Raw genomic sequence first — 125,680 nt, 5'->3', positions numbered from 1 at the left:
ATTGTCGTATTACTCCACGTTTTGATAGGTCATATAGTTTTTGATCAATCCATGATCAATGACCATGATCATTTTTTGAGAAATTATGAGTTTATAATGGGTGTGTATTGCATGGAATGTTCGTGTCAGAGTGCGTGACATCATCGGTTAGAGTGGGAGAGAGTGAAGAAACATTCAGTATTTTTTCTGGATAAACTGTCAGCACGGCCACAATTTACACTCTACAGACATAATTTTTTCAGAATTTGTAAGACAAACTTGTTATCTCTCATGTCATGTGCTCAAAATATCAGAGAGACTTACAGAATTGACAGAATCAGCCTCTGAGTGCGGCCACGTCTGTCTCTGCTCCTCATTGAGTCCAATACAAATATTTTCTGAGAGAAGCAGAACGGCCTGATGTTTTAAAACTGCCAGCGTCGCCAAAATATTTACTGTAGAAACACCAAATCGTACCGAAATTTTCATTAAGTCCTTAGAGCAACGTTGATCTGTGTTTTGTTCTGATAGGAGTTACCGTTTTGTCATGCTAAGCCTAAATGTGAGACCGGTTTAGAGGCAGAAAATGGCTCTTTTTCTCCACGTTTCTGTCTGTCTCAGCCTGCGGGGGCCCCTATCGCCGTGGTAACCTCTTTGATCCTCAGGCCAGAGCTCGTTAACTTCATAAACAATCCACCTGGCGCTCGTTTAAATGTTTATAAACACAGACACAGCTAAATCAGACTGACACAGGATGCAGCTACTAACTAACTATGTGTCAAGTCAGTCACACACACACACACACACACAGACTCTAGAGCCAGCTTCATGTGATTACAGTTACACACACACACACACACACACACACACAAACACACACACACCTTCATGTGATTAAAACACAGTTAACGTGCAACAGAATTTAAACTTAAACCATGATTTAATCTGGTTTTAAAGTTAAACCTTGTTGGTGTCACACACACACACACACACACACACACACACACACACACACACACACACACACACACACACACACACACTTAACCTAATGTGATTACAGCTCCTCCATATCAGTGCTTATAGAAAGATGATCATGTGTCTGTCTGATCAGCTCTGTCTTGCGCTTAAGATCGTGGGTTTGATTCCCATGTTGACAGAGATGGCACAACCCGCAGTAGCTCCCGTGGCCCATTCAAAATTTCCCGAGAGGAAATTTTCTAGTTGACTAATGTTAGTGTCTAGTTAGTCTAGTTAGTTTATATAATATTGTATTTCACTGTCAAATATTTTTTAAATAAAAATAAATTGGGAAAATAATGTGGGACTATCAACATGTATAAATAAAAATTAAAAAATCTTAAAGTAAAGGAAGTTCTGTCTATAAAAAATACACACAAAAAAATCAGAGTATTGTGTTTACAATATCTGAAAAATGTGCAACAGAGCACCATCAATGTAAACAAACAGAGAAACAGATGTTAGCTTGTATAGGTGTCTATCCACAACGTCCATAAATCACAAAGTTGAACTGTATATAGTTGTAAACAGAGATTTCATCATCGTCATTAAATGTGTTCTGATTTTCCAGCACTGATTTATAGTTGTCAGACATTTCATGAAATATTCTCCAGTATTGCCAAATCACTTCTTCGGTGTAACTCTGTAACACGTCACGTTCTTGCTGCTCTCTTTCCCCTCCGGCTCTCATCGACTGTTGACACAACAGCAGATGATCTGCTGGTGGGTTGGCCGGCGTGTTGGAACATGTGTCCAGACTCCAGACCAGTCCTGGCTGGAGCGCCACTGGTGTTGAGGAAGGGAGGACTGGCGGAGGGGGATTGGTAAAAAAAATCAAATAAAAATAAAAAAGGAGGCTTTGCGGGGCTTCCCACAGGAACGTGTGTTGGTGACACCAAGGTGGTTGTTGTTGTGAGCTGGGACCCTTGAGATGAGAGACTGTGAAGCCTCTGTTCCCTGGCAGTTCAACTCAGTACAGACTGTTGCACTGTGCTGCGGCTGCGCTGCCATAACACTCACCCATGTTCCTACAGCCTCGCTCCCTCCAGCTCATTCCTCTGGGAGCAACGTCATCACACCCCAGATCTTTTTCTGCCTCCATTGGACAGATGATGTTGCCCCCTATGTGTATAAAATATATATTCATAACGTTTGACTTAGGTGTTTGTACAGGAGGTGTATGAAAATGGTTATAGCCTCTTAAAGACCCCTGCCCTGCCCACCTGTCCACCCCCTCCCTAGCCTGTTTTTCTATATATTTTCCCAATATATTTGAACCTGCAATAACTTGTTATACATGGGTTATGTATATTTCATGTGTCCTAAATCAAAGTACATTCTGGTTTGCCTACATTGAACTTTAGACATTGTTTTTGCTATGTATTGTTTCCTGGTCTTATAAATATGGCTGGGAAATCAAAATGAGGCAGGGACCAAAATAATAGAAACTATTAATAACAGAGGGAAGCTGAAAAAGAAGAGGACTGAAGCATACAGTACAAAACATGAGCAGCCTGTTTTATGAAAATGTGCAGTAGTCTGGTATTACAGGCCATTGTCTTCTCTCTCTCCATGTGTGTATGCCCTTTATTGCCAGATTTGACTGGCAAAAGGGATTACTGTTACACTTCAGAAAAACCACAGTTACCAATGTCAGTAGCGGGCCACGTGTATATTTAAGTATTTCATTATTCGGTAACACTTTACATGAATACGTGTTTATAAAACAGACATAACACTGTCATAAGAATGACATGACACCTGTCATAAACATCAATGAATACTTGTGACAGCTGTCGTTAAATGTCATTCGGTAAGTTATGTCACTTTTAATGCAAAGTTGACATTGTTTGAGATGTTTTTGTTCTGACAACTTGACATAAAGACAATTTAAACGGTCATAGCAGACCTAATTGCCAAACTTTAAAAATGATGTCAAGTTCTCATAACAAGGATATCTCAAATAATGTTAACTTTGCATCAAAAGTGACATAACTTACCGAATGACACTTAACGACAGCTGTCATAGGTATTCATTGATGTTTATGACAGCTGTTATGTCATTCTTATGACAGTGTTATGTCTGTTTTATGAACACGTATTCAAGTAAAGTGTTACCCATTATTCTTTTGTAAACGTTGACAGGAAACACAGTAAATAATTCCAATAGTGGCCAAAACGCTGGTCCAGTCAGTCAGACCGGTCAAAGCAGCAACCACAGGAAGCCCTCCCATACTTGAGACGGAATAGATGGACTATCTGATTGGAAAGTGAAAGAGTATTAGCGGTGGGATGACTCAAGAGCCATGTATTGTTCAACATCCACCCTTCTGAAGTATCCATGACAAAGGCAATACATCTCTACCAAGGTGTGTCAAGGTGTGCTTCTCAGTCATCATGCCTGAGTCCAGTCTTGATCCAGTGGATTTCATCATCCAAACAAGTAAGACTAGCAGCCTGAAGCCAATTCAGCCTGCAATATGCATTACACACTGAGTCAGATATGAATGAAAGATCAAATATGTAGATACTGCTGTTAGGTCTTGCTGCTGGGTGACAAATGCGTTTAGTGTTTAGTTTTGTTACAGATGTATTGATAAGGCACACAGAATCACTAAATTCAGGGATGCTTTCAACCAAATTATTAGTAATCAGTCTATATGCATATGTAAATACTGTCTTGAAGTCCTGGGAGCACCACAATCACAAGGGCTCACGTTTAAATGTCATGTTGTCCCTCCTATTAAATCCAGCCTCCGCAGTGCATCTTTTCTCCTCTAAGAGGTCCTTCAACAAAATAAAAGGAACTGAGAGCTCCTCATGTGTTATACTATTTACTTTTACCCATCCAAATAATAATTAAAAAACGGCAAACCAGCTGTATCAGCTGATTTTATATGACCAGTTCTAAAATATCAATATATTACAATAAGTACCGCCAACATTCCAAGTACTCCTAGAACCGCCAAGAGGTCATTTTGACCTCCATTCATTCTAATGCAAAAATGGTAAATAGATACTTATCAGTAAGGTGACGTCACGGTGCGTTCCACCTGGCCGCCGCCATGCTGGGTACCGAACACTGAGTTAACCTCTATTCAGCTCAGTGCAGCCACATCCTCTCTGACCAGAAATGACTGCTGCCTGATGTAGTTTGGATATGGATATTTCTCATTTTGATGGCCTTGCCTTGAAAGCACACACCATTTCTGCTGAGACGATCTTTGACAGCGCGGTGCGCCGCTCTCTCTCCCGTTAACAGTTAATCTAGCTCACCCAGCGGACCTCCTCGTCTCTCTCTCTCTCTCTCTCTCTCTCTCTCTCTCTCTCTCTCTCTCTCTCTCTCTCTCTCTCTCTCTCTCTCTCTCGCTCGCTCGCTCGCTCTGTCTCTCCTCCAAATACACGAAAAGCCAAATCAAATCAGAAATGCGTAGCCCACTTCTTTTTAACTCACAGACATTTATTTTCATAAAGTAATAAAATATCTGGACATTTTGCCATCGTTAACATTGAGACAAAAGGCTGCAGGAATGGAAGAAGAATTCGGCAAATCATCTTATCACGCAAAAAGTCACAACAAACACGTTTTGCACAATGGTTTGCACAGATAAGTCTTAAAATATGTGCAACACCTTCTCATCACAATCCACGCCATCTACACAGTTACGTTATCAGCTGTTATTAAAACCCAACTCATCAGGACGCGATGACCACCACTCACATTAAACAAACCGTTAACAATTAATAATCCACACTCAAACCGAGGCAACAATAGTGTTGACTGTACTCAACAAGCTGTTATTACAAGGTTTACAACAGATATGACAGACAACCTGGGCCGTGTGTGTGCGATAAGAAAGGGGGGAGGGAGGGAGGGAGAGAGGAAAAGTAGGTAAAAACCAAGGGGGCAGTCGTCGGTCTGAGAAGTGAAGCTCACTTCCGCGTTCAAAAAACTGCAATCCCCTCGGATTCCTCTGGGGGCTGGTGTCAGAAGGGAGCATTCCCCATAGACCCCCATGTTAAAATCGCCGACTTTACATCCTCAGTAAACATGTTAAAAGCCTGGTGTCAGAACGTTTTTTCATCTCAATCGATAGTTTCTACCCCCGCACACACTCTGAGGGGGGTGAATTTTTTTTTAACTCTATAGTTTTACTGTTATTAGGTTAAAATTCTGGCCAATCAGGGCGCGGAAACGTTGAGTGACAGGTCCGAGCAGCTCCGTGGACAGCTGCTTGGAGGCCAGTGGGCGGGTTCTCGGCCGGCCAATCCAACATGGCGCTGTTCAAGCCGCCATATTTGAGTCACAAAAACGACTCCCCAAAACCAATGGGTGACGTCACGGACGCTACGTCCATTCTTTTTACAGTCTATGGTAAAAACCTGCTAGCTGCTAGCTGTTAGCTACCGTAGCTCAGGCGTCGGCCTCCCATCAGGTAAAAGCTGCCGTTTATTCCTCAAATGAAGCTCATGAAGTTGTTGAGCCTCTCCGGTACAGTTATCCATCACTGCAGTTGAATTAGCCGCTAAACTGCTGGACGCTAAAACCGAGGGGGCGTCTGTGTGTTTACAATTCACGAAAGCAACGTAAACGTACGTGCCGCTCACACTCAGTAGAGTGAGGCAGCCTCCCGTGGCGTACATGTCTCCCAAGCTGTTTAATGACGGTAAAAAATGAAACAGAAAGTAAATATCCTGCATAGTTTCTCTTTTCTGTGCTGCGCTGATCAGAGCGGCGTCCCTACCTAGTGTATTTTACTTAGCAACGATCTGTTAAACAGGAATAACAGACTGTTAAATGCAAAATCAAGATGTAAATAAATATCAGAAATATCAATAAATTATCGGAATACGACATTCAATAGTGCCATGTAATAAAAAAAAGGTTTATCCACTATTTTTGTGAGATTTGATGTCACAGCCATGGATGTATTAGGTCACAGCCCGTAGACTGCCTTTGGAAGTCGGTACCCAAGATGGCGCTGTGACCGGCTGCGAACGCTGTGTGACGTCACGTGATATATATCTATATGTAAGGGATAATGTATAGTTCGGAGGTTGTTATGGAGAAATAAACCCGGCGGAGGGGTTTCATACAACCTGTTGGGGTTTATTTCTCCATAACAACCGACCAACTATACATTATCCCGCTTATTACACGGTTTACGAGTGAAATAATTAATTTGAAACATAATTCTGATCAAAATACGACTTTCATTGATTTAAAATTGCATAATTTAGCGAATCTGCAAGACCGGTCACTTCCGCTGTTTTGCCGAGCCTCCTCCCGTTCGTGCATTTGAAGCCTTTGATAATCAATCAGTGGATCGATAGATTATTACCATACACGTGTTAAAATGTGTGTATTGTGTGTAGTCGTATCTGTCATAAACAAGAGATTAACTTTACTGTTTACGGGGTGCGTTTGTGTCGCGGAGTCGCGGAGTCGCGGTCCGACCGAGACGAGAGGAGAGCTGACACCGGGTCAGAGGCTCTGATCAGCAGGTTTGGTTTCCAGCAGCGATGTGGAAGGAGCCTCCACTCTCCTTGTAACAAGTTACAAGTCATTTATCTAACATCACTATTAGTTTGAAGCTGTTTAATGACGATAAAAATGAAACACAAAGTAAATATCCTGCATAGTTTCTCTTTTCTCTGCTGCGCTGATCAGAGCGCTGTCCCTAGCAACGGTCTGTTATACTTGACGACGGTCCGTTCTATACAGAAACTAGAAAATTTCCTCTCGGGAAATTTTGAATGGGCCACGGGAGCTACTGCGGGTTGTGCCATCTGTCAACATGGGAATCAAACCCACGATCTTAAGGTCAAGACAGAGCTGATCAGACAGACACATGATCATCTTTCTATAAGCACTGATTAGTCCAGTAATTTTAGGCCAAAAAAGGGGTCAACGTTAAACAAATTGCAACAGAAGCAAACTCAACTGATTTTGTATCCTCAACATGTCCTGAGTGAGGGAAAAAAAGCCCCGAAGAATCCCATTAGGGGAAAGTTTAGAAAAACACCCAAACATATCCCATTTATACGCATATAAAAAAAATTTTTCACATGAATAGGGTAAAATTTTTAACCTTTAGATATCTCCATGAAAATGACTGAGTTGATTACTTACATTAAGACAAACAAAAAATGTATTACAAGTTTTTTGAAATTCTTTGTTAACATGAGCAAATTTGCATAAATCTGCAAAAATTTGCATAAATTGCACCGTTTTGACGGCACATGTATAGATGAAGTTGCTGTGGTGGTACCGGCATGAAAATTGGAGTGAGTTGACTCCATCGGTCAATCGACAAGTTGACCACTTTAAATTTCAAGATGACTGCAATTTTTGAAGACAGCCACATCCTTAGTAGAGCAGGTATGGGCACTGGTCCCTGCAGCTCTTTCATAGCTGTTGGGACCAGTGCCCGGTGCGATTGCCCGTGGCCCTAATAACAGACCGCAGAACGCAGCGCTGGACCAATCAGAGAGCAGCATTCAATAGAGCCGTGTAATAAACTGCATTTATATAGCCATATAGACCTTTTCAGAGAGTATAAACAAATACAGGTGTTACCAAGGATACTAATTAAGGCTCCATTCCATTTAGTGTACCAGAGCGTTTTCTAATGAGCCACACCTGTCTTTGTTTATACTCTCTGAAAAGGTCTATACATGATATAGCCAGCCAGACACACAGCTCAAAACACTTTATAGTAATGCTTCACATTCATATACACACACATACTTTACAAAAAATAACAATAGTCGTTGCTAGGCAACCAAGACAGACGACGCATTAATTTTCTATTTTTCGAACAGTGTGTAAAAAATGTCAAAATTGTTACAAATTTCTGAATTCATGTCCATTTCTCATGAGAGCAAGGGACTGTCATTATTATGTTCAATGTTTATGAGTAATGTTCATTTGTTATCTGTTTGACACCTGTTTTAACTGTTTGACAACTTTCTAATATCTGAACTCGGATGAGGTCAAAATGACTAACTAACTAAATAACTATCTAACTAAGTAACTGACAAACTGAGTGACTAAATGGACATTATTTAGCCCAGATTGCAATGATTGGAAAATCAATTTTATACATTTTTATATACACACACACTGTTCGAAAAATAGAAAAATAATGAGTCGTCTAGCCTAGCAACAACTATTGTTATTTTTTGTAAAGTATGTGTGTGTATATGAATGTGAAGCATTATTACAAAGTGTTTTGAGCTGTGTGTCTGGCTGGCTATATCATGTATATGGCTATATAAATGCAGTCCATTTACCATTTTTGCATTAGAATGAATGGAGGTCAAAATGACCTCTTGGCGGTTCTAGGTGAAATCACAATTTTTTTCGCTCTCTTTTATACTAGAATCATGAAAACGCATAAGATGATGTAGAACACACTTTTAGGAAAAGTCATCGAATGGGAGACAGGGATTTTACGCAAACAGAGTTACATGCATTTTAAGAAGCGAGAGAGGTCAACATGACCTCACGGCGGTTCTAGTGTTAAACTGCATTATAACACATTATATTATACAATATAATATTTTTGAACCAAAACTGAATTTTACTTTATACTTACACATACTTACATTTTGTAAGAAATGTAAGTTACATTAAAGAGTTGCCTGAAAATCATCATGTTTATTCAGTGGAAACAACAACCGAGATGATGTGTGAAAACTTCCTGAGAATAACAAGGCAAGGCAAGGCAATTTTATTTGTATAGCCCGTTTTTACAAACAGTTTGTCTCAAAGGGCTTTACATGGCATCGTAACAACATCCTCTGTCCTTAGACCCTCACATCAACTGAGGAAAAACTCCATGGAAAACCCTTTTAACAGGGAAAAATCGGAGAAACCTCAGGGTGAGCAACAGAGGAAGGATTCCTCACCCAGGACGGACAGACGTGCAATAGATGTTGTTACAGACAAGACAGTTTACAGTTTATGCATGAGAATGCATGATGGGAGATGGCATGTGATGAAAAGTGAATGGGATTTTTCCCAAAGGCTTATGATACAGACTGGTTCAGGATCATCCTCACTAATGAACCACTGTATGACATTTGAACACTTAAATCAACCTGCCAGAGCGCTATACTATACACACACAATATGGCTGTTGTATGGTGAGCAGGTTCATTTTCATGTTCGGAGTGAACCAGCTTTTTTTTTTTTTTCAGGAATGGGGTAATAACTGGTGTATTTTCTGTTGTACAATTAAACAAGAACATTTATTGAGCTTGTATTAACCACAGACCTCTGTCTGTCATTAAACCAAAAACACATCTCCAGTGGGACAGAGGAACTGAGCTGCGCTGGGACTAAGAACTCAGCACTCAGATGATGGTAGGTAGCACAAAGATCCTGACTATCTTACAATAGTTTTTCAGTTTAAATACCACTTGGGGCCATTTATTTTATTTTTCATTAGATGGGTTGTTATTTGTCACTGTTTTGTCCTTGTTTTATGTACAGTAGGTATCTTAAATTATTTTACTGATACAGCACCTTGTTCAAAAAAAGGTGCTATATAAAGTTTATTATCATCATCATCATTATTGTCTCCATGTAGTAACACCCTCATGGAAGTCCAACCAATTCTTCACTAGAACTGCAAGATTCTCCATCTTATTGTCCACTGATCTCAGGTTATAGTTGGGACATATGCTCCTCTCCAGCAGTCAACTCTCTTCCTTCATCACTTCTGTCTTCCTTTCCACACCAGCCAGTTTCAACATAATCAGTTGGCCCCTGGTTAAACAGTGTGACCCTCCGTTGCAGTTAAGAAATAGAGCAGAAATCTCTCTCTGGCAGACAGAAAGGGTACAACTTTGAGCAGTAAAAATTCAAAACAAAAAAACTCAATGATCATTTAAAATAATTGTGTGGTGGACAACTTCTAAAATCCCAGCTACGGCCCTGGTGGACAAACAGTTAAAAAATTCCAGGTGGGTATTTATTTATTTATTTATTTATTTATTAAGTAGGGTAAACTATAGGGGGCGGTGACATTTAAAAATGCACCCCCGGAAATGCTCTAGTTTTATATCTTTTACATCTCTGTCTAATTTCATTACGATAATTTATGATACCACAAACCATAGGTCATGCAAGTTAATATCAGCCCTTGGGGTTGGTAAACTCTGACTGTAAATTGCACGTTTCCTCTTCATTAACTCACCCTAGACACACAGTTTCCCCCGCTCTCCGCGCGCACGGCATAACAACAGATTCCAGCAAACTTCATCATTTTCCAAAGAAAAGAAATCAGAGGAGGGTTCCTTCTTCCAATCGTTGTGCCGTCCTCCATGTTTCTGCGCACACGAGGGGGAGGAGGGATGAGGGGGGGTGTGGGAGGTGGTGAGCGTGCGCCCTCAGCAGACAGTCAAGCGCAAAAGACACACGGCTCATCCGCTCGCCTCCCCATTGACGTCAGTCCGGTATCACATGAACGAGCAGGGACCAATCGGCACGGCGCTGCCGAAGAGTGTTGGCTCTTGTACACCAAGATAGGGGAAAAGACTGAATAAAAGGAAACCGTGCCAGTCAGCTCGTAATGACCACAAAACCCCACGGAGGAGCCTAGAGCCGCCGCCATTGGATATCGGTACCGTGTTCTCCTCGTCCGCTGCCGTCCTCGCTGTGGATTATTTGTGTTTGGCATCGGGGCGGACGGAATGGATAAGGCCATGGCCCTAACATATTGAATAGCTCGCTGGTGGTGGAGGGGAGGCGAGACGCGCACAGTGGAGACAATTCATGGGGCATTGTGCGGGGTAGGAAAATGGTGGATTATTTGCACTGTATCGTGAAAAGCTCCCCCCGCCTGGATATCCTGCCATAAGACAGTGTCTGGCTGCTGCTCTGCGCCTGTCTTGGCCTTGTCTACAGTGACTGAGGTCGTGTTATAGCGGTTGGTTGGTAGGTAGGTCCCCCCCTCCCCATACCCCCCCACTACGGCTCGATCCCAACGACCTTATACATTTCTATTCTTTATATAGCCTACATGTAGGATCCTTGCATCGCTGCGACTCGTTCACCCCCCCTTCTCCTCCACCTCCACCTCCTCCTCCTCCTCCTCCCCTCTCTGATACTGTACTAACATTTGGAAACAATAAAAAAAAAAAAACTGCTGGATTACTGAACCATGGATTTCAACAGCGGCAGCGGCGGCGGCGGAGGAAACGAGCTGCACAACAACCAGTTTTATCAGTGCGAGGAGAACAAGCCTCTGCTGGGGGAGATGTCGGAGGGGAATAACAACACCAAGCTGGGCGCAGGGCCGTGCAAGAGGTCCCTGCACCACTGCAGCAGCAGCGGGATGCGATACAAGCTGCTCCACGAGGGGGACATCCAGGTGTGCGTGGTCAAGCACCCCCGCACCTTCCTCAGCAAGATCCTCACCTCCAAGTTCCTGCGGAGGTGGGAGCCTCACCACCTGACGCTCACAGACAGCAGCCTGACCTCGGCCACCGTGAGTCGCTTTCTAGCCTCCCGTGTGTGTGTGTGTGTGTGTGTGTGTTAGGGAGAGAGAGAGAGAGAGAGATAGAGACCATATAATGAAACGTTTCACATTCCACAGGCAGCTTTGGTGTTTGTCTTTTCTTGTCTGGACGCAGCAGACGCGCACTGAGATTACGCACAGTCTGTTGTTGACGCAGTTTAGAAGCAGCGTGTCGCCGCTTCCACGGGCCGCTGTATTGATATTATTACAGTCACATCTGTACCCCCGCCATCCCATCACTTCCTGGTCCATCACATCCTCACCTGTGACCTGTGTGAAGAGGACGCACAAGATCCATGGATGGAGGAGGTGTGTGTGTGTATTTTGTGGGGCCATTGTTTGGCTCCAGGAGGATTTGTTGTGATCTAAATAATGAACAACAAAGGTCCTCTCTCATTAGGAATAAAATCCATCAGAGGGGGGGGGGGGGGGTCTGAGAGGCCAGTGACATGAAACCCTGCTGCAGCATCTCACATCAACCTGGTGATTATGTGATGCTTCCTGTCTATCAGGCTGAATTCAAAGGAAGGGTGCTGCTGTGATCATGCATCATCTTCAGTCATACCGGCATCATCATTATTCTAAATAATCTGACAGCCCAGTGTAGCGTTGGTGGTGGATATTTCCTCTGTTGATGATGTGGCGGCCGAGGTCCTGTTGATGATGTTGTTGATCAGTCCAGAGCCAGCAGGCCTGTATGTCATCATAAACATTACGCATGGATATTTAAATACACTGTAGAGTGGCAAATGAGTAGTGATATTGTATGTATGTGCATTAACCTAACCTTACAGTGTGATTGATAATACCATCAACCACAACAAGATACATGTTGTAGCGAGTGATTGTAATTGTTGGTAATTCTGCAGAATAATGCAGAAATAATAAAAGCCTTTATTTCTCCTTCTGTTATCATCAACATGTGTGACATTTCCCAGAAAGCCAGGCCCATTGTTTTATCAACACACCATGTTGGAGGGTTTTTGGATGTCGGCCTATCACACCCACACTACAGGAGTGTGCTGAATTGCTTACTGCAGTGTGCTGTGCAGCGTCTTGGAGGCTGTTTTTATTGCAGATATGAGGATATAATGAAGGGTGAACTCACCTCAACTCGGTTCGCTTGCTTGTTTACATCATGTCCACGTCTATTAGTCCACTGCAAACTTGAGTGATATCACCTCAATTAATGGTACGCGTGTCTACATGCATGTGAACATTAGCTTGTTGTTGTGGATATAACATGATGATATAATCCAGCACTGAAATGATATTTCTTATCAATCAATGGCTGTATGAAAACATGCTTGGGTAGATAACATTCGATCATGAAGCATCATATAATGGTTACTTCCTGATGGCGACCAGATAATAGTCAGAGATGTTCCGATACCGTTTTCTCCTTCCTGATTTAGATACCTGAACTTGTGTATTAGCCAATAATTTGCACCAATCCCACATTGGTTCACTATAACCCATCAGTGGCTCACAATAAAAGTATTTGACTCTTTGCCTACAGTTCCTGTTTGTTGATACACATTACAGGCTGAGTTTTACTGCTGGCTCTTTGGTGTCACCAGCCCTCAGATCAATCATATGCTGCTTGAGCAGGTCATTATAGCACACAGCCCACTGCTTATCTCATTACTAATGGGATAGCACCGACTGGCCATATGCTAACATTTTAGCATGAATCATGTTGAGTGATCGCTTTAGTTGAGTATGTGCCAAACTTTTCTCCGCTGTCCAACAAGAGCGCCATTGCAACGTTGTGATATGAGGAGCTTTACATTTCCCTGTAAATGAATACATGAGATTCATTCAAATCTATTGCCTCATTATCAAGGACCATAACCTCAGCATCATTGACTTTCAGTGGAGAAATCTCCAGTGTAATGTTATGACTGGACCAATGAAAACAGTTTGATAGTGTCGCATTTCCAGGCAAAATGAGTCAACAGATCAGGACTGATAGAAAGAAATCACTGGAATTGGTTAAGAATGAGAAGATGCAAGCGTCAACTCCCATAAAGATTGCAGTTCAGACAGAACAGGTCTGCTTCTAAATGTGATATAAAAAAAACACACAGAAAAGGTAAAAAATTTACCTCATCACTGATTCCTTTAGATATACCCACAATGCATTGCTTTCTGGCCCTTTGTCTGTGAAGCTATTGGAGCTCTGTATACCGTCTCCTTTGTGGTAGCTGCACAAGTTCAGCTCATTCCAGTCGTCATGTTGGAGAGAAAATGGCAGTATGAAACCAATCAGCATCTGCATCAGCCCCACTCTACGTGTTGAGTCATGTGTGGTAAAGAGGAGGCTTTCTACATTTATTGCAAATTTGTTCCTCACCGCATTGCATTTAAATAATAGCAGGGGTCATGCCTACACTTGAGCAACCATAATATGGACAGGTGATGCTGTAGGTGTGGGCCTGTCATAGGCATTTTGTAAAAGAAAAAATCCCAGTTCCACTTAAGTCCAGTATAATTACTGTTTGCCGTTAAGGGACTTTTTGTGTTGCTCTGATCACGTTTCCTACATGTGGTTTTTATGGTGGGCTGTGAGCTCCATTTAGCATCTGTGAATCTTTATTGAGTGTGGTTTCAGTAAGAAACAGGTTCAGCTGTTGAACTTTCTCAACAATCCTAACCGACTAGAACCTGTCTCTGTGGGGGCAACAATTTCACATCTCACAGAGGTTTCATGAAGTGGGTGTGAGTGGAATCACCTTTGTGTCCTATTAAAAGATAAAGTAACACCTGTACAGACAAATGCAGTTCAACACAGCTCTGCTTAGCTTCATAGTAGAATATGTTCATTAATGATGGTGCAGTCAGTCATTGTTGTTCGTGGCTAAAATGTATTGACTGTGTTTTTTTAGGGCTGCAACCCCCTTGGTGCTTAGAAGACATCACCTGTGGTTAGTACTCTGGTGATTGTGGCTCAGAGACGCTCTGTGTGCTGTGTAGTTTAGTGTCCAGTGGAAGATGATCAGCAGCATCCAGAGGTGTTTTACTATCATCACCTGATGTTCAGACCGGTGATCTGCAGGAATTAGGTTCACACTGTATTAGAGGAGTAGTCACATCACAATTAGGTCCATTGTACAGACCGCAGCACGTCCTTAGATGACACGTCGTCATAGATCTGCAAGTGATTTGCATTTGATTTTTGTTAAAATAATAAGTCTTTGCTCAACCATAGTTTTCTGTTCAGTATGGATGGAGAGTTATGTCTGGCGGCTCAGGTGTGCGTGGGTCTGGAAGTTCTGCTATGTGGCATTTTGGCCTTTATTCGAACATCAGTGGTGAAAGATAGGAAAGACAAGGACACAGAGAGGACACATGAAAGGCTCAGGCTGGATTTGAACCTAAAACCCGAACCTTAAAGTTTATTCTCGACTAAGGACAGTTTACAAGCTATTTCCAGTGGTTGTGTGTCAGAGTTGCAGTATTCACCTTGAGGTAAGGCTCCATACTCGACACTTTCCTTGTGTTTTATTTGAAGCACTTTTCCATAAGAAGATATATTCATGTTTTGTTTTTTTTAAATGTCAGTGTAGTTTTACATCTCCTCTCTTAGATTTCTCTCTGCAGTAACAACAGCTCAGCCAATCAGAGGAGAGGAGGCTCTGGGAGGTGTTGACCGATAAAGCGTATTTTTATTTTCATTTTTATTGTCATTGCGATATGAACTTGCACAATAAACACATTGTAAAAGTCTGACTGAAATGCAATGAAATGGGAAAAAAGTAATAGAGTTCACATGCACTTGCAGTTGCAGTCACACTTGGACTTTTTTTTTTTTTAGCGCAGTGGAGTTCTGGTTGACGTCTACTACATGAAACCTATTAGGTTTTTAGTGAAACTACTGTATGTATGAGAAGCCCATAAGAAATTTGGTAAATTCAACTTCTGTTGCCATATAGTCCCTCTTTCAAGCAGCATGGCTGTAATGGTCTCTTGTGCTTCTTAAAGCTGCTTTATTGTTGTCCAGTGTATCAGTCACAGACTCCCCAGGACCAGCTGACCCTGTAAACCCTGTAAAAACCCTCAGACACCAACAGAAATGTGACACCGTGTTTCATTCTTATTAAGGCTTCGATTAAATTCCTTCAGGACTGCTCATTTTGTTAACATACATCTAGGAAATACTAAAATGGTGTAATTTATCCTAAGATGTCCTTTGGTGAACCTAGCCTGGTCTGAATTGATGGCAGGAAACTGAATCTGTGGTAGAAATCACGATGCTGGTGCTAATTCTTTTGTTTTCACGTGTGTGTGTGTGTGTGTGTGTGTGTGTGTGTGTGTGTGTGTGTGTGTGTGTGTGTGTGTGTGTGTGTGTGTGTGTGTGTGTGTGTGTGTGTGTGTGTGTGTGTGTGTGTGTGTGTGTGTGTCTGTGTGTGTGTGTGTGTGTGTGAGTGAATGGTGACACCCAGTATACAGCGATCATGTGTCTACAAGTCAGCTTTGTTGAGGCTATCACACATTCTTCTCTCTGTAAAGGCTGAAATATGAGGAAGAGGGTTTTATTCAGGGTGAAGCATGAATGTGCATTTCCTGAGTGGAGTTGTTGTGCTCGGTGTGGAGCGAGCGGTTATGTGGGCAGAGGAACAATGCTGACCCATTTGCTCTGCTCTCTCGCAGAGAGACTAACTTCCAACAAGGAGCCAAAGAGCGTTGACTCTGCGTCTCCACCATCCCCACGCACAGCGAATAACTCAGATGACTGTGAGAAAAGAGCTTTGTGAAAGTGAGCGAGGCTGCCAAGAGCGTTCATTTGTTTCAGTGACAAAAATCACATGAATCCCATTTAAGTCAAAGCACTGTTCGTTAAACAGCTTAAATCCTGCTCTGCCATTTGTCTTCTGTGGAAAGTTGTGCAGAAAATAACATTATTACTCATTTATGGAGGAATTGGTACGATCTGTAATATATTAGTGTGTTCTGAGTGTGTTTTTATTTCTATACATGTAAGTATAGGTGTGTGTGAGAGAGAGACAGAGTGGGCAGGAGGAGAATTGTGACTCACTTGTCTTTCCTTTGACAGACCTGACTGCCACAACTGTAGTCAGAACCCTAACCTACATCACATTTGCGTAAGTACGGCGCCAGTGCAGCAAGCACTTCCTGTGTTGTGCCTTACTCACAAAAGGCCTGAGATGAAAGGAATCTGGTTGCGGCGTGAGCGTGAGGGGCTCATTACAGGTAGAAGGAGAGAGACTGGCTGTTTGGAAATCATCTGAAAGGGGGAGGGGGCTCACAGACCTGAATCTGACTGACTGAATCGAAATGACACCATTGGGCGAGTGTTGGGGTTTTCCCATTGGCTATTACTCTTTCATTATGAATAAGTAGGCTATGTTTCTATTTGCAGTGGCAGTGTCGCTAAGCTCGCATTCTGGTTTTAGTGACTTTTTTTTATTTTTATTTTTATTTTTTTTAACAAATCTTAGCTTCTTCCAGTAGAAGAGAGTTGCCAGTAACTACTGCTCTGTTAGTGGCTCGGGAGCGGCTGCTGGTTAAATGAGAACAGAGTTGTTGGATTAAAATACAACACAGGAGGAGAGGAGGAAACAAAGATACAACATGATGACGTACTAAATATATATAGGACCTTCACTCATGCTGTAGTTGTTTACAGAGGTTACGCATCATTTCTCAACCTCAGTTTTGCACATTGACCACAGCCGCCAGGGTTAAGCTCAGGTTCATATGATCCTTGCTGTTTGTGTTGCTTTAACTAAGGATCATTGGGTGTTTGACTTATTGAAAAATAGTCAATTTTCTCAGAAATGTTATTTGGTATTAAAATGATGTGCAGTATTTGGTTATCTGAAGTCTCATTTAGCTGTCCTCAAGTCCTATTAGTTAACAAAACAGTGTGTCTGTTTGTGTGTGTACTTGAGTGTGTGTATACTTGAGTTGTGTGTGTGTGTTTGAGCTCACTGTGGATTATAGGAAGGCACTGACTTTAATCTTTTCTCTCATGCCCACAGTGTTGCCCTTATGAACTCATGCCAAAACAATAAAATACGTTTCTGTTATTGCATACAGACACTGTGAGACTTTACACCACCTGTACACTGCGTCACTGCTGTATTTAAGTGTCACCAAGTCTCGTCTTCACTCCATAAAGGAGCCTTAAATAAAGTGGAGCCACTGATCATAGTTCAGCATCACACCCTTTAAAGCCACAGGTTGTCCTCTGTGCACAAGTTAAACACCGGCTGTGTGTGACTTCAAGTGAGACAGTGCTGATTCTAAGCAGTGATATTTGTTGTAAAGTAAAGCAGGATGATTTGATGAATAGTTTCAGTTTGATAATATTATATTAGCCACCAAAAGCTGCCGATCACACCCGACCAAGTAAAGCTGTAGCATTAAAGCAAGGGCGCAAGTTTCTGTTTATGAATTCAATGTTTCATTTTGTAAAGACAAGGAACATGTTGGTCCTTTTCTCTGTGAAGTCTCAGTGTTACAGTTATTACATTCTGCTATATTTGAATGTGTGTTGGTTATAGCTCTGTTATCACAACTCCCCTGCTTCTTGAAAAAAAAAAAGCATTGACAGTATATACAGCTTGGCTTCCTGATGCGGTTGGATAGTGCGTCATATGACCTTGTTCTCTTTTAAGAAGGCTTCAGCCCAAACTGTGGCCCTAGTTCTCATCTCAGCCATCTGAACTAGGCCTGAACACAGCAGTTTGATTGGTTAGGGGCTCTGCAAAGACAGGAAATGTTTCAAGGCACAAATGCATCTGATAAGCACAATATGTCAAAAAAAAACCCAAAACATATATATATGTATTTATATAAACACAGTTCTGCACGGTCGGTGTGTGTCAACTGCAGGATAGTCTTATCTTTTACAAGACGGCCTCCAAAAAACAATCCAATATTTGTCTAACTGTATGCTGCTTCATGTGTGATATTTCAAGTGTTTTATCTTCCCATCAAAACAAAGTGACGTTTACTCTTATCTGATTCACTCAGTTGACCTGTGTCTGCAGCATGACACAGTGGCAGTTGTAGATTTGCTTGTGCGTAGGAATACAATACTTTAGAAAAATGTAAAGAAGAAGAGCACTGTTTGGATGGAAAGGTAACACATTGAAATATTCTACATGATTAAAACAGATAGCAGATAGCAGCACATCGCCAGTATTCCCTGTTTCCCGCTGCCTCTCCTGTGTCCGATCTCAATCCGCTGACTACCTCACACAGCCCACGTCAAATAACCACAACTACCCCTTTATGGCACTGCAAGACAAAACCCTTAAAATATAGGTTGGTTTGTGAGTTTATGATGTGGACGGAGGTGGTTGAAGAGGGGAAGTTTCCTCTGAACAATAAGGAGACTGTGCGTTGTCGTTGAAACAGAACCAGAAGATATACATGTACTTCCAGGACGGGTCAGCTGATCACGCAGCACGTCACTGCTCGTCAAAGCAGAAGAACCACATGCAAAATAAAGGGAAGAGAAACAGCAGGCGAGGACTACGACCTGCAAGCTCTCTGTCACACACACACACACACACACACACACACACACACACACCCACACACACACAGTTGGGCAGGCCTCCAGACTGACTGCAGTGCATGCATGCTCAGGCTCATATTCAAATATTGGATCCTCCCAGTTTTGTTTGAATATTGCAGCTATTACAGGAAGAGTTGAGTTCTAGTTGGGAATGATAATTCTCTCTGCCATATTGATATTGATTGTGAAAATCAGAATCGACTTAGTTCTGTATTTCTTCTTTGGTACGTGCATCTGTGAGTGATGGGCGGTGTCGTGCAGACTGCTGGCCTGACACGGTCATTCTGCATCGGTGATTGTTTTCACACCCATCAAGGGTTGTTTTTAACCCCACTCAAAAAAGCGGCATTCAGTGTGAGAGCAAATGAAGTGACATACACAATACTCCTATAGGTTTTTTCCCTTCAGTAACAATTGACATCCCCTATAATCTTCTTTGCATTTGAAATTTCATTGATGTCACACTGTGGCACCTTGGCTACCAATTTGAATGACTTAGTGATTCATGCACAGCTGCTTTGTATTGCCTGATGGTGGAAAGATAACACACAGAGACACTTCCGGGTCACGTACGAGCGATGTTGCTGTGAAGCACTCGCTCTAACCCTCAAATTAATTAATTAAATCTAAGGGAATCTGTGCCTACACTCTCGCAGAAGTATGGCAAAAACAACTTATAGGCATGAATCTTAGATCTGGAGCCGTAACGCAAAACGTCTGTGCTGAAACTAAGCGGAATAGACGCCAAGATATCCACACAATGGAGGGGATCATCCAGAAAATGCTCAATGAGCTGAAGTCTGATATCAGCGGCCAAATCGGTGAGTTCAGAACCGATTTCCAAGAACTCCGAGCAGAAATAAAAAAAGACTTTACGGCATTACAAAACGAAGTGAAAGGCTTGACATCGGATCTGAAGACAATGACGGACCGCGTGTCAGACGCCGAGGACAGGATCAACCAGGTGGAGGAGCGAGAAGAAGCTGTTACTGTAACCCTCACACACCTGCTGCAGCAACAACAGAAGTTAACAGACAGAGTGGACTATTTGGAAAACAAATCCCGTCAGCTGAACATCAGAATTACCCAGGTGAAAGAAGGGAGTGAGGGTGAAGACATGTCGGGCTTCATAAAAACTTTAATCACAGATAACCTGGGAATTCCTGCCCAAGACACTGACATTGTGCAAGCACACAGAACTTTCACAAACAGAGAAGTGTCAGAGAGATCGGCCCCCAGACCAATTATTGTCCGATTTCTGAAGTGGGATGTGAAGCAGAAAGTGTTGCACACTGCTTGGTCAAAGGGAGTTATTAACTACCAGGGATCACGCATCTTTTTTGATCATGATTTCTCCGCAAAACTCCGCCAAGAGAGGAATCTCTATGTGCCCATTAGAAAGCAGCTTAAAGAGAGACAGCTGAAATCCCATGTGATATATCCATCTAAACTCAAAGTGTTCACTCCAAACGGCATTCAACTTTACGCCACTGCCAGTGAAGCAAGTCAAGCTCTCCTGCGAGACGGCATCATCAGCGGAGACCAGCAACACCAGGCACAATCGGCTCAGAGGGATCCAGCTGCACCCAGCGGAGGATGGACAACACAGCAATCAAGATCCCAAAGACAGCATCAGAAAAAAAAATCATCAAAAGTGGACTCTCTGCTCCAAGCCCTGGCAAGTAACAGTGGTTAATAAATTGATTGAATGCTTTGATTAATCGTATACAAACTGAGATTAGGCCCGCAACGTGGAGATAGGCCTACTAACTGCAAGAAGGAGGGGAGGGGGGGGCGGGGGGTCTGAGAACTCTTCTGGCTGGAGGGGCTACTGACAGTTATTTTACTTGTAGGCTACTGCTATAGAATTGTTTATGGGCCATTATGTATTTCTTCTTTTTTTCTTTTCTTTAGAAAAAAAAAAAAAATGTTTTCTCTTTTTTGTAATAGGCTACATAATATATTCAGTGTCAGCCTATATGGAGAAGCCCTCCTAGATCTTCGTTTGCTTGAATGTTTTCATCCTAAATATATAATTATTAAACATTTTCGTCTTAAAATAGAGTCTCAAGCCTGTTTAAGAGCAATGGACTATAAGTGCTTATGTTGGATTAAACCCTCCCTCTCGCAGCCAGCAAAGAAGTATAAATTCCCTAGGCATAACTTGCATTGTATTGAGGGTGGCTGCGGAAGTCTTTTTTGTTTTGGTGGGGCATATTAGATGTCATCACCATACTACTTAGGGTATCTCTCTCATAGTTTAGGTATGAGAGGCAGGGGCGGGACTGGGGGTGGGGTGGGGGGCAGGGCCCCCCATTTTTCTTCTTTTCTTTTATCAATTTTTTTTTTGTTTGTCTGTTTGTTTTTTGTTTGTTCTTTTTTTTTTTCGTATTACTGTTGTCATGGGCTTGCCTATCAGTGTAAAAACATTAGCAATACTATAAATGAACAGGTGTAATATAAATTTAATGACATGGAATGTTCGAGGCATACAAAAACCTATTAAAAGGAAAAAAATTCTGAATTTTGCTAAAAGTCAAAAATGCCAAATACTATTCCTGCAAGAAACACATTTATCTCATCAAGAAGCAGTGAAACTGATTAGGGATTGGGTCGGTCAAATCTCTTATAGTACATATAACTCTAAAAGTAGAGGTGTGATTACTTTGTTTCATAAAAACTTGAATTTTGTCATCTTACAAAATATTGCAGATGCTTTTGGGAGATTTGTTATTACTGTTGGTGAACTTAATAATGAAAAGGTGGCATTTGTCAATATATACGCCCCTCCAAGCTCTGATGGTTCAGTATTTCATGAAATTAATAATCATGTTTCTATGCTGGGAGATATACCTCTTGTGATGGGGGGAGACTATAACACTGTGCTTGACAAAATAATTGACAAATCACCATCAGCTGTAAGTAGACACCACAGTAAGGCTGAAACGGCGCTGAAAACTCTGATTAAAGACCATGCGCTAGTGGACATATGGCGACTAACACACCCAAAAGAGAAAGACTTTACGTTCTATTCAGTACCCCACAATTCATATTCGAGATTGGATTATTTCCTGGTGAATAAGCCTTGGGTGGATAACACACTGTCCTGTAATATAGGTAGTCGTCATATTTCTGATCACAGCCCAGTAGAACTTGCCGTCCTTCTTCCCCCAAAACCTAAGCAGCGCTTTAACTGGCGCCTATATGGCAGTACTCTGCAGGATGAGGAACTGCGTAGGTTCATTGGTACTGAAATTGACAACTACTTTGAAACTAATATGGGGTCAGTATCTTCTCCAAGTATTTTGTGGGAGGCTTTAAAAGTTTATATAAGAGGGCAGATAATGGGATTCCAATCTCGGAGAAAAAAACAGAGAAAAGAGAACCAATTGAAACTTGAAGCCCTTTTAAAAGTAGCTGAGACTGACTTGTACAAGAACCCCACATCAGAGAACATCAGGAGAGTGTCTAGTCTCAAGTTTCAACTCAATTCTCTGTATACCACTGAAGTGGAATTTGCACTTCTCAGGACACAAGCCAAATTTTATGAAGATGGAGAGAGAGCCTCTAAACTACTAGCATCCAGACTTAAAAAGGTTAAAACCCGCAACATAATTATTGCGGTGAAAGATAAATCTGGCAACCAAATTTCTAATGAAATGCAGATAAATGATATTTATATGGAATATTTTGAGCAACTCTACCAATCTGAAATAACAACCTCAAATTATGACAGCACTAATCAAAAGGCTGAGCTATTCCTCAATAATATTAATATCCCTGCTATTGCTGATGAAGATAATAAAAAGCTAGAGGAGGAGATAACGGGTGATGAAATTAATAGAGCTATCAGCCAAATGGCTGCTGGAAAATCACCTGGTATTGATGGACTACCACAAGAATTTTATTTGGCATTTCAAAATAAGCTCACCCCTCTGTTGCTATCTTATTATAAGGAAGTCATCAAAAATGGCTGTTTCTCTCCATCTTCAAATACAGCATCAATAATATTAATCCCTAAGAAAAATAAAGACCCTCTACTATGTGAGAGCCAACGCCCCTTATCAATTTTGAATTGTGACATAAAGATATTTGCCAAGGTTATATCAAATAGGCTGGAACGGGTGATAACGAAACTGGTCCACCCTGACCAAGTAGGATTCATAAAACAACGTTATGGCTCGGATAGTATAAGAAGGCTACTGAATATAAAATGGGCAAATCGAAATTCCCCCACTCCTTCCCTGGCGTTGGCCTTAGATGCTGAGAAGGCCTTCGACAGGGTGGAGTGGGGGTACCTGTTCAAAGCACTTCAGAAATATGGCTTTGGACCCAATTTTACTCGCTGTGTAAGAAGTTTATACTCTGGTGCCCGAGCCTCAGTCATAACAAATGGCATATCATCGTGTAATTTTGAGCTTCATAGGGGTACTAGGCAGGGATGCCCCTGTCCCCCCTGTTGTTTGTCCTTGCCCTTGAACCTCTTGCTACTGCTATAAGGCAGAATGCTGATATCGTAGGAGTGTCAATTGGAAATGAGGTTCACAAATTGTCATTATATGCTGACGACATTATCCTGTTCCTCTCACAGCCCTCCAAATCAATTGGGAGTCTTTTGAACACCATAAAACAATTTTCCTCCTTCTCCGGTTACAAAGTAAACTGGTCTAAAACAGAGGCCTTCCCCCTCTCTGATTTAGCGCCCATGCCTGACGTAGGTGCCTTTAACATTAGCACCCCTAAGCATGGTATTAAATACCTCGGCATTAAATTTCCTCTTGAGATAAAAAATATACAAAATATTAATTATGCAAACATACTTGAAGAAATGAAAATGCAGTTTGATAGGTGGAAAGGACTCAATCTTTCCCTGTGGGGTAAAATCTCCTCTATAAAAATGATGGTTTACCCAAAATTGTTTTATCTGTTCAATATGCTCCCAGTTCAAATACCAAATAATATATATAAGCAAATTGATAAACTAATTAATGCTTTCCTATGGAGTGGGAAAAAGGCACGGTTTAGCCTAGCAACTTTACAAACACCCAAGAGAAAAGGAGGATTTAATCTGCCTAATCTCCAGCTATACCATTGGGCCTTTACACTCCATAAGTTTGTAAGAACAGTCAGATCTGTTTACCCAAGACCATCATGGGCATGTATTGAGCAACATTTTATGTCACCTGCTTATTTGGAGGATGCTCTGCATATTAAACAGCAGAGAGATGATGAGCCTCATCCTTGCTTGAGCTATATACAAACCATCTGGAAATCAATCCACAAACTCACTAAAGAAACAATGTCACAGTCTTCATGGATACCCATTTGGAACAATCCCTTCATAACTATTAATAAGAAGCCAATCCATTGGACGGAGCTCCATAAGAGTGGCATCAGCAAGGTTGCTGACTTATATACAGGTGCTGAATTTAAATCATTTTTAGAACTGAATACAGCAATTTCCCCACACTGTTTACCCTGGTGGAAATATTTTCAACTAAGAAGTGCCATTGTAAATAAATATAAAGACCCTCCTAGGGCAACATATTGGGATAACTGTCTTTTGGAAAAGGACCAATTTAAAATAAATGCACCTGAAATATATAAAGAACTTATTGATAAAATAACATCAAATTTTAAAGCAACTAAGGCTTTGTGGAGTACAGACTTGGGTTGTGACATAACTGAAGATGAGTGGAACCAGATTTGGATCAGAGCACATACAGTTTCAAAGGAGGTCTCATTAAAATTAACACAACTTAAAACTGTACATAGATATCATTGGACCCCTAGTAAGCTACACAGAGCGGGCCTCAGACCAACTGGCCTGTGTTGGAGGTGCTCAGCTCACGAGGGCACTTATCTGCACATGGTATGGGACTGTAGACCAATTAAAAAATTCTGGACTGAGGTCTGCCGGTGTGTGAGCAAAATAACTAGAACTCATATAGAGCCGGACCCTGCTGTCTGTCTTCTGGGTATCTTTTCCAGGCTTGCGAACCAGGCAACTAATAAATGGCTAGCAATAGCCTTTACTGTTGCTAAGAAGCTACTATATTGCCATTGGAAAGGCACATCAGCTCCTAGTATCCAAGTCTGGTTCAATGTACTCATTAAAATAGCAAAACTGGAAAGAGTCATATATTGTAACACGAATTCTGTGGATAAATATGAAAAAGTGTGGTCTTGTTTTCTAACTGCTATGGAATGAGTGGGGGGAAAAAGAGGTAGAGGGGGGGGGGGATTTGGTGTGGCAGTATCGCCCCTGTTTGTGTGTTTGTGATTTTGTGATAGAACTATGGCGCCCATTTTGATATAATGTCTTTGGACATACCTGTGTTTGGTTGTTTGTATATCTATTTATTTCTGTTCTGTTTTGTTCTGTCATGTATTTTTTTTTTTTTTTTTTTTTTTTACTTATTAATTTTTTCTCTGTTGTTGTCGATGTGACTGGCTGTTCTGTTCTTCTTTATTGCTTTACTGATTGCTTTTTCTTTTGACTGTATTGTTTTCTGTGGGAAAAAATAAATAAAAAAAGAGTTAAAAAAAAAAAAAAAACAAAGGAAAGATAACACACACACTGCCATGAATTACTGTAAATGTTTATATGACATCGGCACCTCCTTCTATGTGATAGCATGCTATGTTTATGTATCTTTGTTAATGTTACAATGTGTGTGATGGCTGCCTCCAGATTTCACTGATCAACCTTGCAACCACTGTTAGGGGTTCTCTAGCACATTTGGCCATTAAAGATTTTCTGAAACATATGCAAATAATGTGATATGTATCATTATTCACAACCAACTGTTAGATTAAAAAACAATTGACAGCAGTCAATTTATTTATTTAGCAGGCGATTGCAATAAAAAGGAGTCCAACACTTCTGACAGCACCACAGCCCCAAATACAAGTTCTGCCCTGGCTTTTACATTTACAGTTATTATACTGTAGGCAATGGCCATAACTATTGGCAACAGCCTTGTTGTTGACTGGATGGCAACAAAAATATTTGTCACATTCAGACAAAAATGAAAGAAGTGCTCGAGTGCATGGACTGGTTATTTGACTCCTTTCCCTCATCATGGCTCCTTAAGTGGAGGCCTTGTTTTTCCAGGAAAGACAACACAGTTGATCTCCTCATGGTTGTGCATGTCACTGCTCCTTCTTCTCTGCTGAAGGTCAGACTCTGCAGCCCACCCATACTCATCACTGAACCACCATGTCACCATGTCACCATGCATTTGTGTGGCACTCCATATCGTCTTTGCCTTCTCCTCAGACGGTCAATGGAAAAAATGTAATATAAATTCTAAACAACATCCATGGATTTCCCCACTTCAACCATATCCACTAGCAAAACAAGTGGAGAAACTGTAATGAATTAGTTTGGATTAATCTGTATATTTCTTTGGCCATGATGATGTAATATTTAAAAATGAACACAGAAGAAGAAAGAAGAAAGAGTTAGTAAGAAACTCATATTGAGGCAAAACAACACGCAGAATAAACTTGTTATAACAGGGTGCCTTGTTTTCATCCTCAGCTGCAACTGTAGCTGTCGTTTCTTTGCCTGAGAACCAACATGAGATAAAGTTGAGTCATTTAAGAAGTCATTTAAAGCCCAGAGAAGCTAAATTTTCCATGACAAGCTATTTTATTTCTTTGTGTTGTTTTGGACTGCAACCACTGGAAACAAGCATTTGACATTCAGACAGGGGTCAGAGGTCAAGTTGTGTTTTTAGCTTGTTTGCGATTCCACAGATTGTCTCCTTAATCCAACAAGCTGTTCTTCAGAGGCACAACTGATGTGCGAAGAAGATTTTACACAAGAAAATGAAACGGAGACATCAGGGCGGAGGCAGAGCTGAGTTAGAAACAAGAGGGTGAGGATATGAAAAATGGTTAGGGAGAGGTTACACCATGTTAGCGCGTGGCGTCATGTGGGAACCGTAACTAGTTTATTTGAACCTTCAGTTTATGATATGTGACACATAAAAACTTAACACATGTCAACACAGGTCTCCTCTGATTGGCCGCCTCTTGGAACAAGTCTGTCATTACCTTTGGTAGAGGTTTCAAATTCCTCATTGGCACCCACTTCAGAAGGGCCTGTCTACATCCTGGACCAATCTGAGAGCCCTGAGCGTGTTTACATGATGATCTGTCACCACACTTACTGCCAGTTACCATTTTTGATACAGTTTTTCTACATTTGAAAGTTTTGTATGTTTGACAAATCAGTTTTTGATGTCTGATGGAAACTGAAACCGTCAGTGATGATGAACAACAGCCTGCGTTATGTCACATTGACCGAATTTACACTCTCAGAGGTTCTCACAGGTGTCCAAGTTAAGTCCAAGTCTTTACTTTCTGTTATTTCATTCAAGTTAAACTGTTACATAAACTAACCCTAATGCAAACACACCAGTCTGCATGAATGAAAAAACATGCATATGAGACCAATGCAAAACAAAAAGTTCTGGACTCACTCCTTAGTTTCTCTGTTTTTCTTTTTCTTTTCTTTTTTTGTCTGGTGGTTGTATTTGATTTGAAACCAGCCTGACCTTACGTTTTTTGTACAGCTGGGATAAGGTAACTGATGTTCACCATGATCTTCCACATCCAACTTTATTTTGTTTTATCTTACACCAACAAGAGGTGAGACAGCAACGCCCAGGTCTCCTCTGAGAAACACTTACCTTCTCAACTGCTGCCCATACAGACCGTTATGTTTTTCACTGTGAGAACAAACCAACCTATCAATTATATATATTTTTTCAAATACGATTCAAAACAGAATCGAATAATCACATCTTGCTGTATTTGATATCACCTTGTTTTCATTTGATCCAGACAATGATTGATTATGATTGGATTTAAAGCACATAATCAGTTCCAGCGTTCTTCCCCCAGCTCACAGACGGATCTCATTGTCCAACCTTTAGTGGTGCCAGTGCTGTTGTCACGCATGTTCAGTAGTCAGCAGTGCGGGTGCATGTGGAACCACTGTGGGATTGGAGGTGTAGTTTTGTACGTTGAGAACTGAAGCTGAGAGAGTTTACTCACCGAGTCCTGCTCCTTCGAGACATTTTTGTTTAAATAAGTGAAAAATGACTGACGTGCTTCTCAGATGTGTTTGTGTGTTTGTCTGTGCACATCTGCCATGCTGTGTCATAGCACTGAGCGTTGACCGGCTATTGCAGAGAATAAACCCAGCAGTAGAATTTACAGGCCTATTTTCCACTGTAACTTGATAATCAGAGGTGCACACGTGAGATTCATCTCAATCTGATTTATAGTTTTGTTTGGGTTAATGTTACATTTGGAATGACGTGCGCAGCTACTTTCAATTTTCCAGCTGTTACACTCCCCCTCGCTGTTATGCTGGTGGACAGAGTGAAGCCTACACTCCCTCTACACCCGTTAGCATTGTAGTGATGGTTTTGCTGTCACTGGTGTATACTCAAAAAAATATATATATATATATACTGTATATATACTTTTTTTTTGCTGTTTTATTGTTGATGTGGTTTTAGTTTAATGTTGCACTTGTTGTAGCAGTTGCTGTTTAGTTTTTTTTTTGGTCTCTGACCTTTTAGGCTGTTTGTTTATTGTGATTTTTTAGTACCCGTTGAAGTGTGCAGTTGTCCTCTCTCCACTCAAGGCCTGTAATAGTTAACTTATCAACACATGTATTGATCATAGTCCAGCACCAGCATAGATTTGGGTATGGATAGATGAGATCATCTTAACATTGTGACTCCTCTTGTAACTCCGCTTAAGTTGGAGAGTCTAGCCAGGGTTAACGCAGCACCCAGTGTGTTACAATGGGAGTTTTACACAACATTTAAAAAGTAAAGCATAACCCATGAAAATCTGGAAACATTTAAAACAAAGGAGGGCTCCTCTCATAATACATATTTGATCATGCTCATATGCTGTGAGGCAGGAGAATAGTAGAGACAGGCTGTCTGGATCTTGCACGGCTCACTTGTCTCTCACTGGAAGATCCTCTATGCCTCATACCAGGATCCAGTCCCGGCTGAGTGGAGTGTAGTAGCACGTGAGGCCTCTTCACTCCACCATAGTACATCAGCAAACACAAATTCAATTCAAGTAAACTTTCTGCAGAGTCAGGCTTGTGTTTGTGTGTGTGTGTGTGTGCGCATGTGAATGAGGAAAGAGTAAGAGGAAACTTGAGCATATTACTTTGGCTGCATGACAAAAAAGATAAAAACCAAACCAACACCCTAGCATAAGGAAGAAGAAGACAATATATTTTAATCATTCCTTTGTAAAACCTGTTGCTGGACAGGAGCGGAGTAAATAATTGCTATCGTCATCATCAGTGATCCATCATTTATATCAAACCAATGTGTGTTATTGATCAAATAGTCATTTAGTCTTAAAAAGTCAACCGACGCCCATCACCAGACCAGAGCCTTAAGTCACATCTGCATCTCTGCAGAAATGTGCCAAAAGCATTTCCCTCATGAAAAACATTTGTCCTAACTATATTTTACCTGCATGTTTGCTAGCTTGTGGTCTTTTGCTTCATTAGTTTTGTTAGTACATTGCTGTATTACTTTAAAATATACATGGTGAATTTGGTTTAACTAAAGAGGCTCTGAAAAATTGAAAATTAAGACAGAGCGTCAAAGAATTGCAAATTCTCACATCGGAGCAGAAACCACTGTATTTTACTTGAACAGTTGATGAACCATAACCATCTACTGTAAGTCTCATGTTGAACATTAGGGAGCTGCTGGATTACTACATTGTTTTTCTCCACTGCTCTAAAATGTACATTCCCACATGCATCATCACCTTGTTCCATCGTCATGTAGTGGTGACTGGAGACATCATCACTCTCTTCATTTGAGTGACTCAAAACAAACATTTTGGGCTTGAATTCTACTTGGAGCTTAATACTCTTAGAAAGTAGCTCAAACCACGAAGCTCCATCGGCTCAGAGGTGCTAGAACCCCACAGAGGAGCTCCTCCAGTTCACCAGCAACATTTGACTTGTTCCTAAGCTATTAGAGAAGTAGAGTAGCTTATCATTCAGGGAAGTGACTCTATGCAACGTCACAACATCGCACACAAGTTCCACAAGTCCCTCAACGGAGCGGCTGAGTTGTTTACATTACTGTGTGATCAATCTGTTGGTTCCAGTGAGGGTCAGCGAACAAACAGGGCGATCACATCACCCATCACCCTTCAAATCTGGGTCACTGCTCAGTGTGCCTTTGTTTGGGAGCTACTGTCGTGTGATTATTGGTAAATATGAGAGCGGGGGAACACAGGATGTGAGATGATAATGTTGGCCTGATGACGGGAACAGGAAGAATCGTGTGCTCTGATTCCCTCTTATCCTCTCACTATCTGTCCTCAGCAGGAGCGTTGTGGTTGTGACTGGTTGTGTGATGTGAGCAAACACAGTTTCTGCAGAAGACCAGGAGGATTCAGCATCCACATCTGATTTTTCACATATACAGATGCTTATGCATATGTTTGTGTTATGTGTTTTGCAACTTTTCACAGCTTTATCGTGTGAATCATCATTTTATGATAATACTGTAATTAAGCGGAAAAAAATGGAACAACATGAACAAAGAAAGGAAAAATATAGTGGGGGGGGGAGAGGGAAAAAGAAGATGAGATGAAGAGGAAGGAAGAGTCATGGGAGAAGGGAGATAGAGAATTATATAGAAGGAAGGGAGATAGCAGAGGTGCGTGGGAGGATGGAGGAAGGGGAAAGAAACAAGTGCGGAAGTAAATGCAGATGAGTATAAAGGGAGGCAAGAAAAAAGAGAGGGAAGGAGAGATGGGAGAGAGAGGAGAAGAAGAAAATGATCTGTAAAACAAGAGGATGGAAGGATGAATGAAGTGAAAAAGTAAAAAAGGATGATTATACAGGGCAGAGCTGAGGCATGGTTTGAAGGGAGGGGGCGGATGAAACGGAGGAAATGAGCTGATAAGAATGGTAAGAGGGAGTTAAAAGAGAACGGGAGGATGGAGCAGATCAGCAGAAGAAGAAAGGAAAATGTAAGTTAAAGAAGTGGAGAAAAGAAGTAGTAGAAGAAGAAAAGAAAGAAGGGAAGAAGGGGGAGTAGGAAAAAAAGAAGGATCAAAGGAAAGAAGGACGAACCTTTCAAATGAAGTTTGGTGCCCTAGATCTCTCATTATTAAATAAAGCACAGTTCACTTCCACACCACAATAGACACTGATGTGTGGGTTACTCTGAGTGTGTATGTGGCGGCCTGACCTTTAAAATGGCTGGTTGACCTTTTCAGAGCACTGACCCCGGCAGCAGGAGCTGAGCACCTGACAGGTGTCTCCTCAGACTCACACTCAGCTGTGTCCCCCCTCATCGTCCTCCCTCACCCTCCCTCTGTCTCTCTCTCTCCACCTGTTAGTGTTTCCTGCGGCACTCGGTCAACATCATCAGGCAGCTGATAGGCTTGTTGATGAGTGACTCAGCATTTACACGTGCCGGCGCTTGTGGCTTTTCAAAGTCACGTCTCTCCCCCCTTATATTTGTCTTATTGAGAAGTTGGTCTTTGTTTCTCTTGTGACTTGGTGCTGGTATGATTGTGGCCTAAAAAAACCCACTGTTTTCCTTCTGAAGCTGCGCAGGAAATGGTCACAAACGTCATTGAAGAAAGGCAGAGTAAGCTGATGAAACAGCTGGGAACTGTGTTTAGTGCAGCTGCTGCCGATTGTTTTCAGGCATGGATGTATTACAGAGCTCTAGTGGGTATTTCTGGCAGCAGGACTGTGTATGTTGGACTGAGTCAAAATAAACTACGGTGTGTGCTCATGCTAATGAAGGAACATGTCACCCAGTGGATCCGCGTGGCTCATCGATTTGTAGCACTGGTTCGTCTTCATTGCTCTGAGAAGTGTTATTTCAAACATGATATCACCAACCTTGGCCTTTAAAGCAGAAGTAAGCGGAATGTTTGTGTTAATATAAGTCTTAAATAGTTCTATCTTCCGACAGCAATCACTTAACATAGAGTGTTTGGTCTGAAACACGGGTCTGTCAGTCACTCTGCTCTGCTGTAAGCCGAGGAGAAAACTTTCCTTGTATCCTACAAGCTTTATCCAATGAGGAGAGAGAACGGCATAAAGGGGCGGTCCTCTCTGTGTGTGCAGCCAAGGGATGCGCGTGAATGTGGTGACGTAGGGACGAGGGCGGGGACTGCTAACTCCATCGGCTGACAAGAAGTTAGCCAAAACCACCGGATCGCTTACTTCTGCTTTAACGTGTCCAAAATTGTGTTGCTTGTTGTGTTTGTTATTCAGATAATTGTTGATTGTCTGGTAAGTTGCATTCAGAGTACTCATCATGTTGCTTGCCAGTGCTTAATAATAATAATAATAATAATAATAATAGTAATAATAATAATAATCGGTCATTAATAGGCCATTAGTTAATGATAACTAATCCCCAGCACAACAGTGTAAAAAATGAGACTCATATTAATTTCAGGCCATTTTCATATTAATCGATTCTATAATTGTTTAAGCAAATAAAAATAAAGAAATGTAAACATCTTACACGCTGCCACTCAAAAGTCTTACAACAGTTTTACCAGTTTTTGTAAAAATTTCAACTCAAGTCCAATGAAAAACCATAATAGAGTTATTTGTAATCTGTTTTCTCATTTAGCCAATGTTAGCAGCAACAGTTGTATATATTTACCAGATTAGAAGAATTAATGGGGTTCAGCTCAACATTTCCTCCTTTTACACTCAGAGAACTGGAAACATTGCTCTGTTTTACTTCTATTTTTATCACTTCTACTTTTCTACTGCTGATGTTAGCAATGCTAACACTTAGCCCAATCATCCTGTGTCCGAGTCACTGGAGCCTCCAGCCGGCTCTGAAACAGTAGCTGCTCAGGATGTATTATAACAGAGATGTTCTATATTGTACCTGGAAGTGCACCAGTGGCTGAAGCTTTTAACAAGTCAAGTCAGTAAACAGAGCTGCTCAAATATGTAGCAATAGAAATGCTTAAAAATGCAGGTACATAATCTAATGAATTTCATGGAGATCAGGCTTTTCAGGTTTCAAGAAGAAATGTGTTCAATCAATTTGCATGCATCGATGGAAGTCAGTAAAGGCTAAATGCAAACAATTCCTGCAGGTTGATGACTGTGACACCCTCTCTGTGTTGGGAAAGTCACACCCTCTCTTACACTATGAGGAGAATGTGCTGCAGGAAGGACGTTGCTGCAGAATGGTGAGAATAAGACAAGAGAGAAGACAGACTTCCAACACAGTCTCCAGACCCAAACCCCATGGACCAGCCTGCAGTTACAAATTACATTTAGATCAACAATTCAATTCAAGAAGATTCTATGTTTTTAAAAACATAAAGAGTTTGTTCTGAGTGGCAGTGCGATTTATAGTAAATGGTTTAAAGCATTTTCACATCAGCTAAAGGATGAAACCCTGAAACAAATGTCAAGTCTTTAATGTTGAAATGTGAAATGTGAAAACAGCTGCATCTGTCCACATGCAGACAATTCCACCTCATAGTTGCTTGCAGTGATGCGATATGATCAGTAGGCCTACTGGTGTACTGAAAATTATAATATTTTTGAAATTACAGTGCTTACTCTGTATTTCTTCTTCTTCTTCTTCTTCTTCTTCTTCTTCTTCTTCTTCTTCTTCTTCTTCCTCCTCCTCCTCCTCCTTCTGTCTTTTCACTCTGCTTCTCCCTGGAAACAAAAAAACATAACATACATCTTCATCTTCTTGTTTCTATGGCAACACAGCAGTGAAGAGAAGAGACAAGAGGAGCTGTAGCCTCCTCCAACCTTCCTCCATGATGAAAAGCAGAACAGAAAGAGACAGAATGAGAGAAAAAGACAAGTACAGGCAGCAGGAAAACTGAGGAGAGGAGAAAGAAAGAAAGAAAGAAAGAAAGAAAGAAAGAAAGAAAGAAAGAAAGAAAGAAAGAAAGAAAGAAAGGAAGATGGAGTCAGAGAGAATAAAGGCGAGATGGAGAGTAGGGTTGAGGGAGGCAAGCAATCGCTGTATGCTCTTGTGCAGGATGGAGTATCTATGGTAACCTCGGCTGGTTATCAGAAAATTGAAGTTCCTTCTGTTTGTCTCCATTCTGTGTTGTCTCTGTGCGTTCAAATACATACATCCGCACACATTTTCTTATTTGCTCTTTATTTTGCAGTTTTGTTTCATTTGTGTGGTATGTTCATTCAAGTCAAGCAACAACACTATTTGGCTGCAGACACACACACTGAGACAGACAGAGACAGGGGTTGACGTTTGCTCTTCCAAGGAAATGAGACATCTCGCCCAGAACCAATATTTGCCATGGATGTTGTCCGTAATGAAAATCCTGTATGCCTGCAGTTTCACAACAGGGATTGTGTGTGTGTGTGTGTAGGGGGGGTAAGACAGAAGAGCCAGCTTGCTGTATCAGCTGCGGAGGGAGGTGTAAATAAAGGAACAGCATGTTTGTTCTTCAGTGGAAGGAGGAGGGAGGGGAGGAGCAGAGAGCTGCCTGTTTGCTCTATAGCGAGTGACATGGATGCAAATAAAGAGAACCACCTGTCTGCTCCACTCTGCTGCAGAGGGACGCCAGGCTAAAGCAGGCCTTCGCCGCTGCCGCTGCTTCCATGTAACTACTTAGATGTGTTTGTGTTGAGAGGAGCCGTGCCTCAGTGTGTGTGTGTGTGTGTGTGAGGCCAGAGACAGGCTGTTTATCTGTCTGGAAGCAGCAGCAGCAGCAGCAGCAGCAGAGGCAGTGGAGTGATACCAGAGCAGCCTGTAGGAGCCTGTTTTCCTCAGACACTGACTGTAGCTTGACACTCCTAGTTTATATTATAATGAGAGTAATTATCTGGATGTGATGGATACTATATATTTACATTTATATAAACAAGCGGCAGTGTGATGTTTAGGTCAGATTTTCCACAGGTAAAAAAAAAATCATCATCAATTACCATTATCAGTGATTATTCTTCTCATTAGACAATATTATAATTATCCAGGTGCAGTTTTCTCCAAGTCTGTTTGACTCTCAGTATTGAAAACATTGGCCTCAGTTAAAGCAGACATAAGCGATCCGGTCGTTTCGGCTAACTTCTTGTCAGCCGATGGAGTTAGCAGCCCCCGCCCTCGTCATGGATCTATTGGTCCTCGTCCCTATGTCACCACATTCACGCGCATCCCTTGGCTGCACACACAGAGAGGACCGCCCCTTTATGCCGTTCTCTCTCCTCATTGGATAAAGCTTGTAGGATACAAGGAAGTATACAAGAAGTTTTCTCCTCGGCTTACAGCAGAGCAGAGTGACTGACAGACCGTGTTTCAGACCAAACACTATATAAGTGATTGCTGTCGGAAGATAGAACTATTTAAGACTTAACATAAACATTCTGCTTACTTCTGCTTTAAACAGCATGTCTGTTTTAGTACACGCTGCTGGGATCAGCAGGTCAGCAGCAGCTTCACTGTCCATTTTGGACAAATCATCATCTCATTGTAAATCTGGACTTTTTTATCTAATCCCTTGATTGCTGTTTGGATTTGCATATCCATGGTTACAGCAAACAGAAGGAGTCTTCAAGCCTTCAGACGTGTTGTAATGGGCAACAGTGGGTGACACGGCAGGATTACGATCTTTTCAGCAGAGTCTTTGTGCGTCTTTGTCTTGACGCGGTGAGTTTGTGCAGACCTTTGGAGGTGTGTTCAGTGGGATGTTGTCGTGTGAAGAGTTAAAGAAGGCTGTGGTCTCACCTGCGCACATCTGGCCAGTTGCTGTGTAAAATGGGTGTGAATGTCACAACCACAACTTGGTATTTTGTTTTATTTGTCTGTGCACAGATGAAGCTTATTTAATATAACGTGTTGGACGATATTTGATATTTAAGGATATTTGACTTGACCATTTTAGCAGGCGTGGCTCTGTACACACAATGTGACTGACCGACTGACTGACTGACTGAGTCATGAAGTTACACCACTGGTCAGACTCAGTGGAGTTTCCCTGACGGAAGTTCCTTTTTCAGAATGAAATGTTGCCAACTTAATGCATTTGTTGCTATATCAACCACATTTTCGGGCATGTACTGCAGTTTCACTTGAGCCAGTGTGCTGGCTTTGCGGACTTTATCACAGGAAGTCACTGTTAATAAAATCAGGAGTTCAGCTGCACTTTGGAAGTTCACATGTTGGGTCAACATCACCTTCAGGCTCCGTTTCAAACCTCCCCCCTGTCTGTCTGATAACAAAAACAGAAAAACATGCCAGATGACAGATGAAACCAGATGACACTTGGCAGAAAGCAAACACAAGGCGGTGATGTCCTCAATCACTGACCCCACAGTCTGTTTCTAGTCCCTATGTTAAATTAATCTCTCATCTAACAGTCAGTGGAGAAACAGACTTGTTCATTTACAATTTTCAGTTTTTCCCCCCCCAATATTTCAAGACTATTTCTATAGTAAAACTGCTGCTTCATGTCATTAGCAGCACTTTGTTCAGTTCTCTGCTCTTTTTATTGTGGTGACAGAAACCTGGCACGTCCCAGTCGTGTTCCCATACTAGATATTTGTTTGCAGGCCCAAAAAGACCAGTTTAAATATTTTAATGCTTAGTGTGTTCACTCAGAGTCAAAGCCATTGGTAGGATGTCGACCTGTTCATGCTTCTATTGTCTCTTTGCCATACTTCATTGAGAATAGTGAAGCACACAAACTCTGCAAATAACAAAAAAAAACATTGCGATAATCAACATTTCAAAGTAAAAAGTAAACCTGGTGGCTCCAGGGTGTCAGGTGGAACTGCAGGTGGAAACACTCATTCAAGGCGTTGGCTGAATATTTGTCTCTGTTATATTATATCAACATTACATAGATGGTAACAAGGTGAAACTGTTGATATACAGAAGCTCTTTAAAATCTGTGATTGTCCACTGATAACAAGAAACACAAGTATGCAATAAGCTTTCAAACATCTATTTTTTCTTTTCTACATTACTGTGGTTGGCCACATCCAGCTGAAACATTCTACATGCACTCAGCCACTGAGAAAGTTTATTTTACTCCTCTATAAAAAAAAGTCAGAGACACATAAGCCAGCGTAGCTTCCTCTGATTGACGAAAGCAGAGTTTTCTAAATGAAGATGGCCTCCGAAAAATAGAAAGTAAAAGGGGAAAAAAATGCTGATGAATTCCAGAAAGCGCTGCTTCCTAATTCGGGTGCAGCGACAGCCACTTCAGATGACGTCTGCAAGGCCCATTTGTGTGGATATACAGTTAGTCTCCCATCAACAATAATTGCTACTAAGTCATGCAGTGACGCTAATGTCTGGGAAATCAGCTGGTGATTCATTTACTGCCATTTCTGCCTTTTCTGACAGACACATGTCCCAGTGGACACACACCGTGGCATTAAACATCTCTCTGCTAACTGCTCCCAGGGGTTAGAAGACACACAGGCTCGCTTTCCTTGTGGCTTCGTTATTTTTATCTGTTTAGGTTCTTTTTTTTTTTCTTCCCCCTCTTTCTCTCTAAAGACTCTTCTGTTCCTGAGTCCGGAAACTTGTGGTAATTTGTCAGCCTTTCTGTAATCATTTTGAGACTAGCAAACAGGTTGTGGCCTGTAACTCAGTTGCATCTGCGTCCAGCTCTCACAATGGTGAGACTGGGATCACACAGCAGACTGCTTGCTCGCTCTCTCTGTGTGTGTGTGTGTGTGTGTGTGTGTGTGTGTGTGTGTGTGTGTGTGTGTGTGTGTGTGTGTGTGTGTGTGTGTGTGTGGTGTGTGTGTGTGTGTGTGTGTGTGTGTGTGTGTGTGTGTGTGTGTGTGTGTGTGTGTGTGTGTGTGTGTGTGTGTGTGTGTGTGTGTGTGTGTGTGTGTGTGTGTGTGTTGACCCAAAGCAACACGAGCAATGTCCTTCTAGGTGATGTTTGTGTAATTGTGTGATTAATGGCTTTTGCTAAATTGATTTTCCACTTTGTTTCAGCATTCAGTGACTATTCACTTGGAGCGACATCAAATGTATCCACAGCTGATAAAGACAGCTACTGTATGTGTAGTGTATAATCTGCTGTATTTGGAGGTGTTGTGTGGCCTTGTGTTTACCCAGGGCAGGTTAGCCCAGGATATGTTTCTTTTTGTCTTTCCAGCTGACTGCCAGTAAAAATAATGGCCTTTTTAATCCTGCAGCTCTGTTTAAATATACAGTATGTACTCTAAATGTTAGACAGCGGCAGACTAATATCCTCTTGCTTTCTTTCTCTCACAGCCCACCGGTTACATGGAGACGTCATTGTCATACAGCTCCATAGAAGACCTGCAGCTCCTGTCATGGGACAATGCTCCAAAGTACTGTGTGCAGCTGAGCTTTCCTGGTGGCACCGTTCTGCTGCAGGTAATACACAGGTCCCAGTTCATGTTGATGTTGATTTCATAAAAAAAAACAAAAAAACAGGACAGATACAGTCAGCTGTCTATACAGATAGGAATAACACAGGCTATAAAATAAGTACTGACAATAGAACAATACCATAAAATGTAGGCTAGCCAGGCGGCTACTACAGTTAACATACAATTATGTTTTGTTTTTAAAGGGACAACGAGGAGTTTTGGAAAAGCGAAGCGTTTTCACACTACATTTATGAGCCTCCGCGCGCACCGTGAAATTCTTTGACCGGCGCAAGACAGACTCATGTTTTCATTCATCAAGAACTAAAGTCAGACAGGGTTCCCGCGGGGTCTTAAAAAGTCTTAAAAGCATTGAATTTATGAATTTGGAAATAATACCTTAAAAAGACTTGAAAAAGTCTTGAATTTTGATTTCTAGGTCTTAAAAGTTGTGCTGTATTTAACTTCTCCATATTGCATTTTTCGTCAAAAGTTTCATTTGTCAACCACGATTATTTTTGATCAATGTTCTTCTTGTTGACTTATGGATAGTGGAATAAGTCTTGTACTGTGGAGCTTATATGGTATTATCATACAGTGAGATTTTGATATCATGATGCCTTATGATACTGCAATAAATATCATGGGCTTGTTATTGTTGTATTTTTTAGATTTTGATATTGTTACATCCCTAGTTAGAGCACAAAGAGCAGAAAAATAGTGGGATGATACAGTTAATTTACAGTAAACGCTCTGAAATTTGAGGATTTCACTTTTCTTTGCCGGTAGGGCAGTGAAATAGGTATTACATTTTTATATAAATGGTCTTAAAAAGGTCTTAAAAAGACTTGAATTTAACCTGAAGGAACCTGTAGGAACCCTGTCAGAGATTGGAAGACGATCACATACCGTCGTAGTTCCGACCATAAACGGCGATTCGGCGGCGTCATTCTCATGACTCGCCACGAAACCGAATGTAAAGAAACGCTGGTCGGCTCGACTGTCAATGACATCATATCCTCTATGATTATGTGTCAGTGTTTGTCTGTGTTTTTTTTAACCACAAACACTTTTTAGACCTTTAACTCCAAGTTGTAACCAGGGCTGACTTCATCGCAATATTAACATGCACGATAAACACATCGCAGAAGGTTGCCTAGAATGCTCAAAAAGTATGCTCGGAATAGAGGTACCTATTAAAGCAGCAAGACACAGGGACTGTATGGTTAATGCATACTTAAATATTAGCTTATTTATTGCAAGTCATATCGTCATCACAGTATTGACCAGTGTCATTGCAAATCGCACATATGTTGCTCATATCGTGCAGGCCTAGCTATGACCAGAGGAAGGATTTTGGCCAGACGTCTTGATCTGAAGTTATCAGAGAAACGAGCTGAGTAACTGTTTGCCAGCTCAGCTCCCAGCTGATAAAGACATCCTGTGTCTGCTAGAAAAGCATCTTTGAAATACATGTCTTTCTGTCTGTTCCTGAATGTATCAGCAGCAGAGCAAAGGACACAAACACAATGATTACTTCAATGCAGAGGCATCAGTTCAAACTGTAAGCTTTGATGCAGTCATTGTATCGATCTACCATATATCTTAAAAACTATAAGCAAATGTAAAGTCTGAGGCACGGCCTGTTAACAGAACAGTCGAAGGATTAGAGCAGTGAAGCGGGAACCGTGGCCCTGATTGGTCCCTGGTGAGATGTATTTATTTGGTTGATGTTAATCGTCCATGATGGTCTTACACCGTCAAAAAAGAGCTTGAGCGGGCTGTCTGGTTTGGTGGCTCAGGACAATGGCAGATCCTGTAGCAGATCCTGTACCAGACACTTACACCGTGTACCCAGTCAACTCTGAGAGACTGTCCTGAATTCCTGGGAAAAATTAATCTCCACATTCACCAGAGCGATTCAGTGAGAACATTCGGTTCTGTTACCCACTGGCCCAATTAACTCTGATACACAATCCAACCCATTATAGGCACTGGGGGTCAACACTGTATACCCACCTCCTCACTGGTGTTTGCTTATGCCTGCTGCCAGCTGTTTGGACCACTGCCAGACAGAGTCGGTTTGAGCTCCGAAGGAAGGAAAAGCTTCTCTGGTTTCTAGTGACCAGCCTATAGGGATCGTGTGTAAAACTAGAGACACTGGTGTAGTTCTCCAGTGATTGGAAGAAGCTGGAAAACTAGAAACTTAGCAAAATGTAATCGAAACTTCAGTCTGCAGACATTCTGGGCTTGGCAACGGCTATGCTCATCAGTGCCAACTATAATGTAAACTAGAACGATGAGAATCCACAATTAAAAAGACAATTTAACTGCAGCACATGACAATAACATCCTCCAAACACACACTACAGACTGAACGCCTTGTTTGGTGGTGATCAGTTATTTTACTGTGAACAAACACTGGTACAGGTAGTAAAAAGTGCAAACACACAGGAAGCAGATGGGAAGAATGGCAGCGTTATTAATGAGCCTGGTTCTTTGCTTTAAAATCCATCTGCAGATGTTGTCATGTCAGTTTGCAGTGGACTGTATCTGTGGCATCACAGAGGTCACAAGATAATTTTTCAGTGATATCAGGGAATTTTTTCACCTTGGCTCTACTCTACTTTGTAACCCTTATCTTGTTTGAATCTGCTTGTCCCTTAGTCCGAATATGATAATGATATTAATGATTGGCTAACAATAAGGACACACCAGCGTAGGCTTGGGCTGATATGTAATAACATTTGAAGATCGCACTATATCCAACCTCATGTGATATCCTCTTATATTTCTTCCTGCCCTGCTGCTCCAGCCCTCATTTCACAGCTTTTTTTTTTAAACATATCTTTATTGGTTTTTATATTCATACAACAACATAGAACACTTTAAACATATGGCAGTAATACAAATAATAATGAAAATACTAATGGAATACAGAAAAAGTAAATAAATAAATTGTCATAATGAAATAAATAATTAAAAAGGGATAAATTAAATTGACAAATTGGTCAGAAAAATTACTGAGCAATAAATAATAAATAAATACATAAATAAAAAATAATCATAAATCATAATCATAAAATAGTAATAATAATTAATTATTAATAATAATAATATTCTTAATATAGGTTACATCGTACACTCCTATCAACACATTAAATATTTTTATTATCTCATTCTCCCATTGCCTCCTCCAAATCTCCACCTTTCAACAGTTCCAAAAATATCTTCCAAATGTCATAGAATTCAGAAGCCCTCTTTCTAACAATATAGGCCAGCTTCTCAAGAGCCAAACTTGATGTTAAGTTATTCAACCATTGGGTAAAAGAGGGGCCATTAACATTCTTCCAACATAATGCAATACAGCGTTTGGCCTGCAGTAAACAAAGATCAACCATTTTTCTTTCTTTGCCAGATAAATTACAGTCCTCTGGATAAATGCCTAAAATACATAACTTAGGGCATAGGGGTACAGGGGAAGTAGTGATTTGAGAGATATACTTTAACACTGAGCTCCAAAACTTTTGAATCTCTTCACATTTCCATAAACAATGAAATGAAATAATGTGCCCTGGTGGTTTTTACACTTATAACAAAGATCAGGTATATTAGAATCAAATTTATTTAATTGTACAGGGGAAATATATATTCGCATTATCCAATTAAATTGTATCATTCTCAATCTAGTGTTGATGGTTTGAGTATGTGTTTTTAAACATATTTTACCCCATTCACTGAGTGAAATGTCTTCTTGTAAAGGCCCTTTCACACCGCGGACGTAACGAATAAACGACACGAAATTGCGAAATATTCGCGGCCAAATATTTCGCATCAAAACCATTTACACCGACGGCGACGCGAATATGCGACAGATGTGACGATTAGATTCCAAAGTTTCGCTTTGCGACGGGTGGTTCTTCGCCTCCACGTCATGTCTTTAATCTGTTGATTATCCCTCACGTATTCACTATGCCACTGTTGTCTTGTTACCAACTTTACTCAACACAGCAGCTCACTGTCTGATCACTGATCAATATCTGATTAATATCTGATCACTGTCCTGACAGTATGTATTCTCCTCCTCCTCTCCTCTTTCCACTTATCCCTCCTCCTCCTCCTCCTCCTCCTCTCCTCTCCTCTTTCCTCCGAGACACAGGTTATTTACATTGTTTACATTAGCGGCCAAGCACGTGTCCATGCGCCCGTGTGTGTGTGTCTGTGTCCGTGTGTGTACTTGCGGTGCGACCGCACGCCAGAGAGACGGCAGGTGGAGGGGCTGACTGGCAGAGATGAGAGCAAAGACGGTGAAACGCTAAAAAAAAAAAAAACTTTTTTCCTGTGAGAGACTGTGGCGGGCCGAGACTGTGCGGCCACCGTCTGTTATGGGAAACAGCTGTGTTCTGACGTGGGGGCTGTGACGTACCTCCTCTTCATGCCACATGATTGGTTGATGCGTTTATTCGCCGGGCGAAAGCTCAGAAAAATCGACCTCGCTCCGAAAAAAAATTATGTCGCATTTTCGCCGCGACACATTCGCGGTCGGTGTGAAAGGACTCGTGATGAAAACCGGGGTTCGAAAATAAATATTGATGCGCGAATTATTCGCACGAAAAATACGTCTCCGGTGTGAAAGGGCCTTTAGTCACGTATCCACTCCCGCCTCTTACTATCAGAGTTTTCCTTATGGTTTTCAACTAGCATATTATAAAACCGGGAGACCAGCCTTTTCCCAAAACAACTTTTTGTTTCTAAGGTGGATAATGGAGGTTGTTGCACCGAGTTGTTTAAATGTGCCAGAGTAAAACTTCGAAGTTGTAAATACTTAAAGAAGTGTTTCTGTGGTATATCAAACTTTGCCTTTAACTCATTGAATGACATTAGAGTAAAATCCTCATATACATCCTGCAATTCTACTATGCCCTTGTTCATCCACGTTTTAAAACCCATGTCATTCTTTGCCGGGGCGAAGTTAGCATTCCCCCAGATCGGGGCGAAACAGGATAATCTTGGAGAGTCACACAACAGTTTTTGTACCACATGCCAAACTATAATGGTGTTTTTTACAAAAGGATTAGTAGTATCTTTCTTTAATGTTTTAAAAGAAGCTGAATATAGATAGCTATTCAATGACAAACCTTTTGAGGACCGTTTTTCAATTTCTAACCAGGGCATGAAAACATCTTTAGAGAACCAAAACATTGTGGCCCTCAACTGAGCAGCCCAATAGTACCATTCTAGATTTGGCAGCTGTAGCCCCCCCCCCCCCCCTATCATAAGGTAGATATAGAAGGGAGAGTCTGAGTCTTGGCTTCCTATTGTTCCAGATGAAATTGGAAAGAAGCTTTCTGGTCTTGAGAAAAAAAGAAGGAGGAGGGGCTAGTGGAATTGATTGAAAGATAAATAAAAATTTTGGTAGTATAGTCATCTTTACCATGTTTATTCTTCCCAATATAGAAAGAGGTAATGTTGTCCATCTCGTGATCTCTTCTGTCACACCATGTAACATGGGCTCATAATTGGCTGAACTAAGATTACTTATTTTAGGGGTTATTTTGATGCCCAAGTACTTAAATCCCTCTGTGGCATTCACAAATGGATGTGACACTAAAGGTTTCTTCCTCTCATTTCCATTTAAAAACATAATAGATGACTTTTCTTTGTTCACTTTAAACCCAGAGATACTCCCAAATTGACTAAACAACTCTAAGAGAGATGGTATTGATTCTGCAAGTTGAGATAAGAATATAATAGTATCATCAGCGTACATTGCTGTATTGTGTTCTAAGTCCCCAATCTTAATACTATGAATTAAGGGGTGTGATCTGATCGCTATTGCTAATGGTTCCATGGCTATTACAAAAAGAAGAGGTGAAATTGGTGACCCTTGCCTTGTACCTCGAAATAACTCAAAAGGCTGAGAGATGAGATAGTTAGTAGATACCATTGCAGAGGAGTCAACAAAAAAATTTCGACCCATCTACAAAAGTAATCACCAAATCCAAACCGCCTAAGCAACTCGAGTAGATAGGGCCATTCGACTCGGTCGAACGCCTTTTCGGCGTCGACTGATAATATTGCAGTGTCAGGGGACTCTTCACACTCGTGAATTATGTTAAGAACTCTCCTCACATTGTGGAACCCCTGCCGCTTTTGTACAAAACCATTCTGGTCTCCATGTATAATGGCTGGTAGAACCCTCTCGAGTCTCATGGCTAAAACCTTAGCAATAATCTTTGCATCTGAATTTAAAAGTGATATGGGTCTATAAGAACCGCGTTCGGTTGGCACTTTGCCTGGTTTTAGAATAAGAGTGATCAGGGGCCGTATTCACAAAGCCTTTTATCTTACCACTAGGAGTACTCCTAACTCGCACCAAAAGTTTTTACGTAGGAGTTTTTTCTTAAAAGCTATTCACAAAGCCGCTGAGACCTACTCTTACTAAGGATAAATCACTAAGAGCAAACTAAGAGTGACGCCCCTGGTGACGCCCCGTTGCTATGGATTACGTCAATTCTCGTGCACGAATTCGAGGCGCTCAACACGGTGATTGGTTGTTGAGTGCCGGCGGCGCCCCCCCTCCCCTCCCTCCTCCTTCTCCTCCTCCTCGCCGCCGGCCGCTCCGCTCCACTTTTTTTTTTTTTTTTTGCCGTCAGGTCCGACGGGGCTTTTTAGACAGCTTCGAGTCCAAACCACTGTCTCTGCTGCCGAGTTGGGCTCTGAACTTTCTGTCTTTCTCTCTGCCATCTGCATCTTTCTGCTACAGTTTTTGTCGCGTCTCACTTTCTGCAGTGTGACGCTGTGCAAATGCAATGAGGGTGAGTGCGCACACTCGCAAAGCAGCCGCTGGTTTTTTTTCTTCCCACATTTTAATATTAATTTTCACATTCGTTGACAGCCCTATATGGTGATCATAATAATGATGAGAAAAGAAAATGCATTACCCACATTTGTGGCCTATAGCAGGATTTGAACCCAGACTAACAATAAGTTTAGTTTACTGGGGGAGCAGCCTTATCACATGAGCTATTACTACTAACAGATGTGTGTGTCTAGCACACCCACCAACTTTTTAAAAATATTTTTGGCTCACATCAGCATGACTGCATCGCAGCAGTCGCAGTTACCTCGGTCCGACCGTTGTGACGCCTATATTGGACAGTTCGTCACCGTCACTACTCCCGTTTTATAGCGAAAATGTTGTAGATGACCCAAAAAAAAAAAAAAAAACACTGACAAAAAGGCACTTTGGGCATCAAAGGGCAAAGGGGCAGGTGCTCCAGCTCCCCCCTCTGCAGCAATTCGCAGTCCTCCATACATTTGCCTGGCTGCAGCCATTTCCGATTCTTTGTGAATAGGTCTTACTGAGTTAACAGTCCTCACGAGGACTTTTAAGCTCTCCCAGACTTTGGAGCTACTTTTAGGCATAAAATACTTTGTGAATTACTCTTATTTTAAAAAACTAGGAGTCCTAAATTTAAGACTGACACGCCCACTTTTTTTAGGAGTTGCTCCTAAATTCGGCCCTTAGGAGCTACTTTTAACCTTAAGATTCTTTGTGAATACGGCCCCAGGTTTACCAACAACTAAAAGATGATTCTATGCTGTACAATCTGGTGTATTAGTAAGATTAGATGACTGCAAATAAGAATTTTAAATTCACTTCATGGAATGTTAGAGGGATGGTAAAGTTGACTAAATTAAAACAGGTGATTACCAGGCTTAAACAACTTAAGTCATCAATAGTGTTTATCCAGGAAACTCATTTACTCAGAGAGGACTTAGTGAAAGTACGTAGGAGATGGCCAGGCAAAGTAGTAGCATCCTGTTTCCCTTCTCATTCGAGAGGGGTTATGGTGTTAATTCATAATTTGGTGCCTTTTCAAATAAATAACACTATTTATGATAAAACTGGTAGATATTTGGTGGTTCAAGGGACTCTCTTGAGAGAAAGTATTAATTTGGTTAATATATATGGCCCAAACGATGATAACCCATCATTTTTTGAGAATTTATTTTTGCTTTTGGCCACCCTCCCTGGTAAGATAATATTGGCAGGTGACTTAAATTGTGCTTTAGACCCGAAACTGGATTGCTCTGCAGGGATAGATACATCCCATTCCCAAACAAGTAAGAAAATTCAACAATATATGAAAGACCCCCGTATTCCTAAAGATTCTGAGAATCCTCTCAGAGAGCTCCTAACTTTACCTAGAAATTCCTAGCAAGGAGTTTTAGCTTAGGAGTGATTCCACAACACTCTTAGAGAACTCTGAGCAAGGAGTGGACAGAAACTCCTATCTTAGTGAGGAGGTGTGGTTGACCCCCGTTGCTAGGTATGAGTCATCATTTCAAATGCTGTGATTGGTTGATCCTAAAAGTTAGATAAAGAGCACCCGCCCCATGTGTTGAGGCTATAGTCCTCACTGCAGGTGGCCCCGGTTCGAATCCTGTGTCGAGCAGTCCTATCCTGCATGTCTTTCTGCCTCCCATTTCCTGTCTCTCTCTCAACTGTTCTGTCAATTAAAGGCCAAAATGCCCAAAAAATATACTTTAAAAAAAAGCTAGATAAAAAAATACACTTTTGGTGATAATGGGCAAAGGATGGACCCTCAAATCGATAAATTTAACCATAAAATCCGATCTTATGAAGACTGTGTAATTGTAAAAAATATTTCACATAAAAGAAAATATCTGTTAAATGAATAGTAAGCTATACTTTAAAATTATCCTACAAAATGTGTGAAAACTTGCACAGTATTCACATAGTGAAACTTAGATTTATTTGCTTATATTAATTACCATGCTGGTCATTTTTGCACTTTCAACTTTGCAACTCAATTTGGTATTAACAAGGGTAAAATGGCTCAGTTTTAATCAGTGTCTGTGATTGCTGACCGGCCTATAAGAAGCAGTGTTGGTTGGCTTTGAAATCTACCACAAACCAGTGAACAGCAATGGAGAAGAAAAGAACAAGGAAACCCAACTGGACAGAGGAACAGGAACAATCTGTAGCGTTTCATTAATTCACTGACATCCAGTGTTTGAGAGAATATCTCTCCTGCCTCTTCTGTCCACCATTTTGTCCTCTGCTTAGGGAACTCCTAAGCCACTTAAAAGTCCTCTTCCCTACTCTTAACAGATCCCACCTTAGGAGCTCTCTTAAGAGCTAGGATTCTTTAGGAATATCTTTTATCTTTACTAGGATCTACTCTTAACTTTTAGGAGAAATTCTAAGAAAACATCATGATTCTAAGAATTTTCTTAGAATTTGGCCACTAGGAGCAACTCTTTGCACTAAGAATCTTTAGGAATACGGCCCCTGATGAGTATCTCTATGTGACATTTTGGGAGTGTACCAGTAGAATACCACATGATGTGAAAGAAAAAAAAAAAAAAACTTAAACCCTGCCATGAACAATACCCCTTAGCTGTCAACCTGAACGAGACAGCCCCTTGCCTTTCCCCACCCTCCCCCTGACCTTGGGGTGCAGTTAAGTGCACACACTGATCCAGTGTAAACAAGGGAGCAGTTAGACCAAACCAAGCAGTCGTAATAACAGACCAAACAACATTAACAGGACAATTGTGTCCCCTGGCAAAAAATAAAATCTACACAAACAAGTATGTTCATCTAGTCTTTCTTGCAGCTTAACTTTCATCCGGGAAGGCCGACAGTATACTGAATAGCCACTTTTCAAAAAACAAAACAAAACGAATGACAGCCCACTTAAAAAGGACGCGTGGTAGTCTCTGCATTTTAATTAACAGGTTGGTGGTAATACCTGCTTAGCATTTCTGCTTGTTGCACCTCCGCCAGTGCCTAGGTACCAGCTGCAGGGTCCTCAGCTGGATGCCATCCTTCACTGATGTTTCGCCCCTTTACTTCCAGTACATCTCAGGATGGTGGGGCAGCGGTCAGGGACGTCTCCCTGCCGCTCCCTGCAGCTGGATTTGGATGCTCGGGTTCTACTATGTGGCTGACTTAGTCCCCCAAGCTCTTGTCTCTTCTACGTAACCAGAGCCAGAAACTCCCTTTCTCCGCTTCTTCAGAGAGGTCTTTCTGGGCTTTTCGAGCTTTTGTTTCTGAGAAGCCGATGTCTTTCAGGAAGCGCTTGGTTGTATAAATAGTAATTAAAAAGCGCATTTACATCTGAGGAGACTGAAGGAATAATAAAATTATGTAGCCTATACAAAACAGAAAGGTCTCCACAGAAAAAAGAAAATAAAAAGCATTCACGTGTGTGTGTTACTGGCCCATAAAGCCATCAATAACAAGCTGTTATAGGTGGATAATAAAGGATTCAGCAGTTCATTTTAGTTAACCTGTGAGTCCTCCGTGGTCTGTAACCCTTTGATGAATTTTTCAGCATCTGCTGGGGTTTCAAACTCACGTGTTTGTCCATCAGACGACACTCGTAGCTTGGCTGGGTAAATTATTCCGTACCGAATGTTCATCGACCTCAGCTGTTGTTTCACCTGTTCGAAACCTACAGTCTATGGTCGAAACCCCTCCTGCGACGGTGGAGCTCCGCCGAAAGATCCGGGAAGAACATGATCTCTTGACCGGCGTAGATAACTTTGCCTTTGGCCCTGGAAGCTCGCATCACACGGACTTTATTCTGGAAGTTTAAAAACTTCACGATGATGACCCTCGGTGTGGTTGATCGATTAGGTTGCGTCCGGCCGGGCAACCTGTGTGCTCTTTCAATGAGAGGTGGACTCGGGAATGTTGCTGGTCCCAGCACTTCGGGGAGCCACTTCTCCAGGAAAGCTACCGCGTCGTTTCCTTCCATCTTCTCCGGCACGTTAACTATCCGTAGGTTTGAACGACGCGAGCGGTTTTCGAGCTCGTCAAGTTTGTTTGTGAGGAGAGACACTTGTTTAGCTAGCGCATCAGCCTTGCCTTTCTCTTGAGTTAACTGTGTCTTCTACGGTGCTAATGCGCACTTCTGCTTCATCCATGCGCGTCGAGAAGTCCTGCACGTCTCTCTTAACGTCTTGAATGGCTTTCAGGACCACATCAATCTTTGTGGAAAAGTCATTTCTGATCCCATCGAGTATCTGAATGACGTCCATGTTTTGGGCCGATCCAGTGTCCACGTCGTCCTCACGAGGCAGTGGCACGAGGCTAGCATCACACTCTGATGTGGTATTGTGATTTTTTACTAAAACTCCACAAGAGGGGCGTGGTTATGGCGCTGAACTGAGCACACGTCTTTTTGTGAGCTCCTGGCTATATTCTTGAAAAATCCTGTTAACTTTCCTTTAACTGCACAAACAGTGATAACTTTCATTCGTGGCGACTTGATACTACATACCCGCGACAACATGCCGAAGAAAAACAAATCTAAAGCACACCTTTCTCAGTGTGAAGAAGACGACGTCTCAGATGCTATTAGCTTTATATCGCCCAGTGTATCACACAGCCTGTAAGAAAAGTTACACAGTGATCCACCAGGGGACTTGATATAAATGTGTTCCTAATGTGTGAGTCGACAAAAATAAAACCTCAGCTGCATTCAGGTATCTGAGGGATGTGTCAGCTTTGGCTGAGAATGAATGGATGATCATGTTATGAGATGAACACACCACTACAAGAGGAAGCTCAGGATGAACCTCTTGTTTACTTTAAAGTGACAATTACTTCTACACTGTGTTCTTTTAAGGGGCTGCTGCAGACTGTTTGCTTTTTCACCTTCTTACACTCAGCCATGATCACTGGGGTCGAGTTGTATTCAAGCACCGTCAGACTGCTTGTTAATCATGCCAATAATAGGTGTATTAGAGTTATTAATAATAACGGAAACAATTATAGTGGCACCAATTACAGTAATCAAAGAGGACATGAGGCTCTGCCTTCTTAGAAAGTCTAAGAACCACAAGTAGAGCTGCATTTAGAGAGCTGGTGAGAAGAGGAAGCAGAGGACAGACTCATGGTCTTCTACTGAGGGCTGATGCTAGAACGTCACTCACTGTGTGTGTTCCCTGACACTGTGTAGAGATGACTGTACACCAGTCAGTTAATAGACTACAAGCAAATGTGTGTCTGGTATGTGAAATCACCATTTAACAAAGTGTGTGTGTGTGCATTCATTTCTTTAGGCTGCAAACAGCTACTTAAGAGACCAGTGGTTTCACTCCCTGCAGTGGAAGGTAAGGTTACACTTTGTCTTTAACTATTAATTGATTTATTTCAGCAGCTCCATCAAAGCATTGTGGTGCAGAGACTCTGTCTCTTTAAATGTTATAAAGCTCACCCCACACTTTGAAGTTTATTGCAACACGATGATGCTGAAACACTGACAATAGATTTTAGTTGTGTTACTAAACTCTGACACACAACTTTATGGCATTTTTACAGACATTTATGAGGTTCAGACTTCCAAAGGTGTCATTGTCATTTGCACTCACTGAGCTAAATAAAGCAATGCAAAGGTGTATTCCTGTAGTGGCTCAGAGTTCACAGTCACTTCCTGTCAATGAAAGAAAAAAAAAATCCTCCTGTGTTTAATTTCCTCCACTCAGCATTGTTTCTCAAGCAGCAATGAAAACGTTGTCACACAGAGAGCACTGGTGTCATGATAGGTGCTTTACTTTACCCAGCTCTGATTCTACACAAACATTTCCTGTTTGTGTGTTTTCACTGCACCATGGTGAATGAAAAGTTTCCAAGGCAACGCAACAAGCATACAAGAAATTGTGACAATTGTGAAGGAGTGCAGGTTTCACAGTATAAAAACACTGATGTGTTGGTTAGTGACCGAGGAGGAAACTCAACCTGTGTTTCCTGCAGAAAAAGATCTACAAGTACCGGAAGGTCCTGAACAACCCGAGCCGCTGGGACGTGGTGCTGAAGGAGATCAGAGCGCTGGTGGACATGGCTCTGACCTCGCCGCTGCAGGACGAGTCCATCCATCAGGCCCCGCTGCACATCATCTCCACTCTGCTGGCCGAGGTACACTCACACTCACACACATCTCACCCAGAAATGGCTTTACTCAGCCCATACCACTCCCAGCTGAGGCCTGATATTAGTGTCGACTAATCTAAACCTAATCCTAATAGAGGTTTTTTCCCAGTGTCTTTCCAATGTTTCCATTTTTCTTTCTTTTTGTAATTTTAACAAAAACGAGATTAATTTCTTGTGGTTAAACATAAATTATATTTATTAACGCTTTTCAGTTCAGTTCTGCAATGGATTAAAGTTTAAAGGCCCACATGTTAATAATAATAATAAAAGATAAATAATTAACAAAAGCTTTATGAAATTTCATTTCAAAAAGTTTTAATGGACTAGGTTCATTTCTTTTCATGGTCATGTTTTAGTATTTGTTCTCTGTGCTCTCCGTTTGTTTTTAATTCATGAATTCTTCTTTTTATGTTTTCTAGTAACTGTAGTTGATATTTTGGTTGTATGCTACTTTATATCTCTGCTTCAGTACTGTAATGTACTGTATGTATGATGCAGCCGAGCAAATTGAATGGTTTATAAATAGGTACAGTTTGCTTCAATTTTTATAATGCAGGACTTGTTATGTTCTTTCTACAATGTTGTGTTTATCTTATATACAGTATGTCATAAATACTGCATATATACTGTATATATAGAACGAACACGGACATATTCTGTAGGAGGAACACAGGACACGCAGTTAAACAATAAGGTCCCAGAGGCTGCATCCAAAGTTTTTACACTCAGTCCACTGACTGCATTGCTATTTTTAGATCTTCAGTAAGTTTCTAGTGCAGTGCTGGAAGAAAGGTCAAGATGTCACCAGAATCATTAAAGGAACAGCGACTTTTTGGGAAATACTAAAATAAATCTAAATACTATTTTCTCTTTCTCCTTTTACAGAACTCTAATCTAAGCACTCAGGACCATGAGAACATCATTGTGGTCAGTATGAAGTTCACTGTTAATATGAACTCTGTGAAATCAGGCTGAAGTTAATAATTGACTCAAGAGTCCAGCCTCTTGTAGGTTTTAATCTTGAAACTGAAGACAAATATAGATTCCCCTCATGTATGTTACTCTTGTGTATTGCTATGGATAGGAATGATACAATAGGCACTCAGAGCAGAGGACTGGATGCTGAGAGAGGCTGTGGTGCAGGTGTAGTTCACCTGACAACCCAGATCTACACTGCTGGCTCCCAGCCGGAGTGAATGACAGATAGGATATTATGGAAATATTCATCTTTGTGTTTGTTTGTTTGTGTGTGTGTGTGTGTGTGTGTGTGTGTGTGTGTGTGTGTGTGTGTGTGTGTGTGTGTGTGTGTGTGTGTAGGCCATTGCTCCTCTGCTGGAAAACAACCACCCACCACCTGACCTGTGTGAGTTCTTCTGTAAGGTAAGATCATGTGCTCCAGTCATGAGCTCAACCTGTGTGGAGAACTGAAATAGCTGTGTGTACAGTATATAGAAGTGTCCTTTTGCTGATGCTCATTGTTGTGTGTTGCAGCACTGTCGGGAGCGGCCACGTTCAATGGTCGTGATCGAAGTTTTCACTCCAGTGGTCCAGAGAATCCTTAAACATAACATGGTGAGGAGGCAGCACTCAGGAGACAACCAGAGCGCGCACTAGTACCGATGTCTGTTTGGTGCATCCTGTTGTTCATACAAATGAGTGTGGCTGAAAAATACTTTCTAAAAAGCTACAAATCCTAAAGGCCATAAGAGAGGCCTTGGTCAACCCAGTGTAGTGCTAACATACTCAGCAATTGATTGATTGAAAAGGGAAACTGGCAACAGATCAAATATCGGATCTCAAATATTAAGTAGAAAAAACTTTAATAAATAAATATATTTAACAAAAAGATGATGTCATGATCGCAGGATAAATTCCATAAGACATTTCATCCAGATGAAATATTTCACTTTTATTTTTCATGAACTGCTGTTTAAGAAGTGACATAAGCAGAATAAAACATTAATGATGCTCCAGAATCTTTTGATTGTTGACATTGCAGATACATTACCACAATCTAAACCAAATGGACATGGAAAAATAGTTTCAAACATGTATATATTTCTAGCTGACTCCTTGTTTTTGTGTGTCCATGTTTCAGGATTTTGGGAAATGCCCTCGACTGCGTCTCTTCACTCAGGAGTACATCCTGGCTCTCAATGAGCTGAATGCCGGGATGGAGGTGGTGAAAAAATTTGTCCACAGGTGAGAAAGTGCTGCGTGTCAGCAGGTCATTAGCTTTAGACAGAACTCCTCATACTTTGCTCTACATACTAACAAACAGTGTGTGCAGTGAGGGACATTGGACCTTCAGTAAATAGCTGGGGCCGAGGTATCTGACCTGTATCTGTGTGTTGCAGCATGCATGGGCCGACCGGGCAGTGCCCTCACCCACGTGTGCTGCCAAACCTGGTGGCGGTGTGCCTCGCCGCCATTTATTCCTGTTATGAGGAGTTCATCAACAGGTCAGTACCATGCACACAAACACACACACACACACACACACACACACTGAAGCTTCTCTTGTTTGAGCCTGAAGGTTTTACAACAGCTCCACTGCCTGTACAGTATCTTGGCTATCTGAGTGCACTCCCCATCAGCTCACCTACTTACAGTGCTGATGTGCTCATCTATCAGCTCACTGTCCCTTCTCTTTGACAAGTGTGTATCTTAATGAATAAATGCTTGCCTGACTGGAAACCTTAATGCTGAACACATCTTGTCACACAAAAAACCCCTATCACAAGCCTGAGAGAGAAGCTTCACCACAGCAGCTATTGTTTTTAAGGTTGACTCTTTCCTCGCACCCCACCTGTTTATTCAGCTGTTGTCTCCATTCTTTTGTTTGCTTCTGTCCATTTTTTTCATCGATTAGACAAACACACAGCCTGTAATTTCCCCACATCTTGAACGTAACAGCACAAACGGCAATTTACAGATGTTACCGGGAAAGCAGACCATGACTGTACGGTCAGACCACATGATGCCAGTTAGAGCTCTAAACTGATTAGCAATGTCCCAACATTTACAACGCAAAACAAACACACAGGCTAATATATAAGGGTCAGCCAATAAAATACATTATAATATCTAACATGATTATATTGTATCTGGCTTTCCCCATAAGGTGTATTACACCACAGTACGGGTTTGTTGCTATATGTCATATGTAATAATCTTTACATTTAGTCTTTCCATATTTATTGATTAATTAAGTCACGGGTTAAGTGGCCTCTATCAGTCATACCTTTAAATTAATTAGGAAAAACCAAAAACATTTCAATGAACAGCAATGAAACCTTCATTCATGGCAGCAGGTGCTCTTCCTGGGTGATACTGCAAGAAAGATGTGTAAATAAAGAAAAAAGAGATAGGAACAGAAGCCAGAGAGTAAAACCACTGATAATGACAAAGCACCCACATTGTATTGGTCAGTAAAGCATTTGACACAGCTCAGAAATAGTACTAACACCACTATAAACTCAGTATACAGTGATTAAAGACAAAAAGGAATTCCCCTTTATTGAGTCAGTTATTATATAGAAACAAATGTTTCTTTTAAACTCATTTTAAAACCAGTTTTTCTTCTTAAATGTAAAATCATTCCATGTTTTCATTCCTCGACATGTCGTTGTGCATTAGAGAAAACAAAACATTTCACAGATGAGGTGTTTTTTTTTCCACTGTTGCTTTCTGACTTACCTCACTCCAGTGATTTCTAGTTCAGTGGTCATGATTCCCTCTGGTGCTCCACAGGGCCTTTTTGTTGACTCCATATGTGTAGCAGAGGCTATCTCCACTCATTAGCACCATCTCTTCAGCCTCACTCACCCCAGAGAGATGACACTTCTTACCTCATTTTTCCGAAGCTCCAGCTCACAGAGGAGCCATCGCTCTGGTGGCCTTCTCTCCTGGCCCTCACCTCTCCTCTCTCCCCTCCGTCATCACACGCTTATTTTTAGGCCTCTTGTTATATTTTAATAACCGTTGTGCTTTGACAAGGCCATTGTATAGGGGGGAAAGGTGATGATAATTCTAGGGGCCCAGTTCCCAGTGGGGCCCACAAAAACCCCAGTAGTCTAATCTTTGTATGACTGAATTATTCTGCATAAGACCCTGACTAATGCTATAGTAATGCTGCATTAGTGTCAAAACAAAGTAGGCTAAATAAAAAATCATAATACATACGTAGTCTAAGAAAAAAAACTGGAAAAGTCAGGAGGCAGCATAAAATACGATCATTTGCTCACCCAGACAACTTTGGTGTCATTTGGAGTCGTTTTGACGAAATTAGCCCCAGTGGAGCGGCGCGTATATATCCGTATCCGTATCCATATCCGTGCGAGAACACGGGGCACGCAATGCAGCCTCTAAATAACACATTATCCGCCGCAAAACTCGTTCATTTCGCCAATATTTTGTTATGATATACTAGTGCTACTCCCCTCCGAGCCTGTGGTGGCATGTTATCAACATCCGGCATCTGTAGGTTGACTACTAACCTCTGATCTGGATGATGTCATCTCCGACCGCTGCCCGGCTCATTCTGATAATAATCATTCCACTTCCATTTTTAGCTCAACTAGCCGGAGCTTTAGTGAGTCCAGGTTGAGGAGAGGAAGCCTGTGGAAGCTGAACTTCATCCAGCTGCTCATTTTGTTCTGAAAAGTCAGAAACACGCAGAAACGAACCATAGCATTAGTGGTAGCAACAAGCCGCGCAGCGGTCGGAGATGACATCATCCAGATCAGAGGTTAGTAGTCAACCTACAGACCCCGGATGTTGATAACATGCCACCACGGGCTCGGAGGGGAATAGCACTAGTGTATCATAACAAAATATTGACGAGTTTCGCCGCAGATAATGCGTTATATAGAGGCTGCGCTTGGGTGCCCCGAGTACTCACACGGATATACGCGCCGCTCCACTGGGGCTAATTTCGCTAAAACGACTCCAAATGACACCAAAGTTATCTGGGTGAGTAAATGATCGTATTTTATGCTAGAAATAAGGTCCAGGTTGTAAAAAACGGAAATTATCGTTTAAGGGGACACAGAATTCCTAGCAACGGCGCTGTGCTTTGGTAAGTAATGCCTGTGTTGTGTATAGGTTTTGTTTGTGGGTCCAGTCATCTCACTCTCCCCCTCCCCTCCCCCCTGCAGCCGGGACAACTCCCCCAGCCTGAAGGAGATCAGAAACGGCTGCCAGCAGCAGAACGAGCGTAAACCCCCGATGCCACTGCGTCTGCTGCGCCCCGAGCCCCCGACGCCACCCCCCCTCTCCACCAGCCCCAACCCCCCTCAGCCGCTGCCCTCCTCCCCCTCAAACACCAACCCCTCCATCCCCATCACCTCCCCGACACCCTCCCTGCCCCTCTCCCCTCCTCCCTCAGTGGTCAACTCCAGCGAGATCCTGGTGGAGCTGGAGCGGAACAACTCGGCCAACACCAGGCGGAAGAGCGGGCCGTCGGGGGGGGACAGCGAGCCCAACCTCATCGACTGTCTGCTGGTCAGCCCGGCCGTCAACACCCTGTCCATCCAGCTGCCGGCACAGGCCGACCGGGTGCTGGGCTGCTTCGCTCTCATCCTCAAGATGCTGTGAGTTTGGTTTTCTCCTTCTTAAAGCAGAAGTAAGCGGAATGTTTGTGTTAATATAAGTCTTAAATAGTTCTATCTTCCGACAGCAATCACTTATATAGTGTGTTTGGTCTGAAACACGGGTCTGTCAGTCATTCTGCTCTGCTGTAAGCCGAGGAGAAAACTTTCCTTGTATCCTACAACCTTTATCCAATGAGGAGAGAGAACGGCATAAAGGGGCGGTCCTCTCTGTGTGTGCAGCCAAGGGATGCGCATGAATGTGGTGACGTAGGGACGAGGGCGGGGACTGCTAACTCCATCTGCTGACAGGAAGTTAGCCAAAACCACCGGATCGCTTACTTCTGCTTTAAAGGAGCAGAGCGACATTTTGAATGAACTTTTTTTCCCCATATTCAGACAAAAAAACATCAATATCAGCGTCAGCTCTCAGAGATGAAGGGATGCTGCTGGTAGTTCAGCTAGTTTCAGTGTGCTGGACCCTCACACATGGTGTCATATCAGTCTTTTCATCTCACTCATCAGAATGGACCTGTTGTATCATGTTTCACTGTTTATCACATGAGGTATAATGTACTATAACTACCTGAATATAGGCCACATGTGATACGACAGAGCAGGAATCCAACAGTAACATCTAGTGAGGATGAAGTGGAAGCTGCATGAAAGCCATAAGTGGCGGTGCTTCAACAGGCATCATGTATGAGCACTAAAGAACTAGAATTAGAGTGATCATCAGCAACATCAAAAAGTAAACAGGTTTTGCAGCCTGCAGATGGCTCCTGCAGGTAAAGAGAAACTAACAGTTTTTTTCATCAATCAGCAAAAACAGTCAAACAGAAACTGATGAAAGCCTGATGTCTTACATTAGTCCATAAATACATGTTAGATGTAGTGTGTACAGAATTCAGTATTCATAAAATAACCTTTATTAATAATGAATAATACTAAAATAACCTCTATCTATCTATCTATCTATCTATCTATCTATCTATCTATCTGTCTGTCTGTCTGTCTGTCTGTCTGTCTGTCTGTCTGTCTGTCTGTCTGTCTGTCTGTCTGTCTGTCTGTCTGTCTGTCTGTCTGTCTGTCTGTCTGTCTGTCTATCTATCTGTCTATCTGTCTATCTGTCTGTCTGTAAATATATGGCGTAGTCACCTACATGTAAGGCACACACACACACACACACACACACACACACACACACACAGTTAGACCGAGACTGAACTGAAATGTATTACTGATTATGTTTTTGCTTGATGTGTGTGTCTGCATGTGCATTTGTGTGCAAGACAGCATAAATGAAGGTCTGCCCCAGTGTTGAGTGCATCGTGTGAAAGTAGAGCAGCAGTTACATAGAGGTGTGTGTGTGTGTGTGTGTGTAGGTCCATTAAACTGATCAGTGTGGCCTAAAAAGCGACAGTGTCTGTGTGTTTGTAACAAAGCCTGTGTTACTTAACTCACAGTAATGTGATGCTGCTCCGGCTCCTGTTAGATTGACGCTGCAGCTTTGCGTCATCTCTGTGCTGCTCATGTTTCAGCCGTCCCTCTGTCTCTTTGTCCTGCAGTCACATTTAGCCGGGCTACGTTCCCGTCTTTACGTCCTTCCATTGACTGATGTCTCTCTGTTTCTTTTCACGACCGTCTGCCTCCGTCAGGTCGGACTACGATGACTGGAGACCTGCTCTGGCCAGTCTACTGCAGCCCATCCCCTTCCCTAAAGAGTGAGTATTCACACACACACACACACACACACACACACACACTGAATTGTATTAATTAATCAGAGTATTCTATCGTGGTAGAGCAGGTTGGCCACCGATTCCCAAGGTTGGCAGTTGAATTGATGGCTTCCCCATACCCTATACCCAGGTTCTGTCAAATATCAAATAACATCAACAGATCCGCTGAGCCCTCACAGGAGCAGCAGAAAAACTACCACAACAACAAATCAACAAACCCTAAGATAAACAAAAACATCTTCAACTCTTTGTTGATTTACTCCTCATCCTTTTATTGTCTTGCAATTCAAGCCAAAGCAGAGAGGTTAGTGAGAATATAGATATCTGCAGTGGTTACATCAATTCAGAATCAGCTGTTTAATGCATACGTGTATTTAGACATATGGTCTCATTAAATGTACCGTACTCCATTAAGCACAAGTACCACAAAACCTTTCTGGGCTAAATATACTCATTTATTTTCCACCAAAGTGAAAAGTGAAATGACTTCCACTTCTTTGATATAAGAAGCTAACTTGTGAAACTAAGCGTGGCCTGCCTGCCTGTGTGGAGGTCTCGGCTGCTCCTTATCTCTCCTGTGAAGATGTAGTTTGTCATTGAGCTGCACAGTGTCTTTGCAGCCTGTGCAGTGAAAGCATCACAACAACACAGCGGCTTTACTTCTCCGTCAGCGTCAAACACAGGATGCGGTGAGGCGCTGTATCTGGTGTAGGTCACTTGTGTTTTAGCAGCGCTCAGAACCCAATACAAACTCAACACAGGCTCGCTGTACTGTAGCTCTGCAAGGAACATGGAAGAAAAGACAGTGGGAGAGAGTGAGGTGGTGTTTTTTTTTCTTTTGATAGATGGAAATGTCCAATATGTCACTGGTTCTGCTGATGGAGGAAGTTGCAAAAGTACCTTTTAAAGTTGGAAGCAGCAGTGGTTTTAGTAATGGAGGGTTTTTGTGACAGTGTAAAAGCAAAACCAGACCTTTTGGTCCCACAGCAGCCAAAACCAGAATGCTACCCACAACCCCCCTGCACACTCTTCCCACCTTTCTCTTTTTCCGTCACTCTTTCATGTCTCTGTCTCTGGGGAGGTGTTCATGTTTCTACAGGGTCCTAATGGAGCCGGGCTGCTGACGTAGATGAGGCACCTCACCACACCTCCTCGGGGGGTCTAGAGCTCTCTGCCCCCACAGGGCCTGTTGTAATTGGCTATAAGCAGCCGTGGGCCTTGGGTATAATTGTCTGGCCATACTGTAGCAGAGCTTCATTAGCATGGACTGGTTGTTTGTCCTGACGCGGGGACGCACCTGTTGCTCACCTGAGCCACTGTTGCCTTGGTTGATGTCTTCCGGCGTCATTAGGAAAAGCAACAATACTCCCCAGCAGTCTGTTTCTGAGGGTATAATGAGTCACATCACACGCTCAGATTACTTCATGTACATGCACACACAACACTAATTAACACATTACACCTTCTCTGCTTAATCCAAAAGATAAACTATGTTTAAAAAGACATTTCACCCTTTTAGAGGGGCTAGATGCCAGACTGTGCGCTCTCATCTAACACTCAGCATGACAGTGAATTTGTTTTTTTTGTATCAAACTATTCCTTTAATGAATAGATTTATATAATGACAAATGGTTTGTTTTTTTGTTGTTTTTTAATAAAAAAAACATTTGTCACAGAGCTTAATGGGTATTTCACCATCCTCATGTATCAGCTCACACAACATAAATCCTCAGAGTGGATTTCTTCTAACCTTCTTCATTCCTTTTCTTTATAATCATAAACACATTTTATGAAGCTGAACTTTGTGTAAACTCCAAAAATGTCTTTAAAAATCCAACTGGAGACACTGAAGTTCCCACAAACACCAAAAATGGCAGATTGAGCCACAAGTTAACTTGTAAAACCATGAGCTCTTCTCAAGCGCAGCTTCAATTTTGATTTGTTATTGTGAACAACCATATAAATGATGGTGTAGTAAATATTTCACACCACATGATCCACAGTGTTGGAAAAGACTGACGCAGAAAACAACATGAGAAGGAACTTGAGGAAACGATTTCATTGAAATTATTGATCATTTCATTTCTCACGTCACAGCGTCCACCTCTTACAACTCCAACTGAAACATAATTGTGATGATTCTCCACAGGGATCATTAACATGTCTTCCTATGAGACAAACAATCCCTGGAAGTCCACGTGCAGATGTCTTGTGTACATGTGCTGAAGAGGTCATAATGAGCTGTGCACTCCCTCAGAAACATGTTGACAGCGTCCGCTGCTGTAAAATAACATTGTGATGCCATGTCATCAGCCTAACATGGGTGTAAGAGGAGGCGTGAAGTGGAACTCCGACCAAAACATGATCATCTGAGGCTCCAGAAATACTTAGACTCACAATAAACATAACATGTGCTGCTGCAGAAGCAAACATGGTGCCTCTGAGCTGTAATGTCTCACATCTCCCTTTGTCTTTCCTCTCAGGGCTCTTGCACACGCCAAATTCACAAAGTACGTAAGTCACACATCACAATCTGTCCTTCACACACTTTGTTAGATTCCAGTTTGAAAACAATCTGACATTTGTGCCTCAATGTTTCTCTGTCTAAATAGGGAACTGAAATATGTTATTCAGAGGTTTGCGGAGGACCCGAGGCAGGAGGTGAGTGTGTGTTTGGGCATGTTAACCACTGTTTAAGCAGCTCCAAAGCTTAAATAAAGTCTAAATGTCCTAGGACTGATCAACAGGAACATCTTGTGAATGTGTGTGTGTGTGTGTTTTCCAGGTTCATTCCTGCCTCCTCAGTGTGCGCTCGGGTAAGGATGGCTGGTTCCAGCTCTACAGTCCTGGGGGTGTTGCCTGTGATGACGATGGAGAGCTGTTTGCCAGTATGGTGAGTGTAGACACACACACACACGCACACACATACACATACTGTAGAAAAACACACACCCTGACCCCTTCTCCTCCTCTCATGCAGGTTCACATCCTGATGGGCTCCTGCTACAAGACCAAGAAGTTCCTCCTGTCTCTGGCTGAAAACAAGCTGGGGCCCTGCATGCTGCTGGCCCTGCGTGGAAACCAGACCATGGTGGAGGTTTGTTCATGTTCATAATAAACATCACATCACAACATTTTGATTTTTTTTTTGATCCCTTGGCGCATTAAATGTGGCAGACGACTTGTTGAAACAAACGTTTTTATTCATGAACACTTTTCATATACAGTTCACAGCATCAGTAACAGCAGAAACAGACATATATTAATTGAAGTAAACTAAATCACACTTATCATTCATGTGTGTAGTATGTGAACATGTATGAGTAAAAATAAGTCAACCAAAAGTCCAACCAAACCAAATCCCCTAAGAGAAAGGCAGACTGCTCAGGCACCCACAGTATTTATAGGTGAGCCATCACTAGGTGTCTGTTATCACTCCCAATTATATTTTTGAAACAGTGATAGAAGTAAGAATTGAAATAGCGTTGGGGTTGTGCTTACATTTATTTCAAATCGATGTCGATTCGAAAGTTATTTCTTCAATTAATGAGTAGTTTATGTCAGAATATAGAAACAAACTGTCACAAATGACCAGGACTGACATTTTGTCCGATTAAAAATCCAAATACACTCAGAGCAGAGTCACATATGTTACATGTTGAATGATTTAACAAATAGTCATTGCAGACCTAACTGAGGGACTAGTCCCCAGAACAGTGGATCCAACATTAAGGGTTAAATTGACTGAATTAAAACTATTCTAATGAGCCAGTTTTACATGGGAAGACATATTTTGAAGAACTGGTCAGAATCAAAGCAGCAGAGGCCAAAGTATGTGCTTCTGGTAGGAGTCGAGCCACAAAAATGCTGGACCTTACATTTCCCACAATGCAACCAACAGCATTTTCACTGCTTCCACCCCCAAGCCCCCCTCCTCCTCCTCCTCCACAACCACAGCAGTACGACTGGCTCTCTGCATAATATGTAAACTGATGCTCGTATGTAACATCCCTGCTGTGGCTCGTTACAGTTCTCTGTATGTGTGTGTTGATGTGTGTCCAGATTCTGTGTCTAATGCTGGAGTACAACATCATCGACAACAAAGACACCCAGCTTCAAATCATCTCCACCCTGGAGAGCACCCAGGTGGGGCTGCGCATGTATGAGCAGCTCTGTGATCGACAGAGAGAACTCAAAGAGCTGGTGAGTAACAGCTCCAACACACACACACACACACACACACACACACACATACACATGCTCATGCTATTACAACCACTGGTCACAGGTAGGGATGTCATGATTACTTGTTTTCACAATTAATCGCGGTATTAAACGCCACAATTAATTGATCGTAAAGATTCCTAAATACCGTCACTTTCCGAAAAAGATTATGTCGGAACTATATCAGCAGATGTGGTGCCAAAGTAAAGGAAAATGCACAGATACTGGTCCATTTACCTAACGTAACATTGAATTGATAGGAATTTAAATGTTAGCATATTATTTGTAATTTAAAAAAAAAATGATTAAAATGAACTGAAATATTTGGTATAGATGACAATTAATGACTTAAATATTTCAAACACTGGGGGTTAATAACTGGTCCTATATTGAGAGATTAGTAATGTAATTATATTTTGACTATATTTGATTTTACACATTCATAGTGTTGTGAAATCTATTGATGCATGATAATCGTGATAATCGTAATACTGTACCGTGATCACAGGTCCCAATAGTTAAACCAATGGACATCATGGGATGAGAGAACAAAGGGTCATGTGTTATCGACCCTCTGCTCCTCCTGCTACATGTTGCAGTGGCCTTTAAAAAAGGCATCAAACCTAAAATCTAATATGTGTGAGCTAAAAATGTGTCTTTGTACAGACATATGAACCGAATGACTGTCATGCAACATACTCTTTGAAACACTCCCACGACACACGTAACATGAACCACAAGTACAGAGGCTTTGTTGCTGATTCAGACTTTTGATTTTACTTTAATCTTGACTTGACTTTATAGTAAATACATTTCAACATGCAAAGCACCTGACATGAAGAAAGCAACTGTATTTTGCTTTTTTTTTCAAACACAGAGTCCCATGATTTACTCTGAACCGGGCCTGACCCCGTTCAGCAGGAAGTGTGTGAGATCTAACATCATCATACGATTTAAAATGTTCATACACAACACATCTGGATCCTGTCTGAAATCAAGCGTACAGGTTTCACATGTGATCGGTTTCACACTAATCCTTTACAGATTAACAGTTGAAGGATCTGAGCAACAAACAGGCAACATTTGTCTTTTAACTGTCTTCTATCATCACATCCACACCTGTGCCGCTGTAAACATCACTTCACGATTCAGGGGGTTGTAAATGATCAAATTAGATCTGTTTAATGTATAAAATGATACAGTGCTGCATCTGATATTATATAATAGACTTTATGAAGAAATCATAATACTAAACTCAAATTGTATTGCACCACTTAATGACACAGATTAAAATGGTAACAAAAAAAATCTCATTCAAAGACATTAATGTCATGTAGGAAAATAAAGAATAAACCTTCCTGGATTTTCTCTCCCAATCCACAGTGAGGGATAAAACATGTCATGTTTAAACTGTTATTCTATCAGAAATAGGTAAATGAGACATGAGACTGCTCACACACTCCATCTACTGTCTGAAAAACTTCCTGCAAGGCCTTCAGCTCAGACGCCATCTTTTTTTTTTGTCTTCTCCTCAGCAAAGAAAAGGAGGCCCCACCCGGCTGACTCTGCCCTCAAAGTCCACGGTGAGGTCACGCTGACGCCTTCTCTGCCACACACAAACACACTGTTAACCTTTTCTGCCCTGACTGACCAACATCCGTTAGAAGACAGCGCACCAGGGGCGTCGCGTGGCGTAGTGGTTAGAGCGGGCGCCCCATGTATAGAGGCACAGTCCTCGCTGCGGTCGGCCCCGGTTCGAGTCCCGCGTCGGGCGCCATTTGCTGCATGTCATCCCCCCTCTCTCTGCCTCCCCATTTCCTGTCTGTCTCAACTGTACTATCTATAAAGGCATAAAAGCCCAAAAAATATACTTTAAAAAAAAAAAAAAAAAAAAGAAGACAGCGCACCAAAAATACTTTGACTGTTTCAATAATGAATGTTCCTCCTCACCGTGCCACAGGATGCAGATCTGGCCCGCCTGTTGAGTTCAGGATCTTTTGGGAATTTGGAGAACCTGAGCTTGGCCTTCACCAACGTCACCAGTGCCTGTGCCGAGCAGCTCATCAAGCTGCCGTCGCTCAAACAGCTCAACCTCTGGTCCACACAGGTAGAAACACACACAACAAAAAGTCAAGTAGCCACAGGAAGATACACACATAACCACTGGGTTAGAAGATGTGCAATATGTAAATGTTCATGTTCATCTTTTTTCAGTTTGGGGATGCAGGGTTGAGGTTGCTGTCGGAGCATCTGGCCTGTCTTCAGGTTCTGAACCTGTGTGAGACTCCAGTCACTGATGCTGGTCTGTTGGCTCTCAGCTGTAAGAAAACACACTCACACACACAGCAAATCAATTGCATGAAATGCTGAAGTATAATCAGTGACAAAACAATAGAAAATAAGCCTCAGACTTGAGTTGAAGTGAAGTGAACTGTAGCTGATTGTAAGTGTCTGCCTGTTTCAGCTATGAAGAGTCTTTGCAGTCTGAACATGAACAGCACCAAGCTCACAGCGGACACATACGAGGACCTCAAGGTAACAACACGGCGACTCGCACCAACTTTAAATAGGTCGTTGAAATGAAAATAGACTTTGAATCTCTTTTGTGGCTCTCAAGCCAGACCCATAGACTGCAGTCTGTATTCACATAGTTGAAATCTGCATATTGTTTTATGTAATGAAATGAATGAATTAACTTGATTTATAAAGTATGACTTAGATTCAGACATGGTGTGTTTTTATGGGTCTGTCATTTCTGAATGACTCTCCTCTCACCCCAAAAGAACAAAGTGCATTATTTTGGCTCTCATAACAGAAAACTAGAGACAATTAACTGAGTTCTCATTAATTTATCCCATGTGTCTTTATGTTAACTGTACATGCAATTTATACACAGTTCAGTTTCTTCTTCTTAATTTTTTTTTTTAAGGCAGTGGCTGTGGTATTGATCGATGGTTTGATTCCCAGCACCTCTCGTCCACATTTCAAAGCATTCCTTGATAAGTGTGTGTTAGAAAAGCAGTACATTAATAACTGGAGGATACCAGCGCTTCTGCTGGTTGTTTAAATGGGCTATTGTTTGTTAATATGTTACGATGTGTGGTTTACATCTTTTAAAATGTCCCCATGAGACCTGTAATTCTGACCAGATGGCATAAATCTTTCTGAAGAAGTATGTTTAAAATGATCAGGAAGTTTTTTTGCTCTCAGATGAGAAGAGTGATGTACTGTAACTATTTCTTGGCTAACCAGAGCTGTGTGCATGACTGTGCACAGCATCTTTAAAGTGCTGTCCAGTACATCTTGGGTACCATCAGCACACAAGGTTACATCATTTTAACTTTTCCACCTGCTGGCAGTCTGAGAAAGGTCTTAGAAATAAGTGACACTCTTGATGAGAGGAAAGAAGCTTATTTTTGTTAAATGTCCATGTTTGAAGGTGTTGATGCAGTTTCCCTTTGTGTTTTGTTTTTTTCCTGCAGGCCAAACTGCCCAACTTGAAAGATGTTGATGTTCGGTACACAGAGGCCTGGTGATCAACCAAAACTCACACACCCATCATGCATAACCTGACACACACACAAACATTATGCACACATAATATGAAACATACATAACATGAAAATTGTGCGGTGATGTCATCTCCATCATCACTATCATTAAACGAGGAACTCTGACATCATCCCAGCATGAGGATCACCTGATGTAACCAGAACAGCTCTGGCAAATTTGAACGTTGTCGTGGTCGTCGGAGGAGGAGGAGGAGACTTTGTCACCTTCAGGTGACATCACCACCTCCCGTAGCGATGTCATCACCAAGAAGGAACTGTCTATGTCAGCATCGCTTTTTTCTAAGTGGAAAATCTTTATGGACCTCATCGCTCCCCTTAACTTCTGTCCCCAATGTTCCAAGGACCTTGTTTTTATCAGTGTGATCAGAGGACATGCAAGGACCCACTATGTTGTGGCTGTACTGGGACCCTTTACTCTCTCTGCCTTTATCCTTCGCCCTGTCCTTTGATATCTGGTCTCTCAGTTTCCATATTCGGTCTAAATCCAGCCCCCCAGCTGCCGACCCCCATCTCTGTGTGTCCGTGTCATGAGGAAACCCTAAATCCACCCCACTGCCCTCAGAGCCCCCACCCCCTCATGCGACGAAGGCTGGATACAGCAGGTCACGTTCCAGTTCTTCTCCGACCTTGTCCACAATGTAGCTCTCCAGAAAGACGTGTTGAACTGTTGAACACTTCAGTCCTCACTCTTGTGCTATTTGGCTTCAGTTTTTAGGGTCAAAATTCTTGCTTTTTCAAAGTCTTTCATTGGGAAAATGAGGTGCTACCTCCAAAGAAAAGAAGAGTTGCAAGACTGTGCCTATTCCTCATATATAACACACTCACACACACAAAAAGAAAAAAAAAAAAGGTTTTTATCAACTTGAATGAACATATTTTTCCAAACATCTGTGCTTTCATATATTGTGTGTTTCTATATAAAACATGAAGAAAATCCCCAATACTGACATTTCAGAGATGTGTCTGTCGGAAAGTTCAACAGTGATGGCAACATTTTTCATTTGTTTTCAGTGTACATACATGAAGATCTCCCATGACTATTTAATTGGACAGTTGTGTAGCTGTAGCTGGGTGGTCTGGGACTGCCTCATATTTATAAGTTGTATCCTTAAAGCCTCCTTTACTGTGTCTCTCCTGGATTTTGTCCTGACTAATGAAGTACATTCACAGGCCCTGTTGTTTTGCAACATATAACACGAGAAGCCAACGAAGAGGGTGCCCAGACATGGATCTCTCTGCACCATGCCATGGTGGTAACGTAAACCTGTAGATTGGACTGCAGTAAATCTAAAGTGGACCTTTAAAATGAGACCCATCACCAGCTGAGAGTTGTATATTTTCATATCCTCTGCTATTTTTGGCTCTTTTGTACAGACGGTTGAATTGAAGATGGTTTTGAAAAGAAGAAAGGACACTTGCCAAACATCATCAGATTTTGTCTTTGTTTTGTGATCTAGTTTCATCAAGCCAACATGTGCATTGGTTTTAGGACTGACTGTTGTAACCTGCCTGTGGAGAGACACTGACACCCTCTGTGTTCACGTCTCTGCCCCCCCCCCCCTCCGTGCTGAGGTCTGAATGAAGGATCACAGTGCCTCTAGTGGAGCTGTGGGCTGCCTATTGTTGTCTTTTTTATCTTTTTGTCACACCTCATGTTTTAAATGGTTCTGCTGTAATGATATTACACCATACGTGGGTGACATTTTTAGGCTGTACGGATAAATACTTCTCATCAAAAGATGAGACAAAATTATTGTACATACTTTGACACAATGGGCTATAAGGGACAAACGTTTGGAAAAAAAAAAAAAAAAAGGCACCTTTCAGCCATATCTGCCCATCTACATTCCCTCAAAGTGTTGCCTGTTTATTGTGGCAATATTTCACATGATGTGGTAACTGCCCTGACACTGCAAATGTCAGAATTTCTTTTCTCTCTTTATGTGGTTTGGGTTGGATTGTCCTGTCGTAGCCCCATAAAACACAGGACAGGTCAGATTTCTCCCCCTAATTTCAGTCGGCCTCGCTCTGACTGCATCCATCCATTTTATTTATTTGTATTAACCTCCAGAATCCTCCAGATGTTTGTTGATCAAGGCAAAGGCTGCAGCAGAAGACAGATGCCGTCCACTATAAGATGCTTTGTTACCTATTTATTGAGTGCCATGACAGTTTTCTGTTTGGCCTGTAGACTTGGTTTGTGTACGGCCATCTTTGGGTCTGGCTTTAGGACCTTGTGCTCTCTTTCATATCCTGTATGATGTATATACAGTGTATATAGTCGTCTCCTCCTTTCCTCTTTGAACCATTTTTGAATCCCTCCCATTTTTCTTATTCTTCATCTCTTTTCTGGATATTTCTCGGCCTCCCATCATGGGCAGGCTGCTGTTGCCTTCATCTTAATGTGTGTGGTTGTTTTTTTCACACAAAGTGCACTGTAATCTAAAAAATGATGTTTTCAATGCATAATATCTTTTAAGTTTCTGACATCTATGATTTGATTACTTTAATCAAACATTTGTTTCCTGTGTTCTTGTTTCGTTGTTTTTGTTGTTGTTTTTTTGTTTTTGTTTTTTGCATGTATATGTTGCTGCATCATCTGGTATTTTTATTTTGTAATTTTGTTTTATAAAAGGTTTGAAATATAATAAAGGGTCTGATCACTATCTCACTGAGGTTAAGGACTGAAATGGAGAGAGGCCATCTAACAGTTTTCTGATTGGTTGTTGCCAGGTCTACCCATGCCTGACACAGCCTGTTGGTTGAGGCATCTGGGGTTTGATTGATATTGATTTTTTTTTTTAAAGCCAATACCATACCAATACTGGTACTTTTAGACTGAAGCTGCCTCAAGCTGAGATTTCATTATTTAAGTTTTCATATCAAAAAAATGCAAATATTTCTTGATTATCCAGGAATTTTGTTCTAATCCTGCCACATCATCATAACGAAGGTGTACCGGCCATTATCACTGTATAAAGTTCAAGTGGTATCAACACATCAGGATAATGATGTTTCAGTTTGACTTTAATCAGTTTTGTTTTGTATATGATGTTTGTTTTTTTCCAAGTCTGAAGGTCTTTAAGGAATAGTTCAACATTTTGGGAAACATGTAGCCTACATTACAGTTTTTGAGAAATCATATGACTGAAGATTGATAACAATGTCATGTCTGTCAATTTAACATTAAGCTGCAGCTTATTTGAACACAGATACTGGAAACAGTTAGTCTGGCATGTTATATCTGATTTGATGAGCAAAAACTGAAGGGAAGAAGTCCCAACAAGATTTCAGAAAGTCATGGCATCAGCGAAGGAGAAGTCCGGCACATAAACCTCCTTTTTTATCAAGTTTAAAATAGCTGCTGGTTGCCAGGTTTCATACTTGGACAGACACTTGGATGTGGACAGAGCCAGGCTAGCATTGTACTTTATGTTAAGCTAAGCTGACTGGCAGCTAATGCACAGACATGACAGAGATATCGCTTTTGTCATTTAAAGCAAACAAAATGTCCAACTCTTCCTTAAAACCAGGTGGTAGTCTTGGGGAAGGCCTGTCACTGAGATGGTCCCATAGGTTTTAGTCCTTGATGAGCTGCCACTCGTCCAAACTGTGAGTGTGGGGACCAGCATGTTGACTTATAATGGAGGTTTTTTTTTTTTTTTTGTATTACTGTAGAACATCCAATGGTTGAATAGAAACACCTCTTCTGTTCTGTCATGTCTCCGTATCCTGTGGAGCTCACTGTGCTTTGCTTTCTGTTCCCATGCTGATTCCTCCCTCATGTCTCTTTTCTCTCTGACAGTTATTTTTTTCTACACAAACTGTAAAGAGTTTCTACCATGTCCAACTTGTGTGCGACTGTGCTCATGTCTTATGGAAGGAACAGGATCAGATGTGGCACAGCCTGACAAATCTGACAGACTGAAAAAAAAACAACAACTCTATTTCCCATGATTCCTTGTAGTCACATCTTTTTTGGCAGCTGGAAAAGGAGCGCTCACCATGTTTCTCTCTTTTTCAGTCTTTCTCTGCATTGATCTGCTTCTCCTGCTGGGTTATTATTATTGCTGCTGCTGCTGCTCTGTGGCTGTTGTAATAAAACTACAAAAGATCTTCAACAGGAAAAATAACAACTATGATGTTAAATAATTTCAATCAAAAATAAATTGTCTGTGAATATGTTTCAGCTGTGTGTGACATGTGTTCTTCTTTACCATTACAAGACCAATGGTGGAAATATACAAGAAAATGTGAGTAAAACTATAATGTAAAATAATAAGTGTATAAAGACACATGTTACAGGGTTTATTACAGTTCTGTGCAGTAACACAGCAAACTTCTGATTTTTTTTTATTTTTTTATTTTTTATGGTATCTTACAGTAAAAGGTCCAAGAAATGTAAAATGCATCACATTGCTTGCAGTGAGTGCACATGCACCGACAATATAGCAACATCAATTTAGACTTTAAGACATGGGTCAGAATCAACCCTAACAGGTAGTAGCAGAAGGCTAACACAAGAAGAAGGTTAAGTTATTGTTTGCATTTCTTCTTACAGTGCAAAGTAGATTAGAAGTGATAGCCTACTGTATGTATGTCAGTACTAATACAAAGGCGAAGCAGCACCCAGGCTTTTGGCTGGACCCCAACAATGGAGGCCACTGACTCACTGACTGACTGACTGACTGACTGACTGACCATATTGATCAGCTGAATGATAGGTTTCCCCAGTTGTTGTTGCTTTAACCTGCCACTTCAATATTACTGTAAGCAGCAGCAGCAAACAGGCTATATTAAATGTTACCAATCAGTGTATTCATTGCTTGATTTAGAAACTTGGACCCTTTTTTTCTGCAAACCAGACATGGTAAATCCCAATTATGAAACCAAAATTTTGGAAATCAACAAGTCCTAATGTGAGAACAGTAATAGAAAAAGATAGAAAGGCAGATGAATAGACAGACATCTGTATTTTTGTGTATGTGAGTTTGTCTGTACAGTATGTGAGCACAGAGAGGCAACGTCATCACTGAAGCTGGGTCTTCTTACTAAACTTGTGTAGTTAAACGACTCACAGTCATAGGTGGTGGCCCAGTGCCCTGCTTTAATAAGTGGTGGGGCAGTGGGAAGTGGGTAGCTTGCACCCATTGTGGTGCACTGGCTTCCGCTGGCACTCATGGCATGTTGCCATGCAGTGCCTGTTGCTCAAGTCGATGATGCAAGTGAAGACTGAGTGGTTGCCCTTGCATTATGGCTATAAATATTGGGATATGCCTGTATAGACTGTTCCTATATCTTGACCTCTCACCCACGTGACAGGTGATTGGTTTTAATGTTGTGTACAATGTATGGGCTGTTCCCAGGACTCCACTCTCCTGGACAGAGACGTCCCATGGTGAGTCTGGAGTCTGCTGGAGCGGTTGACACTAGGGCCCGACCGATATGGATTTTTTGGGGCCGATGCCGATTATTAGGGGGGAAAAAATCCGATAACCGATTAATTGGCCCATTATTATTTTTTTTAATAAAGTTTTACAATTTTATTAATTTAAGTAATATATCTACATATATTATATAATATATAAATTAGGGCTGCCAAATTTTCATTGGTCAATTGGTTGCAGGAAAAAACAACAATATTTGGAGTACTGTCTTGTCAAAATTAAGTCAAAATCAATGACTGAACTGTGAAAGGCTATAGGGCTTTTATTTTGAAGGGCCAGATACAGGAAGTCATGACACGTGACACTTTTTTGTTGTTGTTGTTGTTTTTACACGGCACGGCGGTCTCTCTCTCTCTCTCTCTCTCTCGCTCTCTCTTTTTTTTTTTTTTGAAAAGCGACTTTTTCCAATGTTGTTCCAGACGTTTCTGGTTTGTTGATCTCGAAGTGGAAGCACGTATCACCGCTGTTTTCAATGTTTAGCGGGTGCTGCCGCGAGCCCCGGTCCCACAGCGCTCAGTGTGTCACGGATAGGGATGGGAATCGAAAACCGGTTCCTCTTCGGAACCGGTTCCAACTTGGATCAATTCTTGGAATCGTGTGCGTGTCTGCTTTAACGATTCCCTTATCGATTCCGTTTGGTTCAGAAACTCGCGCATTAATTGATTAATGACGTTACGTAACGTTCCGTTAAAATCAATCTTCATTATAAATGAGGATGCTTAGTGTTTATATCCACATGTCACCGTTTGTTCTCACAAAATAAAGTTAGTGGCGTGTCTGCGTGGAGCGGAGCTGCTGACAGATGCAGCTGACAGTGACGTTTCCTCATCACTAACCTGTGAGCCACATCCAGTCCTCCCTCCCTCACGTCGTGAGGACAGGTCAACATCTCCTGAACAGGCTACATGTCCATTCTTTCTGTTTTTCTCTCTTCATTCTAATCACTTCCTTTCAGGTTTTGCTCGTAGCCAGGTGAAACGGTAGCTGCGCCCTGTGTCTTTTCTCTGGCGCGCTCTCTCTCTTTCGCTCGCTCACTCGCTCACTCCGCATAAAAACGAACGTTATGAAAACAATAACCTACAGATGCGTAAAAACTATGTAATGGAAACATTGTTAAATTCCTCCTGTGAGCACAGCTGCCCCACAGCCACAGTGGTCTAGTGTTAACCTGTCCAGGCAGGTCGGTCCTGTCAACTTTTTTAATGTCAGAGCCATTAATGCAGTGTTTTCAACCTTGGGGTTGGGACCCCATGTGGGGTCGCCTGGAATTCAAATGGGATCGCCTTAAATGTCTAGTAATTGATTAAAAATAAATAAATAAATAAATAAACTAATTATTTTTCACAATCTTAAACAACTATATTCTTGATATATTCACTTTCTTGAATAAATCAAGATAAAATAAAATGCAGCATATACAAATATCTGAGCTTGCTCATCTTGAATGAGGGTCACCAGAAATTTGTGATGTCAAAAGGGGTCATGAGCCAAAAAAGGTTGGGAACCACTGCATTAATGCAAACAAACCCATTTCTCTTTTATTCCCTCACCCAATGAGAATCGATAAGAGAATCGATAAGGAATCGAATCGATAAGCAATATCGATAATGGAATCGGAATCGCTAAATTCTTATCAATACCCATCCCTAGTCACGGAGCAGAGACATGATTGTCCCGCTGCAGTCAGAGACCCGCACCGCCGCCGCCCCCGCCCCCCAGTCTACACAGCCTGAGCTCAGTCACTCACCCTCCTCATCCACTGTGTTTATTGATAAACGTATAGTCCATGAGCCAAGACCCCAAAATTGGCCTCCCGCAATCGAACGGGTGGGCAATTTCTAGTTTGTTTTTTTGACTTGGTAGACATCTCTAGTGAACAGTTTGGCATGATAACCATTGCAAACAGGTAGCTTAGTGGTGGTTTTCATGTGTTGAATAGGTGGACCAGTAGAGTGGAAACTTGAAAACTGTGTATAGCGCTTGTTCGGTATTATGCTGTTTGTTGACCACTCAGGGTGCCTAAATCACTTCAAGGATGTTTTTCCCTTTTATCAAGACCCTACTGTAATAATAATAGACTCACCTCAGGAATACGTGAATGAAAATGTGATAAAAATTAGAACATACACATGAAATAGCCAACGTTTTTAGAGTGTTTTACTTTTCATGCAATAACAAGAACAAACAAATATTTTTTTACACAATTAAAATCAACTAAAGAGCTTGCTCCTTCTGTCACAAATAATGTGGAGCATACTGCCAGTACAGTATTTCAAGTGTCCCTCTGTCAATGACCTACGCCTGGCCAACAGCCTGAACGAGTTCTACTGCCGCTTTGAAAGACAATGGGACAGACCTGATATCCCCCACACCTCCAACCACCAGCCATCGATCAGCAACAGCTCCTCCAAACCTGGATCACCTACACAGCCCCACACCCAAGTGCCACCCTCCCCCACACCTCTCACGCCTCTCTCCATTATAGAAATCAAATCAAATCAAAGAAGGAGAGGTGAAGAGACTGTTTAAACGGCTGAACCCGTGCAAAGCTGCAGGCCCAAACTCTAGCCGTTTTTCTACTAACATCAGCGGGTCGACGCAGGTTTTTTAAATGCGGGTCGACCCGCTAACAATCAGCATTTGGCTCCTTTCTCATTGACCAAAATGAGCCGGGTCTGTCTGTCTAACCCCCGCATAAACCCCCGCTTTCACGGCGGCACAACATGTCAGTTAAACAGACTGTCGCTTCTTTTTTTTCAATCTTTTTTGGTCAGTGTTCTTTGATCTTCAAATCCCAGTCTTGAATGCAAGCAGAGTTTTGTTTTGGTAGCCTACGTGAGACGCGACTGGTGCGATGATGTGGCATCACGTAACGCCCAATGTCATCACATAAATTAGCGGGTTGAGCCGGGTCTGGTGTTCCCACTGCAAGCCGATCAGAGCCGAGCCGATTGAAGGCGATTTTAACCCGCGTCGCTTGCCGAGTCATTTGACGCGGGTCGACGGGGGGGCATACATCAGTCCGACTGAAAAGTCTGACGGCTCATTTCTCCGACTACCCATTCTACAGTGTTAAGGTTAGGTTTAGGGTAAGGTTGAGGGTTAGGGCTACTTAAGTCGGAGAAATGGGAGGTCGGACTAATGGACTCAAAAATAAAGAAATGTATGGTCGGAGAAATGGGTAGTCAGACAGACGTCCCGGGTTGACGCGGGTCGGTGCGTTTGTGGGTTTAAACAGGGTTTTTTGGCCAGTGGGAAAGGGGTCTCCCCCTCCACCCTGAAGCACTGAGCCAAGCAGCTGTCTCCGGTGTTCACACACATTTTTAACACCTCACTGGAGAACTGTCATGTGCCAGCTTGCTTCAAGGCCTCAGCCATTGTTCCAGTTCCCAAAAAGACAAGGCTCACAGGCCTTAATGACTACAGACCCGTTGCTCTGACTTCTGTGGTCATGAAGACTTTTGAGTGCCTCGTCTTGACCCACCTTAAGGACATTACAGTTCACCTACAGAGCCAACAGATCTGTAGATGATGCTGTAAACATGGCCCTCCACTAGCACCTGGACTTCCCAGGATCCTACGCCAGGATACAGTTTGTGGACTTCAGCTCTGCCTTCAATACGATCATCCCAGCTCTGCTCTGTGACAAGCTCTCCCAGCTTAATGTGCCTGACTCCATGTGCAGGTGGATTACGGACTTCCTGACAGACAGACGGCAGTTCGTGAGGCTGGGGAAGCATGACTCTGACACCCGGACCATCAGCACTGGATCCCCCCAAGGTTGCATCCTTTCTCCTCTGCTGTTCTCCCTGTACACCAACAGCTGCACATCTGGACAACAGTCTGTCAAGCTCCTGAAATTTGCTGACACCACCCTCATCTGCCTCATCTCTGATGGGGACGTGTCGGCCTACAGCAGCGAGACGGACCCTCTGGTGTCCTGGTGCAGCATGAACAACCTGGAGCTGAACGCTCTGAAGACAGTGGAGATGATAGTGGACTTCAGAAAGGACCAAGCTGCCCTCCCCCCTGTCATCCTCTGTGACTCTACAGCGACCCTGGTTGAGTCCTTCTGCTTCCTGGGCACCACCATCTCCCAGGAGCTCCAATGGGAGCAGAACATCAGCTCCCTCACCAAGAAGCCTCAGCAGAGGATAGGCTATACTTCCTGCTGCAGCTGAAGAAGTTTCACCTCCCTGTGAAGATGCTGGTGAACTTCTGGCACACAAATTATGAAATGTGCAACATCGGAGAATGGCCATAATTGGTGTATATGGCATTTTTATGGTCAAAATAGTGAATGCATGATAAATATTGTTAAGCTACTCTTGTGCGAAGGTTATCATACCAATTAATAATCTGGACATATATAGGAATAATAAAATAGCAACAAGAATTTGCCCACCCTTTCGATTGCGATTGGTGGTCTGGCTCATGGACTAACGGGCGTAGCTACTGCCGGTAATAACTGTAAAACCCGCCGGCTTGTTGAATCTCGGACCCAACACGGCCGGAGTCACGAGCATTAATTAATTAATTCACAACCCGACCGCGGTGTATAAAAAAAGAAAAAGAAAAAAAAGTAAAAAGAAAGCCAGCAGCAACACTGGTTTTGAGACAGTTAACAGTTAATCAAGTTGTTAATAAGCTGTGTGATGTGTGTGAGTGACAAGGCTATGGCGGAGCATGTCCTGCTGCAGATCAGTCACTCTGCAGGTGTGTTGGTGTTGGTGTGAGTCTATGGCTGTGAGGTGGTTAGTGGATGCAGTTGGATGCGCCCTCTACAGGATAACCTAATGTCGGGGGATCTTTTCAAATGGGGGAACATTTTCAAAGTAAAACCAAGTCTTATTCCCTGCATTTTATTTCTGAAAATATTGGCGACAATCGGCGAGTTTTGGCCGATTACCGATTATTCTCAAACGGGCTATAATCGGCCCTAGTTGACACAGCATCTAATGCTACTGTTGCCACTGGAAACACCTTCTACATCTGTTCCTGTTGTTTCTTCAGCCCCTGGTGTTGCATCTTACACACTGCTGCTATGTTTTGTAGGTGTAGCTGTTCCTACTAAAGGCACGAGTGAAGTTACTAAACTTATGAAAGAAAGATGAAATGGAGCCGTAGGTGACATTTAGCAAACTTTATTGACTGGAATAATTAGAGGGTCACAGAAGAATCACAGGAAAGCTACAAGCATCAGCTTGCTTCCTTGAAATGCCTTCAAATTAAATATATGAAATTATCTCGTTAAAGAGTCTGCTTCCATTAATCTCAATCATAAGTCAACTTCCAAGGATATGTAATGTAAACCACACTGATAAAACAATGTCACTGGTAAAAACTACCAAGCAAAAACAAACCTTTGCACGTCATTAGACTCACAGGAGCCTGTGCAATCCACTCCATCAGTTTTTTTTTCTCTGTTTTAACATAGTTAATATTCTAAATGAGACTTTAAAACTCAAGCTCTCTGACAGATGAACAAACTTCTGCCCTGTATGAAATGGTGAAACTGTTCAACTGTTATCGCAGTCAGCGAACACTCATCTCTTCGTAACAATAAATACCAACCAAGCATCAGTGTTGCAGTTTGATTACAGACTGAATGCACATTTATTAGACACTACACTGGATGTCTATACGGATGCCTCTACCTGCCTGAACCAGTTCAAGGTATCAGTTTCCCAGAAGGCCTTTGAAGAAAGCGCCAATCTTCCAATATTTACATATTTCAGAAAATGTTGACACCAAATTAAAAAAAAAAAAAAAAAAAGTTTAATAAATAGGAAGCTATCTGAGGGAACAGTAGCTGCTTGAAATTTTTGGTATAAAATCAAAATTTTAAATGTCACAAGGGGAAAACTGAAAAAACCTGTTCAGATAACAAATCCTTGGAGACAGTTGAGGTTCTGCTGCATCCTCAGGAGTAGAACTTACTGTTGTTTATCTTCTTTTCCCTTGTCCTAGGACACAACAAAAACACAGAGGAAATGATCAGAATAATATGCAACACCTGTCTCCTCGGCACAGTGCGAATTTGAGGCGTACCTGCTTTTGTCACTGGTGCTGTACTCTCTGGTGAGGCTGTTGTGTTGGCGAGGAACGGCCGTGCGCTGTATGTTGGCGTGGGTGTCGTACAGGAAGGGCTCGTTGCTGACCTCAGCTTGTTTTTTCCTCAGCTGGCTGGAGGACGAGTACAGCTCCTCCTCTGCTTTCTGAGTGACCAGAGTCATGTGATCACAACAAGTCAAGTACTGCATGCTGCAGATACACAGTCTGTAAAGCAACACTGATGTTCTCTCCCCCTGTGTGAGAGTGTGTGTGTGTGTGTCAGTGTGTCCTCACCGCAGCTTGTTGTACGTTGATGTAGACCAGTAGAGATGCTAGCTCTATGTTTTCACTGTAGCCGTTCTTCAGAGGAACAGAGCGAAAGCCTGTTAAAGTTATAAAAAAAGACATTGAATCCACTGTGTTGAGCCAGTCATATCAAACAACAAAGTTAAACGTCCACACTGGTGTTTGATTGTTGCACTTGCAACCCATTTATTTTAAAGACCGGGTAAACCAAATTCAGTATTTTTCTTCTTATATTAGTAGGCCATAAATGTGTCCCTCAAAACATGTAAAAAATATATTTTTGCCATTCATCATTTCCTTGAGGAGCTAGGCCTCAGAGACTGTTCTGTGTGCAGGTTTTGAATGGGCGGGCTTAAGTCGAAGGCCGCTTTACGTAAAGCGGCCTTACTTACATAAACCCGCCCCCTGCTCCGATCTACGTATATTCAGCCAACTGACTTCTGTGGTTTTCCATCCCACTTGCTCTTTAGTCTAGCTGAAACACGTGAAACAACCAGCTAACTAAACGTAGTTCATGTTCACACACAGGAGACCACTACTGTCTTGTTCCTTCATATAACGAGCAGAAGCTCCCAGTGTTGCTCTGCTGGAATCTCGTGCGATTTGCGGAGCCGTGAACTGGGTGTCAATGCAAATCACGCGAGATTTGGACGGACCAGGAAGAGCAGTGCTGGGAGCTTTCGCTACAAACAAGCTTAAAACATATACTTTTTAAAAAAAAAATTTCTCATGTTGGGGCTTCAATACAAGAGGGACATTACATACGAGCAGCATGGAGGTATTTGGATGTTTTTTGATGTGTCTTTTTGGACGAAGAAAAGTGAGCTCCATTCGCAACCGTCATATGGACATGCAGTGCTGCACGGAGCTGTAACTCAGAGAAGCCACGGAGGACTCTGAAACTTCTCCTAGCCCTTAGTCCACATGAGGGTGAGTAGATAATTAGTGAAATTTGAATTTTGGGTGAACTATCCCTTTAACATGTCTAATTATTGAGACATTTCCCCTCTAAAGTGCAGACTCCACATTTGCGGAACCAGAACTCAGATTTTTCCTCTCTACTCTCTACTCTCCACGGGGCGGCACGGTGGCACAGTGGTTAGCACTGTTGCCTCACAGCAAGAAGGTCCTGGGTTCGAATCCCGGGCTGCCCAGGGCCTTTCTGTGTGGAGTTTGCATGTTCTCCCCGTGTCTGCGTGGGTTTCCTCCGGGTGCTCCGGTTTCCCCCACCACTAAAAACATGTCGGCTAGGTTAATCCTCCAGTCAGTGCCCCTGACCAAAGGCACTGGCTCATAATCTGGAGTTGGTCCCCGGGCGCTGCACCGCGGCTGCCCACTGCTCCTCAGGGATGGGTTAAATGCAGAGAAAGAATTTCACTGTACTAGCTGTATATGTGACTAATAAAGTACCTTTACCTTACCTTACCTTTACACTCATCATCTCATCACCCCTCAGACTTATCTCATGGTAACAGTGTAATGTTTCTGACACAGAGCTGAAGGAACAATCTAATAATGTATTGTATATATATTTTAATATGTATTATAATAATATATCAGTCACAGAGGACATTTCATTGCAGTGCGTTTACCTTGATATTCTAAACACATAACACAGAAGTACAAATCTGTCTATACTTTTATTGTGTATGTGTGCATATGGTAAGGTAAAGCAGTGTTTGTGGTTGAAGAACTTCAGTCTTCAAACCAAAGCAACATCTCTGCATCATTAACAAGCATGAGACCCTGAATTCAGTTCATCTCAGTTAACATGACTGTACTGTATATCTGCTTATTCGGTGGTCAGAGTTACGTTGTTGTTTTATAATACAGACTTTCTGAGGCACACTGGGCTTCATCAATTTGTAACATAAGTTTTAAAAGCAGGCCCGATGTTCACTGAGATCTGAGATTACTTTTCACTCTGCAGTGAAGGCCACATGGTGTGTACATCATTAGAAATAGCTGATATTTCCTGTGTAAAAGTCTTTAGACTGTGTGAATCAATAACCTGCAATAATCTGAACAAAATCAGACTCGAGCTGAAAAACAACAACCTACTGTAAGTAGAGTGAAAAGGAGATGGATATATTAGTGTGTGTGAGTGAGTGTGTTCTCACCTGAGCGGATGCCTTTGACAGGAAATGTGGCCTGAGCCAGGAAGTTGGGGTCTGAGAACATGTCCTCCTCGTTGACCACGAAGCGCAGGAAGGTTAGCTCGGGCTCGTACACGGTGAAGATCATGGGCTCTGCCGGGGCTTTCCATGTGGGGTTCAGACCGTTGTCACCTGAAGGTGGCAGGACAGCAGCAAGGTTTCAACAGGATGTTCTACTAAGCCTTTCGGTGTGTAACTCTTATTACTGTCTGTCCATAGATCTCCCACTCCACTCCTCCCTTTTACTTACGGTAGACGGTGGTCTTGAACTTCTCATCTGTGTGTCCACATAACTCCACCTCTACAAACGGACTGGCGATGCTGCGGCCGGGCTTAGGCAGGTGTCTGGCAGCAATCACCTGCAGAGGACAAACGCAGCTGCTGTAAGGAAGTTGTTTGCAGACCAGCGAGCAAAATATTCTTCCCGTACTAATTTTTACTAAATAAATATCAGTCACTCAGAATCTGGCCCCTCTAACAGGATGATGCAGTCTGACTGTCACAAAGTCCCCACACTGATGTACAGTTAGTACAGAGAGTAGACGGTATTCACCTTTAGTTTCTCAAAACTTCATTGTAGATTCAACTTTAATCTGTCTAGACCAAGGTTATTATAGTTTTAAAATTTTCATTAGTTTTTCAGTTTGCTTAATTTCAGTTTAGTTTTAGTCAGTGATCAAGCAGTTTTATTTTATTTTTTATTTTTGAGGAATTGACTCGTTTTATTTAGTTTTTATTAGTCTTAGTTTTTGTTTTTCAGGTTTTAGAAGAAAGCCTCTGTGAGGCTTTTTGAAGATGAACTTCCAAATTTGTGGGATTTTTCCCTTTTAGTTGCATCCCATAAATGTTCCCATCAGTCTTCATGTTACCTTCACTCTAATCTACCTGTGGGTTGTAGCAGTAGTCCCATATTACTGTAAACTGTGGTGTTTTCTTCCAGCAACTTTAGCCATCTCTAAGAAAACTAAAACTAAGCTAATGTTATCTGAAATTCAGTTTAGTTTTAGTTGGTTTTGCATTGTTCATTGTAGTTTCTATTTGGTTCTTGTTTTTGGAAAAAATGTCTTCTTTTTTTTGAAAAGTGTGTGTGTGTGTGTGTGTGTGTGTGTGTGTGTGTGTGTGTGTGTGTGTGTGTGTGCGTGCGTGTGTGTGTGTGTGTGTGTGTGTGTAGACATACCCTTACTACAATGTTGTACTTGACCCTCTTCTCCTGGTGAGGGTCGAAAGTATCAGAGCGCATGAACTCAGGCTGCAGCACGTAGCCTGTCCGTCCGTTCACACTGAAGAGGGCACTGTTCAGCTGGGTGTATTTATCTAGGTGGACACACACACACACACACACACACACACACACATTCATTTTAAGAACCTCTGCTTAGTTTCATACTGGCCATGCCCCTTATTCCCATCCCATTTGCCAGGTTCATACATTGCTATTGCAGATCCACATTTGGAGACAGTAAGAAAGACACAGTTTGCCTCCATGTTGGCTCACTGTCACATGGCCATGGCCTACTGAGACACTTGAACAGAACATGGCCATCATTAACATCACAATGATGTTACGTGGAAGATCTTTAATAGGTGTTTATCAATCGGGCCACATTCCTGATTAGGTTTTACTTGTTTCCAGTGAACTATACAGTACACAGTTAGACCACGCTCATGCCATTGGCTGTCACTAATTAGGTTGATGACCAATGAGGAAGTAATGACATAAGACCCAACCAGACGGCAGCTTTGTATGAGAAGTGCAGGTGAAAGATGGAGCAGCTGAACTCCAACATAGTGAAAGAGAAATCAGCCAAGGAAAACATTGAAATTATAACTCTTAACCAAATTAAAGCTATGGTCCACGTTGTGAAAGACAACGAGAAAGATCCCCCCCCCCCCGACATTGGTCAAGTTCTTTGCCGCTAGAAAGAATGGATTTTTTTCGTTCCTTTTGCTCTTCACATTGTGTAACTAAGCTATGCTGAACTAAACTAAGCTACATATTGTCTGGGAGCTTAGTCCAGATAAACTACTGCACCTGCAGTCTGGTAGTTGAGAGCCACCATGTGGCAGCCAACACTCCACAATGGAAAAGGGTCGTAGTTGGAGGACTCCACACGCTGGCCTTTTGGATAGATACGACTCAGGGCCTTGCGGTTGTACTGCAGGAAGTCCTTGGTGCGGCTCTTTCCTGGTGTCTTGTTCTCCACGAAGGAGCGGATCTCTTTGTAGCTGTAACCGTCTGCAGAGAGAAGAGTCAGGCTCACAACAAGCTGCTTTCAGGCTGGATCAACACACAGGACATAACAGGCCAATCAACTAGACTAAGCTTCACATGCTTTAAGCTGCATGTTGGTGTCTGGTTGTTAGTTGTTAACATTTTTATGTTTATATGTTGATAATAATGTTATAGATTGCAAATACACAGTTGCCCATAAAATTTGAAAAAAAATTTTTTTGCCTCCTCCCATGAAATAACTGTGACAATGTGATTTTTTCTTGATAGACAAAATGTACATCTTCTCAAAACTTTATTGATCAATCTCTTCCAAACATATCACTGTGAGAATTGAACCACAATTAACCTTTATATTAAGAATAAAAAGAGGAATGTTTCTGAAAACAAAATTATTCAAACTTTATAGACAACCGTGGAGTATAAAGGGTTGAAACACTGTTGAGCCATTCGTATCATCAACTCAACAGAACTCTAGTTGCTCCGATGGTAATGTGCGTATTGGTAATTTTAATTTTAATAGTTTATCTATCTCACTATCTCACACGTGAAGTGTTAAGTGATACCATATAGATTTATGCTTACACTTTAAGGTTCACTTTATCACTTGATAGTTAAGCTTAGGCTTTCTTAATTCAGGTGTTTGTTATACTGTATTTACTGCATGTGTTTTTACAACTTTCTGTGGGTTTGGACATTTGTGCACTGTGCGTCAGCTACACAGTTTATATTCAGCTAATTACTGTAACCGAAAAAGACAACAAGTTAAACATTTAAAGTCTCGTATTTTAGACATGTTGTGTTTTATTTTGAAGTTTGAATTGATGATGTTCTATTTGTGTTTGTACTGGAAAACTGTACATGTCCCCATCTATATGTGATACATAGCTTTTGAACATTTAGCTTCCTCACAAAGAGCAGGCTCTGTGTGTGTGTGTGTGTGTGTGTGTGTGTGTGTGTGTGTGTGTGTGTGTGTGTGTGTGTGTGTGTGTGTGTGTGCTGAGAGACAGCGTGAGAAAGCCTCTTGCTTCAGTGAAAATGTGTCAGTGAGATAAAACTTTTACAAATGTTCTTAATTTCTTTGCAGTTTATGGGAATTAATGTAGCAGAAATTCATTTCTAATCAAACAATGAACATTAGTCGTTGATTGACAGGCTGGAGCTGGCCCACATGCAGCTTGCAGTGGTCTGAGTCTTTTTCCACTGTGGAGGTGTGAAAAGGTCTTTGTGTTGAGAATGTGTATGTGCATGTGTTTACCAAAGCGGTCCTTCTCCTTGCTGCGCGGCTGACAGTAGACCACCAGGTCCGACATCTCCATGGCAACTTCTGCCTTCTTCTCCACTTCCACCTGCTGTCTCATCTGACATTGGACGAAAAAACCACTTCCTGTTTGCTCAGTGATGCCGACAGAACACCAGTGAAACAGTCTTTTGTGGTTGTATAGTGCGTAGTCTATTTCAGTCACACGCTGAGCTTTGAGTTGCTTTGAACTAATGTTACATGGACTAACAGTATGCAAAACCACAATGTGAGCTGACTGACAATGAGACAACCTCATTTTCCAGACCGTCAGAGTTCTTGTGTAACAACACAGTGCAGATGTCCCCTGTGAGTTCCCGCTATTCAGGTGTCTCCCTCCAATACACATTTTGTCATTCACAGTGACATACCAACCTCTTGTTCCCTGTTGTACTGCTTGCTCATCTCTCTCTGAGTGATGTCCCAGGCCACCTGGTACCACTCAAACAGCTCCTCCACTGAACCAGCTGCCAGATCGAACTGCAGACTGTCCTGCTCCTTATCCTGCAGGGTCAACACATGGGGCCTGCAATTTTTACCGTTCTTCACTAAAAACAAAGAGGGAGGGGAGAGGCACAGTGAGGTGAAACCATATAAAACCTCACTTGGGTAAGGTGTGGCCTAAATGCCATGGGAAATGACAAGGTCATGAAGAAAAGAAGCCACTGGAAAGCCCCATCTCTCTGTCAGGGAACCTACAGTCCACCACTAGCTGACACACAGTATAACAGCTACCTACTGTATGTATGCACAGCAGAATGATGATGATTCCTGTTGATTTGGAAAGCTTAAGCCTGCCCAGATATACATTGCTTTGTATTCAGCACTTATTTCCCCACATCTCACAGGTCATAGTGGTCAGATGTGTGAGACAAACAGTACAGTTAAAAATGAAAGGTACACTGCAGAGGGGCTTAGCTGTTGATGCATAGATCATATACTGGGATATAAAAGAATTTAAAGGTTTGTGACCACAAGCGCAGCAAAGCTTTGACAGGGTTGTTGGTGCATGTGCATGAAATTCAGATACCGGTTCAAAGGGAAAATCACAAGTTAAGGCACAGTGATGATGCGACAAATGCTCCTTCCAGTGGGTTTGTGCTGTTTTACTGACAGACATACAGCATTGTGGTAGAGGTGTCAGGAAATGAAGCAATGTGGCGGAAAATGACAGGGAAGAAGAAGCAACAAGTCTTGTATTTTAGAGCTTAATCTAGAAAAGTGCAGGGCTTTAGATTTGACAGTATGTGTCTAGGTAACACCCAGCTGCATTATGATCAACAACAACATATTCATATGATTAACTACTGTAGTAACAGACACAAAAATAATCTGCACTCACAGTTTTGTATGTTGCACTTGGAGATGTCCACGACACCCTTACATAGTTCACCTAGTGGATTATCTTCCATGTCCTGTTTCAATGCACATTACAAACACAAACATTGTTTCAGTCAGTTTCCATGCTGGTTAAAGTCAAATAAAGTTCTAGTTAAACTCGGAGTTTCACCTGTCCTCTGTTGTCAGGTTGTTTGTTGTTGGAAACTTCCTCTACATAGTTCGACGGGAAGAACAGTTGTAACTTTCCACCATGGTCACCTTTCCACCTGCAGTAAGTAGGACACACGTCAATGTGGATGTCTGTGTGATATTAGTGTGTATCTGTGTTAATGTAAATAAAGATAAATGTGATAAGGAGATACCAGTGTGTGTGTGTGTGTGTGTGTGTGTGTACTCACCATCCATTGTTTCCCTTTGTTACATTGTGTATCAAAGCTCCTTTATTGAAGCTGAGCTCATCTGGCCTTTTAGCCTGGTAGCTGTATATAGCCTTGACTGTACTTTGAGGCTAAAGGAGACAAACACACATGATCATGAATGTCTTTATCTGAGGAAACTGTATATAGACAGGCCAAGATATACAATGGCATACAGACCAGTGAGGGCTCAATCTCATTGGGTTCCACATATGTCTTCACCTCATAGAGAGAGGCACAGTCTTTCTCCTGGGAACAACAGTTCACTGTTAGGTTAAGTTATAGCAAAAGTTACAAGTAGATACATCCACCTGGTATTTACCTTAAATACCAGAAGATGAGCCAAACCAGTGAACAAAATAAAAAGCCACTCATTTAAAGATCGACGACTATATTACTGGTTACAACATGTAAGTACAGCTATGAAGACATCACAGAGTTTCTGCTTTTATGATTTTAAATGTACATTTTCAGCCGGACTAGTGGTGTGGTTACTCCATCAGTTGGTTTGGATGACATTTAAGGCTGATATCCCAGAGGATCAATCCTCCGGAATTTGGCAAGCCCTTGAACATTCCTCTTTTCCTCTAGTGCCGCCACAGCAGGTCAAAGTTTTATCTAACATCGACTCAACATGTATGCACAGGGCTGCTTCCCCCACTGCTGCCTGTCAGTGCAGAGTTATGAAAATGACTAGTTATTACGGTTATAGTAATGTGATGTGCAATTTTTCTTTTGTAAATTTGTCTGGTTGTGTCCTGTGTTAGCTGTCTCTCGTCACTGAACATGTTAAATCATTCCAGATGCAAGCTCAGCGTTTTCAGCGCTACAAGTTGAACTCTGAATGCCTCCGTCTTCTCAATAGCTCTTTTCTGAGGAAGCTGCTAATAGCTGGGCAACTACAAGATACAAGACAAGACAAGACAAGACACTCCTTTTCAAACCAATCAGTGGAGTTATAGTGACATGCGCTTGCCAGGTGTTTGAAAGAAAATGGTGGGCTAATGTTAAATGTTTGATTGCAGTCATTCAATTTTATGTTAGGCTAGTCGATTTTGTTCTTGCATTAATGCTGTGTAAGTATTCATTTATGTACCTTAAAGCTATTTGCTTGAGCATAAAACCTCTGTGTTCTGCTTATTCAGGACAGGAAATCCCATCAGACATCAGGGGGAAAAGCAGGCCAATCAAATTAGCCATAAGATTTGCCCTCATCTTATCAGACTTTGTAGATTCAAGAAGGAAAATTGTGTTTAAGACAAATACACACAGAGAATAGTGACCTGGAGTGAAGGGTGTGCTGTATCCTGTTGAGCAGTCTACTTCTTCACTCAATTTGCATACAGTAGTGAGGAAAGTGTAGAAATGCATGACATGAAGTCAGGGAGATTGGGATGGGGGGCTCAGTGTCCTGCCAGCATGGATCTCTGTTTCCCTCACTGCCCATATTGAGTATTATAGCCTGGATAATGGCTCCCTGCAAGTCCTCATCCCATCTGTATGTAACATTTGTATAAAACGCAGCCTCAAGCTCGCCTCTCTTTCTAGCTGATTGTAGCTGATATGATTTGTAGTCTGTTTTCCCCTTGAACTCCATCCTATGCACAGCACGGCCCATAAGCAAATGTCATATGACTTCAGACCACAGTGGCCGAGATAAACACGAGATAATATCACTGCTTTGCCAGGCTGTCATCAGAGGGAAGTGACATCAACGCAGTTCATCTTATCACGTCGACTTCTCATTTTTCTCATCTCCACAAAAATAAAAGCTTGGTTTTTGTTAGATAAACAGTGAACCGTCCTCAGTGGAATACATTCAGTGGATTGTATTCATTTGTTCTGACTTGTTGGTCACTAAATATATTTCAGCCATTTGAAAAAAAAAGTTTCTATCATGTCTCAATTTTCTCCTTCTCTCTCTTAAAGGTACACTAGGAATTCCTCCCATCTAGCGTTGTGGTTGTATATCGCAAGCAACTCAATCGTATTTTTCATGCTGCATTCATGTGAAATTGGGCAGACGGCAGACGGACGACAGCCGCTGCACGTAACGGCATAAACAAGCCTCTATGTAAACAAGTGGTCCGTCAGCACGAGGAAAAACAATGTTGTCATGGCGACTTCTGTGACTAAAATGACATCTGGTTTGTTACCGACGGCCGTCTGCCCGACTGCAGGTGAATGCAGCATCAGTGTAACGCTCCATTCCTCCTCACTGCGTTACCGCGGTGACTTTTCACAGACGCCACCTCGACCTGAGCCAACAGCTCCAGTGTCTCCGCTGAGTTTCCGTGGTTTCCTACCGTCACACTGCCACTGAACGTAAAAACATGGCGACACCACATGGCAGCCAGCACCGAGCTTACCCACTCCATGTAGATATGAATGATATGAACAGCTAATTCAGAGCTGAAAGGAACACTTCAGTTTGTTGATGGGGGGGATTACTGATTAATGAAAAACAGACTTTTGAACCAAATAATCGATTTTCGTGAATAGATAACAGGAGAAGTTACACAATGTCCCTTTAAGGTTTCTTTTGGTCTTTGTCTCTCCTACTGTGACTCACTGTGCTGAAGCGGTCAACCAGCTCAGGGGTGACAGGATAACGTAGCTTGATCTTGCGATACAGCGGCTTCTTCCTGAAGTAGTTGACGAGCTCCACCAGGCTCTCAAACTCTGTAGTGGTGCCCAGCAGGTACATGCTGCCCTCCTTCTCTATCCGACAGTGCTTCACCTTACCATCACCCCTGGAAGAGAGATGTCTTGATTATTACAGAAACAAACAGAGTCATGACAGAAAAATAGTCATAAAATCATCTCTGCACCTGAATGTGATGGCGTATGAGTCAGGTTCTCCTTCTCTCTGTCGGATGAGGAAAGCTCCATCTCTGGGAATCCTCAGCAGGTAATCCTCTGCCTGACCCCGGCTCAGGTTGCTGTAAAACCACCTGCACCACACACACACAACAAGAGTTACATTATGCATGTTTGTGTCTGTAGGAGATGTTATCTCCTCCAAGATTATCAACGCTGGTATGTTAAATGTCAGTGGAGAGTCAGGTGACATAACAGAACTGAGCTTTAAAGGGATAGTAGCATTTTTTTTAAAGTGGGGTTGTATGATCTACAAATAGCCCCTACGTACTTTAATTGCACTCCTCCCGTTAGCAACGCCAGCCCATAGCCCTGCCCAGAGATTTACAACATACAGTGTTGTGAAACGGCCTATTTTCGCGGCCTAAAAGAGGTTTTACCTGAAAAAAAAAAACACAATTCCATTGTTCGCTATAATCTAATTTTTTCCAGCCCTTCAAGTGCAGGAAAAACACAGTTTTTATTTGGACCTAACCAACTCACGTATCCCTCCGCCCAGGTTTAGCGCCCGCCGATCAGTTGGTTAGGTCCAAATAAAAACTGTGTTTTTCCTGCACTTTGAGGGGCTGGAAAAAATTATATTATAGCGAACAATGGAACTGTGTTTTTTTTTTCCAGGTAAAACCTCTTTTAGGCCGCGAAAATAGGCCGTTTCTTTGGGTCCATTCACAACAATGTATGTTGTACTATGGGCTGGCGTTGCTAACAGGAGGAGTGCAGAGAGTCTTCTACTGCAATTAAAGTACTTAGGGGCTATTTGTAGATCATACAACCCCATTTTTAAAAAATGCTACTATCCCTTTAATACAGGAGCTGTTTTGCTCCATACACTGCTAAATGATTTCAAAAGCAACTGAAGACAGTTGAAAGGAAAAAGTTACTGTGTGTCTGTAGGTGTTTAGGTGAAAGTGAAAAGTGAAAAATAGAAGCCCTGCATGCGTGGTTGAAGAGTGTGGGGGGGGAAGTGTGAGACATGAATCCAAAGTAACAGTCAAAGACTAAACTTTCTCTACTGGACTAGATTCTACAGTATCACTATAAATATCACTTAACCTTTGAACTTTGTCAGGGCTTGGGTGTTGTTCAGAGTGATGAGGAAAACAAGTACAGTATATGTATATACTTATATACAATTTTTCCCTCCACCTCGCGACACCTGCCATTCTCTGATCCTCACCTGTTCCCAGTTTCCCCAGCAACCCCAGCCAGTATGTAAACCTGACATTACCAACAGCTTGTAGTTGGATTGTCAGTTTTTTGTTCTCACATTCAGTGACTTGTTTCCTGTTTGCCCTCTCGTCTGCCTGGAAGCCTCTTTTCAACCAACTTCTTTGCATCAGCCTGACTTTGTGTGTCTGTGTCTGGTCCTCTGGGCCTGAGCTGCTACTGGCAGTGAGGCAAGAGGTGAGATAAGAAGATTCATATCTACACTCTGTATGTCCTGTAGAGAATGATGACTGCCACATTCATAGCCTCGCTGGCTATGATATTTAAATAATAGCAGCAGTTTTTTAAACGTTGTCACTTGAGACAGTGTTGCTTGGCACTGAGGACTACAAGTTAATACAAGTTAAAATAAACAATAATCTGTCTGTGTGGAGTAGGAAAGAAGGGATCTCATCACATCTCCTCATCTCTGATTAAAACCTGTGTTTTGAGGATCCATTAGCAGCTGTAGCATAACATGCTGAATTGTAAAACAATGTGACATCTGTTGATTTGCATTGTGGGTAATTGTGTGCCAGTGACTGACAAGGAAGAGAAATGTGTGGAATGATTTGCTGCAGGAATAATCCCATGACAGGACATAAGATTTGGTAACACTTTATTTTAAGGGGTCCTTGTTCCTGTGTATCTACCTAATTAATTACAGTGTAATTACCTATGTAACCGTATGTAATAACATGTACTTACATTGTAATTACATAGTGTATTTTGGTGTACTTACAGGTCCTTGTTACACTTAAAATAAGAAATGCTTGTGCAAAGAGAGAGGCCACTTTGGCATTTCTTATTACAAGTGTAACAAGGACCTGTAAGTACACCAAAATACACTATGTATTTACAATGTAAGTACATGTTATTACATACGGTTACATAGGTAATTACACTGTAATTAATTAGGTAGATACACAGGAACAAGGACCCCTTAAAATAAAGTGTTAACCTAAGATTTTTTCTTTACTCTTCCACTTCCTTTGTCCCAAAGTCAAGAGGTTTTGGTTTAATTACACAAACTCAGGACATGTTCATGTTTGCTATTTACTGACAAAATGTCAGTAAATAGCCTTGTTCTGAATTCAAATGAGACCACAGAAGTCGTCAGGGACGTTAAACAACAACATGAAAAGCGATGCACGCAGCAGTCGCCTTCACAGCCTTGCTATGTTCATACCAGCACTTTACAAACTGTTGCAAACTTTGTGGAAGGAAAGGAGGAAACTGTGGTGCTGACAGTGAAGTCATGTGACCGTGGAGTCGTTGGTTTATGGGCTAAGCTGTTCATTCCCGCTGATTGTACTGAGGCATCAAGAGCAGTTGTGTTCATTTGTGAAGATTATGTCACTGAACAATGTCAATATCATGACACTTTGTTAATCAAAGAGCTTTGTTTCTGCAATAACAGGCAGGCATCATGTAAAACATATATTTTCCCAGCTTTACTCCTGTATCCTCTATATTATCTGAGCAATTTTACATCAAAATCAATGTATTTTCTCTTCCTGTAAAACACTTCCAAACATTTGATAAGGCTGACACTGTGACTGCGCTCACTCTGGGGATCTTCAGCTTAAGCCTGCATCTTTCAGTTCCCGAACATAGCAGATGCTCCAAAAACCTTTCACCATTTTTATCATCTTCCCCCATTTCATCCCCAGCCGACTTATTGATGAGGTCAGCAGGAGGAGGTGACGGTGAGGGACAGAGCCACAGTAGTGGGTGAAGAGTTGTGCTAACTCTAGTCCCACAGATGGTGCTTAAAGTACATTCACTGCTACCATAGACTGCAATATCCCTTGCAAGCTTTGTATTGTTGCCAAAAACACAAAATAATGTGGAACAGACAAACTCCAACAGCCGTTTCTGGACATCTTCAGACAATAGAAGTGTTTTTTTCCCCTTAATGTATCTTAATAAGATCCTTTATCTACCAGACTTACTAACTCACTAGGTTACATTACACTATGACTTATATACGATTATATCAAGTTGATATGAGACAAACCCTTCTTGTAGATGTGGGTTGGGCTGTGGCACAAGGTCAGTGAGGCGCAGGTCGAAGTCTTGGCAGCGCAGCGGGTTTTCTCTGTAGTGCTGGATCAGGGCATACACGCTGGGAAAGTGCAGGTTTGGTGTCAGGTAGTAGTAAGTATGTCCTCCCTCTGAGCCAGAGCGAATACGACAGTGCTGGGCTCTCCCACTGCGCCTGAAATATGTGCACAAGGTGTGTTTACGCACACAGTACATAAATAATCAAAAATATGAAACTTTTAGAATCTAAAAACAGGACGGGAAAGGACTCCAACTGTGTTTCCTCTCTGTGTCTATGTTTAAAGCAGTACTAAAGAACTTTCAGTTTTGGTTGAGTTTGGCGGCGCCTGTGGACCAAAGCGGTAGTGTTTTGCCTGAAGGAAGACTCCATTTCCCATGAACACTAGCGTGAAGACCTGTAAATATCCTGCATTAAAATTAACAGAAGACATCAAAACTAAGTTTCTGTTTCCAGTGGATCATTTCAAAGTGAAAACACAAACATAATCCATTGCTAAAGTGCCGTTTTGCCTGTTCCCTCCTTGTTGTGACTCGCAAAAGTGAAAGTGAAAGTAAAGTGAGAGCAGGGTTCCTACCATGCTCCTCAAAGCTGCTTAGTGCCAGAGAAAGAGATACAGACCCCCTCAGACCACGACAGAGGTGTCATTCAACTTGTTGTAAGTCGATGTATCATCACAAAAGTTATGAAAATATTTTATGAAGGTTGAAAAGTTACTTAGTGTTGGTTTAAGATCAGGTTAGAGATAAAAACATTTCAGAAATAACTGATCTTAGTAAATATTTTCAATGATAACACATAGTTATGTCTACAAAGGCTGTTACAGAGCTGTTACATAGCGCCTTAAAGTCCATATTTTCCTGTGTGTTGATCTAAAAGAAGACTGTCTGGAGCTCTAGTAAGAACAGGTCAGGGTCAGCCAATCAGAAGAGAGAGAAACCAAACCATCCTGCAAGTGGTGGATGATGGGTCCAGATGGGAAGGGTTTGGGGTGTGGCTAAGTATGGTGAGTGTTTTGTTATGACATCACAAAGTTACAGAGGTCCTCATCAATGGTTTTGACACTCAAGGCTAGGGCTGGGACGATATGCTTTTCTCCCGATTCGATTCTTCTACGATTTTTTGGATGGCGATTCGATTTAAATTGTGATTCTACGATATTGCAGATTCTCTCGATTTTTAGTCTTTAGCATTTTTAACATTTATCTGCACATAAATACTGTAGGAGCCTATAAATTAACATACTCCATTATAAAGTGAACTTAAACCCTTTTCAAAACCTGTACTCTCTGTATGTAAAAAAGGCTAACAAATGCACATTGCACAATATTAAAAAAGATATCGCGCTATTTATGTGAATCGATTTTTTCTCCCACCCCTACTCAGGGCCCTAGTTTTGTAGACGAGGCGCAGTCTAGGCACAGCACAGTTTTGCCGCACCAACGTGGTGTGTCCAGGCGCATTTTGCAAGTTTGGTGCACGGCGCAGTCCGGTGCAGGCCAGTGCAGGCACTTGCCTCGTCCCTCCTACCGGCGCAAACGGCAAAGAGGGAGGAGACAGGGCGGGAGGGAGACAGGAGGAGGAGAGAAAGGCGTGAAGTGGGATTAACACAGCCGATTCAGATCTTCACCAATCAAATGAGTTGTCATTTTATACTTTGACATGGACAGAGGAGACAGCGACGCCAGAGGCCGAACCTCTCCCAGGAGGAAACAGCTGTTTTGGTCCGGAGGTCCGAGCTCAGAGTGGTAGAATAATGAGTTTACTTATATCCTTAATCAGGTTTGATCTGATACACTGAGAACCGCCGCCCAGTGTAAAAAACAACAACTAATAAACTAATAAAGAATTTAGTATGACCTCACAACAATGGATTAATCAGTTTATCCAATAATGTAAGACAGGAAATAAAGGAGCTGGCTAAAGTTCAGGAAGTAGTGGAGCTGTGCATAAAGCCTATTTTGGAGAGAAAATGATAAATATGTGACACTGTAGTGAATCTCATTTGAAGAGGAGCCTTAGGTCCAGCCACACTTTTATCGGCCACATTCTTAGGAAGAGGCAACCCCACCTGGGACTGTACATACACAGAAGCTTCAGTCTTTCAGTTTTTGGCCATCAAGAAATGGGATGCTGTACCAGAAGGAGAGGGTGTAGTCTGTTACATAGGTGTCACTCTCTCGGATCAAGAAGGTGCCATCTCTTCCCCCAGTCTCTGCGCAGTAGTCATAGATGAGTCGCTCAGCCATCAGCCTGCCCTCCCTCATCCGGCCATGAAACCACGGCTCCATGGTGTGCAGCTCCTGGTACTGAGAGAGAGAACAACAACACATGTATTTGCTTCAGGACAATACATAGTATACATACAGCAATGTGAAAAACATTTCCCAGTAGGTCATTATCAGAATTGTTCTTTTCATTTATCAAAAATATTTGATTCTGATACCTTGACTTTGATTCCAATTTTTTTAACTTTTTTTTATCAATTTTATCAAACCCACTTGAAGAGAAAAGAGAATTAAAGTGCATATTCCAGTACAAATGTTGGTTTTACTTTTAAATTTAAGATCAAGTATAAAACACACTCTTTTATTGACTTTTTTATTGAACCACTTCAGGCTGATTAATTGTGACCTCACAACAAAACAAAAAACAAAATTTTCCAATCCTTTACCTTCCTGGGATCTTCCTCCTGCTCCTCATCTTCCTCTGCGTAGTACAGCTTGTCATCACGGAGTACGCAGTAATGCTTGTTCCACCGCTGAGACAGAGAAACGTTGTAGAGTGTAAAACCAAACAGCAGATTTAATTTAGACATTTTAATAGAAGTTATTTCTCTGCATCCATGAGTAAATCCCAACAAAATGTTCGATTTATTTATAGGAAATATAAAACTCACAATGTCATGTAGCATGTAGCGATGATACCCTTTAACAACAGCAGAGGGCTAAAGCTACTAATGCTGCTCCTATAGCTACAATGACTCCCATTTATAAATGTGTCATGAAACACAAATCAGGTGCAGACCAGTGAGACTTCATGTATTCATAACATGAATCAACTCATCACTTCCCAGCAAGGTCTAAGCCAGGCATTCATTTGGGTTGTCTGTCTGCATAATGAACGCCTTTCATACTTCGGGTTTTGTGATTATATTGTAAATTTTTACCTTGTTGTGAGTATTTGGTAACACTTTACTTGAATAGGTATTCATAAGATTGACATAACAGCTGTCATAAACATCAATGAATACTTATGACAGCTGTCGTTAAGTGTCATTCAGTAAGTTATGTCACTTTTAATGCAAAGTTGACATTGTTTGAGATGTCCTTGTTATGACAACTTGACATAAAGACAATTTAAACTGTCATAGCAGACCTAATTGCCAAACTTTAAAAATTATGTCAAGTTGTCAGAACAAAAACATCTCAAACAATGTCAACTTTGCATCAAAAGTGACATAACTTACCGAATGACACTTAACGACAGCTGTCATAAGTATTCCTTGGTGTTTATGACAGCTGTTATGTCATGGTTATGACAGTTTTATGTCAATCTTATGAATACCTATTCAAGTAAAGTGTTACCAGGTATTTTTATTTTCATCAACCTTATGTTAGGAAATACAATGTAGCCCCTTTACTTAGTGCTGGTCCCTGACTCCTCTGACAGTACAGTACCTTGTCCACAGGGTCCCAGATCTCCAGGTCTCCCTGTTTCTGCCCCTTCCTCAGGTCTTTGCTGCTCCCCCCTCCCTCCACACTCAGCTTCTTGTGCTGTACAAAGAGAGGAGAGCAGTCACAACCAACACTACCCACAGCAAACCAAGACACTTTGTTATTCATATACCATTTCCACCACAGAGAGAGAGAGAGTACCTTGAGTATGATCTTGCCCTTCAGCTGTGTAGGTGAGGGCAGTTGCTCAGCCATCTGCTCCACAGGTTCAGTCAGCAGCTTGTTTCCAAATACGTCTTTGAAGATGCGAGCCATCTGACGCTGCTGTTCCAGCGGACAGTGCTCCTCTATGGACAGAATCACCGGAAAGCTGAGAGAGAAGAGTGTGTGTCAAGATGAGTTTGAGAAACTCGTCACTGTGAGACTTCCATGTGAACAGGCAGATTTTAAAAAAATAGGACTAATTAGGACTTGATACAGCGATTAAAATTCTAACTTTTCAGTTTTTATGAGGAGTTTTCACTTGAATATAAAGCAAAAAAAAAATAAAAATCATTCAAGTATGTGTATGTGATTCACACACATGCATTCTGATATGCTGCTTAGTTACACACTGTTACCCACAGTTATCCAATATCAAGTCTTACTCTGAGGTTACGAATGCATGCTCGTTTATGGCTTTGACCACATCCTCAAACTTGATCTTGGTGGTCCTGGTCCAGCCGTGGTAGATGATTGGCTCTCCAGGCCCTTCCCAGCAGTCCACTGGATAAGATTAAACACCACACACACAATGCACATAATGCATGACGCACAAAGCAACATAGGAATACAATTTCCACCGCATATGTAGACCAATCATTGAACTACAAACAACGGTTGTTAATCAGAGAAATAAAACAAACCTCAACCATTCCCCAGAAAATAAATGACAATAAACATCCATCCAAGTGGAGTGTTTTATACTGACGTTCTATGCAACGGCATCCCAGACGGAGACAGCGCACATAAGCCTCTGTAGACGACTCACTGCGAAGCTGATCACCTGTCAGGTAACTGTGGAAACACAGAACAGGAGGCGTGGTGGGATATAGGCATTTCACAGAATTAAAACCCTGTTTCTGGTCTGGTTTGCCTGTTCAATTGGAAGAATATTAAGAGAAAGTTCTACACATATTTAACTACTAATTAAGAGACCGTTATATGTATGGAATGAATACAACTTTTGAGTTTCCCTAAGTTAAAACTTATTGTCTAGATTTTATGTTGCGATCCATAAAGTTGTATTCGCAAGTGTTTTACTAAAATAGAAAATGTTCTTGATGAAGATATTCACATATCCAAATGTCTTAGAGGAGGGTGCTCTGGAAAATGTCAGAAATACTCTCAATGAGATACTTCAGATCTAAATGTTCAGATGATCAATGAACCATTGTGTTATCAACAGCAGGATAGTCTTCAAAAAACAAAAGGTGAAATCAAAGCAGCAGAAAATATCTAAAAAATCTAAATGGTGGGGCGGCGTTTAGCTCACTGGGTAGAGCTGCCGCCCCATGTTGAGGCTCAGTCCTCAGTGCAGGCGGCCCCGGTTCGAGTCCCGCGTCGGACGGCCCTTTCCTGCGTGTCATTCCCCTACTCTCTGCCTCCCCATTTCCTGTCTCTCTTGACTGCACTATCGATTAAAGGCAATAAAAGCCCCAAAAATATACTTTAAAAAAAAAATCTAAATGGTCTAATCATCTTATAATTAGACTATTCTTGTTTGTTAAATGCCACATCATCTGAGTTATTGACTCAGATGAGACAAACTGGTTCCACGGCTGCACAAAAAAAATGTTCTAAGTGGTTTCAAAAGGATGAGTAATATTTCTCATAATGAATAAACCAACTTTATAAAATTGGCAGAGAGTCCTCTTAATAAACTACAAGAATAATGGGTCATCAATCAGTGTGTTGTACAGTAAATGTATTATCTATGTATTTCACAATTGTGTCTCTAACCATCAATGTGTACATTTGAAGCATAATCACCCAAAAGCTGTTGATATGCATAAATAAATGAATGAATGAATGAATGAATGAATGAATGAATGAATGAATGAATGAATGACAGCTGAACTGCAGTTGTATTAAATCATGATTTGAACCATTATTGAGTGTGTGTGGATGAGTGAAGCCGTACTGACGTGTTGTGTGAGGAGCTGATCCAGTAATGAGACAGAGGATTGTTCATGTCCAGGTTGCTGATCTCTGAGAACTTCTCATCCCACACAGAGTTCTCCTTGGAGAACAGGAAACTGAGGAACTAGAGGACATGAGAGGTGGGTTAACACAATCACTGCTGTGATACATTGAACTGAGCTGCATTCATCCAAATTAACTATTGAACCTGCAGTTTCCTGTCGGAGTCAGTGTAACTGACACTCAGACTGAAAGTTCTTCCTACACACATCTCAAAGGAATTTTAAATCGAAAGCTTGATAACCAAGTCCAGTTGCTTTCGATTTAAAATTCCTTTGAGATACTATGACCTGGACAAATGAGAATATGCACAGGCCCCTTCCTACACACAGTTTGTTAAGTCTTTGAATACTCTGTCACACACAGGCTCAGAGCAGTGTACCTCGCTGACAGTGAACTCGGGGTCATTGGTTTTTCTCATGGTGTCGTCAATAAAGGTGGTCATCAGCTCTCTGACCTGGTTCAGATCACTGGCCCAGGGTTCCTGAGGGATGAAGGGAAGTTAAGATTATTACAGTAACTCTAAAGGAATTAGATGAGATTAATAATTTGTGGTGCTATTAAATAATCAATAACAGGAATTAATTGAATAAGATAGAACTGATTCGCCTCTGAATTATTGCTATTTGTCTTGAAAAAAACAACAAATCATTCAAACTGGCAAGAAGAAATTTATACAATAAATGAAATTATTTCTGCCTTTTTAAAATCACAGTAGACTAGTCTCCTTCACTGTGAATCAGGTAATGACATTAACATACAAAATGTGGTGCAAATGTTTTACATAGGCCTGTATGTAATGAAAAGGGAATGAAATTCGATGTAAAGAAGCATCATTTGTGAGACAAATAAGCAGACTGAACCTTAATGGTAAGGCTTCTTAAGTATTCATTGGATTAAACATTCAGTTATAAATTCTTTTTACATTTTCTGTTTTTAAAACCCATTAAAATATGAAAAAGGAAATACTTTATTGCTTTTCCAGTTACATCCCTGATCGTGTCCTGCTCCTGAGTGTGGCAAACCACTTTTTCAATTTTGAACATACACTAAATCAAACAATTTTTTTTACAGCATGTGCAAAATGGACAGTAAATACAGAGGTTTGGTGGAGATTGAGTTTGATGGACTAAACAGTTTAACATGGTGAACTTAGTACGAAGAAACCTGGGACCCAAACTGCAACTCTAAGTTTTTTTAAATTTTTTTTTTATTTTTATGATTTGTGAATAAACCAAAATCCTCCATGACAGATGTATTCAGTAATTGCAGCTCTTACTTGTTACCAAACAAATTACTGGGAAAGTAGTTACTGTATCTAACGGGCGCAAATAAAAAATGAGTCAGATATGCAAAAAGTTGGACATGCAAAGTTAAACAACAGCTCTGGTGTCAGGTTGACTAATCATTCACTGAAGCTCATTTCACCTTTTGCTGGTAGATGAGGAACCGCTGGAAGTCGTGGAGAAGAACTGCTGAGGCATCTGGTTTATCTGTGTTACTGTGTAATGGACAGGAGCAAACACACAGTCAAACACACAGTCTTTACAGCCTGCCTCTCATTCACATCATGTGATTCAAGTGTTTAGTTAAGATGAGGAAAAACTAGTGCTTACCCCAGAATAAAAGCACATGATTCCTTTTTGAACTCATCAAGGATCTGAGTTTAAAAAATAAAATGAATAAAAATGCTAGAAGAACATATGCACAGTAATTTATATGATTTATATTTGCAGTGATCGATTTTAGACTCACTTCATTCTGTTCAAACATTATGAGGTTGTACAATTTATGAAACTGCTCAAAGTCCAGACGATCTTTCTTCCCTCCAACTTCCTGTGAAAAATAAGTAAATAAACGCAGAGTGAGAGTGAGTTAGACTATAATTTATTTCCAAAAATGATTTTGTCAAATTAGTTTATTTCTGGATATGATATACAGATACAGTTTGTATTGTATATACAGTAGACCAATAGTTAGTCACTGGCGGTCTATGTCTAAGTTAGCCCTCTTTCTAAAGCATTTCATTCAATGTCAACAATGAGGAGAACATGGCACAAAAAGATGAAGAGAACCTGGAATTTGTCTTTGAGAACACGAGAGCCGGGAGCTTTGTAGTTGAGCAAAGGAAGCAAAGCCTTCAGCTCCTTCATGGAGATGCTGTGGGAAGACACAGAGACACCATGTGAGTGCAGTCTGTTATTATTGATTGTCAAATACATGAACTTTAGGCGTTATTGTATGTAAAACATATGGAAGAAAAACACCTTTTAATGCACAGATCATCTATATGTACGTTACCTGTTTGTTTTGGTCTGATTGACAGAATACATCTGCTTCCTCAGCCAGCTGTGGAACCAACAACAACAATGAATCTTAATCCCCGATACGATACCTGTGTGTGTGTGTGTGTGTGTGTGTGTGTGTGTGTGTACCTCTCTATAAGAACCGGGGTCGGAGCTACCACTGTCTCTTCCCTCAGCAGTTCCAGTCCTATCAACCATTTCTGAGCCTCATCCGCAGAATCAGCTGGAAATGAGTCGAACAGAAAGATTAACATAATATTAAACAGACTTTTATCATTGTGGGATAATAAGTGCAACAGGTGCCTAATCAAAAAATGTGAACATGAGCTACTATATCTATATCTAATAATCTACTGTATGTTTAATATGTTGGTGAGCCTAGCTTAGCACAAAGACAAGGAGCTCAGCTAGCCTGGTCTGCCAATAGAGTAAAAATATGCAAATCAACTCAACACAATGCATTTTGTTTGTTGAGCATGTAACCAAACATGAATTTGAAAACCACAATTAGTCATTGTAGTAGTAGGAGGTCATGTGACAACAGGTGGAGGCACTTTCAGTGTGCAGCTTAGAGGAGTCATGTCACCACAAGTGAGGTTGCCAGATCTGGTACCATGTGAGAAACTACATCCAGAAGCTGTTGTGAGCAGGTGGTGGGTGTATTTCTGAACACTGGATGGAAACAAGACAAGTATTTTTCCTAGCTTCCAGTCTGTATGCTAAGCTAGACCACAACCTTGTACTGACTCACACAGTTCACACAGACAGACAGAGAGAGTATGGTGTCTTTGATCGATTTCCCATTGATCGACACAAATTTGCTACATTTCATCTCTTCTTAATAAGTTGTTTTACAAACTGTTGCTGGGCTCATGGTCACCAGTGTTACTCAGTTGAGCATACAGCCATACAGCCACAACACTAACTAGAGTCTCCTGTGCTCCTGGGAACCCTCCGAGCTTTAGATACAGTTTTGCTTCCTTGTCCTGATTTATTTCTCACCACAGTTTACCACAGAGAGTTCAGTCAACTCCATGGTTTGGCTTTTGGTGGGACATTATCTACAACAAGCAGCTGTAACTTAACTAGAGCAGGAATGTTTTATTGTTGGGCCAGTTTGCTGAAATCTGTGGGTTGGGGGGATGATTAAAGCAGAAGTAAGCGATCCGGTCATTTTGGCTAACTTCCGATGGAGTTAGTAGTCCCCGCCCTCGTCCCTACGTCACCACATTCACGCGCATCCCTTGGCTGCACACACAGAGAGGACCGCCCCTTTATGCCGTTCTCTCTCCTCATTGGATAAAGGTTGTAGGATACAAGGAAAGTTTTCTCCTCGGCTTACAGCAGAGCAGAGTGACTGACAGACCCGTGTTTCAGACCAAACACTCTATATAAGTGATTGCTGTCGGAAGATATAACTATTTAATTTATTTTAACACAAACATTCCGCTTACTTCTGCTTTAAATAGATAGATTGGAAGACTGTTCTAAATTAATTACTAAGTTTTGATTCATAATAAATAAGTATACATTTTCAAATGCATTTTCAATTGCACATTTTATAAATTAATTCTACAACACAATCAAGTTTGTAAAGCAAAAATAAATGAATAAACACTGAAAATAAGCCTACCTAGACTTTTCATTCGCAAGTTCGCAACAATTATTAATCCTCAAAACATCAACTATGTCCAAAGGCCTACAGAGACGCACAGAGATATCAAATAAAACTTCAGTAAAGCACTCACCTCCCAGACTGAGGGTGTTGAGGACAAACTGTGAGCCGTAGAAGATGGTGAAGCAGGTGCTCTCATCGTGTTTGTCTTTGCCGTCTTTGAAACGCTCAAAATCCTTAGAGTTCCTTCCAGGACGTATCTCTCTGATCTCAAACAGGTCCACTAAAACACACAACACACACTCATTGTGGTTATTAGTTTCAAAACCGACGCATCATCTGTGCTCGAAATAACAAAACACAAGTGATGCTATGTAGATGTAACATGTTTTCTCTTTCAGTTTCACACAACAGCTCTTCTGCTCTCTGATCACTTGCAGTGATCATAGCCAGTCGAGATATTTCAACACACACAGGAAATATATAAATATAGATTAATAGAGACAGACACATCAGACACATGTGAGATACAGCCACTTTAAACCACTGTGCCATTATCAATGCTGCATCTTTTTTATAGAGGTTGATTTCTGTTTCATTAGTCCACAACAAGCTCCAGGCCTCTACCACTTTCTACATTTTTATCAAATGTGTTTTACCATCTGTTTTTGCCAGCCACCCTATTTTGATATCTCCCCATCATCACTTGCATGGTCCCCTCTATGGCCTGAACTAGGTTTAAAGGAAACGCAGCTTTTGTGGCCACGTATGTGCTGAAGAACAAAAGAAATGTGTACGTGGACTGGACTAGGGCTAAACAATGCATTGAAATCTTATTGAAACTGGAATGGCTCAGGTTCAGGTTCAGGTTCAATTTATGTCATGTCACAAAGGGCAATTTGTGTTGCAGCTCATAGGATCACATGAAAGTAAAAACATAAAACACAGGAAACATATAGTGACATAAAAACGCATCAGAATAAATAACAATATAAATACTATGGCGACTGCATTATCCAAATTTGAAAGAGTTTTTTTGAGGCATTGCTGAGACATCTTGTTGATGAGAATGGGACGGACCTGAAGACATGATGCCTCCGGCTCTGATCGCCTTCAGAATGAAAAGCTGAGTTAAGAATCACATTTGTTTCTAGCTGAGAACATGTGGGGAAGGAAATGACAAGAGCAGCTTTCTCTCCTCGCTGTCACAGAAGAAGCTGGGCAGTGGCCAGCAGCATTAATGATAAGATGAAGAAGAAAATAGCAAGGATGAACATAGTGTGGAGAAACCTGACAGTGGAGACCATCACCAACATTTGTCAAAGCTCCAACATATACTAGCTCTCTCTGAGCCTCAGTAGTTTTAAAGGACTGTAGCTGTTAAAACCATGGATTCTCTTGTGGCCAGTGAAAATCTCATTCTTTTTTGGTTCTTATGACAGAGGACAGTGTTTCCATATTGAACGTATAATTAAGTTTTGCTATCAATACTGTGTCAGACATGGAGACTGGAGTTTGTGACTTGAACTCAAGTTGCACACACAGTGACCTGAGACTTTCTTTTTCTTTTAAGTGTCTTGTGGTCATTTCTTGCAAACATACAGGGCTGTCTACTTCCATTGTGCCTCATTAAAACATCTTGTGAACCATGAGAAACCACTTGAGAGCACCTTCTATCACAAGTTTTCTATTACAGGTACATGTCATATCATAAATCCTCTATTGTTTATATCTAAGTATGACTCGTTATGCTTGCTGTGTCTTCACCCAACTACCCCTGATCCACCAAACTTGCTGTCATCACCAGCAGCCATGGTTTAATCTGTGTGATTTCATCTGTCTATAGCATGGGTAAAATGCGATGTCAAAGAGCAGTGAACCTGGAGAGCAATGTGCTCACAGTGCACAGGTGAAATAAACTGCAACGCCAATTTAAAGTAACCTCTCAGAGACAGTAACTCAGTTGGAGGCATTCAGCTAACCAGAGGTAAAGTCACTTAGTCAGTCAGCAACATTCATCAACAGAGCAATGGTGAAAGAAAAAGTGTGTTTATCATGCATATAAAGTTTAATCTAACTATACGATACTTTACCAGCCCAGAATTTAAGGGCAAAACGATATTCTCAACCCTACATAGAGGTGATGATGATGATGAGTTTCCATTATATACTTACAGACACCATCAGTCTTGTCTGCAGTGCGTGTCCATGCCACCTGCCGGGTCTCCATGATGACCTGTACGGTGAGCCGCTCCAACTTCTGTCGAAACACCGTCATGACCACGCCCATCTCCAGGTCCCGTTTGATCAGGATCTTCCTGTACTCCGTCATCTCGCCCTGCTGCCCAGAACGAGCCATCTCTGGAGCCCAGACCGGATGGGAGACAGAGACACAAACATTCATCCACGGCTCACACACAGCTGCTGCCAGTGTAAAAAAAACAACACTCCACAAGCACTGATGACGACTAACTACCAACTTTCATGAAGCCAACTCAATTCCTTGTAACTCATTGTGTTAGTGTTTGGGGGATTTTATTCCTCACATCTTTCCAAAGGTTTGAGACGTCAGAGGTTTTGATTTGTTTTCAAAAGTAAGCGCTCCACAGCAATGCGCTGATTTTAGACATGAATATCAGTTTAATCCTCCTCATCCTGAGGAAACAGCTGTTGAATGTCTTCTGTGGTCCTGGAGGAGCCTGAGAAAATGACCCTGATGATGTAACTACTGTATGGCTGCTTATCACACGGGAAGCTCTTAACGGTTGTATAATGGGAAATTTATTATCTTGCGATTTTAGAGATTAACTCACTATTAACTTCACTAGAAAGTGAAAGTGTGGATATCTCTGCTGCATCAATATCGATCAATCGTGTTCTATATCTACAGTGGATTCAGAAGTCTTCAGACCCATTCACTTTTTCTGTATCCCTAAAGGACACACATAGCTGACAACGAGGAGCTGCTGAGGAGCTCAGAGGTGTCATGGCTCAGATATGTGGAAGGCCACAAAAATTTTTATTTATACTGTATATATAATCTTGTGGTAAAAAAAAAAAAAACCTTAGAGGCTCTGCTTTCTCTTAGTTGTGGGGTATTGAGTTTAGAGCGAAGAAGAGGACAAGATATTTCAAATTCTAGAGTAATTTTAGAATTTAAGAATAATAACAACATAAAAAATAGGTGTGAGAATATAAATTTAGAAATGCACAATGCACACTTTTGTTTTGACTGAGCCAAGTTATGGAGCCGTAGAAAATAATTTCAATTACACATTACATTACTGATGATTCAGAATGAACTCTGAAAACAGGCCATGATAAACACCTGTCTGCCACAACAACAAAAAACAGACAGCTGTTTTAATGTTATAGCTGATCGATGACCCAGATGAATAAGAAATATGACTACTACTACTACTTTCATAGACACTAACGTACCAAAAAACCTGACATACAGTATAAAAGCAATAAAATGTTGTTCAGTGCTCTCAACTGAAGTTGATGATTAAAAGAAGTCTTACATAACCATTCCCCTGCTTTCCCTGCTGCAACCTTTAACCCTTCGAGGGGAATGTCCCTGTTACTGCAGCTTTATTTAGACTAACTAATTTCCTCATACTGCTGCAGCGCCAATGCATAATACAGATACTGTGTCAATACATCCATGTATGCTCATGCCATTGGTGCACAAACACCCCCGCTTCAGGAAAATCGGTGTTTGCTGTTGGACAAACCAGGATGTAATTATATGCCATGCAGAATGATAGTGTTTGCCCTGTTTTTGTGGCAGTCCTTGGTTACACCCTGTAACACTGACCCAAATACAACAAGCATTTGTCTACACACAAATACATACACCTACAAACTCTCTGGTTCAACTAAATGAGATCGGGTTTCATGGATGTTTTTGTTGTTGTTTTAAGCGGTACTGGTGATAAATGGCACCAGGTCAAACAGCACTATTAGAAAAGTAAGGTGACAGAGGCTGAACAATTGCAATGGGTCAAGTGAAAAGGCCAGAAGGTTACAGACAGTGAGTTTTGAGGTTTGCGATTAAAGATGACAGTAAGTTTTGCATTTAACACATGTTTCAGATATCCATGTGTGTTACCAATATTCACAAATCAAAACAGCTGTAACTACTGCAGGGCTATCACAATGATGAAATTTTAGTTGATGATTAATTGCCATACAGAAAAACTTGATTAACATTTTAATTGTCTTTTTCTGATCATTTTCTGCCAAATAGTAGGCTATATAAACCTATAGTTTAATGATACATATATACCTTATGAATAAGAAGAGACATTTATTGGCATTAAACATTGAAACATGTATACAAACTGCATTTCTGTTTGCCTTTAGGCTGTGCAACCTAATCTGTGATAGATGCTCATTGAAATGCAGACATCGAATATTATAAATTATGCGTCTTGAGATAAACAGTTTGTGGCGCTCCATTCGTGTGCCATTAAACCACAGCAGAAGAAGTGGGCGCAAGGTGATAATGTCATTAAAAGAGCACCATTCAAGTCTCAAACGGTGAAAATGACGAAGAAATAGTGATGGAAACATGACATTTCTGTTAGTTTCGGCTAGCTACTTTTTTACAGATGTATGGAAACGATTTTAACATAAGCAAAAATAATTACGTTCAGGCAATAATGTAATAATTTGTGGCAGGCCTAGCTGTAACTAGTGCTTTACAAACATACTGTAATCAGAATCAATCACAAAGCTAGATTAATCATTACTTTAGGGAATTCAGTTAATGTAAACATTGAATATGACTGAAAAAATAGCACTGCCCTCAAACAAAGAGAAAATTAACTGCATATATAATAGATAAGCTGTTTTTGGTAATTTGTTTGTTGTTACAAAACATTTATTTTGTGCTCTAATCAACAATGTTTTGGCGGCAGGTGAAGAAAATGAAGATGAGCCATAGGCTATACTATTTCTCAGATATTGGTTAAGATCAAATTGTAGCTAAAAGAAAACTGAATATTGGACTCAAACTCATAATATGGAAAGCAATGTCACATTATATTTGTTCATTAAAATTAGTTTAATGTGTTTCTGTTGGATGTGAAACTGATCAATGTCTTTAACAGACTCACGTGCACATCATATTCCTCCAGATCAACCAAACACCTCACTGCACACTAACCCACATCAAGCTCATTTCAATAAAAGTTATGATGACACAAGTAGAAATGATCTGCAATTGTGTATATCTACAGTTAAAATAAGAACACACTGAGCCATGAGAGTTAATAATTCCTACCCACTTTGAGACGTGTTAACAGTCAACAGATGTGTAGGCTCTATAAACCATATTAGTCAGTAAACTGACTCTTGACTGGTCCCACTTACTGTTGAATTCAGTCAATGGGATGAGCAGCTCCACCTCAGTTTTTACTTAATGATCTGACCTTTAATGTAACATTGTTTGTTAATGACATGGAAACATATAGGAATACTGCTGACATTTAAAGAGGAGGAGGAGTCCGTTAGTCAGCAACATATCACTGTAGATTGTATCAGTAAAAGCCTGACACTCAGAACAATGGTGACTGTAAAACACTTGGAACAAAAAACTTCACTTTAAAACATTCACTAAGGTTTTCACAGGAGTCAGATACTATTTTCTTTTGGCCCAAAACTGGCTCACATACAGCATGTCTGCGATCTGCTGCAGGACTCTACTTCTACATGTGGCCCAATTCTGAAAAGCTTCCGGCTCTCACCAGCAAATACCTGCAGATAACAGCCGGAATCTGCCCAGATGTGGAAGTACCTAACATAGTCCAGACCCTAGCCCAGGACCCAGGAGGACATACAGTAATATGTTGGCTCAGATGTGTCAATACGCCGAGCGCGTGGTAGATGTCTGTGACGCTTTGTCATAAACTCAGCAAAAAAATAATAGACCCTATATGGACCAGGCCGGAACGGATGGTTTCCGCGCGCTCTACTGCGCCAAACTACACCCATGTGTCACCACACTTCACCGGACTGCACTGCTTATTCTGATTAAAACTTGTTCCATTGCAAGTCTAAAGCCTTCAGATGTTTACTCCGGAGGAAAGGCATCAGTGAGGCGGCTGAGCGGAGGCAGCAGGTGGAAGAACACCGGCAGCTCTCCGCCTGCCGCCGGTGGAAGCATGGACCGGTGCATCAGTCCGGTCTCAGAAGATCCGCTACTGCTGCTGCTGCTGCTGCTGCTGCCCGTAAAAGGCTTAGGCGAACCCCTCCTCGCTTTTTACCTCACCCTGACAAGACAGACTGTTAAACACGTCCAAAAAACTGCTTTTTATCATGAAATAACCGACCTTACCTTGCAAGTGAGTTCGATTCTCAATCAGCTCCAAAAAGTTGCGGCTTGTTTTCTATATAATCATGGTTTGAGAGTTTTGAAATGAAGCCGGAGAGGATGTAGAGTGTTGACAAAAAGGCCAGCCGCAAAACGGTCAGTTCCTCTATCTGTGTGTACAAGGAAGTAAAAGTTAACTTGCATTATAGGCATAGCCCTCAAGTTTAAAAAAAAAAAAAAAAAAAAAAAAAGGCCGGAAGCAAGGACGGTATCTATGCAAACTACACTATGCAAGTGACATTGGACGGAAAGGGTATAAGAGCTGCCACTTTGACCTGTCAGGATGAAAACTTATGGTATCTTTTTTTAAAAAAATTTTCAAAATAAAGTGTATAGGGCCGGGCTTTACAGCCTTCAACTGTGTGAGCAAACATGTCCACAGTCCTCTGTCTGTGATGCTGAGGACACCAGACTAGATCCATGGGCCAGTGTTTGACTACTGTGTGTCCATTAAATTGGTCCAGAATCAATTAATTCTCTGGAAATTGTCACAGAAGAAAGAAAAGAGTTAAGTTATCACTGTGAAGGGAATATTCACACTGAAATATTTTTACTAGTAACGCTCACTCTGCTGAGTAAAAAGACAGCTGTCATGTCGGAGTAAAAAATACAGAATCTCCGTGTGATACACAGTGAACACTGAGTGCTCAAGGAACTAATGGGAACGTTATCTACTTTAGTAGTTAAAATTTACTTAGTCACAGTACTTACAGAAAGTTAAGTTGTTCAGTATCAAATATCAAACCTCTTAAATGTTGTTTAAGGAAATACTTTTAAATGTGTAACCGTAGAAGAGAAATCCATTTTTTTCCTGATTCCTTTGCCTTTGTCTCGTAAATTATTGCATGAATTTACATCTTCAGGACCCTTAAAATTATTCAAATGACACAACAAATTTGGTATCCCTGAATTCAACTGAATCACACCGGGATTTTTAGGAAATGAGGACCTGATAACAAGGGGTCTCTATTGTAAAAAGGCAGAGACAGCACGAAATGAAGTAAACAAAGGGTTGAGGTCTGTTGCTAGATTTATTGAAATATATTTATATAATAAATACTTTTTTTGAATACACTGCACTATGTATGCATTACTGTATGTATGTTTATTGGTCTTCCGCTGTTTTCCTGTTGACAGCATTTCTTGGCTTCTCGTCTGCTTGTCAGTGGCCTGTAAACAAGCGGCCTCTAAAGACCTTGGTCCCTGACATGATAAAGTAAGGTTAAACTCACTGACTCATATATTAAGGGACAGAGGTTGACCATCTGTACAATATACACAAGTAAAAGTGTATACAAGTAGGTGATCCTGAGGTTCAGAGTGCCGTCACAGCTCTGCCACTAAAAGAATAAAATCATTTCCATACACAAATAAAAAGATGAGTATAAACATTCTTTATGGAACCATGTCCATCATGGCACTGTGTGGATTGCTGTAAGATTATATAACAGATTTGCATGTGTAACTTGCCTCAGTAATTTGCATGATAGCAGAACAGAAGAGGAGGAGCAGGGTGAATACAGAGTTACCTTTCAGCCTCTGAGCAGGTGTTTGTATTAGTACAATTAGCGACGCTGAGGCCAGGATCTTATCATTTATGTTTATGGCAACAGTTTACAGGCTTTCTGGCAAAGTCAGCCTCGATCCAACCAAGACAAACCCCCCTGAGCGAACTGCTACACTTCATTTAAGGGAAAAAACACAAGTGAAAGTAGGCACACCCTCCAGGCGCACTCTTACTTTAATAAAATCAACTTTACAGGGCAACACTGCACAAATGCACAACCGCAGACAAACAAACACACACACACACACACACACACACAGTATATATATATATATACACTATATATATATATATATATATATATATATATATATATATATATATATACTATATATATTATATACATAGGTTTTCCTGTACTTACTTTTATCTGATATACATTTTGCTCCTGTCACATTTTCTCATGAAAGGAGAGCTTTTATGTGTTGCTCAGTCTAACTTCTCATTTGATGTCTAGCTCATGATGTGGGTGGACATGTCATTGACTCTGAGCAAGAAGCAAAAATAAATAAAAATAATAACCAATGCGTCCAGTTTGTAAAAAAAAATAGCTCATCGGAGGAAGTGGTTGTCTCTTGTGTCCATTTATGTACCGTAAGCAGTTTATTCACAGTTGTCAAGTAACTTATCATCCTTAGTATTGAAAGAACAGTCACTGAGTCATCGTGTTTTTATAAATTCTCTAAATATGTCATATGTCTAAATATAAAGATGTTCACCACCCTAGGGTCTTGTCATTAACCGCCATCAACCAATGGTTCAGAAGGTGAATCAATCAGAAACAGAGTGGCTAACAGCTCAGCTATTATGTCTCGGAAACATGAAGGAATTTAAATTGTGTAGCAATTAAATAATCTATCACACAATAATTCACAGTTATACTTTTCTTAAAGTGAATTCAAGAGGACCCCCCCCCCCGTAACATCTGATAGTACCCTGTACTATTGCATTAATATAATCATTAATGGTGGAATTAAACATTTTATTGTGCCTACTTTCTTCATTTTAATACGTGGTCTGAGGCTGCTTCTTGCTGGGTAGCAGTGGAGTGTGAACACACCCGTGACATGCTTGTTTTTTCACACTTGAAGGCTGCACAGTGGTGGATGTTGCTCTAATTGTGTGTGACAGGGTCAGATCAGACTTTACAGACCTATAAGCAGCCTTTTCAGACTTCCTCAACTTTTACAGCTGGATGATGTACACCTGAGGAGGACGTCCATCTAGTGTCTTGTGGATCTACGGAGAATTCCAAGAAGGGAAAGAGAACTGTGATGTCACTTTGTGTGTGTACTGTATGCCACGTGATAAAATCCCACCATGTGTTAATACCAGGTGAACTGGGAGTCTGTTGTCCCTCACTGATCCTCGTCTTCCTCTGGCTCCCTGAGGCCCTGACTGTGCAGAGTCTTCCCTGTCATCTCCATCATGGCCTGGACTTCTGGATCTACATCCAAGATACTCTTCTTGCCTTCTCCCTCCTCGCCCTGAACCACAAAGCAAAGACACATACAGAAATAGCCCGGGTTTTACTCACTGCACATTCTAAAGGAAACAGCTGTAAAATGTAAAAAAGCAAGGATGTAAATGAGGTTCTCCATTTATCGTGCATGGTTGGGGATGGTTTGCCGTAATTCTGCTGATTATGCATCTCTGTGGGCGACTGGCTGTACTTCCAGCTCAATGCTCAAGCAGTACTTTTTTTTTTTTGAAATATGTTTATTGATTTTCAATGAAGAGAAAAATGAAAAAGAAAATACATATAAAATGAAGAGAAAAAATAAGTAGGGGAAAAAGAGAACACAGCACATCAAGCGCAACGATATTTCATGGTCTTAAAATGAGTTCTATAGATAGAATATAAAAGCAGAAAAATAAATAAATAATAGTAAAATAAATAGGTCAGTAGACATATACATCATCATACTCTTGTTTGCACTGCGAGGTTTTGTACAATAGCCAGTGTCTATGGGCTCACATTTTTAAGGTAATTCAGTACTGGGTCCCATGTTTTATTAAACGTTTCCCCTCTGTCTTCATTGTAGAATCTCAGTCTCTCCAGATGTAAAGTATTTGACAATTCTCCCAACCATAAATTATAAGTGGGCACAAAGTCCATTTTCCACACTCGTAAAATCAGCTTTTTAGCAATCACCATCGAGGACACTTGTGACCCCTAGAATGGCGACCAGAGGGTTGTCAAGCAGTACTTTTAACTTGAATTTATAACTATAATGAATAATAAACTGAGAAATGTTGGCTGTTGAATGTTTACTGTAGAGATTTTGCTTGACATGATAACATTGCCCCTGCTTCCATGTAGTCAGGCGCTGTTGTTGCGTTTCTGCTCTGCAACTACAGCATCTAATATCAAATGAATAAATAAACAGAAAAAAAAAATCCTCTGACCTCTTCTGGTTCTGGAGGTTTTCCGACCGCCCACACTTCCACTGAGTCCAGGGTGAAGTCCTCCTCTCCGGACAGCTGAGGACTGCCGTAAGTAGTGCACTTGGGCCGTGCACGACTATGACCGCGGCCAAAGTCACTGTCCAGCCACAGGCCAAAGTAGCCATGCTGACCGCCCATCCCCTGATGAAGACCAGAAAACATCAACAACAAAAGATACAGAGAAAAGAAAAAAAAAGACAAATGTGTAATTCCAGTAAAATGATCTGTCATTGAATTGAATTGAATTGAATTTAACAGCTCATGTTTTTATTAGGGCCGGGACTTTAACGCATTAATTACGATTAATTAATTACACAAAAATTAACGCGTTAAAAAAATTAACGCATTTTAATTGCACTTATTAAAAAATATATATATATTTTTTTTTTTTCTTTTTTTTTTCTCACGTGTGTCTACGTGCGGTGCGCCCGCACGCGAGAGAGGCGGCAGTTTGAGAGGCTGACTGGCAGAGATGAGAGCTGGTGAAACGCTAGCATGGTTATTTAAAACACCATCTCTGATCTCTGCCTGCACATAGATACACAGACACGGGCGCACGCTAAATGCGCTATATAGGCTAGCGCTAATTGCTCAGCTGCAGCGCTATATCTATGACCTGTCACTGTCACAGGTGCATCTCATCTCATTATGATAGGACTTCACCCTCAGAGCTGTCTGTCTTCAGACTGTCCTGACCTGTCCCTGAACATCACACAGGGACAACATGGAGCTGCCTGTGTGATTGGTTACTGAGTTTTATTAATGTTTAAATCAGGCTGAGTTCAACAAATCAGTTTATGCTTCTGTGATTTAAGTAGCCTAGTTAAATACTACAGTAATCATCATAGTGTATTGGAAGGAAAGACCATGTATCAAATATCGATTAATGAATTAATCGATAATTTGCATCCCTAGTCTATTGGTCTTGGTTAAGTACCACCTTGAATGCTTAAGCTTATGTATTCAGTCATTCAATGGTATACTAAAATCCATGTGAAAAAAAATGCTTCTCACTGTTCTCAGGTCAAATATTTATATGCGATTAAAATGCGATTAATTAATTACAAAGCCTCTAATTAATTCGATTAATTTTTTTAATCGAGTCCCAGCCCTAGTTTTTATGTTTTTTGTCTCCGCTCTGCAACAGCCTAAGCCAGAGGCACACTTTTTAGGGGGGTTGTTTATCCATCTATCCTATTCCAGTGGACGCAATATCTCAGTGATGCCTTGAGGAAACCTCTACAAATTTGGTACAGATGTTCACCTGGACCCAAGGATTAAATATGCTGATTTTTTTGTGGCAAAAGGTCAAAAATCAAGGTCACAGCGACATCACAAATCATTGATTGTGACCTTGTCAATGCAATATCCCTTTTCAAGGAAACCTCTTTACATACAGAACATGAACCAAGGCTAAAAGAACAGCACATAACACTTTTTAGCCATAAATCAAGATTTCAGTCAGGTATGAAGACAAAGCGGTTACCACAAAGATTCATTTGTTTTATGACTTGACTGAAAATAGTTGAAGTGGCAGAGGCATAAAACCAACTCTACTTTTTCCTTGTCTTTGAGCTGACACCAGCATTTTGTGAAATCATACCACAATAAAAATGGGACTATTTCAGATGCTAAATGTTTAGTGCTGAGCAGGTATACAGGGGATTACAGCTGCCTGCTACAACAGATAAAGAAGAGTTGCAGGCTGCTCATCAGTGTCAAAACAACAGGCTGAAAGATGCTAAAAAGCTCCATAGAGCTGAGGGAACTGGTGATAACTCTGTGCAGGGAGGTCAATACAGTGGACCACTAGTTTAGTTTAGTTTAGTTTACCATTAGTTTTAGTTATTTGATCCTAAAATTGATTTTTGAAGCTTTTACATTGCATCGTCACGTGTCCAAACAGTGCCACATTGCCTCTAAGGCTACATCATAACAGGAAAGCTCAGAGACTCTAGGTGACAATTAGGCAGTTTTTAATAACACGGCTTTGTTCCCTAAATCAGAAACCTTCTATACTGCAGCCCCTTTAAGCACTCCTCTGGTAGACTATGGTCTCACCAGTCCGTTGGGCATGGTCTGCTGATTCTGGTTGAGATACATGAAGTGTTGGTTGTATCCTGTTGCTGTGTAAACTCTCAGTCTGGGGAACACAGTGAACAGGAAGCATCTGGAGTCACCTGCACACACATACACAAATATACAAATTAAGAAGATCTGAGAGAAAAGTCAAGTGACAGCCTACAGTATTCAAACAAGTGGTATTACTTCCTGAATGAGTCATTTTATCAGTGCTAGTCTTGATCTGGGTTCTGGTCCACACTAACATGATAGTACAGTTTCTACTACTACACTCTGGACTTAAAACAATTCACCATCATCTATCAAACACATTTCACTCATCTGTTGAGCTTTGTTTTCGTGTCGTGTTGAAATCCTCTCTGTTCTTTATTCAGTATTACAGAATCAGCAGCTTCTGTGTTTCTATAATGGTCTGTGTCTATAATGCTGCTGAAGATCGGTTTCTGACAACTGATTAGACTTAATTGTAGTACAGTAATATCCATGATTCACATGTTGCTACAGATAGAGCTGGTGCAATAGAAAGACTGAATGTCTTCATTTTACACAGAACCTTGTCTGAATAAGTGTTATCTAAACTCCTTTTATCTTTTCTGACTATCAGATTTCAAAACACTCAGTTATAACAGGTGAAATCAAGGGCAGAACACTAGAAATAAATGTATGCACAAACTAAATGTCGGTAAGAGCTTATGTCACTCAAAAGTAAGGGCTTATTTTTGTGTGTTTTCGGTAACAAAGTCTCGTCAGCATCCTGTATCAATCAGTTTTTATTATGCACTAATATGAAATAGTGAACCATGTGGATTAAAATGGCTGTGCTCTCTGTGGAACTGTTGAAGTCAGCTGAGACAATGACTAGTCAGTGTGAAACTGCTGTAGGATCAGTGGGACCAGATGGAGAGGTCACGTCTCTCACCCTGGAACTGAGGCCTGACCTCCCAGCCGTGAGAAGCAAAGCCCCCAAAAACATGTCCCTTTGTATCTTTGATGAGCAGCACAGTGGGCCCACGCTTCATCAGGCCAGACACCATCCTGGTGAAGCTCTCCCCATGCAGCTGTGTGGAGAACACCAGCCTCCAGGGGGCACTGCAGCTGTCTGGCAACTGGAGAGATAAGAGGAGAGTTAGGGAAGGATGGAAGTAAGCAGTACAATGATAGTGTGCAAAAAAAGGAACAGTGTTACATTACATATTTAACTTTTGAGATTTTAAAAGCTGAGCATCAGCTCACAAGGGTTCTGGCTGATTAGGACTGTACTCAGGCTGATGTTAGGCAGAGGTTTGGAGCCACCAAACACCAACACTTGAATCCCATTGAAATAATAAAGGTGTACATTTTTCTGCCAAGCAGGAGGGAAACTAACAGTGGAATGAGGAAGATGGTCTGTACACAAACACAGTCCTGAGTGTGAATGAGTTGTGGTTGTTTTAAAATATCAATCATTTATTCCTTAACATGAACTATCCTCTATAATTACAACAAGTGTGTGGATTCTAGCCAACATTTTACAGCACAATATAGTTGTGCATTTGTATAATTCATGAATAAAAATATTGAGGAAAAACAAATAAGTAATAAGTAATTTAAATATATACAGACCTACGGTTGATTATTTGGAGCAGCTGGTTTTAAATAAATACATTCAAATAAAACTGAAGATAACAAATGAAAGCAAAGCCGTAACAGCTGCACCCAAACCATATAAAGTGAAAACTGACATTACAGTTTAATCATTAATCAAGTCCATTAAGTGCATGTGATTATTACATTAGAGGACGGCAACTCCAGATCACACGTAGGACTTTGACCCATCTGCCAACAGAACAGCAGTGGTATTAACTGGTCTCAGAAGAAATGGTTCCTTTAAAATGTTACTTTAAAAGAAATTTATTTTACCTTTAAAGCATTTAAACTGTGCCTTTAGAAAGACGTGTCTATTGAAACTGTGTGTGAAACTGACACTATAATAAAACTATATGATAACAAGCAGGGTGGAACTGATCATATTACTGCTGAACATCTAATATATGACAGAGAACATGTTCCTCTTCTTGCCACTTGATTTCCTGGGTCTCTAGCTCCTGACACAACGCTGTCAGTGCAGTTAGTTCCTGTTCTAGAGATAACTAGTGACGAAACAAAGAGTGACCTGTCAAACTAACACCAGCACCTGAGCCGTGTAAACCTTTGCCTTTCTTTTCTTTTTTGCTGCTTCTCTTCTTCATTTGTCTGTTTTTTCCCATCTTTTCCCCGTTATATTCCGCACACATAACAGTGAACACACAAGTATTCTGACCTGTGGTGCCAGAAACATCAGGGTGGGAAGGTCCAGAAGACACTTTAACTCTTTCCAGGGTGTTTCTCTGCAGGGGGGCAGCAAGGTGGGGGCCGGCCGGCCCCCCAGGGACACACTCAGGCCTTCAGCTACCAGCATCTCCAGGTACAAAGACACCTGGGACACTCTGAAGATCCAATCTTCCAGACAGGACACATCACAACCTCCCTGATCTGAAAAGTCAAACATTGTCAACAATCACATTTCCTCACTGTCGACATGTCCTAAAACCTTCAAATCACCTCATTACCTGAGGGTTTGAGTTCAGAACACATTTGCTCTGCAAGGAGCTGGACACCGAGGGAGCCATCACCCATTTTCTCCGGCTTCCAGCCCTGCAAGCGCCCTCTGTGGACCAGAATCTGAACTACAGCAGAGATTAGGTCCTGCAGGAACTGCAGAGAAAAGAAAAAAAGGAAAAAGTACAGTGGGATCTAAGTAAGATACTGTACTGTAGGATGGAGGCAGTAGAGTGTGAAGTAAACAAAGTAAAGAACAGAAACACAGCACATACTGTATTGACACATTGTTTCCTATATACATTTGTTTTGAAGTTTGACTTTGCTCACCTCTGCTACCTGCTCACATGAGACAGCTGTTGCAGCCGCTGCTCCGTGCTGGGACATGGTCATGACCAGAGGAGCCCGTTCCTCTGCAGTGCCTCGCAGGGTGTCTGCCAGAAAGATAATCAGCTGCTCCCGACCCACAGAGGCAGCAGACGCTGTAGGTGCTGCCTGTCCAGCAGAGTCGATACTGCACATGCACTGGTAGATCCTCTTTATCATGGAAGCTGATGCCAGGCTGCCCATTGAGGACTGGCAGAGACAACAGGTGAGATTCACTAGAACACTATAATAGCACTTCCTCAGTGGAACAAGAATATAAAACATCGTCAGTGTGAAAGTTTATTCCTCACAGTAAAAATCCAAATCAACAATAAATTATTCATATATCATGTCAAATCATGATAATCCATACTAGACTTAAAATGTACAAATGATACAGACTGATTCATAGTGGTACCACTACCTGCAGCATAGCAAGTGTTAGAGTCTTCCCTTGTAGTGTTTTCTCGGGGCCTCCTGAGGGCCCCCCAGCCCCCTGGAGCCTGGTGAAGACCCCCTCCACCACAGGCCGCTCATCGGGGCGGAAGCGGGCCAGCCGCTTCTGCACCACCACACTCTCAGTGTTACCCATGGTGCTCTGCAGTCCAACACAAAAGGATGGAACACACTCAGTGTTATTATATTTCTATGCTGCGACTTGAAACACTACACATCTTGTGCCATATTTATTTTAGACAACATATGTGTATCAGTATGTAGAATGAATATTGCACAGCAATATAGTATATAGACAGTGGTGATGGTATAAAAACAAAAGATGACCATCAAATGTCAGCAACAATATCATAGCTGCTATATTTGCTATTGTTTATCTAGGGCACTGACTCCCAATCATCTTTAGCATGTGACTCTGTAGTTTAGTTCTTAACGGCTGTTATTCCTTGTGTAATGTCTAAACAAATCTCTTTTGCTTTCTTAACCATCCTGTGACCCCCTCAACTTTATCATATGCTTAAGTTTAAATGGTGCCTGAACTATTTAAAGGGATAGTTCCCTTTAATGCAGCAATTGTCTCATCTCTGTTGACACAAATTACTGTGAAAATTATTCATTCCTGGATGATGATCTGACAAATAATGTTGTACGATGCTGTGTGTTGCTGCTTCCTGTGTTTTGTTAGAGGCCTTTAGTCACAGCTAATAAAACAAGCAGTTTTCAATGAATGATGCACAAACGCATCTTCTCATATTAGACCTTCATTGGCAGCTAACGCTAGCTAGCACTATCTAGCTAGCATATTGTTTCCCTACCGGAAATGTCTGTGAATTAAACACTTTGATTGTAATAAGTATGTCATGCACGATGTTCTCAAAGTCAGACAGTTTCACAATAATGTGTCTGTGTGTTGCTGACCTGTTAAAATACAGCAGCTCAACTCTCCATCCTGCTTCTCCTGACAGCACAATGTAAACTTCCGGGTCTTTGTCACGTGACGCTGAAGGCAGCCAATGAAATGAGCTGGACATTCATGACGTATGTACTTTGTCTTCCTCTGCGGAGGTTTACGGCACCTGCATCCATTAACTCTGATACTGCCTCTCTCTGGTCTGAGCGTCCACTACAGTCCTGTTCTTTGGTCTTCCACAAACCTGTCATCCATTTTCTCCCCTCCATCTTGTCCCCCCACACAAGCACATCTTTTATCTTGTCTTGTAAACTTTGTTGTTGTTTCCTCTTTATGTTTCCTGTTAGAATAAAGGACACACTTGACCTATGGGATGTTTTCCTCCTGCTGCTCCACACCCCTTCTACTTGTGTATTCATTTTGTCACTCTTTTCCAATACTCTGTCCACGGTTAATTATTTTTAACAATGGGTTGATGTTAAATATTCTCCTACACCTGCTCCTTCACTAACTTGTCTGCTTCCTCATTTCCCTAGATTCCTCTGTGCAATTTGGAGCTCACACCTCAAGGTGCAGTGAAGATGTCTCTTTTAGAAAAGCCATACAAATTTAGGACATCTGCAAGTTAGATATATCAAACATATAGAAATTAAATGTTCATGTGGGTTCAGATTACAATGGACCAGTCTCATAATGATGAATGATTAAAGTAGTTGGGCTGTGCTGTTGAAATAAGATTTAAAATATGAAATTATGATGTTAAGCTATATTATGCATACATGAGCATGAATAAAAAATACTCATCTTTTAGTCACTGAAATGTTCTTTTTCTTTTCTCCAGAAAATGAGTAAATTAAAACAGACTGAATAATGTGTATGCTATGTTCAAATTCCTTCTTTAATTGTATCTTTTATTGACTTTAAATGCAAGGACACAAATTATATACACAAAACTATGTATAAACTCACATGGAGGCCTGTCATAAAGTGATACAGTCACAGCCCACATTTCACCAGTAGAGTGTGCACAGGAGCTACCAGAGAGAGATCGAGGACCCTTTGCAGAAACAGCAGGCAGTTGAAAAAACTCCTTTTAAGGGCATGAGATTTGTGAGTGCACTGAGCTGGGTGTGTTGCATTGTAATGAAGCCTTACAAGACAGTGGATGCACCCACATCAGCACTGCTGAGTGTGAAGGTGACGTGCAGCCATTTGCCCACTGGTGTAAACAGGATACCATGATGAATCAGTGTTTGCTACACAGAGCTAGACAATCCACCAAGAGTTTCTCGAGTGCAGTGACTGTTAGCGTCTCAGAGTTAAAAACTAGGTCATAACTCTCAATGAATGAACGAGGTGGACCGTGTCCCTTTTGAAGCTCGCAACTTTTTTTTAATTCCCTGAAAAGTAACTGCTAGTCAAGATCCAATATACTGAGCCGTGTGTTAGTTTTCATGGAGCTGAAAGCTTGGCCCTCTTTCTGTTGTTTGTATGATAACAGTGCTAATAGGCCTATGTATCTAGATAACATGCTGCAGCTTAGGCACATAGTACTTGTGCTTTCAGTCTCCAGCTCTCCAGCTCTACACATCCTATGAGTGCTGCAGACACTGAAGCATCTCACTTCCAACTCTCTGAAAGAGTGTAACCTGATGCAGGATGTGCAAAGTTCAGTGTGTGATGTGTTGGTGAATTCAAAATAAGGTTTTACACTGAAAACTGTGCAAACTATACTATTACACTGAAAACTAAAATAAATAAATAAATAAATATTTATTTATTTTTAATAGTTATTTAGCATAATATTGCAATATATTTGTATTTTGGTTTGATTAAAAACACATCATTTGCATAAAAAATGTGTTGTTCCATTACAATAGTTTAAAACCTATGTGTGAGAATCTGCATGTTAAAGAGTGAAGTAAAAATAAAATAACTGTAGGCTACATCATTTCACATAGCTGCTGTGGCTTCTAGTCAGTTGACACCCCCCAACCCCAAACTGAATCAAACAAGTTTGCACATTTTTCTTTATACACAATATGAGACACAGGAGTGTGGAGGACTATGAGATAAAATAATTAGATTAGATTAGGTAAATGGCTCACTATGAAGAGATTATTAGAGGTGCATTGTACAACAAGATGTAGACTATACTGACATTAGCAGGTGATGTGAGAAAATGAGAACTAGAGGAAATAGCAGAAATGTGCTCAATGAGAGAGAAAGAAGGAACTTCCTCATTGAACTTTCGATACTGGGTTCACATTACAAAGTACTTTACCAAGTATCTGAATGACCAGTGCAACACCTCACCTGCTGCTGTTACAATGCTTTGCTACAAAAGATGAACTGGGTTACTAAGAACAGAGCCTATACGGCCACAGTCAGAGGAGAATGGTAAACGCTGATGTAACAGTAACATGAGGATGGGTTTCTCTGTCATCTAAATATATAATGACACCTATCAATATTTATATTGACATCAGCAGCCAGTCATTTTAGACTCAGTCAAATTGCAATTTGTCTGAGGTAGAGTGTTATTTTCTCTTAGACATTACATAGTCTCACTAACATGTTTGTTCAATGTGTGTGTGTGTGTGTGTGTGTGTGTGTGTGTGTGTGTGTGTGTGTGTGAGAGAGAGAGAGAGTTTAGTGTTCAGTGTATCTGTGATCAGTGTTGTACAGTTTAGACAAGGCTCTATCTCCTTCTCCTCAGTTTTCTTCCTCTGTTTGTATCGCTTCTCTGGTGTTTCCAGCAGGTACAGACAGAACCAGGCAACACACATGGTTCACTGATATACGACTGTGTATACGCACACGCTCCAATAAAAACAGGGAGACTTGGCTTTATCAGTATCTCTGGCAGTCACTTGTGTTCACTCCACTATAATGAATCAGCTGTCAACAAGTCAAGACTTGAGAAGTGAGTCTCGTTAGTTCTCCTTTTCTCTTCCCTTTGCTCAATACCCCTCCTCTCAGCTGCATCCCTATATGGTAAAAGTCTATTGCAGAGTGACTGCACAGGAAATCCACCATTTGAATGCCCAAAAAAAAAAAAAGCCACACACCACATGTATACTCTGACGGAATGAAACTGTCACACAACTTCAAAGATTTCTTGCATATTCATTTCAAGAACAGAAATTCTGCTCTTGCTTGCCGCATGTAATTGTAGTTATTTCTACTTTTTCTATGTGGTCTTTATTCTCAGTTCATGGGCCAAGACCACAAACATTAGAACCCATTATCCTTTAATTTGTTGTATAAAGAAATACAATGACGTACAGTTGAATTTGTAAAAAATATATATATATAATTTAGAAGACAATTAGGATTTTCCTCAAGGGTATAAATAATCCCTATATTAGTTATTATCCTCTTTGTGTTGAGTTTTTGTCATATATGGCAGAAGATATGAGGTCATTCACATTCACCTCTCCTATGTCTGGCACTGCTTTGCATGTGCTAACTAAAGGATTTGAATGATGTTCTTCTGGGACTAAGACGGTTTTTGGTGTCTTAAAACCTGATGATGTCCTCTGTGTGTATTTGAATGCAATGTACCATGTCAGGCTTCAGCTAAACTGAGCTCAGGTTGGCATAAAAATCCCTCCACAGCTATGTGGTTTCTTGGAGCGTGACAAATAAAATACAGCTTGGTTATAGGTAGAACTATGCTTTGGTTTCTGCTGAGTGCAGGGGGGCATAGACATGACATGGCCATGACTGGTGTTTGAATGCAACGTGACCTGTTACTGAATCATTCTTGTGAAACTGAGACCAATTCAAATTGCACAAGGTGAACGGAAATACTTGCATGGACCTTCAAACAAGCAAGTAAATACAAACTCATACCGTAAGACACACTTATTAAGAAAGAGGTGAAAAACAGCTTCCTGATTCAGAACTGAAAGAATGTTATCACATCTTTTATGTGGGTGTTGGGACTTCTGCTCTCTGGTCTTGACTGTAAAGTGCAACCTTGTAAAAAGGAAAAAAAAAAGACATGTTACTGGAAGCAGCCCCAGTGCACCGATAAGACAGGGGAGCTTGAATGTTCCAGATTTTGTGTAACTCATTCTGTCAAATTAGTTTAGAGGCATTACTGATACAGTATATGCAACACCTGCATGTTCCTTTCATGATAAAATTGCATGAGTATGCTATACAGTTGATTGGATATTGATATCCAATCAAACTTGAACAGTTTGATTATATATATATATATGTATATATATGTTTTATATATATTTGTTTGCCTTGAAATGTTTCTGTTCACCTCTCATGTATCATAAGTGCATGCTGAGCTACTGTGCATGCGGATAAAGTAAGAAACTGCTGTAAAAAATAAATAAATAAATAAATAAAATTGAAGTGCTATTACATTTTTGCATAACTTACAGATCAGTGCCTGATTGCTTAGATAACTCTCAGTTGACCCTTGATTTACAGTGTTATTATAAAAACAGGAGGCATTCAGAATGCTATTAACATGCACAGCCACTCTCTTCTTATAATAAAAGTCTGTGTGTCGAGGCAGTTGACCTTTAACTGTAACCTCCCTGACCACAGAGACGGCACAGTGTGGCAAAAGGGCAGGTTCAGTAAATGAATAGCTATCTTATTGGGTGTCAGTAATTTGTGCAAAGCAGAGAGTTATAGTTCAATTATCATGGGAGTTGAATCTTCAGCAGGAAGAAGATCTGATGGTCAGACATGAAGAGGTGGAAGAAAGGAAATATGTGTAGCCTGAAGGTACAATGCTGAGATGATGGGGAGTGGAGTAGTGTGACGCAGACATGTGACACTCACAAGAACACAGTACAGAAACAGATCTCCTGACTGAATAGGTGTGGACATTGTTCTATTGTAACATGCTGTCATTTCACTGATTTGAGAAATAGTATAGAGTGTAATTGATATACAAACAAACATGTACAGAATATTGCAATTATGTGACACCACAATGTGATGCAAAGTAAGATAATGATAATAAAATGGAATATGATGCCATGTCTATACATTTTATAGAAAGGAAAAGAAAAAGTTGTGTGTAAAATTATGATAAATTAAATGTGAAGAAAGATGAATATGCAATATAACATGATGTAACACAATATCTATGAATACATAGTAGCTTACATATATGATGAAAGGGGGTGAATCGATACAAAAATATGCAAACTGATTTATGAGTCAAACATTATACAACAAACATTATGCAATTATAATATGAGTAGGATATGGTACTGCATAATATCTCAACGTGCTATATGAGACATCACAACACAATACACCCATTATAAAACAATATCAAATTATACAACTACATTGAGATGCTTAGGCTCTGGAATCTGTATTGTCTTCTATGCCAGAGGATAATATAGCTGAAAAAAGCTTTTAACTGGGATAAAGCACATAACTATCATTGGTGCTGTGAAATGATTGCTATTTTTAACAAGGCGGATCAATAACATATTTTCACTAATGGTTTGGATTGTAATGTTAATTTTGTGAAGCACAAGTTATTTCTTGAGTATAAAGAAAAATGGGCTAATGACATCTGGTTTAAACCAAAGCTCAGAACTTATTGCCAGTTGAAAAATGTGTATTGTCCAGAACCCTATGTGACTTTGGCACTGGATAGATCCAAGATCCTTTGTTGTCTAAATATGAAATGTGTCTTGTAAGCCCTTATAGGCTGGGCACCTTAATTGGTGCATAACATTTAATTAAAGTATACATTCATTCATTCCAATGCAGTGACACAACTCATGACATGACTGGCACTGATTTACTCATGATACAGTACATTACCAATCAGAATCACATAAGAAAAAAAGAAGAACATTCCTACAACCTCATGATCATTGCATTATTCCATCTATTGACTATGCCACTTATCCTTCTGAGGGTCATGGTGCTGATGATCCAATCCCTTCGTTACAAAGAGCTCATATGAACACAGAAGCGTCTTTCCGTACTTTGACATATTGTGGTACAGAAAGGGAATTTTTCTCTTAATATCATGTACAAAAAAGGATCCTTCATTTTTAGATCTTGGGTGTTCATGATTCAAAGGAGAAATGGTCATAGACACATTACTTACACTAATTCGGCCACGAGACATAGTATGAAAATATGCAATTGTTTTTGATTTTCCAGTCAGGATTATATTTGAGAGTCCTAGACCATCTTGAAGCAGATCAGGTACAGCCAGAATCTGTAAAGTTTATTTGACCAGTTAACCTCAATGGTCAGCCTGGAGAAAGAAACCATAATGAATGCAATCCCTGAGGATCAAATTCACTTTTCTCCATTGAAACAGGAAGCAAGCTGCACATTTTTGGCTTCCTCACAAACAGGCGCAGATAAGGATTTCTGCTTGGTTTCAGTTTAGATAAAAGCCTCTTGGCGTCTGGGTCAGAGGTGTCATGTAAATGCTGAGAACAAAAATACAAAACAAACACACAAACATGTATTGCAGTATTGGATAAATTTAAAGGCATAATACTGTGGAAACAAACAACCCTCCACTCTGTAACTTTGTGATGTCATAACAAATCAGTCACAGCCCTGTCCCAAGCCACACCCACCTGGACCCACCTGGACCCACCATACAACATTTCAGTATTTTGTTTCTTTAAAATCTGCATTATTTCTAGTTGATCTGAGGGTCAGACCCTCCTCTCTTCTGATTGGTTGACACTGACCAGTTGCTACTAGAGTTCAAGAGAGAGGAGATGTAAACTGTGATGTTTTTTTTTTTTGTTTTTTTTTAATCTGGTTAATATATCTTCTTGTGGATCAATAAATCAAATAAAGCATCAGAAAGTATAAAATACGGAACCTTCCTTAATGATACAAACGAAAATGTTACAGTGTGGTTAAAGTGGAATCACCTGTGGTTAGCTTAGCTGCTAACAGTTGTCCCAGTTGCAAATTGAGAACCGCATAGGCACTTCCCAATTCACATTCCCATTCAACTTGCCAAGACTGAGCTCCCAAGAATACAAGTCTGACCTCAGCGTACTCTGTAGAAAGGCCTTCGGCCCA

At 41.2% G+C, this 125,680-nt stretch overlaps 3 protein-coding genes across 3 annotated transcripts; 1 reads left to right on the top strand and 2 right to left on the bottom strand.

Annotated features, from left to right (window-relative positions):
• Positions 1-10,856: 10,856 nt before the first annotated feature.
• Positions 10,857-70,785, top strand: cmip (c-Maf inducing protein). The gene is made up of 22 exons (XM_085778327.1): positions 10,857-11,069; positions 11,124-11,498; positions 38,376-38,501; positions 50,600-50,650; positions 51,291-51,452; positions 52,353-52,394; positions 52,785-52,847; positions 52,959-53,039; positions 53,566-53,669; positions 53,825-53,929; positions 56,627-57,061; positions 58,717-58,782; positions 61,284-61,310; positions 61,413-61,461; positions 61,586-61,693; positions 61,781-61,897; positions 62,863-63,003; positions 64,560-64,607; positions 64,985-65,131; positions 65,239-65,344; positions 65,489-65,559; positions 66,507-70,785. Exons 2-22 carry the CDS (start codon positions 11,172-11,174, stop codon positions 66,558-66,560), a joined length of 2,430 nt encoding a protein of 809 aa, XP_085634453.1. The 5' UTR covers positions 10,857-11,069; positions 11,124-11,171; the 3' UTR covers positions 66,561-70,785.
• A 6,394-nt stretch (positions 70,786-77,179) lies between these two features.
• plcg2 (phospholipase C, gamma 2) lies at positions 77,180-108,335 on the bottom strand. Its single transcript, XM_085778326.1, has 33 exons — positions 108,180-108,335; positions 104,012-104,197; positions 101,970-102,119; positions 100,351-100,444; positions 100,217-100,264; positions 99,991-100,075; positions 99,671-99,751; positions 99,532-99,575; positions 99,344-99,416; positions 98,298-98,399; positions 97,861-97,979; positions 96,645-96,730; positions 96,322-96,439; positions 95,876-96,044; positions 95,678-95,773; positions 94,672-94,758; positions 94,137-94,306; positions 91,953-92,153; positions 88,678-88,800; positions 88,419-88,599; positions 86,027-86,095; positions 85,829-85,938; positions 85,600-85,696; positions 85,432-85,504; positions 84,465-84,637; positions 84,048-84,150; positions 82,592-82,795; positions 81,737-81,873; positions 80,810-80,918; positions 80,524-80,691; positions 78,392-78,480; positions 78,095-78,261; positions 77,180-78,009 (listed from the first exon to the last, which is right to left on the bottom strand). Exons 2-33 carry the CDS (start codon positions 104,193-104,195, stop codon positions 77,967-77,969), a joined length of 3,753 nt encoding a protein of 1,250 aa, XP_085634452.1. The 5' UTR covers positions 104,196-104,197; positions 108,180-108,335; the 3' UTR covers positions 77,180-77,966.
• Positions 108,336-110,110: 1,775 nt separating this feature from the next.
• meak7 (MTOR associated protein, eak-7 homolog) lies at positions 110,111-118,724 on the bottom strand. Its single transcript, XM_085778325.1, has 9 exons — positions 118,630-118,724; positions 117,680-117,853; positions 117,220-117,465; positions 116,901-117,045; positions 116,612-116,823; positions 115,232-115,418; positions 114,292-114,410; positions 112,192-112,371; positions 110,111-111,269 (listed from the first exon to the last, which is right to left on the bottom strand). The coding sequence occupies exons 2-9, from the start codon at positions 117,845-117,847 to the stop codon at positions 111,141-111,143; spliced, it is 1,386 nt and encodes a 461-aa protein (XP_085634451.1). The 5' UTR covers positions 117,848-117,853; positions 118,630-118,724; the 3' UTR covers positions 110,111-111,140.
• Positions 118,725-125,680: the final 6,956 nt, after the last annotated feature.

This window comes from Trachurus japonicus, chromosome 6 (genome assembly GCF_045865225.1).
Source record: "Trachurus japonicus isolate A0001 chromosome 6, Traja_1.0".
Lineage (NCBI taxonomy): Eukaryota > Metazoa > Chordata > Actinopteri > Carangiformes > Carangidae > Trachurus > Trachurus japonicus.
Note: the sequence above shows the minus strand (reverse complement) of the source record. Positions and strands in the feature narration are given on the sequence as shown.

Bases quoted from the DNA above. Each gene is read 5' to 3' on its own strand.
- meak7 (XM_085778325.1), bottom strand. From the start codon at position 117,847: ATGGGTAACACTGAGAGTGTGGTGGTGCAGAAGCGGCTGGCCCGCTTC. The intron at 117,046-117,219 runs GTGAGCAAAGTC...TTTTCTCTGCAG, and splicing joins CATGTGAGCAGGTAGCAGAG to TTCCTGCAGGACCTAATCTC. The intron at 111,270-112,191 runs GTCAGAGGATTT...TTTGTGGTTCAG, and splicing joins AACCTCCAGAACCAGAAGAG to GGCGAGGAGGGAGAAGGCAA.
- plcg2 (XM_085778326.1), bottom strand. From the start codon at position 104,195: ATGGCTCGTTCTGGGCAGCAGGGCGAGATGACGGAGTACAGGAAGATC. The intron at 97,980-98,297 runs GTACACTGCTCT...CATGTCCTCTAG, and splicing joins CCGAGTTCACTGTCAGCGAG to TTCCTCAGTTTCCTGTTCTC. The intron at 88,801-91,952 runs GTTTGTCTCATA...TGTGTGGTGCAG, and splicing joins AACCCACATCTACAAGAAGG to GTGGTTTTACAGCAACCTGA.
- cmip (XM_085778327.1), top strand. From the start codon at position 11,172: ATGGATTTCAACAGCGGCAGCGGCGGCGGCGGAGGAAACGAGCTGCAC. The intron at 52,395-52,784 runs GTCAGTATGAAG...GTGTGTGTGTAG, and splicing joins ACCATGAGAACATCATTGTG to GCCATTGCTCCTCTGCTGGA. The intron at 61,694-61,780 runs GTGAGTGTAGAC...CCTCTCATGCAG, and splicing joins GAGAGCTGTTTGCCAGTATG to GTTCACATCCTGATGGGCTC.